At 46.5% G+C, this 144,179-nt stretch overlaps 1 protein-coding gene and 1 long non-coding RNA gene across 9 annotated transcripts; both read left to right on the plus strand.

Moving 5' to 3' along the window:
• The first annotated feature begins 7,699 nt into the window (after positions 1–7,699).
• Positions 7,700–85,634, plus strand: NR2F2 (nuclear receptor subfamily 2 group F member 2). Of its 8 annotated transcripts, none has more exons than XM_053272679.1 (4): positions 14,120–15,946; positions 17,990–18,538; positions 22,110–22,297; positions 83,787–85,634. In XM_053272679.1, exons 1-4 carry the CDS (start codon positions 15,517–15,519, stop codon positions 83,886–83,888), a joined length of 1,269 nt encoding a protein of 422 aa, XP_053128654.1. In that variant the 5' UTR covers positions 14,120–15,516; the 3' UTR covers positions 83,889–85,634. The 8 variants fall into 8 exon arrangements, with proteins under 8 accessions (XP_053128662.1, XP_053128654.1, XP_053128660.1 ...); XM_053272685.1 differs by lacking the exon at positions 83,787–85,634 and adding an exon at positions 77,724–77,753 and having other exon boundaries at positions 14,124–15,946; XM_053272684.1 differs by lacking the exon at positions 83,787–85,634 and adding an exon at positions 32,393–33,543 and having other exon boundaries at positions 14,124–15,946.
• A 22,536-nt stretch (positions 85,635–108,170) lies between these two features.
• On the plus strand, positions 108,171–114,016 carry LOC128335142 (uncharacterized). The gene is made up of 3 exons (XR_008311521.1): positions 108,171–108,590; positions 111,510–111,616; positions 113,908–114,016. It is a non-coding gene; the product is annotated as an uncharacterized LOC128335142 (long non-coding RNA).
• The last annotated feature ends 30,163 nt before the right edge of the window (positions 114,017–144,179 follow it).

The following is a 144,179-nucleotide window of genomic DNA, read 5'->3' on the forward strand; positions in this document are numbered from 1 at the left end:
TTAAAAGGTCAGCCTTCCCTTTTCCTTTCCCCTGGATCCTTTTGAATCCTTGAAGAGGTCCACCGTTTTAAAACACAGAGGCTCTAAGATATGCTGTCCCAGTACTTTTGCAAAGAAGATGGCAGAGCAGAATGCTTTGAACTGTACTCAGACATGAAAAGTATCTGTCTATATTTGATATGTATTGTCTGTGTGTGTGTGTGTGTGTGTGCGCGCGCGCACACACACACACACACACACACTACATGCACCCGCTACAGTATAGCAATTAAAAATACTGAGAATATCTGTATGGCTGATTGCCTTAGACTATGTGTCCAAGGATACAGAAAACTCCCCCCCCCCATATTTAGCTGCCAACTCACTAAAGGGTTAGGGGTTCATTACCATGCGTTTGTTACCTGACTCATCCATGAATTAACTGAGTACAAGACTTATCCAGGTGTGGGCATAAATGAGGGTTTATTGCCAGGTGATATATTGATGACCTATGAATAAAGAGACTCCCCCCACCCTCCACTGTATGACACAGATCTTTTCTGCTGAGGGCCCCGATCCCTACCACCTGGCAGAAGGAATTCCATCAAACAAGGAATGTGCATCGGTTCTAGATTAGCAGATGGACATTAGCAAAGAGCTCCACACCCCTTTGTGACACAACAGGATCAGGCTGCACGACCTGCATCCTACGCAGACTGCCATGCCATCCTCAGAAGTAAAGTCAAGGAGACTTGTGCCCGAGAAAACATGCCGAAGATCCCGCTGCCTACTTGTTTTCCGTCTGGCTTTAAATTCACACCATGAAAATGGGAATGATTAAAATTAGATTTCTGGAAACAGGTGGGAAAACTGGAAATATTGCATCGATCCCACACGCACACAGAAAACCTCTACACACACACACACACACACACGTTCTTGTTCTTGCATTCGCAGTTCCCTCCCCCCCCCCCTTTTGAAATTAGTGTCGTTAACCTCGGCTCTGTGCTGGGGACGGAAGAGTTAATGAAACTCCGCTCTTTCCGACCTCAAGGGTCAGTCGTCTGCTATCTCCAATCTAAGGAATTAGGCAAAGAGGTTATAAGATTATAGGGGGAAAGAGCCGCCGGTAGCCCCTCGCCTTACAACTAAACACCTTGATGCAATCATCCAGTGGAGTTTTTTTTTACAATTGTTGTTGTTGCTGTTGTTGTTTAAGGCTGTTTATTCAGCCCTGGAGAACTGTTAATTTAATCTAGATCCATCTCGAGGTTCTTCCTAGAAGTACAACCAACAGGACACTGTAGACTCTTACGAGGTTGGTGTCCTCCTACCCCCCGCAAAAAAAGAGCTCACCTTCTTCCCCCCTCCTCCTGAAGTGGGACAGGGAACAGTTATTTAAGTGAGGGTGGAGGGGGGGGGTCCAGTTGAGCTCATGGCCGTGCAAATAAACAGACATTCTCTTCTCCCCCCCACACACACACTGGATCTGAACAGCCAGTTGGCTGATGGTCAGCTGTTCCTTAACTCCAAAGCTTACTCGCAGAGGGGGGGGGGGAGAATTGGGGTTTAAAGCGGGGGCCCTCAGTCTTAACAAGACTGTCCCGAGTTTTCAGGGAAACTTCAGCAGTCATCGGTTGACTTTCCTCCCTCTGCTCTTTTTCACCCTCCTTGAAGAACTGGAGGGCGAAGTTCGATCCGGCTAGAATCCAGTCCAGGACGTGTTATTGTGTCGCTGCAAACAAACAGCTGCATTTTAAAGATGCTTTGCTGAGTTTTATTTCTGCGAGATGCCTCTTGCCAGGTCTCTCCTGGCCAGGGTCCATTCTGCTGGAAATAAGTTTAGACATTTAAGACTGTGTGTGGCAGCCCTGCGCACCCCCCCCCCCCGCTTCCCCTTAGCTGAAATGGAGACATTCCAGTATAGAGGAGAATAGGAGCAAATAGCCCCCCTTCATGTCATCGAACTATAGTTTTGATTTGGGGGGAGGCCGGGGAGAAGCCTGCCACGCTTTCTTGGTGTGGGGTGGGGAGGTCCTTCTCAAAGGCGAATGTTCTGTGGACCTGATCTGTCACCAAAAGAGCTCCTTTTCAGCCAGGGGCTCAGCATTCTGACATTCCCAGATCTCTCTGAATCACTCCATTTACTTGCAGCAAGGGCGGGGCGCATTAAAAGGGACCCGCTTGTGTGAAGTGGCTTTGGGGGAAATTCAGAAACTTCTGGTCATGGAGGGCGATACTTTTATTTTATTTTTATTTACTTTTTTTAAAAAAAAAACACAAACCCCTTTTTGGTCAGGTGACGATGCACAACACCACCTGGAGTGTCATCGACTAGAATTTCAGCTGTTGCGCCCCCCCCCCCCGCAACGCCCCACCGACCCAGACTTTCCTTCCATCCTTCGGTCTCTCGTGCTCCCTCCCTCCCTCCCTCTCCCCCCCCCAAATCCTTTCTATTCCAGCCACCACCCCCATCCCATGGCAACGCGCAGCAGAAATGATGCTTCACAGGGGAAATTTTATATATATATGATGAGTTCGCTTTGCTTCCTAGATGTATTCTTTATTTTTCTATGTAAACCGCTTGGAGAACTGTGGCTGACGAGCGGTATGTAAATATGATAGTAGCATTGGAGTCGAGCGACACTTCTGAGCCACCCTTTTCTGAATCTGGCTCTCTGTCCTGCTTGGCTTCCGCTGAGAAAGAGCTCCTTAGATACTAGGGAATCCGGAGTGGGTGATGATGAACCGGTTTCTCCCATCTTCTAATCCAAATTAATTTAATTTTAATTTAATTTCTCTTCTCCACCCCCAGAAAGGAGACACACCCTTGATCTCTTTCCCCGCTTCCCCCTAACCTGGGATTACCAAATGTCAGAAAAGCATCCCTGCTACTATCTCTCTCTCTCTCTCGCTCGCTCGCTCCACACTCCGAGCACTCCTAATCACTCCGTATCGATTCCGCTAACTCTGCTCATCCCGCTGAAGACACATCTTAAACCACTCCTGCCTGGGATGTGCTCTTTGCTTTATATACACTAATAACATGATTTCGGCCCCCCTTCCCTCCTCCGCCCTCCCCGCGGTAACAAAACAAAACAAGAGAAAACCAAATCGTTGCAGTCAGGCGGCTATTTGCGCGTGATCGGTAAATATTTAGCCGGGCGATCTCTCCAGCGCCTCTCCCGGATCGATAGATCCTGCCCAGGCGGCGGGGAGGACGCTGCCCGAGAGGCGGGGATGGCATCTGCCTTAGACCGGCGTCTCCTTCCGCCAGAGACTTAGAAGAGGGAACGGTCTGGAGGCTTCTGGCCGATGCGCGTTTTTGTAAGTTCCGCGGAACTTACGCCGCAGAAAGTGTGCGTAGCACAAGCAAGAGCGCATCAGGGGCTTGCAGATCGCTCCTGTCAGCCTTTCGACGTGAACATTGTTTCCTTATCCTCTCTCCCTCGGCTCGACTTTGGACTGGAAAGCGCGCAGGTTACGCCCTTGCCGCTACCTTTTCTCTCAACTCTCAGAGCTCTTTAGTAAGTTGATGGTAGAGAGAAGGAGGGAAAATATTTCTCCACAGCGGGATCAGTGCTCACGTTCGCTGTTTGCCTTCCTGAACTACACACACACACACATACACACAGAGAGAGAGAGAGAGAGGATGTACAGTGCCTGAGTAGGTTCCCCCTTCACACAGTGACAACACTTCCGCGCCCACACGTGTCTATTTCCAGGTAGGTCCCCACGTGCAGTGGAGAGGGCCTGAGGTACTTGCAGGCATCGAGAACAGCCCGCGGTGCACGGCAGGCTGCAGACAGACGTGCTGAAAAGCAGATCTGCATTTCTAAGAAAATTTCAAGGGCTTGCTTCCTGGGAAGATTTGTCCCTGAAGCCAGTAAGACCTTGAAGGCCGATCCTAGGCATGTTTACTCAGAAGTAATCCCCACTGCTTTCCCTAGGGCGTGCGTCAGGAGCAGGAGCGCGCAGGGATTTTGCGTCCTCAAGGACTTTCGAGCCAGTATTGAAGAGCCTGGTAGGAAACTGAGGGGCTGAGGTGGTCCTCACATGTTCACAATTGCTGCAGGGTCTTGTGTGTCATGAAAGACTTTCCAGGGGCAACCAAGGTGCCCCTGGCAAGTATATACTAGGAAGGAACACTCTCCGTATTCGGGGAAAGCAAAACAAACAAACAAAAAAACCCACACAAAACCAGTTTGTGTGAACAAGCAACATTCCAGTCTTGGTGTTCAGATATGTCTTCAAACACTGAAGGCGGATGAGGCCAAAATTCAAGTACTTTTGCGTCTCACTAGAAAAGAGCGTTTGTTTGCTGTTAAGAGATCTAGGGCTCCTCCATCCTATTGCTCCGGCTTAAGCCCCTCTGTGGTCAAGTGGGGCTTATCCCCACACACGCGTGCATGAGACTGCAATTTTAAAATGCGTTGACTCTGGCCGGATCGTGACCAGATCTAACATCCTTGAGAACACCGATGTTTATTTCTGGTTTCCTTTGACATTTAGTCGTGTGTCTCTCCTCTAAGTATAAAGAAGAGCCTCCGAATTGACAGATGTGAGTCTGGAATAACATAAGGACATGAGCGTCTAAAACAAACATAAATAAACGTATAGGTGTCTGCGGATCTTGGAGTCAGCCCACAATTCTAGCGGGGAAACGCGTTTCCCCGCAACCAGAATCGATTCCCCTCAAAGACGCTCGTGTGAACGCGTGACTTTCTGTGCTTCGGGTGGGAGGGGGAACAAAGCAGGGGTTATTTCCCGAACAAAATGGATACGCCTCTGTCCTCCTCGTTGTTGTTTTCTTTGAGAAAGCCTTTTTGCCTGTGAAACGAAGACTTTTCTGGAACTTCGATCTTTTGCAGGATAATTCGGGAGCCAGTGCCTCTGCATTCACCAGACACGGGTGTGTTTCTTTAGCGTGCAGGTGTGTGAGGCGTTTCTGCTGCAATGGTTTTTGTGCTGGGTGTTTTCTTTGTAATTCCTCTCTTCCATACAGGAATGGTAGGTGGGAAAGGGAAAGGAAAGATCAGCCCGTCTCTTCTGCCCAGGTGATCGTCTGGATGCTCAGAGGACCGCTTTCTCCAGCTTTGGGCAAGGAAGGGGAGAAGGGAAGACTCGGCTCTTTGGCAGAATATATCTTTCCACTAAGGGCATGTGAAGTCCAGCTGGCTTGACCGTATGAAACAATTTAATTAGAGGGCTTTCGGCACAGGAGAAAGAAGAAAGACGGGTGTGTGGAAGGGTGTGAGTGTGTGTGTGCAATCTGCTCGAGCATTTATTGTATTTAGCAGGAATATAAGCAGAAAATGTAGCACAAGTTTGTGCATGAAAGAGCACCTATCTGCCCATTGAAAGGCGCTGATCCGAAAAGACACAGAAGACAAGGAGAAATCGATCGCTGGAGACCTTCTCCGTCCCTTTCACACCATTCAAACATCCCCCCACCACTATCCCTCCTAAGACAAAGGCCCCCAGCTCCTTGGAAAGACTGGGGAGAAGTGGGGGGAGAGAATTTGCGGCCCCTAACTTGGAAGGTTCTTTGATATTACTGGTTAAACCCCAAGCTGGGAGTTTAAATGGCTGCGTGTGGATGTGTATTCCACAATGTTCGTAGCGGTGTGTGTGTGTGTATGAGAGAGAGAGAGAGAGAGAGAGAGAGAGCGCTTTGTCTCGTCTTTCTTTCTTTCTTTCTTTCTTTCTTTCTTTCTTTCTTTCTTTCTTTCTTTCCTTCTTTCTCAGTAGTAGGAGAAATTCAGAAGTGGGCCGGGGGTGGGGGGAAGGCAGCCCAGCTGAAGCCAGCCCTTCTCACTGGCAAGCTTTTCGGGTTAAAATAGCCTTCACCTCTGACCCCACCATAGCAAAGCCTCAGTTATCCTCATAACTTCAGTCAAACTTTGGAAAGGCTGATCTCCAAGGTCGGGGAAGGGGGGTAGGGAATCCTAAGCGTTGAGACTGAAACCATTTGTAGCTGGTAGGAATCTTCTCCACCACCACCACCCCCACCGCCACCCCCAACAACACACTCTGTTGCCTTTCTTTCTCCCTCCAGAGACCAGGGAGGAAGTGTGTGTGTGTGTGTGTCCTTCATAAGATACTGACACAGTTCTATTTATCTACAGTTTTCAAGAGTTTTGATTCGACACAGGAAGTAGAACTGTAGATTTCATACCAAAGTGCAGCCATCTTTAATACGGAGTAAAGTAAATTCTGCCCTGTTTTCTCTTCCCTCTCCATGCATCTCCATCCCCGCACACAAGCAAATCTAAAGTTTCCAGGGAAAATGTGTTTGAGTGGAGAGAGGAATACGAGGAAAGAAATATAAATTCATCTTGGGGGTGGACCTTCCAGAGTCTGAATACCTTAGGAGTTTTATCATCTTTTTAGAAAAGAGAGGGGCACTGGCTTGAAGGGCAGAGATGGGGTCAGAAGGTGGGCCTTCCCCCTTATGTGTACACACACACACACACACACACACACACACCATAATCAAAATTAATCTGATGGGGATGTGTCTCAATTTTCTAAAACATTTCCAAGAATGGGGACTTCACAGGCTCATCATTTTAGAAGAAAGAAAAAGTAGCTTACACACACCCCTTTGCTCATCACTAATGCCCCCAAATTTATTTTTCCCCCTCAGAAAAGCCCTCCCTCTGTGCACAGTCATTGCATGAGTTGGGCCAAACCCATCTGTAAATTCCATTTGTCCTGTAAGCCTGCAGTTGACATCCCAGAAAGTGTAGGAGATCTTTGAAAGACCAGATGTAGAAACCATGCAAAAGAAATTAGAATGCTCTCATATTAAGGTTGGTGGTTGTTTTCACCTGTGTGACCTTTCCAATCAATCCGAAATTTCCCACCCAATTTGGGTCATTCTCCCCCATCCCAAGATTACTTTTTTTTTATTTTTACAAAATGTTTTAAAACGTATAGAATATTTCACAGTTGAAAAAAACGGACAAAATCTTTTGCCAACTACACCCTCTTCTAAATAAATAAGGCTGAAATAAAATAAACACTGTAGATTGATTCCAGTTGCCCTCCCTCAATTTCTTCAGTTATGAATCATTAAGAATCATTAAGAACAACAGGAGACCCAAAAGGGTTATTTTCCAAGCCCCACAAATAACTTAAAATTAATAATTCTGTACACACACACACACACACCTGCTTTAAGAAGGGGGGGAGGAGAGAAAGACCTTTGTTTTTGTTTCTGACTTATTTAAATTAGTAGTAACAAAAGGGAATTTATGGAGAACCCCAAATAACTGCGGGAGGGGTGTCTTCTAGAAGGCTCTAGGTTTCTATGGAGGGAGGGGTGGGCAGTCAGAAAAGTCCGAAATTGGCTACGTCTTCCAGTGATGGTTTGCCCAGACAATTTCTCCTTGCTCTTTGCTCAGCTGCGTGTGTGTAGATAGATAGATAGATATAGATATACACATACACACACACACATACTTCATTGACTATAAAGCCTGGTCTGTTTTCTCACCCAGGTTTGCAGTTCCTAACTGCTTTGGAAATGTCTCTCTTCCATCCTTCTACTTATATGCATTAATTTGGAAGCCCCGGTCTCTCTCGCCTTTCCAATCGGGGCTGGTGGGGAGGAGGGAGGGGTGTGTGTGTGTGTGTGTGTGTGCGCGCGTGTTTCCAAAGTCTCGTCTTTCCAGCCCCAAACAAGGTGTAACGAGGCGTTCTTCCTTCTAGGGAATGAGAAGAGAGGCGAGAAAGAAGCATCTCCTACCTTAATATTTGGGTGGGGGCTCTTTCCTCTCCCCCCCCCTTTCCTTAAAGGCGAGGCGTGCATTCCCTCCGTTGCTCAGGAGGAAACCCCCTCGGATCTTCTCGGTTTAAATTTAGAATGTGCATATATAGGATTTTTTAAAATTATTATTATTATTATTATTATTATTATTATTATTATTATTATTATTATTAATCCCCCCTCTCCAAACTTTAATGCTAATAATACACGGTGGAGGGAGACATTTCTTTATAGACTGAGAAAGATCCTTTTGCTTCCTCCCCCCACTTCGTCCATCAGCTCCCCCCCCAAACCTTCTCTCTCTCTCTCTCTTTAAAATCAGTTTGCACAATCGCTTAGATAAATAGCAGGAAGATACGTTTTCATTGCCTAAGGGGGGGTTCCGTTTTGCCCCCCAAAATATTAAAAGCTACTTTGCTATCAGCTGCCAAACTAAAGAAGAAGATGCAAGCGATTTGGGATCTTGAACAAGGCAAATATGCTTTGGGTATGTTTAATTCTCATTTTTATTCTTTCTTTCTTTCTTTTCTCTCTCTCTCTCTCTCTCTCTCTCTTTCTTCTTTCTTTCTTTCTCTTCCTCTTTCCTTTCTTTGCGATGTGGTTTATGACCCTGCGGGTGGGTCTTTCTTTCTTTCTTTCTTTCTTTCTTTCTTTCTTTCTTTCTTTCTTTCCCTTCCTTCCTAGACTGAAATCCTAATAGCACTGACTAAAAGGTAAATCCCCCTACTGAAACCCAGGGATACTTTACTTCCGAAGTAAATGCATTTGAAGACCGCGGGTGGAAAAGCCTGTTTTCGAAGGTTATGTGAAGTTGGGTGGGGAGTGGAGGAGAGGGGAGGGGGAGGCTGGGGTGAGGACCCAGCGTGTGGACTTTCCAGCAACTTGTTATGGGGAAAGGTGTGTGTTTGCCACGTCTGTGTGTGTGCGGAGGTGAGACCTTGGCTTCTCTGTAATGCTCTCTCTAAGTGTCCAAAACTGCATCTCTTCCGAACCCATTCCAAATTTTATGACTATGTCTCTGAGTCAGAATTAATATAATGTCTCAAGGTCGTATTGGGTTGGGTAGAAGCAGCGATTTTGAGTGAGGGGTGGCTGGTTCTGGAGGGGTTCTCTAAGGCAGGGGGCAGGAAGGTAACTCCCGTAATTCATAGCCACGTGCGGTGGGGTCCCCCCCCCGCAAACATCCAGAGTTTCTTATCTAGCCCCCCCCCCACCACCACACACACACACACACACACACCCCTTATTCCTTCCCCGCTAGAATCCCTGATTGATAGTAAATTAGGGGTACTCACCACTGCCAGAAGGGAATCTGCCACCAATCCAGGTTCCGGACGCAAAGTTTTCTCCCCTTTAATTGTGGGTAGGGGAAATAATAATAATAACAATAAGAAGAAGAAACACGCGGATGTCAATTTGCAAAAGCACCTTGCAAAGCGGGGAGGGGAGACTCACAGACCCACGCGCGTGCTTCTTTCGCTTAGCGGGGGCGGGGGGTTCGTCCCTAAGCCATCTCGTCTCACACACCCCCTCCCCATCTAGATCTATATGTGTCTATGTATAGAATTTCCATCACGGCGCCTTTTTCCGGTTCGGAGCGAAAGAGGGTCCGGCATATTAATTGGCAATCCGTAAGAATTAATCAGATGGAAAATCTACAGAAGTTTGGTGCTTGCCTGCCCCTCTCTCTCTCTCTCTCTCTTTCTCTCTCTCTCTCTCTCGATCCCTCTTTCCCCTGTCTGGCTTCGTCTACGAGTGCCTCAAGTTCCTTTCCCTTTAAGAGCAGCGGTTCTTTGAAAGTTGGATTTTCGAGGCTGATGAAAGACTTACGCTAGGGGGCAGACGCATACTGTACTTCTGGCATCTTCCAGCCAGTCTCTCCCCCCCCCCCACCCCACCACCCTTCTGTCCTTCCTCTCCGTCTCTCCCTCCCTGCCTCCCTCCCTCCTAGCATATGTTCTAATTTAGCACTGTAAATTTTTTCACAGGGCCCGACTCTGACAGGCTCTGGTGATGTTCAAAGGACCACAAGCCAGTGGTTAAAAATTACATTGACTTGAAAGTTCAGAGTCACACAGTGAGGTCTACTTTCTCTCATTCATAGCTCTTCGGATAGAGCGAAGAGGGAGAGAGGGAGAGGGGTATTGCGGGGGTAGGGTTAGCGCTGGGGAGGGAGAGAAGAGAGAATCAACACAGAGAGAATTCATTGAGTCTTCCTCGACCTAACCAAACGGCGTCTCCCCCACTGATTTCCCCTCAGTAGGTTCAAACTGGGCTTCAAAGATGCCCGGAAGGTTTTACTTCTGGGGATGGGTCCTTTTTACCAAACTTTATTATATTTTAATTTCAATATTTTTTCCCCTTCGCTTTCCCTGCCTCCTTAGCACTTTTACCCTCTCTCTTGTTGTCTCTGCTCTATTTCATAGACTTGAGCTGCCCCAATCTCTCCCTGTTTATTTCCCCACCTGCCCTCCAAGCGAGTGGGTTGATCACTGCTTTTTTGTTCTGGCTTAAACCACGATTCTCAAAAGGGGCTCCAAGCAAAAATACAAGGTCTGGAATTAGAGCGGAACTTCTTGTTAAAATGACAGCTCTCGAGGCACGGGGTTCAGAATTGTCCTCTCTGAGCGGCCCTCTGCAGATATGTGTGGACGTATAGCTGCCCTCGATGCGTGTATGTGTGTGTATATTTGTGGGTGGAATATATATTCCAAAATTAACTTTCAGCCAGCTAGGGGTCTGGCCAGCTCCTAATGTTAACGCGTTTGTTTTCCTTACTGCAGTTAACAGACAGTTCGGAAACCCAAATGTACCAAATTAGCGTTATGGCTTGGGCAATCTGCGTCTGTTCCAGCTTTCAGTGACAGATGAGGGTGCTTTCTTCTTGTGTGAGTGTGCAGGGAACTATTAACATACACACGTTATTATTTTCCCTTGCTTTAAGCGGTTAAGTGAGCCGATCTTTCTCCGGTGGTCTTTTGTATTAGGCGGAAAGGTATCAGCAAGGGTTCTCCTGATGAGGGGTCCCTAATGGATTTTCTTTTTTAAAAAGAAAAAGAGAAAGAAAGAAAGAAAAGATCTGAAAGAGAAAAGACAATTTGCCATCATGCCCACTGAATTCTGTCACCCCTAGAAACAAATGTCTCCATCCGAATTGTTTGGAAGGTGTGCGTAATTCTCATTATGGTTATTATTTTTAGGGGGAGGCAATAAGGTGCCAGTTCTCTGCAGACGGGACGGAGGGTGGCTTCCTTCTCCTCTCGATCACAGAGGGCATCTTCGGCTCTTGACAGGGGGCCACGTCCCCTTGATCAATGGAGCATTCCACTGGCTTGGAAATTGACGATATGAAACTGATCATACTGTTCGGCTCCCAACTGGGTCAGGAGCCAGGAGAGTTCCTGTTCCAACTTCTGCTGCTTTCGACGGTGTCAGCACCTGAGAGCTTAGCAGGCAACAGAGGTTTATTTCTGCTGCAGAAACTCAGGGCGAGCGGGGCGGGAAAATGTATGATGTTTGGCAACAGGATAGGGTTGGTGGGGAAAGTTGTAGCAAGAGAGCAACGATCCGGATCTCTGGTTAAGCAGCTGGGATCCCCACTTTCAGATGAAGCAGCTTGTTAAAGGACCGCCCGCGAATATTCCCAAGCATATTGGCGTCCTATATAGCTATAGATATAGATAGTAGACTATAGCAGTGTGTGTGTGTGTGTGTGTGTGTGTGTGTGTGTATAATATAATATTTCTGCGCCTCTTAATTTATTTCTAGCTTGCGATGCATTATTTTGCCTCTTTTTCGACAAAATGTATTTTGTGAGAACCGCTCTCTGCAGAGAGCGAGGGTATCTTTGCCCCAGATAACAATGAAAGGTTTGCCTGAGCTTTCCTCAATGGATAAGCGAAGGTTCCAGTTCCTAACCTCAACTAAAACTATAAAATGAAAATCAAGTTGCAGGGGCTGAGAGGAACATCGTGTGTGGGGTGTGTGTGTGTGTTGATATTTCCTCTCTCCTCTTCCTGTTAACATAAAGGAAATATGTACTTAAAGGGGAGAGGAAAAGGAAGGAACTCTGAATCTTTCTATTCCAATATACGAAAAGGTTGCACATGCATTTGATGTATTTGATTAAATCTCTCTCTCTCTCTTCGCTATCATCGCCTTGCTCCCCTCAGAAGGATGTGGGTGAGATGTGTTTCCATTTGGAAACATACAGGCAATCAGACAGGCGCGCGCACGTGTGTGTGTTTGTATGCTAATTCTTTCCTATTTCTGTGTGGGTCTTGGACTGACAGAGATTTCAGCACACAATGCATTGTATGCTCAACTATTCTGTGGTCGGGTACCATGTCCTCTGATGTATGTGTCTCCCTCCTCTCCGTCTCCCTATGCATTGATAGATGTCTTTCTAATGTACGTGTCAGAGACTAACCCATCAAAGATTCCTACAGAGGATGTGAAATTCGGTATATCTGCAGTTTTGCCGGAGGACTTAAGGCTGGAGTTTCCTAATCTATAAACAGTATTTTCATTGTAGAAATCCAATTTTCAGTCTCTCTCTCTCTCTCTCTCTCTCTCTCACACACACACACACGCACACACACACACACACACAAACATACACATCCAAAAAGTGACGGCAAGTTACACTTAGCATTTATGCAAGATCTGAATTACAAGGATTTTTTGGTTTTGTACTTAAAGTGGCTGCTTGTGCGTTAAAAAAATACGTGTATCTGAACTGCTTATTGTCAAGGAGTTAGAGGTTAAAGCAGAACTTGGATCTGAAAGGGGCATGGCTTGTGACTATTGATGTTAGCACTTCAGCGACCCTAGGCTAAAACGTGCTGTATAAAATTCTCTCTGGTCACTTTCTGCAGCCCAGGAACCTACCGTATTCCTCAACCCACTGTTTCTCACGTGAGATAACCCTTCGCCACTCTGTAGGAAAGAAAATTATCCTCCCCCCTATAACCTCAGCCACAGTGCTAGGGAGAAGGCAGGGCTATCTCTCCGGCAAGCTCTCCAGTCTTTCCAAAGGTGACGAACGGGGCGGCTAGCTGGTCTACCAAGCAAATAGTTCAGAAAGTCCGCAATCTCACAAAGACCTGCTCAGCATCCTTTGAGGGGCGGGGGTGTTCCGACTCTCTCATTCCCAATATTCCGCACGCATGGACACACACACACACACACACACACACACACACACACACCTGTCCAGCAACCCAAGTGCAAAAGCAAGCCTGAAAATAAAACCATCAGAGCAACCAAAGCAATATATATTCTTTAAATTGTTTTTTTTTTTAAATCATCACCCCCACAAGATAGATATTTAAAAGAGCCTCCTCTTACTTTTGCTGCTCTGAGTTTCAAAGCTGGGCTAAGGAAATAGGGGGGCTACGGGGGGAGGGAGGGAGGGGATGAGAGAGAGGCAAGAAAGCAGAGGGAGGGGGGGTTGGCTGAGCGAGAAGAAGAAAGCCGCGGAACAGAGCTCGCGTTAGGACCCCGGGCGGGCGCCGGCGTCTCCAGCCATCCCAGCCTGTGCACAAGGCTGAACTGCCCAATGGGTGGCGAGGGGAGGTCCGGGCGCTTTTGACCAGTCAAAGGCAGCCTCTTGCCTTATAAGGCGAGCGGTCGCCATGGCAACGTGTGCTAAGTTGCAGCCGTCGTGTCAAAGTTCACTATATAGAGAGCTGCGTGAGCTTGATCGCGGAGAAAGCGCTCGCCACTTCTTCCCAGCCCTGCTCCTATAAATCGCATTCACTCCTTTAAACCCCCCCCCCGCTCCTCCTTAGCATATTTGATCACTGGGATTCTCTGCTCTCTCGCTCTCTCTTTTCCTCTGGTTCCTCGCAACCCCCCCCCTTCCCTTTCTCTCTCTCTCTTTTCTCTCTCTCTCTCTTTTCGCTGGGCTCCCCTCCCCCCACCTCTCTCTCTCTCTCTCTCTCTCTCTCTCTCTCCTTTTGCAAAATTTCCTCTTTCCCCCCATCGCGTCCCTTGCAAGCCCTCCTCTGCACCCCCTCCTCTCCCCACTTTCGCATGCATGCAAAATCCGGTCGTATCCCTCGCTTGTGATCTTGATTATTAATTGGTGTGTCTGCTCACCCAACACCCACCCTAGCCCCCTCCTCCTCCTCCTCCTCCTCCTCTTCCTCCTCCTCCCCCACTCCTTTTATCATTCTTCCCGGCTAGAGGTGGGGGCTCCCAAGCTTGGGGAGAGTTCACTCTTTTATATTTCCCCCTCCCATCCCTCCCTCTCTTCCTCCCTCCCTCCCTCCCCCACCCATCCCGATCCACCCACCCACCACCTCCTCCTCCTCCGCCGCCGCCGCCACCTCCCTCCCTAACCCGCCCCCCTTCCCTTCCCCTCTCCTCTCCTCCTGCCCCCCCCCCCCTTCGCGCCCCATGTGCTGTGTGAGGAGGCAGCTCCGCTAAAGAGACCCACTTGCGAAAGAAACGGGCGCACCATAAGGCGCGGGCGAGCAGCGGCGGCGGCAGCAGCAGGAGCAGGGCAGCCGCGGACGCCAAAAAGCAGAGCCGGAGCAGCCGCCGCCAGGAGCAGGAGGAGGGGGGGAGAGAGACAGAAAGGCGAGCAAGCCAGACCCGCAAGCAAGAGAGCGCTGGAGGAGCGAGAGCGGCCGCCAAGGACACGGAGAGGCGCCCCAGCCCAGCCGCGCGTCCCCTTCCGCGCGTGTGCCTGAGCGCGTGTGGGGTGTGAGTGTGGGGTCTGCTGGGTCCCCCCCCTTTTTTTTTTCCTCCCCCTCCTCCTCCTCCTCCTCCCCGGTTGATGTGTCTACAGCGTCGCCCAACTCCAAGCGGGGCATCCGAGCCAAGCAGCCGCAGCGAGAGCAACGGGGCTCCGGAGCGCCGGGCAAAGCGTGGGATTCTGCTCGCCTCCTCGCCTGCCGCCGCCGCGCGTCCCAGCGGCTGCGAGCCGTCCCCCCTCGCTCTTTCCATGGCTTTTCTGAATGGCTGACTGCGGGCTTCTCTGGATCTGGCCCCCAGACAACAGCCTCTCTTCCTGCAACTCCGAGCCGCTCCAGGAGAGAGAGGGAGGGGGAGACCTTTGACGAGAATCACACCTCTCTCTCTCTCTCTCTCTCTCTCTCTCTCCCCCACCACCCCTCTTTTGTATTTTTACTTTCCCCCTTCTCCTTTGCTACCAGACAATCGCTTGGAACCTGCTCCTCTTCTACTCCTCCATCCCCTCTTTTCTTCCCTCCTTTTCTTTTCTCTCTCTCTTTATTTTATCTTCTTCCTTTTTTTCTGTCTTCCCCCTCCCCTTTTTAAGAGGGGGTGGCCTGGCGTTTTTTGGGGAGGGGGCAACTCTGCAAGAAGAAACAAACAAACAAACAAAACCCCAAACATTAAATTATATTAAAAGGACCAGACAAGAAGAAGAAGAAGGGGAAGGAGGAAAGAAAAGAGTGAAAAGATTAAAAAGAAGAAAGCAAGAACCACGCAGCCCAGCAACTTTCAGAAAAGAAAAGAAAGACACGGGAGGAGGAGAAAAAAGAGAACAAATACCTATATCTATAAATATATATACATACCCACAGAGAGAGAGAGAGAGAGAGAGAGAGAGAGAGAGAGAACGAGATTAATTAAAGGTGGACAAAATTAGAGAGAGAGCGCTCTCTCTTTCCTCCCTCTCAAGGTCGGATCCCCTCTTGAAGAGCTGCCGGGACAGCCGTCGAAGGCAGCGGCTCCACTGACCACAGCAAACAACGGGGGGGCGTACGATTTGGTCAAGGTGTCCCTTAGATATGGCAATGGTAGTGGGCGCCTGGCGAGACCCTCAGGACGATGTGGCCGGCCCGCAAGGAACGCAGCCTTCCCAAGCGCCCCCTGTGCCGGGACCCCCGACGGGAGCCCCCCACACCCCGCAGACGCCGGGCCAAGGGGGGCCCCCCAGCACTCCAGCCCAGACCAACCAAGGGAGCCAGCAGAACCAAGGCGACAAGCAACAGCAGCAGCAGCACATCGAGTGCGTGGTTTGTGGGGACAAATCCAGTGGCAAGCACTATGGGCAGTTCACGTGTGAAGGCTGCAAGAGTTTCTTCAAGCGCAGCGTCCGCAGGAACCTCAGCTACACGTGCCGCGCCAACCGGAACTGTCCCATTGACCAACATCACCGCAACCAGTGCCAATACTGTCGCCTCAAGAAATGCCTGAAGGTCGGCATGAGACGGGAAGGTATTGGAATTTCATTTGTTTTCCAGTTCTCACCACCCTGTGGGGAGCTGCGGTGGAGGTGGGAGTGGGGGGGGGGGGGGTGCTGTGGACTTCTGCTTGCCTGTGTAAACAGAGCCAGTGTGGCATCACGAGGACTAGTGTCCTTAAAAAAAGAGATCAAAACAAAAACAGCCCCCGCGGCTTGCTTGAAGGCGAGCGAGGCTTCTCCCTGCACGCTTGTATTTTGCAAGGGCCTAGACGCGGCAGAGGAAAGAGAGGCAAACGTCCCTTTTCGCTCTTGCCAGGCGTGGGAGAGAAAGTGAGAGGGGATGAGTTTTGAGGAGGCCCCCAAATGGTGCTCTTTCCTTGGCATGGGTTGTTGGTCCCAAGAGAAGCGAGTTTGCTTTCCCTGCGCCGCGCGCCCCATACAGATTTCCCCACCGCCAGTGGTTCGGGAAATACTATAGAGTATATCCGGCAGAAATAGACTTTTCCCCCTCCCCAGCGGCTGGGAGAGACCAGGCTTGCCTGCCCTTGTTTTCTCTTCCCCAGCGATTCAGGGCACCACAGCAGCGTGCAAGAAGGTGTGGGGGGGGGGGTGGACCCAGCCCTGCCTGGAACCTAGTGCCGTGACTCCCCACCCCCCACCCCCGCCACTAATCATAATAAAGAATCATCCATCAGAAGCAATTGCCAGCAGTTCAGCGGCGAGTCTTCCGTGCGGAATGCCGCCAAGCCTGCAGCGCGCAAGGGCGGCTCTCCTTTCTGTCCTCGGGAAGAGAGTCTCTCTCCAGAGCGCCAAAAGCCTTCCCGATCGGGAGGAAGCCTGGTTTTGTTTTGTTTCCCCCTCTTTCGTTTCTCCGCAGGGCCAGGGGAAGGGGGTGTCCTGGGGTGGGGGGGGAGTGAGGTTCTGAAGGGTTAGGGAGGCGGGCGGGGGTGGAAAACAACAGCTCTAAACAAACAAGCAAACGAGAGGGAGGTTCAGGCTTCTGAGCAAGATGGAGCTTCCTCGATTCAAGAGGCGAGCCGGTAGCTTCCTAATGGCGTTGTGCTCTTCTGCGTTCCCCTCCTCCCAGACGCTGGTGTCTGGGTTGTGTGTTTGTGCGTTAAGGGCTGCTCGCTGGCTCTCGCTCTCTTTTGGCAACCCACATGCTCCACCTTGGGCCCCGGGGAGGCCAGATCCTGCTTCTTCACAGTCTGCTCTTTCCTCTCCGTCCTCCCTGTGGGTGTCTCTCTTTCATTTTCTTTCTCTCCCCATCCCACGCCAGCCTTCCTCTCGCTCTGTCACCATGTAAATTTATGAACCGAACGAAAGGCCCACTTTCCACGAAACAGCCGATCCAGAGGCACTTTCCCAAGCTTTTTTGCGTCCTGATGGCCTAGAAATGACAAACTGTAGAGCCGAGGATAGAGATCTGTGGGTCATGGGTTGCGGTGTGCATGGGTGTTGATGTTTACGCCTTTTCTCTTAGTATTATTATTATTAATAATAATAATAATAATAGGATTGACGGCAGTTACGGGAAGCAAGGTCCTCCTGAATGTGTGGGGAAACGCGGGGGGGGGGACACCTGGAAATGGTGGGGCTTCCACTCCCCCAGCTCGCTGCTGAAATTAAGACAAAAACAAAACAAAATAGGAATACTAAAAGGACCAGAGAATTATTGCAACGGAGAAGTGGCGATTTTGGCCTATTGGCCGAAGAGGTTTCAGGAGAAGCTGGTGATTGTTTTGCTCCTAGTTTGGGGAGGGAGGGGGGATTTCTGCATGTTTCTTTCCATCTCCTCCTTGCCCCCCCCAAGAACCTTTGACCTCCCCCTCCTGTGTCCTCCCCCCGCCCCACACAAAGCAGATTCCTAGCTGCAACAAACACGTTGCTTTGCTGAAGCTGGAGCGGTCTCGGGGCATACAGACGGCCTCTCTTCCCCTGCCTTGACCCCCACCACCCCAGCCTCTCCGCTTGAGCCCCCCCGCTCCCCTCCAACCCCCCAGCCCCAGGTCGCTGCCCTGAGCCCTCACAGCCCCAGACGCCTTCCTTGGCAATGCAGGTATTAATTGCTGTAGTTTCTTCCTTATTTACTGCAGCCGTCCAGAGGGGCAGAATGCCACCCACACAGCCGACCCACGGCCAGTTCGCCTTAACCAACGGGGACCCCCTGAACTGCCATTCGTACCTCTCCGGATATATCTCCCTGTTGCTGAGGGCAGAGCCTTACCCGACCTCCCGCTTCGGCAGCCAGTGCATGCAGCCGAACAACATCATGGGCATCGAGAACATTTGCGAGCTGGCCGCCAGGATGCTTTTCAGTGCCGTCGAGTGGGCCCGGAATATCCCCTTTTTCCCCGACCTCCAGATCACAGACCAGGTGGCCCTCCTACGGCTAACCTGGAGTGAGTTGTTTGTCCTGAACGCCGCCCAGTGCTCCATGCCTCTCCATGTCGCCCCGCTCCTGGCTGCCGCCGGCCTCCACGCCTCGCCCATGTCCGCCGACCGAGTGGTCGCCTTTATGGACCACATACGGATCTTCCAGGAACAAGTCGAGAAACTGAAGGCCTTACACGTGGACTCGGCGGAATACAGCTGCCTGAAGGCCATCGTCCTCTTCACCTCGGGTAAGCCGGGAGGCCACCCTCGGGGGTGCGTGTGGATGATGGCGGGTCTGTGGCTTGTTTTCTCGGGCGGAGCGGGTGCGATCCTGCAAACCCGCCGTCCCCGTAGAGCTGCCTGCTTGTCCCTGGGGTGGAGGTGGCAAATGGTGGGGGGGGGGGGGAGGACAGAATCAGAAGTGAGTGTCAGCATGGCAGGGCTGCTTCTAGTTCCAGGCTTGTTGTGGTTTTACTCGGAAGTAAGCCTCGCTGTCTTCAGTGTGGCTTATTCGCTTTGCAGCAAAGAAAGAAAGAAAGAAAATAGGGAGGAGAAGTCTGGAGCGAATATTCGGCCTTAATGTAAATGTGGCCGGAACACATCTTTATTAAGCCCTGTGGAGTCACTATTTTTATACGTCCAAGGCTAAAAAATTAGAATATTTACTAGTCGCCCCAACAGCGCAGGCTCTGAACTGCTGCAGTTAAAGGATAGCAGTCGGATAAATAACAAGAGCATGCTGGTTTCCGATCTCCCCCCCTCATTTAGAAAATAATAATTAAAAATCCGATTTTTAAAAAAATAAAAGAGTACTTGAAATAACTCTGCAAAGAGAGTAGAAGCAAACAGGGTAAAATCAGGGTAAAAACCTGGGGATGATAATTGGAATTGCAACTAGATTCTATATCCAAATCGAACAGGTTTGGGAAGGGTTGAGAGCGGTTGGACCCCCACTGGAGGTGTTCGAGGCCTCCAGACAGTTGGGAGGAGTAAGCGAGAGCCAGAGGGATTTTATTTTTAATTTTTTTTTTAAGACTGCTTTCGGAGTCCAAGCTGCAATGCCCCCAAACAACACCGACAGAATTCAGCACCCTGAGTAAGGCGTCCAGAGAAGTGTTTGTGGTGTTTTGACCATAAAACTCTGGGTACCTTTTTTTTAAATAGCACTAGGAAGGTGTCACTAAAACAATCAGAATTGGAGGGAGGAGAGAGAGAGAGAGAGAGCTTTCTGTGCCAACTTTCTGCTGCATATAAATAGCACCACAGTTATAAAACAACAATGGAATGCATGATGAAATCTAATTAGCTGTGGTACAACCTGGGTAAGTAATATATCTGATATTAAGTCTAGAGGTGAAATAATTTCAAACCATAGCTGCTTTTTGCTTTTTGCTTTTTAAAAAAATTATAATTCACCAGGTCAGGCCACTATCTGTAAGCCTGACATTGAAAAGAAACCCTACAAGTGTGTTTGAGGATGGATGGATGGATGGATAGATGGATAGATAGATAGATTCATTCATGGGGTAGCATGGAAAAGTAATCACACGATAAACATAGGCATTTAAGCAATCTCTCTCTCTCTCTCTCTCTCTCTCTCTCTCTCTCTCTCTCTCTCACACACACACACACACACACACACACACACACACATACACATACACATACACACACACCCTTAATATCAGGCCTGAGAAAACTCTAGTTTATGTGGGAAAATAAGGACTCACAATCCACTCCTTGTTGTGTTGAGGGAGGTCTGTGGAAACCAACTGGCTTTCTGGAGTTTGTCCAAAATTTAGGTCGTGACCTGAACTTCCTTTTATATATTATTGCTTTCCACAGCTACATCCTCCCCCCCCCGCCTCCCCAAATATTCCCTCCCCACCCAAATTCCTGAGGCTTTAAAGGTGATCGATTATCAGAGACGATGCTAAAGAGGAACAGTGAAATTATATGTACGTATTAGGTTGACACAGGCTTTTTACGTCGCGTCGCGGTAGTGATTCCTTCCTGTGGCTTCCTCAGCCCTCACCATTTCCCCACACGCATCCCAAAGAAATTATTGGTATTATTAATATTGCTAACCTTTCCGGGAAGCTCTTCCCGATGTTGTCTGAAGTGCGAAATTTACGACTGTTTGCAAAAGGGGACTCTGAATGTAAATTGCCTTCTCAGCTCAGATAAAGCTTGTTATCTGATTTTGTGGGGTTATAAAACAGGCCCACAAAGGGATGCAGGGACTTGCCCGTTAAGGGTCCCCAATAGTGTCAGGGCTGGCGTAGGCACAGAAGTGCATTATTCTTTTATTATTATTATTACTACTACTATTTGCTGGATCTCTAAATATAAATATATGTCCGTCTTCTAATGGCTCTCAGAATATGCATGTCTTCCTCCTTGCCAAAGCAGAGAAGGAGAGGTCAGGTCACAACCTGAGCAAAAGCGGCCTGTGATTAAAAGGGACCTCATTGTATTTTAGCCTGTCAGGAATGGAGCAAAAAAGATATTGCAAAACAGAACCTGGATTTTACTTTTCAGATTCCTGCCCTCTTTTTCTTTTTTTCTTCTGAAAAAAAGGTCTCTCTTATCTTCCTTGTGGAGGTGCTTTAAATATATATCGAGAGATGTATGTATGTATGTATATTTGTATGACTGGAAAGAAAGAAGAGAGAGACAGAAAGAGAGAGACAGAAAGGGAGGGGGAGAGAAACAGCTCTAATGAAGAGAGCGATCAGGGTTTGCTTGGCTGCGTTTGAATAGGCTAAACTGACAAGATCAGTTTTAAAGGACCACTTAAATCACTTTCAAAGACTGGGGGAAACTGCAGTGTCTCCTTTAGGGGCGAATCGCTTTTTGGGTGTGGGGCGCCATTATTCTGAGCTGGGCCAGTTTCTGAACGTGTGTGGGTCTGTCTTTCTTTCTTCCCAAACTTCTTTCTCTGGCCTTTATGATGAGGCTCTGCCCAATAATTTTCTGAATGTGTGTGTTGGGGGGAAGATGATGTCTTATCTTTCTTTTCTCCCCCTCGCACCCCCCCCCTCCAGCCCTTTGGCCCAAAGCAAAAAATAAAATAAAATCCATCTCAGGGCAGTGAGATCATTTAGAAAACACTGTTTTTAAAAAGTGAGGGGAAGCACACCCCTACCTCAGAAACTCTGGATAAAACACCAGCAGAGAGGGGAAAAATTGGCTTGCAGCACTTCTGCCCCTGAAAGCCAAGGGAGCAGGAGCACGATCCAACGCGCGTTTACTCAGAAGTAAGTGCGGCGGAGTGCCAGGAGATTCTGACCTCCTCGGCCAGGATCGCCCTGAACGCTCTCCCGGGTGTGCTTAGGACCTTAGCCTTAGAAGGGCTTAGCATGGGCCGGATCGTGTCCTTGGGGCGCACCTTTACTCGGAAGTCAGCAGCCTTGCACTCCGTGGGCCTGGATTTCTAAAGCAAATATATGCAGGGTGGGAGAGAGGGAAGAGATCGGCCGTCAAGCTGCCTGTTTACTCAAATGATGTTGACTCAGAAGTTCGGTGGGAGTTCGTTCCTCACGCTAGGAAGGGGTTCCCAGCCTCCCCAGCAGGCCAGATCCTGGCCACGAAGTCTAAAAGGGCAAACCTAACGCCCCGCGAAACCCAGCTGGTCTCAAGGAGGTTTCCCAATTGACGAGCAGGCTAGACCTTACAGCCTCTCGCCCTGCTTAGCCGCGCTCATACTTTCTGTACCACGTTTATGGGGAAACGATAACTCGTGTCAAGCTGATGATGTGTGTGTTTTTCCCCTCCTCCTCCCCCCTCCCTCTTTCTCTGAATCCCACTTTCTTCTAGATGCGTGTGGTCTCTCCGACGTAGCCCACGTTGAAAGTTTACAAGAGAAATCGCAGTGCGCGCTAGAAGAGTACGTTAGGAGTCAATACCCCAACCAGCCCACGCGATTTGGGAAACTGTTGTTACGACTGCCCTCGCTCCGCACCGTCTCTTCCTCAGTCATAGAGCAATTGTTTTTCGTCCGTTTGGTAGGTAAAACGCCCATAGAAACCCTTATCAGGGATATGTTACTGTCTGGAAGCAGTTTTAACTGGCCGTATATGGCCATCCAATAAGGGGGGGGAAAGTATATATATATATATTGTTACAAAGAGGGGGGAAAACCACAAATCAGAATTTGGAAAAAAGGAAACAAAAAATGAAACAGGATTTGCGAGTGACACTGGGGTCTAGCCGTTGTGTAAACGTCCTTCGACTAAGCAAGGATGTTGCCGGTTGGCTAAAAGAAGAGAGGAGGATAATTTGAATGGACTGTGAATTTTAAAAAAAGAAAGACTTGTTAAATGAACTTTTTACAGAATGCATTAAAAAAAAAACCTCCCTTGTTCAGAAGTTGCTACTTCTCTCCCTCTCTCTCTCTCTCCCCCTCTCTCTCTCTTTATCTCTCTCTGGTTGTTTAAAAAAAGGAAAAAAGAAAATAAGGGGGTTTTTTTTTTCGTTTTTTTCCTTTTTGTTGGGAGGGGGTGTTAAACTTGGAAACACAATCTCTCGTGAAAAGTGCATTTAAAGGCAATTTGGAGAAAATTAACAGAACGGAACCAAGTCTCTCTCTCTCTCTCTCTCTCTCTCTTTTTCCCCATCCAAATTATTAATTGTCCTATGCTGTCTATGTACCTATAGGGTGTTTTTTATTATTATTTTTTCTGGTTCCAAACCAGTTTATTCTGTGGTTCTATAATAATTTTGATATAATCTTGGCTTCAATTTTTTTTTTAAAAAAAAAGAAAAAAACCTGTGTATCCTTAAAAAAATGAAAAAAGAAAGGAATGTTCTGAAAGAATTAAAACGGACTCTTGGAAAGGTATATGGGAAGAAAGTAAAAGAAGACCTAATTCCCCCCACAACGCTAAAAAAAGATGGAAAAGCGCACTTAAACCCGGCCAGTCAAAGCTTAGCTCTAAGCTACAGCAACTATAATTAATTATAGAGACTGTAAAGAACCACATCTGCCCGCCCCCAGCCCACCCACCCATGACTAGGTTTTTTTTATATATATATTTTAAAGACAAAACGTGAATTTTGGAAGGGACTGGGGATTTCTTGGAGGGAGACGCAATTGTGTCTAAGACACAACACGGATCTGATGAGAACACACACGCACACAAACCGACACACCAGAATCATCACGAAGTGAACTTTTTTGTAATTTGAATGAAATTGGGTTCTGCATAGTTGTCCTGAATTGTTACCGAGTTCCTCTATGTTTGTATATTTGCAAACCCTTTGTATTATAATACTTGTTGATATTTTCCCTTTTTTTAAAGAAAAAGAAAAAAAACCATTGAATTCAGCATGACAAAAAAAAAGATAACACTGCTGTTGGCACTTATAGATAACGTGGTTGATTCAGTATCTTAGAGTTTACAGTTTTTGTGTTTTAAAGAAAAAAAGCTGAAGGTTTTTTTTTTAAGTGCAACATTTCTGTATACTGTAAAAGTTATAATAACTGAAAACTGTTTGGTCGAGTCTTTGTGTGTTATATTCCAAGGAAAAAATTGAAAGTATTCAGAAATTAAAATATTATTTGATATCTGACACCTTGTATGGCTTTCCTAAATGTCTTGTGGGGTGGGGGTGGGATGGGGTGGGGGTGGGGAAATCCAGGTTTGTTCTTCTCGGGAGAGTTTTGTGGCCCTTGGTCAGAGAGATTCCTTGTCAAAGGAATTGGTTAGAAACGTGCCTTTCCTGACCTGTAGAAGATGGTGGGAGGGGGAGGGAGGGGGTCTCTCCATTCCTTGGTGGATCTGAAGTTTTAGGAAAGTGCAAGCCAGATCATAAGCATTTTTTACTTGGGAGTAAATTCCTCTGAGCAGGCATGGTATACATAGGATTGCAACCTGAGATGCCAGCCTCCTGTTTCCCCTTACCTTCTTGTTAATTAGAAATAAATTGGCTGCTGTGGGGGCGGTGTGGGCAACAGAGCTGACTTGTTATTTCTGTCACACTTAAGTGGAGCTGTGATGCTGGGGGAGAAGGGGGAGAAATATATATATATATATATATATATATATATATATATATATATATATATATATATATATGAATGAGACATACAGTCTGGTTTCAAGTAAAGTAGCATTTTTGTGAATTTATGTCAGTTGTTTACTGGGAGTCTCCTCCCAATATGTGTGATATGATTAATAACTTTGAAATTGTTTAGTATTGATGGTCACTGAGAGATCTACTCAATATTGCTTAGGTTCTCTTATTTACTACTACCACTACTACTACTACTATTATTATTATTATTAATTACAATAGATATACTGGACAGTTTCTTGGATCACAGGAGGGAGAGATAGAGAGTCAGAGATCTATGTGTGTGTATATGTGGAAATATCCAGCGTTGTGACAGAGGGACCTTAAGGTCTTGTAGCCCGATCTTAAACCATAATTCCTCGGGAGTAAGGTCCTTTGTTTTTCAGCGGGTCTTCTTTCCGAGAAAATGCACTCTCAGGCCTGTAGGCGAGTGAACGTAAAAGACAGCGAATTCCGCTGAAATTTAAGACTCCAATCTCGCTAGCCCCCCAGATGACTCTAAAGCATGTTTTGTTTTGCAGATCAGAATTTCACACTCCCTCTCCAAACAAAAGTATTTTGGCTTTGAAAAGCTCTGGGTCTATGGATATGAGTGGACGGGAAGGGAGGGGGGAGGCGAAGGGAAGGTGAATCCAGCCTCTCCTCCTCCTAGGACCATATAGGAGAGATCTGGGATTCTCCTTTGTTTTATCCCTGGTGTAAGGTGCTAGCCCTCATGAACTACCCGTTCCGAACACCGTTCTGTGGTGGGTGTCCCCACCGCTCGCCAGTGAGAAGGCGTTGGTCATGTTTCCGAACACTCCAGCTGTGGCTTGTTTCCATGGAACGCATCTGGAGCAGACTTTTGTGGTTGATTTCTCTCATTTCATTGTGCTGGTTGATTTTTGAAAAAAAAAACACGGTGTCATTGTGAATGGTTTTCCTCGCAATCCAGGCTCTTTCGAGACACATATCAGCATATGCTTGCTATGCTGCGGGAAGTGGAGGGTCTGGGGGTTTGTCCTGACTATCATCACTGCGCGTGCTTGTATGAGTGGACATTACCAGGGTGTGAAGTTTCATATTCCAGCTTCAGATCGCAGGATCTGCGCCTCGTTTGTCTGATTTAGGGCGAGAGTGCTGATCGCCCACGCTGTGTGTTGCAAATACTGGCATTATCTGGCGGTGCTTGGTGTGCAAATCAATTTCTGGGTTTTGTCTTGGTGCTGACTTGTGGCTTGTTGATGTGATTTTGTTTGGGTCTTTTTTGTTCGGGGGGGGGGGTTCGTCCCTGTCTTTCTTGGCATCCCCCCCACCCATGTTTCCGAATGCAAGCTTGGAGGAGAGGAGAGGGAGGGGGAGGCAAGAAGGATCTGTACACATGAAAAGGTTCACCCCAATCGCCGCCTCCCCCCCGCGCCCAGTAGCCTTCCTTATATATTTAGACTCCGAGGTCGTGGAGTGGGTTTAGAGGCCTTGGATAGGTGTGAGTTTATGGCATTTAAGCAAAGTTTTTCTTTGCCTGCTGAGTTAGAACAAAGGAACTCCCACAGCCATCGCCCCGGACAAAGGAGGTGGGACGGACAGAGGGGGGACTCCGGTGTGAAATTGACTTGGCCTTTTTATTTCTTTCTCTTTCTTCCCTTTCTTGTTTCTAAGCTGCTAAATACGGGCAACTCTTTCCCTTGAAGTGCCTGGTTTTCTCTCCCCACCTCACCCCACCCTCGAGGGCTGTTTTTTATCCGACCTCCTTCTCCTTTCCCTGCCCCAACGCTTCAGGGGCAAGCAAAAGGGCCCAGGCCGTTCACTACTTAAAAAAAAAAAAAAAGCAAGCAGAAGAAAAACCTGCATTAAAAATAACAAAAGGCGTGATTTTTTTTAAAAAAAATGATTATTCTTAGTAGTAAATGAACAGCTCGGAGCAAGCTCGCTTTCTGCCCACCCACCCCCCAATTCTGCCTTTCCTTCATCCTACCCTTCAGCAATTAACTTCACTGCCCGGGACAAGGAGGAGGAAAGGGGGGGGGCGAGGGAAATCTTATCTCGAAAGTTAAAACCAAGGCGTTAGGAGGCCGACTGCTTGAAAGAGCCACGCTGCGAGAATCGTGCCAAGTAAAGTGGAAGCTTACACACACACACACACACACACACACACACACACACACACACACACACACACCCCAGTTTAAAAGGCTACTGCATGCCAGTAGCTTTTAGCCCGCTGGGGGGATGCTGGATCCCAGGTTCTCCCTCCTCCCCCCGCCTCCAAAAAATGCTAGAGAGGCAGTAGTCTGAAGGAGCAGATCCTTGCCTTAAGTGGTTTCTTTTGGTGCTGGGGGGGGGCAATGTTGGGGAGGGGAGGGGGCGAGAGCGTGTGAAAGTCCTGCCTTGAAGCCGACTTGTCCTGTGAACTGAGCCAATATGGCGTCTCCCAGAAGTGCATGGGGGGGGGGGGGGGAAGAGACAAAAAGGAAAAGCCTTGTGATGGGCAGGGGGTCCTTCCCTGCATCCCCTTAAGAAGAGACGAGGGAAAGAGTAAGGACGGTCCTTTGAACAGAAGGGACCAGGTCACTCTCTGTAGGAAGAGCTGCAGGTAACCGAGAGATTCCTCTCCAAAAACTCCAGTTGAGGATTTAAACATGCAAGGATTGGGGGGGGGGGGGTAATGCAACCCCCCTTCCTTATCCACCACACAACCATTGCCCCCCCCCCGCTCCCCGCCACAGGTATCTGAATGCAAGTGGAAATGACAGTCTCTCGAGGATAGAACAGCAGAACTAGAAACGAATCTGGGTGGATCCTTGGATAGAGAGAGGGGGGCTGCTTGACAGCTCTCTTACACTTAGGTCTGTCTCTCACACGTGTATTGAGGTCACCCTTCAGGTCACCCTTCCCTAGTCCTTCTCCTGGGTCAAGAAAGACAGAGGGGATAGAACCCACCCCCCACAGCCTGTGGAAATCCATGCACGGTCACACCGGTTCCGGCGATCGGAAATCTCTGCGTGGCTGCGGGTGGTGGCTAGTTCGTCCTCTGAGCTGGAGGGTGTGTGGGGTGTGTGTGTGTGTTGGGTAGGGTGGGGGAGAGATCATTTTGGCGAGATCAATTAAAGATCGAGGCTGCTCTCACCCAATCTAGCACCCCTGTCCGCTTAGGGCAGTTGTTAGGAAGATACTGCCCTTAGGTAGAGAGAGTGAGAGGTGTGTGTTTTTCTGCACAGTGAGGCTTCGTGTTTTTCTTCTTTCTCTCCCCCCCCCCCCATTTCGTTGGGCGAAAGGGCTTAAAAGAGATGTGGGATGAGAAGGCTTCGGCCTAATGTGTGGGGCGAGGACAGACGTGAGCAAAGCCATCCGTGTGGCTTAGTGTGGTGGTGGGGGGATCTCTTCTTCAGCAGAAGGGAAGACAGGCGAAGCGAAATTACCTGGGGACCCGGCCTGTTCCGACGTGTCCCTTTGCCGAGCGCGTTGGTGGCTGCCGCGAAAGGAACCATGCCTACTGAGTGTGCGAAACTTATTTCAGATCCACTGCAAAGAAAGAAAGAAAGAAAGAAAGAAAGAAAGAAAGAAAGAAAGAAAGAAAGAAAGAAAGAAAGAAAGAAAGAAAGAAAGAAAGAAAGAAGTTGTGGGGAGGGAGCTGTGTGTGTGCAGCCTTTCAGTCGAGGTGCTCAGAGAGTGAGGCCCCTCAGAGCTCCCCCCGCGTCGTATTTGAAACTGACAAATTCAGTGGATGGCTTTGCTTAAAATAAAGGCAATAATTCTAGGAGGTTGATCTTGTCTGTGCAGAAAGGGAGGCCGATTCTGGGCGAAGTTGGAGGCATCCTTAGGGTGCATAGATTCTCAAGAGGGGAGTTTGGACCCCCCCTCCCCAAAGTGGCTCTGATTCTTCCTCGCCCCACTCCCCAATTTTTCCCTCTATTAAGCTGCCTGCAGCGCGATTGTTTAATTATAATGACAAATTTTTAAACCGCGATGCGGTGATTTAAAAGCGTTTAGGTCCTACTTTTTTTAAAAAAAGGTCTGTTCCTTTCTAAAGGTCATAAGTGGAGCTTATTTCTGAATAAGCATGAGTAGGTTCGGGTTATTATTATGATTTCAAAATACTACTACTACTACTACTACTACTAATAATAATAATAATAATAATAATAATAATAAAACAACTAATTTTATTGTTATTATTCCCGTGCTGGTGGGATCGAGGCGTAAAAGGTGTGGGGATCCCTTCTGCACCCCAGATAAAAGAAGAGGGGGCTTTAACTCGAATAACTGGGGAGGGGGCGTCAAATATAATGTGCAAAGGAGGCGAAGGGAGGCCTCGTGAATCAACAGCCGGCCTCAGAGGGGTAAATAAGGCTCTGCTTGCGAAGGTGGCTGCCGGCTGTGGAGTTTGTGGTGGGAAAGTCGGTTTCTCTGCACTGAGCTCGTGCCGTCCATGAAAGGAGAAGGAGGCGCAGCCCCGTCGCATCTCTTTAGATCTTCCTCTCTTCTTTAATACGAACCAGATTTCCCGTATTGTTTGTCATGGAGGCTCGTGTGGCCGGCGAGTTATAAATCGTATTGCCCTTTTGATAACGCAGTTGTAATCAGTTAGCATCGCAGCCGGGCCCAATTGTAAAACTGCCTAATTTAATATGTCAGATGCGCCATTAAAACTACGTGTGTGTATATATATATACTTGTCATATATATGGAGACTTGGGGGATAGGGAAAGAAAAACCATTGTGTGTGTGTGTGTAGATGGGACTGATTGCGACCCTCCATAAAGCTTTAGATATATAGATATAGATATAAATATAGATATATTAGTTGTACACACACACACACATGCAAACATATATGGTTACATATATACATATACGTGTGTTGGTAGATAGGGAAAGAAAAACCATTGTGTGTGTGTGTGTGTGTGTGTGTGTGTGTGTGTGTGTGTGTGTGTGTGTTGGTAGATGGGACTGATTGCGTCCCTCCATAAAGCTTTAGATATATAGATATAAATATAGATATAGATATATTAGTTGTACACACACAGACATGCAAACATATATGGTTACATATATACATATACAGCTGTTTCTCTTGAGGGTGGGGAGCTTTGCTGAGATAGCTATCGCTGGATGATATCATTATATTATCAATGTTATTGTTGTTGTTGTTAAAATAATAACCCCTCAAGAAAACTGTGGGAGGGACTCAGCTTCCCCGCCCAGGCTGTCCTGCAGGCTTATCCACACTTACTCTGGACAACACAAACTCTTTAACCCAGCTCAGTGGGGGTTTACTTCAGAGTAAAGGTGCTTAGGATCGGGTACTAGAACGCAGTAATGGGGGCATGCAAAGGAACACATTCTGAGTCTGGGTTTCTTTGAGGTATGTGTATATATATATATATATATATATATATATATATATATATCTCCTGTGATTAACTGTGCAAACACATCTGTTTTTCTACTTGGGGCGCAGTTAATTATCCAAACAGTGCCGCTTAAGACCCACCCACCCCTTCCCTTTTTAAATTAAACACTTCAGGGGGGAAATATGTTATTTTTAAGACGTCATCCAACCGGGAAGTTCTCCTGCGAGAGCCTGGTAGGAAAGTGGGTGATGCTGCGCGTTTCTCTGTAGTATTTTGTGTCATTCATGTTTTTTAAAAACGAAACAAAACTCTCCCCCCGTAACTCTGTAAATAATATTCTGGAATTGGTGTGTGTGTGTGTGTGTGTGTGTGTGTGTGTGTGTGTGTCCCCGTGCCGGTGTGTGATGGAGGAGTAGTAAACCAGAAGGCAGTACCTTTTATAACTGTAAACATGCACACACAGAAAGAGAGAGAGAGAGATAAACCGCAGCCTTTCTTTTCCCTTCGCAAGCGTGGTAGGTTTCTCTAGTCGAGAAGCCTGGAGACGGGACAATAATCTCAGTCCAAGTTAGCACCAATTTGGATCAAGCTTGCTGTGGGTTGATTTTGCTTGACAGACCATGTGTGGTGGCTGAACTCCCATAATATGCACTCCGGTCCCTTTATTAGGCTTGGACAACGAACTAATGAGCTTTCCCCTAGAAGATTGTCATTCGGTCTTACTATATTTTTGTTCCCTTCCTAAGGAAACCTGGGTGACAAGGAAAGAAAAACCCGTGTGTGTGTGTGTGTGTGTGTGTGTGTGTGTGTGTGTGTGTGTGTGTGTTGGTAGGTGGGACTGATTGCGTCCCTCCAGAATGTCATACTTTGAAGTAATGTTTTAGTAGTAGTAGTAGTAGTAGTAGTAGTAATTGGAAATGGCAGTGGGCATGATCCAGCGGAGGTTCAGCACTAGGAAGTACTATTGATTTGAATGGGAGAGATGTATATGGATTCCAGGCCGCTTGACCTAGGAATACATAGGAGTCAATAGGACCCTGTAGGTGAATGAGGCATATAAACCTGTGCTCACGTTTGGGGTAGCAGATTTTGTGCCTGCTTCCTGAGAACTGACTTCTCAGTAAACAGGCTTCTGGTGGCTTGCCTCATGATTCTCTCCCTCCCATTGTTCGTGTTTGCATTGGGCTGGATCGTGTCCATTCGTCCCAAATATCTAACCCATAAGACTGGGCGCGGGCCATGGTGTTATTCCGCGGCAAAAAAAAAAAAAAGGGAGAGGTGAGAATCCGATGCGAGTGACGCAGAGATCGGATCTCTCCGGGAGATTGCTAGCTTTGTAAGCCTCCAGACTCTGTCTCCAGGTACCTTCAAGGCTATCAAAAGATATTATCTTTCCTAAAGGGGAAAAGAATTGAAATAAAACAAACATCATCTCAAGCGCGGTAACTCAAATGTTTGCATCAGAGACAGGGGGATATCTGTGTCTCCCCCGCCCGCTCTGAATTTTCTGGGGAACTTGGGTGTGGGATTGGGACACCTAGCCCCCTCCTTCCTTTTATAGATCCCTGAATGTTGCCTTTCAGCGGAGCCCTTCGCTTTATTCAGGGGAGGGGGGTGCAACAGAGATACAGGAGGTCGAGCGCTGCTATCCTCTTTGAAACACGCTTGGTTTAACTATTTTACACAAGTTTGCTTAGATCCCTGGGGGATTCTTCACTTGGAGAAGGCTGAAATTAGAGTTAAAAGCTGGCAAAGCCGGGGCGGGAGATGGCGAAGGGTGCGACCAATCGAATCTAGAGTGGGCAATATAACATAACATACCTTGCGAAAGGATATTGCTGATTATTGCTATTATTTATTTATCTATCTATCTATCTATCTATTTATTTTGTATCGGTATGGTTTACTAAAATAGGAATCGATTTGTGCGAATTGGGCTCATGGGCAACTGTCTTATAAGAAACAGGACACTCCCTGGAAAACTAGTTTGCGCAAAACAGCACGGAATACGGTCGTTTGAGGTTGCTCCTGTGTATGTCTCTATGTCTGTCTTGTCTTTCTCCCAACCCAAGCTTGTATCTCTTCCCCTTCTGCAGAGTGATGCCAATGTGTGCCTTCGGCTCTGCCTGTAATCAGATGCCCCACCTCGTTCTCTCTCTCTCTCTCTCTTTTTTAAGCATTTAATAAATGTCCATAAAGCGCTCCAAATGGAAGGTGAATTTACTGTCTCCCAGTTTCTAAATGGTACTAATGATAGATTTATCAACAGGGACTCTCGCCTTCGAGCGCTGTAAGGGAGAATTATTCAGCAAACACGTCTTGACAAAACGCACCTAACGATCACGCCATTATTTGTATGGTTAATAATAATAATAATAATAATAATAATAATAATAATAATAATAATAATAATAATAAATCGACAGCCATGATAGAATTCGAATTAAAAGCCAGGAAACCCGTTCCCACCACCCCTCCGGGTCTTTTGCCCGCAAGAGGACTTGGACAAGATCCTTGTTCTTTTGGTGATGTTGATTCTGAGGTGGAATTCAGATCTGTGCCTGGGTTCTTCTCCCGACCCCCGACCCCCCGCCCCTTGTTCGTCTTTGTTCCTTTCTCTCTCTCTTCTTGTGATTGTTTTGCTTCGCTTCCCAGGTTGCGGATTAAGTAACATCCCTCTTCACGTTTCAGGGCTGCAGAGAACTCAATCTTAAATTTCCATGTTGCATCTAAGGAGTATTTCTGCCCTCCCCAAAGTCAGTGCGAATCCGGAATGGATACGGGGGTGATCCTGAGTCCTGCTTTGACGGTCTTCAGTTCCCAACTTCTTCCATTCCTGGAAACATTAAGAAAAACGAGGTCCGTGAGATGGAAAGAAAGTGGGAAATGGGGAAGGCATCGCTTGCGAAAGTTAATCCGGCGCTAAATTCCATTGCAATCGAATGAACTAAGATCCTATGCACATTTACTTGCGAGTAAGTCCCAGTGAAATAACTGGAAACTTTACCACCAAGTAAACATGCCTAGGATCTGACCGCACAGTACAACTATTTACTTGGAAGTAAGCCCTGCTGAACTCAGTGGAACTTGTCTGTGATGATCCGGATCTAAGCATGTATACTGCGCACACAGCCTAACACCAGGTGCTTACAGGTGCTTACTCAGAAGTAAGACTCACTAAGCTCGGTGGGCCTTACTCCAAGGCGTGTAGGACTGCACTCTGAAATGGAGTCTAGCTTTCGCTGGATTGTGCCCAATAAGGGATTCATGTATATATGTGTGTATTTTGGGAAGGAGGCATATCTATGCTATCGTTTAAAAACATAATATTTAGAAAGCTGTAAGAACTGGTTGAATAATGGTACTTAAAAATCAACCTCCTCAACACACGCTCTCCCCGGATCTACATTATCTGTGACTTCCTTTCTCCTAAACTGGAGCTTGATGGATTTCCTAAGCGACAGGTATTTGTGGGTTTCCTTCGCTTCTGGGGAAAAAAAATCACCCTATCCCCCTCCCGCCCCCGAATTCTCTCCTTCCCCAAGGGGGTTAAATATAATTCCTCTACCTCTTTTTCTGTACACGCTTCTCCTTTTGCGAACAATCCTTGGTTTTTGTTTGTTTGTTTTTCTGGGGTTTTTTTTTTTTTTTTTTTTTTGAGCGGTAGGTCTAAACTTTATCTATGACTTTGTATCCATACCCACAGTCCTTTGCTGTTTGGTTCTCTTCCCCCCCCCCCTTCCCTTTTCAAAAATTCTCCTCTAGAAATTTCATTGAGATGTCTCCTGTACTGTGCTTGTCAGTGATCTTTGTTCCTTGAAAATAAAAGGCTTTTAAATGGACTTCTGGCTCCCCCGTTTGGTCTGCTCTTTCGAAACGTTAGAAAATTGTGCCATCTACCAGCTATTCTAAGTACTGTCGCTCTCCTGGACCTCCAAGGACCTCCCAGTCCCCAGCCTCAATACAGACATGTCAAGGGGTGGACCGCGAGGGGTGAGGAGAGAGGAGAGAAAGACTGCTGTGGATTTTTTTTTTTTTTTTAAATTTAACCCTGGGATTTCTTTTCGTTTTATCTTTAAAGAGAAGGGAAGGCAGCCTTTGAGTTGCTTTCTGAGGAGCGTCAAGGTCGCTTCTGGGGGCCGCTTCGGTTCATGTTCCTCTGGAACCTTCCACGCCAAGCCCCAAGCCAACCTTTACGCCAATTCACCCAGGTGTTAGGGTGCGACTGATGTGAAGGCCATAGAGGAAGGGGTTGTGCAAGTTCCCCGTCCCGGCTAACCTCCCTTTGATCTGATGTGGATGGAGTCGCCTTGCCCCCAGGCACAGAGAGATCCTTGGGATGGTCTTGTTGTTATTTCCCCTCCACAGAGAGAAAAGATAACTCTGTTGTTCATACCCAGTTTTCTAGTACTACTAACCCTTCAGTGAATTCTTCACTGATATAAGACCACATTTGGGGGGGGGGGCTTGGGGGACAGGTGGCCAACCATCTTATTTGTCCTGCGGTTCTAAGGAAGCGATGTCCCAAACTCTGGGGCCTTTTAAGCACACAAACGAAACAAACATGGCGTCCATGATATTATTGACTGGGTTTGTATTTTGGTTGGTTGGTGGGTTTGCTGTTGGGATTTCCCAGGGACCACTAGAGAAGCAAATACCTTTCTCTCTGAGCGGGGATAAATCCACCCCACCCCCACTTTCATAATAAAGCTGGAAATTGGTTAATCATTGCTGCCACTGTGGGCCTTGTCCAGAGTAAAACAGGGCACACTTGCAACTCTCCAATAAATACATAAATAATAATAGTGATGATGGTGATGAAGAAGAAGTGGCATCCCAGGGCTATCAAATCTTTATGGTTACGGCCATTCGACCAGCAAACATCCCAATGCTTACACACGTGCAGCTAGGAACTAATTCAGCGGAACCTACTCGAAGGAAGTCTGAAGACAGCAGCCTCAGAGCCGAAACCGAGAGAATAAATAGCATTGTTGAGTGTAATTGTTTTGCCCGGCCATTTCGATGGCTCAGGGAGGGCATCGGTAATCTTGAATACGCAACTACAGGTAATGGGCTCATAATATCTCCACGCCTGATTAGATATAGGCTGCTATAATTTCTGGAACGATGAAGGACACGATGCAGGCAAAGTGATCTGAATGGGAGAATTAAGGATAGGCTCACATTTCTTCCATTGACACCCGTGAGATCTCCCTTGCCCGACACGGCTCCATCCTCGGGGGCAAAGCCTCATCCAGCTTCCCAGTAAAGAGCCCTTGGATCGGGGCAATCTCTGTAGAGCAATCTCCTTCAGACAACTGGATTAATATCTCCCTGTTTATACGCAAGTCTCCTTTGCTGGGCAATATTTTTTTTAACACATTTTGCAAACTCCTCCAATACATCTGGACCCAAGGTGGCCTTTGAATGTGGAGGGTGGGGGAGTGGGGGGGGGGGGTCGGGGCGGGTGCACACCAGGTCTTTAAACAAGACAGGATAAAAAGGATTTTGCTCTGTGAAGAACTCTCGAGAAGCTACGAAATCAATCGGTCTGGAAGGCGTTGGGATACTTGTTGCTAATCATACATTCCCGCCTGGAAGCCGGAAAAGAGAAAAACGCCCAGCTTCTATATCTCACCCGTGCTCTCCAGAAGGTTAGGGTCTTGCGCAGGAGCTGTGCTGGGCCCACCGCTGCTGTCACTATCACCCGTAAACGTGTTGCTGTGCTTCTGCAAGTTGCTCTGGCGCAGAAACACTCTGTAGAATTTATCTGATTGTTACAAGGTCCCACACACACACACACACACACACACACACACACACGCACGCACACACTTCATTTCTTTCTTCATCACATTCCCCGCCACCACAAATGCGTCGGATGCCTTTTTTGTGTGTGTGTTTTTAAAATGAACCTCCCCAACAAGGCAATAGGCTGAAAGGGAGAAAAATAAAGTTTCCTTCACTGCGGAAAGCGGATTTTAACTTCGGCGCACCCGGACTGGCTTTAGATGACCACAACATCTCCCCCTTTCTCTGTGACATTCAGGATATTTTAACGGAGCGTTTTTGGTATGTAGCTATACTGAATTATAATATCCTGCTCTAGTCTCTTTTTTAGGACGGAAGGCGTTCTTTGCAGGCGTTGCGCTTCAAGAGTTGTTTGTATTCGTATTTAAATATTTATAGTCAGAAGAGGGGAGAGAAAAGGAGAATTTCTGCAGACTTTCTCTCCCACCCTGTCAACAGTTCCAAATAATTGGTCTTTAAGCAACATATCATGAACACCATATTTGACTTTGGAGAGAAACTCCCTATACATTCTAGAGTTTTTATGGACTCCCTGGAAATCCCAGAATCTACCTGGGAAGATTTATCCCGCTAAACTAGAATCCAGCTGATACGAATTCATTTTTTTCCCCAAAAAAAGGAGAAGAAGAGAGAGGTGTCTTTGGCTTTCTTTCTTCCCCCCCCCCCTCTTCTTCTCTAGTCAAGAGGTAATGGATCCTAAAAGTTGTATTCTTTCTTTCAGAAGAATGGCACGGTTGTCCTTTATTGACTTAAGTCCACTTAGCGGCAGAGAGCCAACCAGTTCTTTGAGAATTGACTGCCGCAATCAGAACCTACACATTTCATTTCATTTTGATCGCTTAGCAGGAAATGCTTCTTTCCCCCTTCCTTGCTCCTTGCAAGGATGTGCACATAAACTTTCGAGGAAAGACGCCCCCCCCCACAAACACCATCTTCAAGGAGAGAGGAGTGGGGGAGAGAGAGGGAGAAATTGTTTAGTACCACCTTGTGGGTTCAGTGTTGTACTGGGAGCGGGGCGACGTTCAGAAATTGCCTGGACCTGAAGACTGACTGAGCTCTTCAGCACCGTCCCTGCGGCGCCCTGGCCATCGCTACAATCAGAGGCGGGACTTCACAGCAAACGACCCACGGGGAATCGCCCTTATATTGTTATTGATTCTTGAAATTACCCATTTTTGCTAGTTGGCTCTTCTCCTCATTACGATCGGCGGCTGGTAAACAGTACAATAATACTGTCTGTCCCAACCATCACCGCCACTACCCATATAAAGGCACGCACATAAACACACTTGCCCACCTCCATCATCACCAACCTTTGCTAACCCCTCAGTTGTTGTTTTTTTAAAATCTGTTTTATTGTCCTAGTTCCCCGACATCCTCCTTAATACAAGGACAGTCCCGCAATTAATTCCACAATTCCTACCACCCTCACAGCCGCTTCCACCTGTAGCAATGCAGCCCGTATCCTAAGGAACTAGGTAGTAAAGACACAATGCCTTGAACTTGCCCAACCTATCTGCTGTCAACTGAGGCTTCTGAAGAGATGCAGAAGTCCACTGAGGGTCCTTTCTGTGTACTTGAGCGGTCCTTTTCTAAACCCGATCTGGGTTGGGCCAGTATAATGGGCCAGTATAATAATAATAATAATAATAATAATAATAATAATAATAATAATAATAATATAATGGGCCAGTATAATTGGGCCAGTATAATGGGCCAGTATAATAATAATAATAATAATAATTATTATTATTATTATTATTATTTATTAGACTGTGTAAACAATTAATAATAATAATAATAATAATAATAATAATAATAATAATGCAAAAGCTTTATTGGGAACAGCCTATATTTTGCGACGATATCTATAATAACCAACAGCACTGATGATAAAATTCAGCCATCCCAGGTCCTTGGGAAGGACTCGATGTCTGGGTGCAACAAACCAGTCAATAACACCTGTCTGACTGTGTAAACAAGAAATAATACAGAAATCACCACCAGCCAGTTACAAAAAGCCACTTTACTGGGAACAGCCTATATTCTGTGATGATATCTATAATAATAACAGCAACAACATTGATAATAAAATTCAGCCATCCCAGGTCGTTGGGAAGGACTCGATGTCTGGATGAAACAAAGCAGCTAATAGCACCTGTCTGACTGTGTAAACAAGAAATGATGATGATGATGATGATGATGATGATGATAATAATAATATCTCAAGCACAACTACAGTAACCCTGAAAGTTCTCCACACCCGTTTTGCCATTAAAATTGAGATTTACGGCTGTGTAATTTCTCCCAACTTGTGGTGCTCTTGGAGAGGCCGAATGGTATCCAACACCGTGCGTGCCCGACTGAGAAAGAAGAAGACAAGGAAGAGACCTATAGTGTCGAGATGGGGGAATTCTAGTCTCCACTCGGGACGCAGAGAGAAGAAAGTGGACTTTGTTGATTTCAAAGGGCATGCTGGCTTCCCCACCCCATCCCCTCTACCCGGCGGGAGGGGGAGGGGGAGTGGGTGGGATTGAGGAGTGGGTGGCGTGGGGGAGCCAGCCCGGGACTCTTTAATCCACAGGCCTTCTCTGGAAAACAGAGCAGTCAACCCAGCCTCCTGTTTTCATATCTGGCCTCCCGTGCAAGCACTTGGTCTGGCATCTCTCTCTCCCTCCTTAGCAGGAAGCTATCCTCGCCGCCTCTGGGTCAGGCAGTGATCTCTCTCTCTCTCTCTCTGTGCGATGTAACAAACAGCCGGGTTAATTTTCTCTCATTAGCATTTCCATAGCAGACTCCACACACAGGGTTCTCTCCCCCTCCCCCCTTCCCTCCCCCCTCCCCACTTCACCCATCACATGATGCTCTAGGCCCAAATCCTCCTCTCTCGCAAAACCAAGTGTGCGGAATCCTGTGTCTCTCACCCCCCCACACACACCTCCCCCATCTCTTTCTCTCCCTTCCTTTCACCTTATTGCACCTTTGCAACTTTCTTATCCTGACCCTCCCCCTCTTTCTTTCCTCTCTTTCACAGTCGGTTCTCCCTCTTTCTGTTTATTTCTTCTTCTTTGCGAAGATTCACTGATTCATCTTTTCAGGCTTTTCATTCACTGGTTTTTGGGTTTTGGGTGTGTGTTTTTTTAAAGAAGGGGGTGGGCGGGGGGAGGGAAATCAACCCACAACCAGAGGGAGAAGCAGAAGGGGGTGGGTGGGAGGAGGTTTGGTCAACACCGAAATGGCAAAGTTCAGCTTGGGGAGGGGGACCCTCCAGCTACCTACAAAGAGGCTGGGGTCTTTGTAATCGCAGAAAGAAACAACAGTGAAAAGAAAATTGCAGTTGAGACTCAAGTGTGAGATCGTGTTTGTGTGCAAGTATATCTCTGTGTGTGCGGGGGGGGGAGTGTGTGTGAGTGCGTGCGTGAGGCTCCTTTGAACTTCCTTTGTGCTGACTAGGCAAGCTCTTTGCCAATGCCAGTCACGGTTTAAGGAACTTTGAGTTAACCTCTTATATCAAATGAATCTTTTCATTTGGAAACCAATAAATCTCAATCTAAAGGGCTAGCTTTTGTAGAGCCAAGCTCAGGCTTTCTCCAAGCGAAGGCTGCAGCTTATAAGAAAGGGGCGAGACGGTTTGCCTCTGTCCCCCACCCCCTCTCTACCCGACCACCACCAAGATTTCGCTACCCCTCCCCACTTGTAAAGAGGGGGGGGGGGAAAGAGAGTTTTGAAAAAGTGGAAGTTGTTTTAGAAGTTGGCAGCACTTAGCAAAGAATCCGGAGAAGCTGGAGCCTTCCTCACAGTAAGCCGATTTACTTCACTCCAGTCTTCAAGGGGGTCTCTGGGACATGGGGGGTGATTTATGGGCCCTCAACGAGACGCGATTCGGTGTCGTGGTAGAGGGTGGAGTTTGAAGGCGTTGGGGTGTGTGTGCCTGCGTGTGTGCGTGTGTGAAGGAAGGAAGGAAGGAAGAAGGAAGGAAGGAAGGAAAAGGAGAAGTTCATGGAAGGAAGAGTGGAGTTCATTCTATCAAGTTTAAAGACAGGGCGGATGGTTTTCTCCTCAGAGTGGAAGGCCCGAAGGCGTGGGATGTTTGAAATGTGTAAGAGGGCAAGAAGAAAGAGGGCGACCAGGAATGGTATTTGGGCAACTGATTTCGAAATCGATGCCCACTTTCGACAATCCATTTGCCCGGTTTTCTGAAATGGGAGAGTCTCCCTGTGATTTGCAAGATGAGCTGAGAAATATAATATCGGTGATATATTATTGATTTTATTGAGTATGCCCACACGTGGGGCTGCGGGGCGTGTTTCTGTGTCTGCATCCTTACAGGCACAGAGAAATCTATAATGCAGACGCACTGGTGACAATTCACAGGCACACATTAATTTTCTTTTTAAAAACAAAACACTTTCACGGAGACGTAACCCGCCTCTCTTTGCTTGTCTTTCTTTTTCTTTAAAGAACCTGTCTTCCTCTCTCTCTCTCTCTCTCTCTCTCTCTCTCTCTCTCTCTTTCTGCCTTCAGCTTGTCCCTCTCCGAGAGAGTTATTAATTACTCTTACAAGGCAGGCGATTCTTAACTAATAACAAAGTTGTAAATTGCCACCTTCTTGCCAATATTTCTCATCTGTCAACCTTGATTGATTTGATTAATATTCCACGGGTGGAGATCATTTTGAAGCCACGCTGTGTAATCTACAGCCTCAGAACTGCGAAAAGGACATTTTCCTTCGTGGGGCAGAAGGGTGTGTGTGTGTGTGTGTGTGTGTGTGTCCGGGGGTGGGGGGAGGTCTCTTGCCATCGGTTTCAAGGCTGAAGTGTGGGTTACCTTCGCAAGAAGAGGGAAGGTGCTGAGATGCGGGGGTGGTGGTAGAGGTGGAACCAGATGGACGTGGTCGTTTTGTTGAGGTGAGATGGGTGGAAATGAACATTTCTCACATGCATTCTTTGATCTGAAGCCCTAAGAAAGAAACCACAATAATCCAACCAAGTCCATTTCTAAAAGAGAGGGGGAGAGGAAGCAAACAAGATAGATGGATAGATAGAGAGATAGGCAGATAGAGAGAGGAGGGAGGGGAGAGAGGGGGGAGGGAGGGAGAAGCAAGGAAGGCAGACAGGCAGACAGGCAGACTTCTGGGGGGGGGGGAGAAAAAAAGTCACCTAATCCATAACTTCACTCCCTTTTCTGTGTTAGCCGAATCCAGCCACAGAAATAAGTTACTTGCTTATAAATCGATTAAGAACCCTTGAACTTCGCATGGCATTAAGTTGGCTTATTATAACGCAGACGGATGGACTTGGTTGGGTTGAGGATCTGGCTGAGAAACTGTGGCTGGAAGAGATGGTGTCATTTGGGGTGGGTGTCTAATTAAAAGTGTGTGTGTGGGGGGGGATCACCCAGCCACCCACATAAACACCGTTTCCCTGCCTGGCCCTTAGAGCCGTGACCCCCCATGGCGCTCAGTCAAGCCCGGCTCGCATCTCTTGGCGCGGAACTGCCCGGGGATCCGCCTCTCTGGGTCATCCCGGCCAAGCCGGGCAGGCTAAGGCGCAGGGGAGCATCTGCAGGAGCCGAGATGCGGACTCACGATTGCCTTAGGTAGCGGCAACCCACCCCAAGGCCCGCCTGTGTGTTTGTTTATGTGCACGGATGTATTGGAATAATGCTCCACTGACGCTTCATCAGGATCTCGCTCTCCCCCCACCCGCACGCCCCCCGAATGTTCTCCCTTGCAGTCCATTAATATCTGTTTCCTTCCAACGCCACTTGAGTTTTTCCATCTTAATTATATTAAGTGGAGCAGCAGGAGCTGCTAGAACTGAACATGACGCATGGGGACGGCTGCCTCTTCAACCTTTGCTTGTTGAGATGGCTCCCACCGCCACTGTCAATATGCGCCATATCTGCCTTCGCTTATTGAGAAAGGGATGGAGATCTCCCTCCCTCCCTCTCCCTCCCTCCCTTGCAAATCCTAGTCGTGAGAATCTTCCTTCCTTCCTTCCTTCCTTCCTTCTTCTCCCCATTTCCCCCCAAATTCCACTCTTAAGAATTTCTTTCCTTTCAGACACCCTACTTCCATATCCTTCCTTCCTTCCTTCTTTCCTGTAATCTCCCTCCCTCCCTCCCTCCCTCCCTTCCTTCTTTTTTTTCTCTCCCCATTCTTTTCCAAAGTCCACTCTTAAGAATTTCTTTCCTTTCGAACACCCTAAATCCATATCTTTCCTTCCTTCCTTCCTTCCTTCCTTCCTTCCTTCCTTCCTTCCCAGAGATACACCAGAGAAGGACTTTGCCATCTTGTCAAATAGGGCATCTTTTGTACATCAGGCCCCGGTTAATTAGACGTCTTTGCCAGAGAAAGAATGGAGATATGGCCTTTAAATATTTTTCCAGCCAAAGTTAAATCCTTTCTGGGCCCATCAATTTCAATGGAAAAATTAAACAGATGTGTCAGTATTCTCCCCCAACTCGTCTGTGTCAGGATAGTAAGCACCTGTCCCGATACACAAGGGAGGTTATTGTAATACCGTCCATAAAGGCGTAGAAAAACAGCAACGGTACCCCCAACCACACACACCCAACCCCCAAGTCACTATCATCCTCCACCCCACAAAGCCTTTAGGCTTTCGGTCTCCGTTTAACAGGCAGAAGCTGCAAGGCAGAAAGTAAAGTTAGTTTCATCTGGAGCCAATTCTCAGTGACTTGTACCGAACCTGGGTGGCAGAAGCTCGGATTTATTTGTTTATTTTATTTTATTTTATTTAACTATTTTTATACCGGCCAAAACGTAAGTCTCTGGGAGGTTTACAAAAAACAAACAAAAAACTACCGCCCTTGGTTGGTGATAGAGCGGCTTTCATTTTATGTTTATGAGAGGGAGTGGGATGCTAGTCCACATGAGGGAGTGTCAGAATGGAACAAGGAACAGGAAGAGGAAGCTACTCCAGATTAGCTAACCTGGATTTTTTTTTTTTTTTAAAAAAGAAGAATTCAAGCTGGTGTCTCCTAGCAAACAGAGTTTGATTTCAGGCAAAGAAGAATAGGAGTTGTGTTTGATTCAGACGTTGGGGGAGGAGAGGTCACAGGGTTGAGAAAGAAAAGACAGACGGACCAGCCTGCTCCTCCCAAAGCTGCTCCTCTCATTACGTTTAAATTGAGAAAGGTTAAGGGTGGGTGGGATTCTCGGGCTCAGGAGTAGCACTGATGTCAACCGAGAAGGGAAGAACTCCGCCACGTGCCTCTAAAATATCACCCTGGAAGTATCATCACCACTGTGACCATAGATCACAAAACACCTGCACAAACGTAACCCACGGAAATTGCATGTATATATCCCACCCCACCCATTCATTCATTAATAACCCACAATTTTTAGGTTGTGAGCCTTTTGGGGACAGGGAGCCATCTTATTTAATTCTTATTCCTCTGTGTAAACCGCCCTGTGCCATATTTGGAAGGGCGGTATAGAAATCGAATAGATAGATAGATAGATAGATAGATAGATAGATAGATAAACAATGGTGCCTGCATGCACGCATGCCTTACACGTCTCTCCTGGTCTTCCCCCAAGGAGTCCAGAGCGGTGTGCGTGGTTATGTTTATCCTCACAACAACCCTGTGAGGTAGGCTAGGCTGAGAGAGAGAAGGGGCTGGCCCAGAGTCATTCAATGAGTTTCGTGGCTCAAGGGGGCTTTGAACTCAGGTCTTCCCAGTCCAGGTCCAACCCTCCAACCAGGGGCAGGGGGAATTCTGACGTGTGAACGGTGTCTGCCCTTCTACATAAGCCACCATTTCCACACTGCCCTCTCCCTTCGAGAGCCAGCAAATGCCACACTGGGCCTGCGTGTGGGTGCATGGCTCGACCCCGATGGCCCCATTTCCCTCTCCTCTCTCGCTGCAAGCGGGGGCTAGCGTCTAAATTAACCCGGATTAAGGCCACCAGACTGCCCACTCTTTATTCCTTAATCTTGATTCTCTTCTCCATGCCTCCCCCCCCCCGCCCCGCTTCCTTGCCCTACCCGGATGCATTCAGCTGTCAGCTCCGGACTCTTCTTCTTTTCCTAGAAACCCGGGGGGGGGGGAGAGAGAGAGAGAGGACCTCGTCAATTGCGCGTCTGAAACGGATGACGTCAACACGGAGCCGGCTGCGCCGGGCGGGGGTGTCGTGCGCGCGCCAGCTGGTTGCTGCGCGCCTGCAAGGCTCAGAGTCAGGCGCTGTCTAAGAAAGCATAGTGGGGGGGGGGGGGATCGGAACATTCAGATGGGCTGCATTTGGCAGCGCTCCCCCCTCCCTCCTCTCTTTCTCCCCTCCCCTCGCTCATCTTTTCTTCTTTCTTTACCCTTCTGTGCGTCACATTTTTTTCTTTCACATTTTTTGCACTCTTCAAGGGTCTGCCGCTGAGCTGCAAAACTGCATCGTGGTATTTTACATTGCGGTTTTACCTCGGTTTCCAAGAGCGCCACCCCGAGCCTAAATCAGTGCCCACCCGCACAGATGAACCGCCAACCCCCTGTTCAGGGGGCACCAGGAAAAAACTGAGTGGGGGGGGGAACAGAAGGGGCAAAGTGCATTTATAGGTGGGTGAGCTGTTTCCCACATATTCGATTTCTGAACAGAATTGGGAGGCAGGGAAGGGAAACTATTTGTGGGGTGTGTGCTTGCTTGCCTTGACCCCTCCCAAAACCACCCTTGCCCCACTCCACATTGATATGACACATTGATTTTGGTCTGTATCTCGTCTGAGAAGTCATCAGATGCTTCTGGCGTGTACAAAGTGGTCGGTTCTTTCTGCTGATCTTTCTCTGATTCTTTCTTTCTTTCTTTCTTTCTTTATTTATTTATTTATTTATTTATTTATTTATTTATTTATTTATTTATGCTTCTCACCTTCCGTTCCTGCACACGGAGTTATATCCCACGCTAGCACACCAAGATTAAGGCTACTCACAGTTTAACAGCATAGCAGGACATAAACATCATAGGTAACCTCCTGATCCATTGGGGTGGAGTGGGGTGGGATCCTAAAGCCACAGTTCTTTATGGGGACCATCCCTTTATGGGGACCAACCAAAACGATACAGCAGCTTGAGCATCTTGCTTTTGAATTCTTCAGACTGAGTTCAGAACAAGACATTAGCCCTATTCGCACGTTCAGTGCTGATACGAGTGTACAGTTTACACAGGTACAGATTTGTATGCAAGAACGGTTATCCACATTATGTTGAAGGCAGGTACAGCAATACATTTTCTATCTGCATCCTGCATTTCAGGGAGCCCGTAGGTTCACTTTCAAAATGAATGCAGGGACAGTCATTCACACACACACATATACCAGTGCACAGACATCTGAATGCAGGTATGACATAATGTCAGGAAAGGGCTATTATCTCTCAGCTTCAGCCCCTTCTCACAGGTAAAATGGTGTGTTAATAGCACTCTGTCCTGCCACGCAAGGTTGTTGTGAAGATTAGTGAGAGTTCCTTACTTAACTTTGATTACAAAACTGGGAGTGGTGGAAGGACTTCAGAAATAAAACAAAAGCCAAGAAGGCAAGCACGTTTTCGGAGACATTTTGCTAGCATCTAAAAGGGATGGTGGAGCTGAATTAAAAGCAGGGAAATTACACTGAATAGTCTTTAATAATCATCATGGTGGTAGCGTGGTGGTAGGAAAATAAACAAGCCTTTTAGATGGGGGAGAAAAACAAATGGAGGGTGGGTTATACCTGATCGAGGGCAATGCAATTATGAAAAGAAAGGGGGATTTCCCCCCTCCCTCTTCCATAATATGACCTCTGGGTCACCCAGCGAAGCTGACAGGCAGTAAGCCCAGACATGAGAAAGGGAAAGCCCTTCTCCACGTAACCCCGTAATTAAGTTATTGAATCCACAACCACAGAACGTGGTAGCGAAGGCCACTAGTTGAGGTAGCGCTGAAAAAAGGCGCAGACCCAGGAAAGAGGCCTCTTCGCGGGATAGGGAAACAGAACCTCCATGTTCAGAGGCAGTATACCCCGGAACAACACAAGAGGGGCAGGGGAAAGAAAGGGGCGTGGAGCTGCGGCCCGCCCAGCCAAGACAGACCAGCCAAGGTTCTTAGAGGGCGGGCGGGGGGAGAAGATGGGGGGGGGAGTCATCTGGAGTCATTTTATCGGAGTGAGGATTCCTCCCTCCCTCCCTCTCCCCAGCGCGGTTGGCTTAAGAACCCGCAAACACGTGAATGTAAAACCCTACTTGGAGAGTTTTCCTTTAGGGCTTGACCACTCTGAGATGATCTGGCCTTGGGCAGATTCAGTTAAATGTCCCTCTTCTTCTTTATTCTTCCATGGTGTTTTTAGACTGTACAGTATCTCTGCAATGACGCATTGGGCAGGGGGGCGCATTTAGTACGGGAAAATGTCTTCTTAAGCATCAGAGCTGGGGAAAGAGGCCAGATACACACACAGACGCCCCTTCATGTGAATCTAAGACTGCCCACCTCCGAAGGTCAAGGGGGTGTTATTTTGTAGCAGAAAGTACCGGCGCTGCTAGGAATATCTCTAGTCCGTTTTTCAGCAACAAGGAAGTCCTCAAAGCGGTTTACACCGAAAAATAAAGAATACAAACAAATCCGATGGCTGCGCTCACCCTGTTACATTTAGGAGAATCGCCACTTTAAAAGGTGCCGCTTTGTTTAGTTAACCTGGCTCCTGAGAAGGGTATGGCCGAAGAAGGGTCGTCAGCACACCTCCCCCCAAACATATCTGGGGGGGGGGAGCAAAGGAATATGATGGGCAGAATATGATTATATTTCACCGTAAACCATCCAGCAATCCTCAAGAGCCGTGGGGGATCGCTTGACTGCCTCCCAGTCAGTCAGTCTCTCCCCAGCATGACTTTTCGAGTCTCCCTTCCGCCAGTGACTCAGGTATGGGGCGAGGTTCCCTGCCCTTCTCTAGGGCACGCCTTCCACAGGGGTACACTTTAAGACCTACGACTCTGATGCCCCCACATCGGGATGCGTGGGCTGCAGACCCGAGGAACTCCCAAAGACACGCACACCCTCTCAAGACACCGTGGGAAAAACCCGCATGGGCTGCTTGGCGCGCACGTCCAGTAAATGCCACCCCCCCCCAGCCCCAGCCCCCAGCCCATTAGCCGAATCCTCTTTCTATCCGAATCCACGGGCTGCCACGTGGCCGGTCTCACGCCTCATTGCTCGGCCGAATGGAAACAGAACGCCCCTTTCTCCCTATGGCGCCGATGCCTGCAGGGGTTTCATCCCTTCGGCAGAGCCCACCGCCGCAAAAACAAGAAAGAGACCCCCAGAAGCTTTGATCTCCATGTGCCCCCTCCCGACAGCTAACCCAGACTGAAATGTTCCCTTCAAATCACCCTACACTGGGCCTAGTTATGCGGGCGTCCTTCTCCCAGAGCCCCCCCCCCTCTCATTTGCAAAGGCCTTTAGATAGATAGATAGATAGATAGATAGATAGATAGATAGATAGATAGATAGATAGATAGATAGATAGATAGATAGATGGTCTCTTCAAGAAGCACATACTGCAGTCCTCCGAGGAACAGGTCGTGGGCAATCTGAAAGTCTAAGAGAGTGTAGAAAGACTCTGTGTGTGTGTATGTGTGTGTGTGTGTGTACTGATAGGTCCCCCCCTTTATTTATTTATTTATTTATTTGTCTCCCTCTACCCCGCCCCCCGGGGTGTGTGTGGGGTGGTTTGATAGATGCCACTGGCTGGGATTAATGGTTAGATTTCAGACAGTCTTTTTGATGAAACCACGATTCGACTCTCTCCTCCTCCTCCTCCCTTCTCGCTCTAATCCAGGAATCATTAGCAACACCCTCTGGCTACATGTTTCCCACCGCTGAAACATTATGATAGGGTTGTAATACAAATTCCACAGACTTACTTTGCATCTTTGCGGAGACGTAATAGCAATAATAATTTACCAAAAAGGGGTGGGGGCAACCCAAACCCAAACCCTCCCCCCCCCTTTCTCTGCCTTTCTCTTCTCCATCTCACTGGGGCCAAGAAAATCTCTCCCTGCGTTTTTGGGTTACCCCCTTTCTCCTGTGCGTGTGAGTGTGTGTGCGGGGTGTAAAATAAGCCACCTAAAGACTCCTGCTATTCCCAAACTTCATGTGCGCGTTTTTTAAAAAAATCAGCCCCGTTTTATGTACGTGATCAAAGCGCTGCTCTTCAATCCAGTCTCCCTTTTGAGTCCTTTTGTTATTAAGAAAAGTGGACTCTGAGAATTATCTCCCCTCTAATATTCAAAATTGTAAGACAGAACTCTTCCTCAGTTAAAAGGTGTGGGCACCTGTCGCAGCTGTCTCGGTGCATTGTTCCCTGGGCAGATTCGGGTTGGACTCATTTTCTCTCTCTTGCCCCTCCCCTGTGGAGAAAACACTGCCCATGTATTAATGATGGGTGGGAATTAGATTTTTTTTTAAAAATCACATCAAGGAAAACGGCTACTGCCTCTAACGCAGAAATATATACATTGCTTTCTGCTCCACGCCTTTGATGCTTCAGATGTGGTCGAACGAATTTGGGTACCTTGAATTCAAACCCGAACTGACATATTCAATTGAACATGCGTCCCTCCTGTAATCCCATACACGCTTTCCTGGGAGTAAGCCCCACCGAAAAGAGTGGGACTCATGTCAGAGTAAAACATGTCCATGATGTCAGTATATATTTCTAGGGCAGCACAACTTTTCTATTTACTTAAATGATGATGAGAAGGAATGAGATAGATACATTGATGGCTAACTCTAGGCATTTGCTTATCAGTAGACGGATCCCAAATTTACGTCTTAAATAAATGCACCCTCAAGAAAAAAATAACCCCCTCAACCAAGGTCTGTGATAAAGCACCAACGCCTTTTTAAAATGTCCATATATAGTTATTGTCTTTGATAAAGGGTCTTTTTCATTATTTTCCCCATCTGGCATAGTTTTAATATGCCTATATGTTGCATGTTGTGTGTGTGTGTGTTTGTGTGTTCCTTAGTTTTAAGTCCTGATTCACAGGAATATTTTGGTTTAAACCAAAACTATAAGGGACTTTTTCCCCTTTAAAAAAACAACCAAATAAACACACCAGGGTTTGCTTATTTCTTAACATTAGTTCTTGGTTAAAAGAGCCAGTGGGGAGATAAGGTCACTTACTTAACTGACCAGAAGTATGACTTTGCTAGCTTCTTTCTTGCTGTTGTTTTGAACATTTGACCGTCTGACTTAATTGTAGCTGCAAAGAGAAGATATTCAAGACTGGAAGGATACACACACACACACACACATATACACACGCACACATATATATATATATATATATATATATATATATATATATATATATATATATATATATATCCTTCCAGTCTTGAAGCACAAAGCACAAATCTTCTTTTTGCAGCTACAATTACGTCAGACAATGGCCTCCCAATGGCCTAGGACGGGATTCTGTGTCACACACACACACACACACACACACACACACACACACACACACAACACAGACTCCCTAGGCCATTGGGAGCTGGGTCTCTATCTTGGTTTAATTTCCGCCGGGCATCTTCAGGGATGTAATTCGATCGCTTCTCTTTTTCCACCAACTCATAAAGAGGTTAGTTTTAGTTACCGTCAAACTTTCGAAAATAAATAAATAAATAAATATCCGAGGCTTTTACATTATAGGCTAGGTGTGAAAAGCTATCTGTTATTGTGTCGCTTAAATTCAAACATTGCAGCTTAGGTTACAACCCCCAAGTCTTGGAGACATCCTACACCCAAGTAGGTTTTGTGTTTCTCTCTCAGCCCACCCCCCCAATTCCTCACATAACCCTTTCTGTCTCTCCACCCCCCCCCCGCCTTCACACATACACCCACACATTCTGATACTACAGGAGATAACCAGGAAAGATACAATATCTCTTCAACTCTTAGCAAAAGGGGCACATTCGAGTGTCCGATTCTATTAGCAATCTTTGATTATGGGGCGGGGGGGGGAGAGAGAGAAAAGTCACCGCCGGCTTTTAAAATAGCATCATTATTTAGATCCTCTTGGGCTTGCAGTTCGCCTTGCAGCGGCAAGGTGGCGCTCCAAGGTGACAGGTTTGGACGAAAAGCGCTTATTAGCACGGTTTCTGCCGCCGGAGATTAGGAGAGGGATACAATTCCGTTGGGCAGCTCGGCAGAAAAGACAAGATAGAGCAAACAAACCTTCAAACAGTCTGATTCCTTTTTAAAAAAATAGAAAAAGGAAAGAAAGGAGGCGGGGGAGAGGCGTCAGGTAGAAATAAGGCTTATTCAGGAAAACAGCAAAACATGTGCTTTCTTCAAGACCTGTAACTCAAAGATCTCCGCCTGTTTCAGAGAGTCAGGCACCGCTTCAATGCTTTTCTCCCCCCGGGGTGGTGGTGGTGGCTTTGAATCAGAGACCAGAAATAAGTGGCTTCCTAACCAAACTGTATCCCTGATTGCACTATTTAAGTTGCGTCCGGAATAAATACGAAAAGGTGGGGGCAGGGAAAGAACTGCGGCATTAACTCACCATAGACCTCTTTTCTAAAGTTTGCACGGTTTGGGAAAGCGATTCTGTTTTTGTACGGAGGGATGAGAAATGTGATACACAGAAACCAAGATATTTCTGATAGCCCGAGGGTTACCCGGCCAAGGCCACGTCCATATCCCCTCTTTCCAAAAGGAGAAGGTTGCTCTCTGAATCCTCTTTCCCAAAACCATCAGCTGCTTGCGATTTTGTTTTATTATACACCCCCTTCGCCGCCGCCCTCTAGAAAGAGTGGCGAAAAATGTACGGACTTGAACATCAGTGAAACGCTTCCAAATTTCACCCGCATAAAATATGCATTGTTTTCTGTATTTTTAAACACACACACACACACACACACACCCCAAAACCTCTCTGGAGCCCGGCCGTGAGTTGCTGCGCTAGAGTAATATCGGAAATTCTTTAATTTCACTGTGGCGGGTGAAAGAGAACGTGGGTGAAAATGAGTGGAAAAGCTTCCAAATGGCTTCCAAACGGTCGAGTTGGTGTTTCCAACCTTTCTCTGTTTAAGTGATTTTGGGGGGGGGGGGCGTGAGGGGAACTCCTTAAATCCAACCCCCATCTTTGCTTCAAGGACGTTTATCATTAAAAATGGAGACAAATATGATTGCTAATTAACTTCCTCTATCTCCTCTGTGTATAGCCGTGAGATGAGGCCTAATCGACTGACTTCTAGGATATTAAAAGATTTCAGCGAGAGTTAAAAAAAAAAAACTGGGTCGTGTTCTATATTTTCCCCGCTTCCTGTTCCTTGTTATGCTTTCCCCTCTCGCAGTGGGCTGGTGTTTTTGCGTGTGTTTTCAACGCGTGCGTTTGGAACACAATTTGCAGCCGCTGTTAGGTTCGGCTTTAAATACATTTAATTTCGATCGCTGTGGAGATCCTGGAAGGATGTTAAACGTCCAGAGGAAAACAGGCGCGCTCTTCCTCTCTCACCCTTCATTTCTCCAAGTATTTTATTTGCCCTGCCTGATGAAAAGTGACACTCGCCAAATAGACAGCTTCTCCAAGTAATGAAGTCAGATGTGGCTTTAACCTGACGATTGCTACAAATAAACGTGGAAACGAATGAAGAACATTATCCGCTCACTTAACTGGGAGCTAAAATGTAGAATTCCCCCCACTGCGCTGCCAGGGAAAGATTCGTAAGGTTACATTTTTCAGTTCCTACCATATTCTAAATAATATCAGCTGTAGGCATTAGGGCTCGTTCTTTCACGTTTCCCACGATTCCTAGGAAAGAAGTAATGCAAGATATGTTTAAGGGTGCTGAGAAGGAAAACCTCTCTCCCTCTCTCTCTCCCCTTCCTTCCTTCCTTCCTTCCTAGTCCAGCTTTGAGAATATCTCTATCGCTATCTCTTTCAGAACCCCCCTATTTCTTATATTCCCACGCCGCCGGAAACGGGACTTTAAACCGAATTGCTGCGAGCAAGAACTCAGACCGTTTCAGTTGTGAAAGGTCTTAAAAAGAAGCATTTTTCCCTGCAGGAAAGGGCGAGTTGTCCAAAAAAAAAAAAAAAAAAAGTCTCATAACAAGTTGGGCGCGGTTTATTATGACCCCTAGATGTTATTCTTGCCGTGGGGAGAGAAGAAAAAGCACCGTCTTCTCCCCTAAATTTCCTAAGTAGAAGAAACTGTTCCTTCGCCTGAATGTAACCATTCAGAAAAACTGAAAAGATATCTTGGTTTGGTTAACCAAGCCCACTGTTTTAAGGCACAAATATGTAATAAAAGAAGGAAGGAAGGAAGGAAGGATCCATGGCACATATGTGTGTGTTTATACTTGCACACACACGCACACATACGCACAGGGATCCCCCCCCCCCCAGTGCTGTTCACACTTCCAACTTTTCCTTAAAAAAAGAATAAGATCAAAGTATGTTTGCATATATACAAGGATAGAGAGTGGAGTGATGTTAAGCATATGTCCACAGAAAGATTGTCAATAGGTTCTGCAAAAGGAGCATCGAAGCAGCATTAGTCCAAAAATTTCTCCACCCCTCTCCGCACCACACGCCCGCCACCATCACCCAAATCAAAGGAGCTAAAATTTTATCTGGAAGTGGCGTTCTTTCTCAACTTGTCTCAATTGTATGTTAATCAATTCCCCTTGTGCCAGCATGCGATGGTGACAATCAAAAGCCCTTGTCCTTATGAGTAACTTGATTTGTGAGCTCCAGAGGAAAAAAATGCACACTGACAACTATTAGCCTGCTTTGAAACCTGTTCAGCTGTCATAGATCTCTTGCTCACCCGCTCACCTACCCGAATAAAGTAAGTGGGAACTATAGTTTTGAGAGGGATTCATCGGTTAGTCCTCCTCACTAAGCCCCTTACAGAACTACAATTCTGAGAATTCTTTGGCTGCAAGTCTTATCTGATAAACAGGTCTGAAGCTGGATAAAAACCTGAAATGTGAAACTGTTGCTGCGATTCTTGGTCCAGGAAATGATTCTTTCCCCGCTTGGACTGGGGTCAACTATCATCCCACAGGTGTAGTTTCTGAGGGACCTGAGAGTCCTTCATCTATCTCTGAGTTTCTTCCCAACGCTGAGCAGCAATTACCCTCCCCAGTCCAACGTTCCTCTGATCTTGAGAAGAATTGGCAACCAAAAGCAGGGGAAAGGGGAAAGATTTGGAAATACATACATATACATAGATTGATTGATTGATTAAGTGCCGTCAAGTCGGTGTCGACTCTTAGCGACAACATAGATAGATTCTCTCCAGGATGATCTGTCTTCCACTTGGCCTGTAAGGTCTCTCAGTGGTTTATTCATTGTTGTTCTAATAGAGTCCATCCACCTTGCAGCTGGTCGTCCTCTTCTTCTCTTTCCACACACACACACACACACACACACACACACACACACACACACACCCCATTTCTGGGAACAATTTCACCAGAAATTCTCCTATGCAAGGCCCCAAATGCAGAATTTTATGTTGTCTTGTTTTAGGTTTCTTGAGGACTGAACTTCCTTGTGGTGGAGAGAAGAAAGAAAGAAAGAAAGGGAGGGAGGGAGGGAGGGAAGTTGTCCGTCTTTCTTTCTTTCTTTCTTTCTTTCTTTCTTTCTTTCTTTCTTTCTTTCTTTCTTTCTCTTTGCCCCCTGCAAATTCCAGTCCTGAGAATGTCTTTCTTTTCTTTGTTCCAAACCAGACACTACCTTATCTCTTCCATTTCTCTGCTAGGCGCCATCCTGTAAACACCCCCATGAAACGAACCCTGTACTCAAATTAAACATTTTAAAGTTGAATATCAGGCCTCCACTTTTAACCAAATAGTCGACGGAGCCATGGATTATACTGAAAGAAATGTGTCTTGTTATGAAAACGATTATACTGAAAGAAATGTGTTCGGGTATGAAAATCTCACAGAAAGATCGTTGCCTTCAGGGAGATCCTGAAGGAAAAGTGAAATAGTTACTTGCTGAATCATGAACCACGCCTTGTTACCACACTAAAACACAGAACCAAAATCACCTTAAAATTAACAAGTATGGTCTTAAATCAATTCACCGATTAACAGGGACAACGCCAAATTGGTCAATTAATCAACGAAAGCTGCAGCTGATTAATCTAGGAACTGAAGCTGAAAGCTGCCAGTCTTACACAAAGTGTAAGCGGTTTAAACGTGGGGGATCTCAGAAGTGGGGGAGACTGGAGGCCACTTTGGTGACTTCGAATTGCGGGTCTCTAGCATGCTCCGGCTTAACTGGAATGCGAATCGAGCTAGTGGGGCCTACGGAGAAGACTCGCCTCCCCCCCCACCCCCCTTCCAGAGACATTTCAGTAAGGAACGTGAATTGTATCTTGTGTCGAAACAGAAACACGCGTGAGAATCGATGGGCAGCCGCGACAGGACAAATAGAAAGATTTCTTCACACAACCCAGGATCCATTTGTGGAATCTACTAGCCCGAAACCTCGTTAGCTGAGAAGTGACTGGAAAGTTACGTGGACGCAGGGGGCTTCCAATGAGGCTCTTAAGCAGGATAGCCGAAGAGAGCCTCCATGTTCAGGAGCAGTAACACTTCCGAAGATTTGATACTGGGCCGCCCGCAGCAGCAAAGCGCTTCTCTGGCCCCTGTTGATGGGGCGAGGGCCAGATCCATCCCGCACACCTTTCAGAACATTCACCGGAGCAACTCGCTAGGAATCCGCCTCTTCCCCTTCCCATCACGGCGATGGATTAATTCTGACTTCTTATTTACAGGGGAAGCCCCCCACCCCACCCTATGGCTGATTGGCAAAACTTTCCAGAAGTCCACGATCGATTCTCTCTTCTTTCTCTCTTCCCTACCACGACCCTAACCCCAACTCCCACCCCCACCCCGGACCCCCGCATTCGCTGAGTTGTTTGAAAAAGCTGTCAAACTCTATTAGGACACAACCCTCTGAGTGGCAGACCCGAAATGCTTTGAAAAGCTTAAAGGGGAGAAGAAGTAGGGAGCAGGGTGTCTCGCCAATCTAAAGAGAAAAGTGATATTCCTCTATCTACCCCCCCCCCCGCGAGCCCTTTCAAAATGCTGCGGATAATCTAGAACAGGTTGTGTCTGTGATCCACTGATGAAATGGCCGAAGTTATTCTTTCCTGGGAGTCTGATCTGAATCTTTAAAAAACATGTTTTTGACTAGAATGACTAAGTCGATGCCTATGAACATTCTATGTATATGTACTGATAAAATGTCTCTCTCTCTCTCTCTCTCTCTCTCTCTCTCATCTAACTATCTGTCTGTCTGTCTCACAACTGAGCCTAAAATCTTATCATAAATAATAATAATTCACTCATGGGAAAACAAAACAAAACGAAACAAAAACCTCCACTGCCACCACCTTCAAATCTTCGAGAATAATTCGAGAATAATTGTTGTCCAGTTACAGATAGGGCAGGGACTAAGTAGCTAGAAGCCTATTTAAATTCCACTCGATCCGCTTCGGCTGGATTGGATGACAACAACAGCAAAAGAACAACTCTAATAATGATGATCTCTATAATAGCAATAGCAATAGCAATAGCACTTACATTTATATACCGCTCTATAGCCGGAGCTCTCTAAGCGGTTTACAATCATTTAGCATATTGCCCCCAACATTCTGGGTACTCATAATAATAACAAACCACGATCCGGTCCAAGAGAAGCACTGGTGTGTCCCATTCATCTCAAGAGTTTAACCACTAACTCTCTGCTCAGCTGAAATCAGTATCTTTTGAGCGGAACCGGAAGGAAGTTTTGAGCATTTAAGACCCAAAGTATCAGGACCTGCGCTCTGGAGACAGCCCAACAAACTTTAAGAACTCCTAAGGCTGGCTGATGACCTGTGCTTACATCTCTCCCATTTATCCCAATGGGGGCTTTAAAGTGCGTAAGTCTGGCTTTAGTCTGCCTGCTTTGTTTTAAAAAGATGTATTATCAGGGGCTCCGTTATATTAAACGGAGACCAACCATCTTGGAAACATATGAAACATAGTACAGTCATGAAATGCACTTAGTCAAGAAGATGTCCCACTTGACCTGGTAAGGCTTTCTTCTGAGGAATATATGTAGGATGTATGTATTCTGTCCAGAGAGAGGAGGAGGAATCTCTTTTGATCCTATTATATTAGACATATATTATATTTCCCATATTATATTAGCAAGAGAGGATAAATACCGGGCACGGGTCAACATTCTGTGGCATAGGGTGGGGGAGGTTTCTGAAAGCCTTCAGCAATAGCTTGCTGAAATCCAGTAGGGAAGGGGAAATCAAACTAAAACCAACCATCCAAATAGTGACATTGATGAAACTTCGGTCACTTCTTGAATGGCAACCCTCCCTTTCTGCGATGCGTTTGAGGGCGTAACCAAACCTAGCTTCTTAGTCGCTTTGGGAGAAGCTGAGAGTCTGCAGATGCCATTCAGGCAGTGCCAATGTGGTGTAGTGGTTAGAGTGTGGGACTGAGACCCAGGAGACCGGAGTTCAAATCCCCGTTGAACCCAATGGGTGACTCTAGGCCGTTCATTTCCCATTCAGCCTAACCTCCCTCACAGGATTGTAGTGAGGATAAATATAACCACTGGTCTGGACTCCTTGGAGGAAGAGTGGGATATAAATAAATTGACAATGGTTCTGTGTTGATGGCCGTTGGGTTTGTGGAGGCGAATTTAACCATCACGACCCCCTTTCCCTTTCCCTTTCCCATTCTCTCTCTCTCTCTCTCTCTCTTTCTGAAAGACCAGATACACAGGAGACCTTCTGTGAAATATACAGTTGGCAACCGCAGTACAGCTCACTCACTCCACACCCCAGCTGAGCCAGGGGCTTAAAAATGCTGCGAATAGGGATGGGAATAATGTTGGTATTAAGTATGAATAGTCGCAGCTATTAATGATGGTTCCGAACTAGCTGAAGTTAGGTATGAGGAAGTCTCTTTTAACTTTCCAAAGAAACCTTCTGGGCCCGCTCCTTCTATAAACATCAAGGAGCCAGGATTGTTGACTCAGAAATAAGTCCCACAGAGTCCAACGAGGTTTTCTCCCAAGTACATGTGGACAAGATTTCAATCCTAGCCTTGCTCTCTCTTTCTCTCCCTTATACATCTGCATACTGCCTTCCCACAAGTATTTCCAGGGCATTTCACATAAAAGGAAACAATAGGACCCCACCTGAACACAGTGGGGCTTCCCACAGACATCCGGCTGACCGCGGTTGGAAACAGAACACTGAGTTTGGCCCAGAAAGGCTCCTGTAAGGACACACCTCCGAGGAGCCGCTCTGCACGTCACTTTCTAGCTGGGTGGGGGCACACCCTATTGTGAAGAGCAACAATATTATGTCAGTACCATCACCATAGGACTCTGCCTCAAGGAACTTACTATATCTCACGGAGAGGAGAGCTGGTCTTGTGGTAGCAATCATGACTTGTCCCCATAGCTAAGCAGGGTCTGCCCTGGTTGCATATGAATGGGAGACTTGATGTGTGAGCACTGCAAGATATTCCCCTCATGGGATGAAGCTGCTCTGGGAAGAGCAGAAGGTTTCAAGTTCCCTCTCTGGCTTCTCCAAGATAGGACAAGATTTTTTTTTATTGAACCAACAAACTACCAAAGCATACAGTAGGTCTCCAAGGTAGGGCTGAGAGAGATTCCTGCCTGCAACTTTGGAGAAGCCGCTGCCAGTCTGTGAAGACAATACTGAGCAAGATAGACCAATGGTCTGACTCAGTATATGGCAGTTTCCTATGTTCCTATCATTTTAGACCATGGGGCAGGAAGGGAGAGGCCAGGGCGAGAAGGAATGAACACCTTCCTCTAGGCCTACTGGCAGATAAGCTTCTTTAGGTGTTTTCAGGCTAAGGTGTCCAGAAATGTTCTCTTGAGCGAAGCTCCCTCCTTGGAGATCTCTCCCTCCCTCCCTCCCCCTCCCTCAGAGTCACAGAAATCTCCCCCAACCCTTCAGTAGCTGCCTCCACAGAGACATTTTAGAAGATAATTAGATTACAAAAGAACATTGAAGTTGTTTTATTGATTCCCAAGGAATTCTCCGAGAGGGTGGGCGAGGAGAGGGCAAGGGAGCTTAGATTCATCTAAATAATTACTTCGGATCTCGCGATGAAAAGGAGAAGCATCGATACTCCCCTCCCCACCTGCCGCAGCAAAGGTTCCCAGCGACCCAAATCGCGTCTCGTGTGACTGCACGGACACATGTCACTCTAAAGAAACTCTTTCTGGGCTAATAGTGGGAAGATCTCTTGCAGCTCTGTCTCTGAGTTAGCCTGAGAATATTCTTTCGGTACTTATTATTATTATTCCTTTTTATGTCTTTCCCGGGAGAAAATGTTTCTTTCACTCCATCCTAAAAATGCATCTCCCTCCTCACCTCCAGTTCTAGTTGGACTTTCCCAATCGAAAGCTCTGGAAGCCAAATATTTAGAATGGATCCTTGTATGGGTCTCAGGACCTCCCAATTTTCCGATTAGGCCAGCTCACTATATATTGGGAACGATTGGGGCTGTCTTCTAAAGCTGCGGGCTGCCCACCTTCTACTCTACTTCTGGAGACATGCGCATAGCTTACCCCACACAAGCCAATCTCTTGGATTCACACGGTTCCATTGAGGCAATCACGGTTATCACGTGAAAACCCTGTGTCACTGCTTTCCAGGAACAAAACCGCCCTGTCTGGAAGCTGCTGGTCGGGAACCATTTGATCTGAAGGTACCCTAGAACAGGGTTTCTCAACGTGTGGGTCCCCAGATGTTATTGGACTTCAACTCCCATAATCCCCTGCCCCAGTGTCCTTTGGTTGGGAATTATGGGAGTTGAAGTCCAATTACATCTGGGGACCCACACGTTGAGAATCCCTGCCCTAGAATATTCGCTCCAGAGTCAATCCTGCCCTGTGAACACTTTTCACCTGGGTTCCTGCTTATTGCCTGAAATTTCCATGTGGTATTGGCTTTCCATTTAGTCTGGGTCCAGTGAGTTCAGGAAGGAGACATCAACAAGCCACAGGGATGGGTTCCCAAAGAACAGTCGCTCACACGAGTATTGCTACTATCAGTGTGATCAAGAAGTCCTCGGAATATGGAGCCTCCGCAAAGAGAGGGTCACTTACAGTGCGCACATCAGTGTCTCTAAACCACATCATTGTATACAGAGAACTAAGTGATATAGAGGCCTAATTCTTTGCTCCCGTTTTGCTATAGATGTCTATCTGGGAGACCTTTTTTTTGGCTGTCAACTTGTGTTGTGGCCTTGGGCACATCACTAAAAGGTGCAAAGAGGTACCTTTTAAAAGTGGTGATTCTCTTTATTTCGCAGGGGGAGACCAACCGGCCCTACCCATCCCTAGCACAGCATCCCTCCAGTGGCTGTTGCTGGTGTCTGTCTTGCATTTCTTTTCAGATTGTGAGCCCTTTGGGGACAGGGAGCCATTTTTATTCATTCATTCATTCATTAATCTATGTATATTATAAACAGCCTTGGGAACATTTGTTGAAAAGCGGTATATACATATCCATCATACATGAGAGCCACCGTGGTGTAGTGGTTAGAGTGCTGGACTAGGACCGGGGAGACCCGAATTCAAATCCCCATTCAGCCATGATACTAGCTGGGTGACTCTGGGCCAGTCACTTCTCTCTCAGCCTAACCTACTTCACAGGGTTGTTGTGAAAGAGAAACTCAAGTATGTAGTATAAATGCAATAATAATAATAATAATAATTCGTACTTGTAAATTATCATGAGCCAAATAGGAAGAGACCACAATCCGGTGTCATCAAAGATATCTCCTAGGGAGTAAGCCCCATTGAGCGAAGCAGAATTTGGGGTCAATTAAAGGGTGCCCCTCTACAGAGCAGGGAGCACCTCAAAAACCCACCTACCCACACTTGGGCGACCCAGAAATTTAACTATAGGGGGAAAGGAGACCCTTTTGGGACCGACATCACTTAATTGGCCAGGAGTAGCAGGAATATCAGGGTTTATTGGGACTGGAAATAGAACCAAGAAAAGGGAGTGTATTGGCAAGGAGGACCCAAATGAAAGCAAATCTGGAAATGGAGAGAATTAAAAAAAAAACAACCACCCTCTCCCCACTCGATGAGTTATTCCATTCGAGAACAAGAAGTCAGGTCTCAGCCCCTAGGAGCTTACCATCTACATTTAGTCCGCGGTGGAGACTGCAGAAGGAGGGGAGGAATAGGAGCAAACGATGCCAGCCCCCAGTCCTTAGGGATCGTTCCAAGGGGAGGGGGGGGCTGCTGAAGACTAATTGTTAAATTATTTCCTTAATTAAATTATTAAATTAATTCCCAGCTTCGAACGGGGGTGGGTGGGCGAGCCTCTCTTCTCCTGCGCGCTGCGCTTGGCTTGCTGCTGGCGATCGCCGTTATTACCTCCCTTCAAAGGGGTCTGTTCCCCCTCCCTTCTCTTTAAAAGAAATAAAGGGGTTGGGGGAGGAGGGGGGGAGGGAGGGAGGGGAGGAGGCTGGCTCAATTGGCCAAAGGCTAGTGTGACAAACTGTCAAAAGTTTGACATCAAAGGCAAGTCGTATGATTCAGTTACCAGAGGACCCCCCCCCCGCCACTCTCTAGCCAGAGAAGAATATCTTAATTACCGGCTGGCAACGCTAGAAAAGGGGGCCAAGATCTGGAAAGGGGGGGGGAGTAGTAACTGGAGTAGTGAGTATGTAATGGTGGTGGTGGGAGCTCAAGGCGCGGGGGGGGGAGGTATTCTGTCAGCCTCCCCCCTTCTGATGAGCTAGGCGCAGAGGCCTCTGTGAGTGTCTTAATCATGTTTTGGTGGTGGCAGCTTTTCTCTGCCCCCCCCTCCCCACACCACACCAGTCCTCTGAACTTTATAACTATATGTAAACACGGTGTCAGTTGGCCAGTAATCTCTTCTGGGGTTTCTTATCAGAAAGGGGGGAAAAAAAATCTCATTCTCCTCGAGTTCTAGATTAAGCCGAATCGTTTTCTCTATTGCTGAATGGACGGAGGTTTCTCCGAATATAATGTGTCAATTGTTGATGGTTTGTGACCCATAAAATGTGAGGGTGACTATGCTGGCTTTGGTATGTAATTATGCAAAACACTTTCTATAAAGCTTTTGCCATCCGATCTAATGACAATCCCTGAGGTCTATGGCGCTTTTTTTTTTTTTTTGGAGCCTTATGTATATATATATATCCTGGCTTCAGGGAAAAGCAAAAAAGAGGAATTTCAGGGGGACGGTGGGAAGTAACATTTTTATTTAATACAAATTTTTAAGAGAGTTGGGGTGGGTGGAATTAGAGGAACACCAGAAAGCTACTGAGCAATCTAGAGGAAATGGTTAAAATCAATGTGGGTTTTTAAAAACAAGTGAAAGAAAAGAAAAGCGAAATAGAAAAAGGATTAACTGTACAAGAGAAGAGAAATTACTGAAAACTGACAAAGGTCCATCAAGAGATCTTCTTTGGATTCATATTATGAATAATAATAATAATAATAATAATAATAATAATTAATAATATCATCACATCTTTTTTAAAAAGTGCCATCAGGGCACCTTTGCAAAAAATGAGTAATAATAATAATACTAATAATGATAATAATAATAATAAACATGAACCCAAGGAAGATAGAGATAGGGATGCCTATATGACAAAAGTGTATTGACTAACCCGTGGCCAAAACTCTGGGTTTGATTGCGTCTAATTTACCCGGCAACATTTTATTGCAGGGTTGACCCTTCAGTTCCTAGAGTTTTAATTGAGAGTTTAGCTATGGCGTCTCAATATATGTGACAGTTGTGACAGGATACTCAGCATTACAAGAACAAGGAATCTACTATTGGGGAGGGGCAAGCAGAAGTGAAGGGAAATGTGGTTGTATAAAACATCTTCATGGATCATGGATTTTTATTTTTATTTTTTATTTTTTTATTTTTTTTGAGGAATTGACTTCTGGAACAGATTGAAATCTTTGATGGCTAGAGAAAAAGTGAGGATTGAACTTTTTTTTGGCGGGGGGGGGTGACAAATGGGAATCTGTTGAGTCAGCACACTGAAATGTAAACATTGCAGCCCATAGATACAGGGAGAAGGGGAGGGAGGGAGTCTTACTCTGGAAAGCAAACAGCTCTGTATAGATTAATGGAAAATGAAATAGCCCAATGCTTTGACTTCCAAGGACTGATGCACTTTTGCTGATTAGGATTTCTCCTGTTAGCAACAGAGAACTCTGCAAATAGCACCTGATATTCATAGCTGCACCTTTCCTACAGACACCATCAGCCCGTTCTGTGACACCCCCAAGTCCCTTGTGGAAGGAGTCAGAAGACTCCCCCCCCTCTCCTTTTCAAAACCCTGGTTAAAAGGCAGAATAAATAACATATCAACGTGACAGAAAGGAAGGAAGAATGGATAATTAGAAATGGTCCCCCCCTTCTTTTGTAAAGCACAGGTAATTACGATGTGAAATTAACTCTGATGTCTCCCTTTGTGACGTCCTGAAGATTTCTGATTCATGCCCATTAATAAACACTCGAGGTTATCAACTGGAGGTGCCCACCTGAAAGAAGAGTCCCCCCCTCCCTCCATGAAATGCTGGCAGGGAGGGAGGGAGAGAGAGAGATAGAAAGGGGGAATCTTGGGCTGTCAGAGGCCAGCTAACTCCGGATTGTTTGGGGAGATCTTGTGGGGGCGTTGGTGGGGGAGGGGGCGGAATTCACATGACTGAAGGCTTATGAGGTTTATGCTTGGTGTGCATTTCAAACTCACTTCATCAGAGGGATCACCCAGAGGGCTTGGGAATTTTGATTCAAAGATGGCTACAGACTTCAGTGAGGATTCTCTCTCCCTCTCCCTCTCTGAGAGAGACCCTCTGACATCTCTATGATCCCTGGGATGACAGAGTTGTCAGGGGAAAAAAGAGAATATTGGATCTTGTCTTGTAACTTCCCATCACTCAAAAGGAATTTAGAGATCCTTTTTCTAATAAAGAGAGGGGAGAGGGAGGGAGGGAGGGAGGGAAGGAGAGAAGGCGGGTTGGGTGGAGGGGGGGGAGCTGAGAAAGATGACTCCTTAGTCTTTAGTATCCTGCAAAGGAAGGGGGGAGGAAAAAATACGAAAAGAGTTTGTTTTCTAATGAATGCATCAGATCTAAAGGGTGACTTCTGGTCGAGAAATCAGTCTTTCTTCGATTTCTCCTCCCCAGTCATTGCTACACGACGCTGAAGAAGATTTATGGTCCCTCCACTTGTGATGCTTTAAAACAAATTCATTTTCTTTTTTTAAAAAAATGGCATAAGCTGCTGGTGGTTTGTCTTATTGCCAAAATACCTCCGATGAGTGGAGGGAAAAGAAATAAATAAAGGCACCAATTCCCTATATAAAAGTGTCCTGGAATTATTTCAAAGTCTCTCTGCCTCACTGTGTCACCCGCTCCCCCCCCCACATCCTAGTTCCTAGATGTTCCTAGAAAGTTCCTAGATATTTCCACATCAGAAGCATGGTCTTACCCCATATTTGTTCTAAAGAAGCTTTGATTAAAAAACGGAAATTTAGACAGGGGTAGCGATATCTATGAGGAGTGTCCGCAAAAGAGCCTTTGGATAGGGCGGTGTAAAAATGTAATAAATAAATAAATAAATAAAATAAAATAAAATAAAAAATTTAAAAGCACGGAACAGATTCTGCTTATAAGGCAGATTCTCACTTATTCGGCATAGTCTTTATTTCGGTCACTTATATATTTGATGAAATCAGGTGCAACATCAAGTCAATTCGCATCTTAATTATTCTTAATAGGTACGCATTGGTTTGCTGAAGAACAGGACGCGTTGCGATGTCTGAACGCACTGCCGGAAAATAATTGCTTCCGGTTTTTATTAATAATAATAATAATAATAATAATAATAATAGTAGTAGTAGTAGTGATGATGATGATGATGATGATGATGATGCAGGCAACTCTGAAAGATGAATAAAGTGTTAGGTGCAAAAGCAATTTATATTATTTCCATAATTAATTGAGTGACCAAATCAAGACCTGTCTTCAATTAATTGCGCTCTTTGGGCACAAAATGAACAGCCACGGTTAGAAAAACTCAAGAGTTGGTTGCTATTTAGTAGCGTCGAGATTTATACTTTTTCTTGGTTCTGTCGGGGTTATTTGAGGAAAGAGTTATCGACTTAATTAGCAGGGGCTGATCAGTCGAAGATTTAGAAATGGGAGGAGGGCGGGGAACAGAATAAAGTTTTAGGAGGTTTTTAGGATTCGGGTCTTACAAACAAAGGACCAGATCAAGATCTAATGAGGAAGGTCTAATGAGATGGAGATAAGGTACAAGGAGGGTTGTATTCAGAAGACTGGGTGAATTCGCAAACCAGATGCGCTAAAAGTGCGAAGAAATATTATTTCCACAACTTATCCTCGCGTCATCCGAGGTAAAGGCTGCAGTTCTTGAACACAGCGGGACTTACTTCCGAGTAAACATGTATAGGGCTGCGCTGTAAAGGGCGGCAAATCGAGAATAACATCAAACCCCGCCCCAGACAGAGAACCAAATAGAAGATATATTGGCATATGTTGATGTATACCACAATGCAGCGCCAGCTTAAACGCATCTTTCTCACCGATCTATATTGTAGTCATATTTATACGTGTGCATACACACATCTATGGATCCCAAGAGTTATTTTGGGAAGGTCCAAGTTCTGAATATCTGATTCCCCCTCCCGCCCTGTTCCGGACTGGGTCCTGGTCCTTTTGAAAAGCCATTTGCAGTGCGGTGACGTGGGGCGGACCCTTTTTGGAGAAAGGGAACATCCACGCGTGGGGCAGACGCCCCGCGGAACTAGGGCGGCTACCTTTGAATGCCAGCTAATAAAAAGCCGCAGTGGATAAGCCTGTAAGGCAGAGCTGATCCACGCCGAGCCCTTTCGAGTTCATGTGGATTTCCGCACACAGGCTCACGCGGTTATTTTAAGTATTTATTTGAAATATTTATATCGAGATGCGTCCCCCACTGAAATCAACAGGACGAAAAACGTATCCCCCCCCCCTCTGAAAGATGGACAGACCTTTGTTATTTTTGTACACCGCTCGGAGGATACTAACGTTGAATTGTATATAAATATAACAGATGATAGATAGATTAGATAGATAGATAGATAGATAGATAATTTGTTCTTTATGCAAACCGCTTCCCAGCTATTGGTTATTTGAGCAGAATATAAATATGATAGATAGATAGATAGATAGATAGATAGATAGATAGATAGATAGATAGATAGATACGGAAGGAAGGAAGGAAGGAAGGAAATAGATAGATAATTTGTTCTATATGTACACCGCTTCCAAGATACTGCTCAATTAAGCAGTATATAAATATAATAGTTGATTGATTCCGATTGACTGACTGGTTAAGTGCCGTCAAGTCGGTGTCGACTCCTAGAAACCACAGACATAACTATTATATAAATATAACAGTTAGGTAGGTAGATATAATGGTATATCGTGTGTGTGTAGATAGATTGTGGTGGATACCGATATGACTGTATATGACTGTGAAATAGATCACAGATCAGCACTTGAAAATCCCTTTGATTTAATACTCTTAAATTTCCCCCACAAAAATAAACCAGGTTTGCAAGTACTTTGCTGAATAATAGGGCCGCGGCGCTGGCATACAGATTCTTTCTTCGTAAGGTGCTTAATTTTACTTTTATCCCGGCCTTCCTCTCAGGAGATCAGAAGAGGATGTCGAGAGTTCTCTCCCTTCCCTCCCTGGAAGATCTATGATATCTTTCCCACCTGCTTCCAAGTTTAAAATACCCAAAAGACTTCCTCAAGAACATTTCGAGGCGTCCCGTGGCAAGGCGCTTCCTTCTCCCTTCCCTCCCTCTCCTTTTTCCCACCCACGACAAAGATACCTTGAGCAGAATGACATCTTTTGTAATTAGCACAGAAGAAAATGTGTTGTTCCCCCCCTCCGCCATCAAAAGTAACCAGATAATTAGCAAATAACCCACAATTAAGTGTCGCTCCCACCTTGCCCAAATGAGGATTGACGTTTTAACAAGCACGTACACACGTAGCAGCTGAATTCTCACCAGCACCCAGGGGATGGGGGGGTCAACATATATCTTTCAGAATTTCTCCTGATGAAACTTTCGGGATATATTTAAGAAAGGTGTCTTAGACACAATCCAAAGCAAGTGTCTAAGCCTGCCACCCTAAACATATTCCTCACTTGGAAGGAAAACTCTTTTACTCCATTGAACTTACTCCCGAGTAAATGCTGTTAAGAGCTTGGGCTGCGAATCCCATGGTAATTACGGTGCCGTCAGGATGTCTGCATGTTTTAACTAGGCGTGTTGGTCTTTTAGAAAAAGCCAAAGCAAAGAGTCAAAGTAGGGTGATGCTTTGATTAGGGCCAGCTCGAACGGCGCCAAGTAATCGGCAAGCCTTCGGGTCCTCCAGAACCCTTTCTCAGGCTTGGATGCGAAGGAAAGTAAAGAGAAGGGCATGCCGCCGCCGCCGCCGCCTCTTCTGTATGATTCAGGAGAGGGAAGTCAGTAGGGAGTTGTGGTTCCTTTTGCTTTATGCACCTGATCGTGTGAGTCGGGAAAAACCGTTTTAAAAACAGCTGCTCAAGTGATTACAGACCCCGAGCATTTGAAGAAGCCAGTTGAAAGATGACGCGCCGTGAACTTTGGTCAGGAGATGTGGAACAAGGTGTACAGGTTTCCATAGATGCCTACAGAGTTTTCCTGGGGCACGATTCCTCCAAGGTTACGCATCTTTCAGGTTCCATTGATTTCAGCGTAGGAACAGCAGATATATTTTCTGCAATCGAGAGAAAAGGGTAGAATTGGGCTAGATTGGGTCCTTAGTTTCGCCTAGTCTTCGAATGTGTATATATAATATGAAAGTGTAAAGGGCAGAGAAATATATATTAAAGGTGTGCTGATCACAATGGTTTATCAGGAACCAATTTCAAGCAATGGACGGGAGGGAAACCTAATGTGTGTGTTTAAAAAAAAAAGGTTTACAGAAGGATTCACATCACTATGCATTCTTATCAAAGTTTTTGGGCAGTCTGGAAGGAAGGAAGGAAGGAAGGAAGGAAAATATATTTGGGGTAAGAAGGAAACTCCATTAATTTACCTGGAGAAACATAACAAAAGACAGGTTCCCTGATCCTAGGAGATGACTTAAATTAAGGAGTTCACTCCTAAAATTTTGACAGTGGGGTGCACAGAAAAGGAAGGAAAGGAATGGAGATAGCTAGATAATCAAACGTTAAATAATCCAGAGTAAATCAAACTGGAGCGGAAGGGCACACATTTTCCTATTCCAGCCCCAAATCAGTTTACTTGGAGTTCAATTCCTGAACTCCACAGAACTGCCATTAGTTCAAAGTGCTCGTCTTGGGGTTCAAACAGACTGCAGAGTTAATGGGAAACCCGATGAGCCACCTGCAAAGCAAGAGGCCTAGTGACTCAACAAACCGGAGGGACTTCGGCGCCCTGACTTTTATGGCACGTGAGATGAAGGATGAATGAAGAGGTATTTAATGGGCTTTCGAAAATAAAGGACAGAAGATATGGCCACCTATAGTTTAGGGGCATCCCGCCGCCGCCCCCTTGATCTTGCTCCCTGCCCTGTCGCCGCACCCCACCACTCAGTCAGGGGTGTTTTTTTTGTGTTTTTTTGTTTTTAAAAAGGGCAATCCAGAAGATGCAACTTAGCTTCCCAGAACTTTTGTTCAAAACTTGGACAATGTGGTTCGGCTGAACCGCTGGTGAGAACCATTTCCAGAGGGAAGCAGTTTCCCCATCCCTTGTCAAAAAATGACATTTAAATCAACAAAATCTGTTAAGGAAAATATTAATTTGGGGGGGGGGGGGCGGAGATAAAACCCGAATTCAATTTTTTGGCCGGTCGCCAAAGAAGAGCATTTCTTGTCCCCTTAAAGAGGTGGACGTGGAAATGAGCACAACCACATTCCCATGAAAGGGGAAGAATTCCGAGTAACAGTTATGTGCATGACAAATATACTTTGCATCATCGTCTGAGATACAGTCTTATTGTTCCTTGTACTTTTCAAGAGTTTGAGCTGCTGATTATTGATTATTGATTACATCTGGATAGTTAAGTGCTGATTTGCTATGAAGGCTTCTATAAGATCCAATAACTACATCAAGGTTGTGGAGATATTCTCTCTCTCTCTCCCCCCCCCCGCCCCTTCACAATTCATTCCCTTATAAATTAAATAATGAACATTCTGTTATAGCACCCCATAAGAGAAAATAATCAATACTTCCCCACCACATAAACACACACACACACAAACATCTTCTTATAAACTTCTACAAGTATCCTATCTTTTCCACCTACACAGGCATAACATTTAGATAAAACCCTACACTTCTTTGGAAACATGGGTTTCCTTAGAAGAGCTGAGCTGGACGGACGGGCAGATAATTTCAATATGAAATAATCATACAGAGTTTCTATATTTATGGGCATGCATTGCATATCCGTGTGTGTGTATGGTCAAACATATTAAACAGAGATTGAGAAAGAAAGAAAGAAAGAAAGAAAGAAAGAAAGAAAGAAAGAAAAAGAAATTTTATATCAATCCAATTACACATAGATCTCTCCACATATCATCTTTAATCAGACCTTCCATAAAAATTGAAATTTGTTGGGTTCCCCCGCTTCAAATAACTGTTTCCCCCATTAACCTTGGAAGATATATTCTTTAGTTTGGGAAAGGATGGTACTTTTTAATACAATCAAATCTCTGGCAAAGACTCATTACTAATAGGACACTGTCACTTAATTTCTGTTAGACTTTAAAAAGGTGTGTGTGTGGCAGGGGAAAGTAAAGAACAGACTGTCTCATATATATATATATATATATATATATAGAGAGAGAGAGAGAGAGAGAGAGAGAGAGAGAGAGAGAGAGAGAGAGAGAGAGCGCCAGCCTTTCCCAAGAAATTAAATAGCCTTATATTTACTTCTAGGTTACAACAGCTAATTCTCATTTGGCCCTTAGCGGGACAGTAACTGTATTGGAGCTATAGGGAATTTTCTTTGGGGTTTTAATTAAAGAAGCCGCAACAACGTGTGCTTCAATATGCTATCTGTCCTCAGCAGATACTGTGACAATAATTCCCCGAAATTTCTCAGCAGAATGTACGTGAGGTTTAAATCGCCCGTGATCTGTTAATAACCGTATAAATGAAGTATTGTGTTAAGTGTGTTTCTATGTGAAGGAACCAAGAAGGCTGACAGTTATGAGCATTGACTGGGTTGCTGCCTGCTCTGATTTATTAGTACATTTCCAGTGGTGCTGTTGGTTGGATGTCCCTTTTGGGGGGGATGCCAGTGGTGATGATTAGGGGCACCTCTGTCTTGAGGTGGTTGCCTCAGGCATGGGTATGGGGAGGGGTGGAATAGAGCAACATAGGAAGCTGCCTTATACTGAGTCCGGCCATTGGTCCATCTCGCTCAGTATTGTCTACACTGACTGGCAGCAGCTCTCCAAGGTTTCGCTCCCAGACCTACCTGGAGATGCTGCCAGGGATTGAACCTGGCCCTTCTGCATGCAAGCAGGCAGATGTTTCCCCCACTTTGCTATGGGCCCATTGCTGAAGGGGAATATCTCACAGCAGGCAGTGCTCACAGGTAGTCACCCATCCAAATGCAAACCAAGGCAGATCCTGCTTTGCATCAAGGACAGTTAATGCTCGCTACTGCAAGGCCAGCTCTCCTCCCCACTGTTGTGGAGCCAGTGGCAAGTGCCCCACACCGCCACCCACTGCCTATCCTTACCCTGATGGGGAGCACTGTTTATTCCCCCCCCTTGCCTGCGGGGACACAACTTTTCTTTGTCCCCCAACTTGGAAGGTCCAACGAGGAAGGTCTCTGCCCCACTGCCTAGCTCAGTGGCATAGGCTGGGGTGCTTCCTGTGTCCCCACTGCCACTGCCTGGGCAGAGCAGCAGGGATTGCTGAGGACCCACCTGCAGATGGGGGGTGGGTAGAGCAGGGGGCATCCCACTGCCCATGGCAGGCAGCAAGGTGTCTTCGACCGCTGCCCTGACTGCCATCAGCGCTGCCGAATAGGACTCCTCCTGAATGTTCGAAGCATTGCACACATCTCCGTAATCCAGGGGACAGCCCGTAAGGTAGGCCGGCATGATTAGTCACATATAGACCACGTGGAAGGCGGACTGGGAGAGAATGGCTTGCCGGTGGCTACCATTAGCTCATAACTGAAGGGAGGGTTGAACCACGACTTCAGCTTCACAGCTCATGTCTTGAGTTACAATCCCAGAGATACATACATACATACATACATACATACATACATACATATTCTCTCTCTCTCTCTCTCTCTCTCTCTCTCTCTCTCTCACACACACACACACACACACACACACACACACACCTTTCCTTTCTTTCACCCACACAAACACCCACAAAGTCTCTCTCTCTCTCTCTCTCTCTCTCTCTCTCACACACACACACACACACACACACACCTTTCCTTTCTTTCACCCACACAAACACCCACAAAGTCTCTCTCTCTCTCTCTCTCTCTCTCTCTCTCTCTCTCTCTCTCTCTCTCTCTCACACACACACACACACACACCCCTTTCCTTTCTTTCACCCACACAAACACCCACAAAGTCTCTCTCTCTCTCACACACACACATACACACTCCTTTCCTTTCTTTCACCCACACAAACACCCACAAAGTCTCTCTCTCTCTCACACACACACATACACACTCCTTTCCTTTCCTTCTCACTCACACAAACACCCACAAAGCTCTCCCTCCCCCTCTCTCACACACACTTTCCTTTCTTTCACCCACACAAACACCCACAAAGCCTCTCTCTCTCTCTCTCTCTCTCTCACACACACACACACTCTCTCTCTCTCTCTTTCCCTCTCTCCCGCTCTCTCTTTTTCACACACAATCTCCCCCCTCTCTAACACTCACTCTCTCCCTCTTAAACATTGTACCCACTATGCAGCTGGAATATCAAAAAAATGAATGGTATATACCGGGTTCCAATTCTTCCTGCCCCTTCTTTTGCCTGTGTGGGCACATTTCTCGACATCAGTGATTCCTAACTACTGATGAGTGATTCCGGGAGGGGGAGCAAGAGGAGAAGCCCCTTTAAGTGTGATTCCCAGGTGCAAGGCACTGCTGCGTGGATTTCATGTGATCTTTGTCATTCCTCCATTTTGGCTTTGTGTAATTTCTCGCCAGCATCTCAGTATGTTTCTGTTTAGATATCCTAAGCTCCTTGAAATTCATTAACCTGTGGTCAACCACAAAAAAGCAAGGGGTAATACCGGTTATAAGCTATATTCCTGTTCGGCGTTTGGTCACAGTTAGTCACCGGATTTTCCAGCTGCGAATATGATGCACACTATTTACCCTAATTGAATTGCTGTTGTAACACCTTTCGAGAGGAAGACGGATACATTGCCACAAAAAGGAGAACACAAACCAGGGGAGTTGAAGGCCAAGATTTCCTGGCTCAGGCCTCTTGCTTTGGTAGCCACACCCCTCCCTTAACCACACCCGCTTAGCCCCAGAGCATGGCCTAAGCGCACATCACACAGCCCACTTGCTGAAGCTAAGCAGGTCTTGGTGTGGTCAGTGCCCGGATGGGAGACCCATGGATGCAACCTTGGGGGATAGCTCAGCTTTGCATCTGCTTTGCATGCAGAAGGCCCCAGGTTCCATCCCTGGCTTCTCCGGGGAGGGCTGAGAAAGATTCCTGCCTGTACCCTTGGAGAAGCCGTTGCCAGTCAGGGTAGACAATACTGAACTCGATGGACCGAGGGTCTGACTCGGTAGAAGGCAGCTCCCTAGGTGTATACGAATATGTCACATATTTATAGACTGCTTTTCAACCAAAGTTCCCAAAGCGGTTTACATACAGAAATTAATTAATTAATTAATTAATTAATTAATTAATTAAATGGCTGCCTGTCCCCAAAGAGCTCACAATCTAAAAAAAGAAACATAAGAAAGACACCAGCAACAGCCACTGGAGTGTGTGTGTGTGTGAGCAGGGGTCCCACCACTCCCATGCAAATCTGAATATACTTTAAGGAGACCCCCCTTAAAAACAGAGGTTAAATAGAGGTTATACCTCTACTTACGCAAAAGGAAGATGACTCTGATTTCTAAAGTCAAAGAACTTTGAGGGGGGGGGGACATAGTCTTGGATTCTGGGAAATACAGTACCCTTTCCAGGGATGAAAACAGGCCACCAACAATGCCTCTGAGCATGCACAGAGCACCTTTGTCCACACAACTGAGCAACTACTGCTACGACTATGAATATTTAGAGGCCACTTTCAACAAAAGCGCTCAAAGCGGTTCACTAACTATCTAACCAACTATCCCAAAAAACGGGCTCAGGGAAGTGTTTTAAGCGAACCCAGCCTAAAGTCTTCTGGTTGCCTTCAATGTCAGTTTGAATGGCAAGCAACCCCAAAACACAAAGGGCAAGATCCAGACTCAGTTACTGAAATAAAGCTTGACCAGGCTAAGACCCATGAATTTCAATTGCTTACTTACAGGTGAAATCAGTGAAGCAGGGATTTTAGCACACAAGCCTCCCTCACTATCCTCAACTCCACTTGGGATGGCCCAGTGTGGAAATTTCTAACTAGGAGGGGGGAAAAAAATAACAACAGGTGTACAGCAATTAGAATGACATTTCCTAGGAACATTTGAATGGCATTGGTGTGCCTTCTGGAAGCCAAACTCTCTGGCGTCCAAGCAACTGGACGGATTTATTTCCACTCCCACCTCTCCAAAAGATCAATTGTTAAAGCTGTGTTGTTTGCGCAAGGAGTTTAATTAACTGATTCCAGCTCTTATGTAGAATAAATGGTGGAGTCCAGACACCACCGGAATCCAAAGTCCTCTGCAGAGACGTATCTGTTTACTTCTAGGCATGTGGCTTGCATTTGTCTCTCCCGAAGGAAGTTTGGCTTGGTTCACACAAACAGCAGATGAGACAATAAGTTCTCCTGGATTGGACCACTTCAATTTGCAGAGAGGGAAATCTGAGTTCTGGTCAGGGCATATATTTGGCTGGACTAGAACCTGTGAGCTAATTTTAATTCTTGGTTTAACTTGCAGGGAAGAAGTTTGTTTTTTTAAAACATGGGGCCACTTCTAAATACCAGTAGCAGGAGAGAGGACATGCCCTCGCTTCTTGCCTGCAGGGGTGTAGCAAGGTTGGAGTGGGCCCAGAGACAAGATTTTAAAATGCGCCCCCCCCCCACTCACTGAAGCTCAATTGTGGACAATACAAGTCATTTAATGGTCCTAGAGAAAGATATGCTGTTCTGGTAGCTCCAGGTCTTTATACTCGCATCAGTTTCGGAGGATGAATACAACTGAAGGTGTGCGGCTGGGGGAGTCAGTCATGTGACTTGCCTCTGGGGGGGGCAAGGCAGTGGGCCCTCAGACAACTGTCTCCCCTGGCCCTATTATAGTTACGCCCCTTCTGTGGGCAGAGGCACTCTTACCTTTGAACTTCTGGGCGGATGTCCGGGGCCTCCACACACCCTGCCCCCCCTGCAAATCCTAAAAAAAAATCAAAATCCCAAATATATAGGAGAGGGATATGTTGAGCTGTGTGTTGAGAAATGTTTCTGCTAATGCATATTGACACACATATACCTGTCTTGTGTTCTTATATTCTTGTGAGTTCTGTTGCTGTTTCTGCCCTCAAGAACCCATGTGTTAAAAATACTGCGTGTGTCAATGCGTGTGTGTGTGTGTAGGGGGATGATGCTTAACTTGCATTAGGGTGCAGGGTGGGCTCCAAAGGCCTTTAGGTCCAGGCTCCAAAATTACCTATGTGAACCTCTTGCCTGTGGGCTTCCTGGAGGTATCCAGTGGGCCACTGTGCGGAACAGGATGCCAGACTAGAGAGGCCTCCTTGGGCCTGATCCTGCAGGGCTGTTCTTAGGAACATAGGAAACTGCCATCTACTGAGTCAGACCATTGGTCTATCTAGCTCAGTATTGTCTACACAGACTGGCAGCGGCTTCTCCAAGGAATCCAGGCAGGAATCTCTCTCAGCCCTATCTTGGAGAAGCCAGGGAGGGAACTTGAAACCTTCTGCTCTTCCCAGAGTGGTTTCATCCCCTGAGGGGAATATCTTGCAGTGATATTCTCCCATTCATATGCAACCAGGGCAGACCCTGCTTAGCTATGGTGACAAGTCCTGCTTGCTACCACAAGACCAGCTCTCCTCTCTTATAGAATTTGCATTGCTCCAACCTGCAGTCAGGGATGATATGGTCCCTGCTAGAACCTGAGGACACCTCCACCTCATTTCACTCATTCCCGGGATGTGTGGATGAAGTTTAAGTGTTCCGTTAGTGCATCAAGCCAGGCTTACAATGGCAGATGAAGAGGATTCTTAATGGTCATCCCTCAGCTTAGGAATTTCCTCCTGGAGACTCACTAAAGTCTGAGCCTGTGCATCTTCCAGAAAGGCCATAAGACATTTTTATTCAAGGTGCCTTTTGGTTTATTAATGGGTTAATGTTTAATAAAGATAAAGTATGCTATTGAGTCAGGGTCAACTCCTGGCACCCACAGAGCCCTGTGGTTGTCTTTGGTAGGAGGGGTTGACCATTTTGTTAGAATCACACACACACATGAACATAAGAACAGCCCTGCTGGATCAGGCCCAAGGAGGCCCATCTAGTCCAGCATCCTGTTTCACACAGTGGCCCCCCAGATGCCTCTGAGAAGCCCGCAGGCAAGAGGTAAGTGCATGCCCTCTCTCCTGCTGTTGCTCCCCTGCAACTGGAATTGAGAGGCATCGTGCCTCTGAGGCTGGAGGTGGCCCACAGCCAGCAGACTAGTAGCCAGTAAGACCACATGCTATGGGGGTCCTTTAAGCTTGACAATGCTCAGATTCTCAGCATGTCATAATCAGTCCATGGATAAAGCATTTGATCTACATGATTTTATCCCATGCAAATTTTCCTGGAGTTCATTCCCTGGCAGCATCTCCAGGTAAGCCTGGGAAAGGCTCCTGCTTGAAACCTTGGAGAGCTGCTGCCAGTCAGTGCAGACAATACTGAGTTAGTTGGCCCAAAGATCTGACTCAGTAGGAGGAAGCTTCATGTGTAAATAGATGGGATAGATGGGATAAACAAAAACACCCTGTGATAGCTCATTCTGCTCTAGCTACCAGCACAAGGCAAGAAATGGATTTTCATTCCTCAGCAAACATAAGACTTCATTAACAGAAACATGTTATTTGGCTAAGAACATCTTTGCAAGATCACCGAGGGATTCAAAAGGGAGAGGGGGCGGGGAGGCTGATTGACATGGCCGACGTGCAGGATCTCTTTATCTCCCTTTTTGGTTAGTAATATTCTTCTAGGCAATTACGTTTTTTAAAAAAGTAAATCAAACAATACTTATTATAGAAGGAACAGATGGGAACAGGGGTGCCCTGTGACTTCAGTGAGGCTAAACAAAGATTTGTTCGATAGGCAACCAGTGTGAGTTGGGGGGATTCCACAGATTCATCAAGATCTTTCTAATTGTATTGAGATGTCATGTGCCGGGGGTACCTCAAAAGCAGGTGACCTCTCCTAGCAGCTGGACCACAGGAAGAGGCACTATCTGGGGTGCAAATCCCATTTCAACTCATTCAACCCACCCAAGGCCGCCGAGAGAGCAGGTTTGGACCCTGGTGGGGAAAAAAAACACGTTTTGGGCCCCTGCCCCAAGGTTCCTCTCCCACTTCTGCCGTGAGTCCCCACGCACACTGCCGTCGCCGCCACAAGGCCAAGCCGCCGAGCTTTAGAATAATTCTAGCCACCATGTGAGTGGCCAGGGGTGGGAGTGAGCTGAGCAAACCCCCCACCCCCACGGCAGCGGGTGGTGCAGAAATGGCCGTTGAGCCTGGCCGTCCGGCCCAGTGGCCCTTGAGAACTGTCTCGCCGTTCTCAAGAGCCATGGGGTCAGCCAGACAAGCTCAGTGGCCGCTCCTGCTCTGCCCGCCGCCACCACAGGGGGGGAGGTGTTCGGCCCGCCCACCCCCATCCCCGGCTGTGCACATGGTGGCTAGAATTGGAGGCAATATATGCAACAAAATTGGGCCCCAGGCCCCCTTCCGGCCCATCCGGCCCTGCTAATTTGTACTGGCTTTCACCCCCTCTCGTCGGCCATGACTCCCCCCATGTTATTTTGATGAGTCAACCTACCTACCCATCCATCCATCCATCCATCCGTCCGTCCATCCATCCATCCATCCCATTTATATCCCACTGTTCCTCCAAGGATCCCAGAGCAGTGCACAGAGTTATGTTTATCCTTACAACCATCCTGGTGTGGTAGGTTAGGCCAAGAGAGAAGTGACTGGCCCAGAGTCACCCTGTGAGTTTCATGGCTAGATGGAGATTTGAACTCGGGTCTCCCTGGTCCTAGTCCAGCACTCTAACCACTGCACCATGCTGGCTTTGGGTGGAATTATCCACTGGTGGAGTCCTCCTCTACTTCTTCCTGAATGGCTCACTTTGCTTTAGAGCCAGAGCTAAAGCTTTCTGCCTTTGGGGAATCCTTTCCAGATCACATTTTTGGACAAAGGGCTTCTCCATGTCTCTCTCATGGGTGTGTGTGTGTGTGGGGGGCAAAGTATGAGGTGAGGCATCACATGATGCCCTGCCCTTTGCCCCTGTTGGAGGTGAGCCCCCTTTCCAAAGCAACCTTTGCAACTTTTGAAAGAGGCTTAGGAGGCAAGGAGGAGGGTCTTAGGAGGCCGTTAGCCCCTTAAGACCATAAGAACAGCTTTGCTGGATCAGACCTATCTAGTCCAGCACCCTGTATCCTACAGTGGAACATGGACCCTTGGTCCATCTAGCTCAGTATTGTCTTCACAGACTGGCAGCGGCTTCTCCAAGGTTGCAGGCAGGAGTCTCAGCCCTGTCTTGGAGATGCCAAGGCAACTTGGAACCTTCTGCTCTTCCCAGAGTGGCTCCATCCCCTGAGTGGGGGAATATCTTACAGTGCTCACACATCAAGTCTCTCATTCATAAGCAACTAGGGTGGACCCTGCTTAGCTAAGGGGACAGGTCATGCTTGCTACCACAAGACCAGCTCTCTTCTCTGGCTCACCGGATACAACTTGAACAATACAAGAGGATGACAATTTTCTGGCCAGGCAGGTAGGAATATCCTGCAGCACCAGCAGGAGCCATGAAGAGCTCTTGGCCTTTCCAACTGAGGAGTGGCAGAAGCTCAATGCAGTTGGCTTCTTGAGACCAAGGTGCCCCCAACCCTGTACTAGAGCCTACTGACACTATTCCTCTTTCCCCTCACTTTCCCCCCAGTCTCCAACCTTCTGCCCCCTCACTATCAACATTTTAAAATTTAATGCAATAGTCAATGTGCTGAAAATTGACCTCGGTCCTGCGCAGCAAGTCACGGTTGGTTCTGGCCCACCAGGCATTTGAGTTGTGCAACCCTGTCCTAGACTGCCACAGGCTTCAGAGCTCAAGCCTAGCACCTTGAATTGGTGCCAGAAACAAAGAAGTAGCCAGTAAAGCTGGCATAGGACCAGTCCGTGTTAAGAACATAAGAAAAGCCCTGCTGGATCAGGCCCAAGGCTTATCTAGTCCAGGGTTCTGTTTCACACAGTGGCCCACCAGATGCCTCTGAGAGGTCCTCAGGCAAGAGACGAAGGCATGCCCTCTCTCTTGCTGTTACTCCTCTGCAACTGGTATTCAGAAGCATGCTGCCTTTGAGGCTGGAGGTGGCCTTTAGCCCTCAGACCAGCAGCCGTTGACACAATTTATCCTCCATGAATTTATCCAAGCCCCTCTTAAAGCCACCCAGGCTGTTGGCTGTCACCACGTCTTGTGGCAGAGAATTTCATAGGTTAATTATGCGTTGTGTGAAAAAGCACTTCCTTTTGTCGGTCCTAAATGTCTTGGCAATCAGTTCCATGTGATGACTCCTGGTTCTAGTCTAGTGAGAGATGAAGAAAAATTTCTGTCTGTCCACTCTCTCTACTCCATGCATAATTTTATACACTTCTCTCATGTCTCCCCATATTTACCTTTTTTCCAAACTAAAAAGCCCCAGGTGTTGTAGCCTTGCCTCATAAGGAAGGTGCTCTAGGCCCCTGATCATCTTGGTTGCCCTCTTCTGCACCTTTTCCAGTTCTACAATGTCCTTAAGATACGATGACCAGAACTGCACACAGTACTCCAAATGTGGTCGCACCATAGGTTTGTATAAGGGCATTATAATATTAGCATTTTTATTTTCAATCCCCTTCTTAATTATCCCTAGCATGGAATTTGCCCTTTTCCAATGTGCTGTGATTTGACAGATATTATGGCTGCTAAAGTTCCGTTCAAATGGAATCCAATTTACAGGCCATTTTCCAATCAAGCATCAAGGCAAGTGATGTCCACCTGAGGGGTGATGCAAAACTTTGCCAAGACTAGAGTTTCCCCTGAACTTTCTCTTAACCTGATCTTTGAAGTTCATTAGCTGCTCTTCAGGCTAAATATCCTGAGAACTTCAGAGCAAGCCAAATGAGTTTCTTTAAACCGGGACATTTCTCAAAAAGGTTCCATGTGTTGGTTGTCACTGGATTTAATCTGAAGCAGAGCAAAATTGGGGGTAACTCTACCTTCCGCATGCAGAGCAGATATTCTACCATGAATCTACAGCCCCATCTCTCTCTCTCTGGAAGCCCCTCAGGTGAGGGAGATAATGAAGAAAATAGGGAGGGGTCGAACTCAGGGGACCTCAGGAGCTGAGGGGCTTGGGTTCTTTGGACCCATTCACTCAATTATAGCTACACCCCTGGACCATACCCAGACCAGTCATGAGGAGGAGAGCTGGTACAACTGATGCCAATTTGAATTGCCCCCTTTGCTAAGCAGAGCCCACCCTGGTTTGCATTTGAATGGGAGACTACATGTGAACACTGTAAGCTATTCCCCTTAGGGGATGGGGCCACTCTGGGAAGAGCACCTGAATGCTTGCATGCAGAAGGTAGTGAGTTCCCTCCCTGGCATCTCCAAGATAGGGCTGAGGGAGACTCCTGACTGCAACCTTGGAGAAGCTGCTGCTGCCAGTCTGTGTAGACAATACTGAGCTAGATGGGCCAAGGGTCTGACTCGGTAGAAGGCAGCTTCCTAGGTTCCTAATGGCCATCAATGGAGGCATTTCTGGAAGAGGGGAAGCCTTTGCTCTGACAGTTGCATGATTGACACATTGTGTTTCCTTGATCATATATTTATTCAGCGTACTTTCAGAAAGCCAGATCTGCCACCAAAGGACAACTTTCTTATTATTTTGTATGGTGGCACGGAATCTCATTAGATCCTGGGTATGGTTGAAGAGTAGCCTCTGGAGAGGTAGTGCTTCCTTTCTCCAAGTGGTCCCATTAGAACTGCTCGTAGCATATTGAAACCTGTCACAACACCTGATCTTAAAATCATCTCTAGTGCCTCCTGTGCAACTCTTGCTTTCCGCGTTCAAAGAACCCCTTGAGCGTGCACCCTTGATCTCACCAATTTTTCCCCCATAAGCAGTTCCAATTCAGCTCAGTTTAATAACACTTCACATGTATATGGGCACATTTCCTCTTCAAAGAGGCTCTGTATAAACACTGATTAACGTTCACAACACACCGTTTGCAGAAAGTGGGACCTGTTGGCTGAGTGATAAGGGCCCTTAACTCCACCACCAAAGGATGGAGAGGGATTGAGGACGGCGTGTTCTGGAGCCTTGTTTGTCATGTTTGCACATGGTCAGAGTGAGCCCACTGGCTGCAAATTGCCACCAGTTGTACCAGAGGTAGCCATCTGCCTATGGGCACCATCACAGGTCTGAAGACAGAGACAAACCAAGGAGGTGGAATGATAATTTAATGCGCTTGTTCTCGATGCATTTTGACAGTCCTTATCAGAGGAAATTAATTGAATCCGGTAGCTAGATCCAGAATTGCATCTCTTCCTCATCTGTTGCCTGTACAATAACTGTGTTTCCAAACATGATTGTTAATTACTTATTACATTATCACTGCTCTTCACAGGCTTTGCCTCTTGCATCTTCCTTCCTTTCAGTGAGCCCTTCCCTGCTTTCCAGGTTGCGGTAGCTGAGAGCTCCATCCCTTTGAGAGTGGGACATCCCTAGCTTTGTGGGGAGGACTGAGCATGCTAGGGCTAAGGAGCAGAATTTTTTTTTTTAAAAAAATAATAGAAATAGTTTTTTAGATGTGCGAACAATGCCTGCACCTTCCTTTCTTATTATATTAGGCAAACTCCTGTGAAACTTCATGGGCAGGAGAGGATATTGGAACACAGGAATGTTGGAAGTTGCCTTCTACCGAGTCAGACCCTTGGTCCATCTAGCTCAGGATTGTCTACACTGACTGGCCGTGGCTCTCTCAGCCCTACCTGGAGATGCTTCCAGGAACTGAACCTGGGACCTTCTGCATGCAAAGAAGATGCCCTGTTCGGTGGCCCTACTCCCTAATGAATTCTGAGGAATAGTGGACCCCAATATTGGGGTGAAGGGAGAACCACAGACCCTTGCCCTTTCTGCTCCTCCCCTCAGCCCACCACTCTAGATTTCTGAGCCCCTATGACATGGCTGCACAACGCAAATGCACAAAGCAGTAAAATAGTCCTTGCTGGCCGAATCTCCCCCCCCCCCCCGAATTATGTTGTGTGGGCCTGAACCCTGTTCATTGCCCCACTTACCTATATCTCATTTACCTGGCCAGACTGTTCTCTGGGGGATGGAGGAAGCATATTTCCCTTGTCCATCTGTTCCTTTGATTCTGAGATGCCCATCATATAATAACCAATTAGAATCTGTTGTTATCAAGACAGCCTCTCCTTTGAAGAGATGGGCAGATACCACCAGCAGCTAATTTCATACAAGCTGCCAAAGAGCTGTCAACTCCCAGCCATCACATTCCTTTCCAAGATGGGACGAGCTTTTTAATTTGCACAGAGGTCAAATAAACCTTCCTAATGAACCTTATGAACCAAAAAAGGGGAAAAGAAGAAGAAGAAGAAGAAAAAGAATCTAGACCTTCTCACAGAAATGGTTCCTTCTTTACTGAAAGCGGCAGATGACACACAGCTGATGGTTACGCAATATTTTTGCAGGATTTCAGCCCACCTCTCCTTAGCCAGTGGGGAGAGATGCTGATTTCACAGAAAATTAAGATGACTCTGTTAGACTGCAAGAACAGCAGAAGGTCCTGAGATACATGCAAGGGTATTACTTTCATGGGACTAGGTGAGGTGGTCACCTCAAGTGGCAGATCACTGGGACATCAGCAGGATGGCAAGATGATTTCACCAGGTGAGACAACCTCACCACCAGACGAGATGTCCTCACTCACCTCTGCCTCAGGCATGCTGAGATCTTGGACTACCACTGGGCACCTTCAAGACAAACATTTTGACTGTGGAAGGAAGTTCTCTAGGTGATGGAATGCCAAACTGGACCCCAACCCATGAAAACTCATCCCACAGTTAATGTGAAGCCTCTCCATTATTTTGGCTGCAGCAGTCAACCCAAGAAAAGAGAAGAATCTTATCTAGATTGGGTCAAAGGTCCATCCAGCTGAGCATCCTGTTTCCAGCAACAACCAGATAGATGCTCTTGAGATCTCACAGCAGAGCATGAAAGAAGAAGCCTTTTCCTGACATATTCCCCCCTCTCTGCAACTGGCATTCAGAGGAATACTTAGGGGTGTGCATGGAACCAGTTTTGCCGGTTCAGTTCTAATCCAAACTATATTAGAACCAAACTGACCCAGTCTGATTTCCCTACCAGGCCAGTTTGAATCTCTTCGTGGACCAGGCTGGTTCAAATCAGTTTGTGGACTGGTTTGGAGGTCTACTGGTAAAGGGAAATCTGGTGAGGATTCTCCTTTACCAGTAAAGTGGCAGGGGGGCTTCCCTAAGGCTAGAGAGGGGCGGGAGGGGAATCTGGGGTATTTAATTTCTGGTGATGGTGGCAAGGGGGGGCAGAGGGTGGCAGAAATGGTGCCTCACCAGCCTCACTCAGAGTAGCCCTTGTAGAAGCCACTGCCAGTCTGGGTAGACTATACTGAGCTAGATGAACCAATGGTCTGGCTCAGTAGAAAGCAGCTGAGGAGGAGGAGGAGGAAAGGAGGAGGAAGAGGAACAAATAGTGAAAACCTCCAAATATGGAGAAGCCTGGAAATGGTACAGTCCCATCAAAGCATCACTATATCACTTGCTTCTGCTGGTGGTATAAACTACACATTTCCAGTACTACACATTTGTGTAGTTTTGTGGCCTGTGATGTTGGACCCATATCTCCAGCAATGCGGCCGGGACATCCTCTTCTAAACACTCCCAGGCCAGGACAGCATGTCTCAAAAACCAGATCATTAGTCTCACTCCCGTCCCAACTCAACCAGGAACGGGAATGACCTTCCTTACAAGGTGGCTACTGTGATGGATGAGATGAAGTTTGCAAAGCATTTGGAGCTCAGGGTTGAGGGTGACGATGGGGGCAGGGCAGGGGAAAGGGAAGGCATTAAAGGTCAGCTCTTGGTGTGCCTGTCCCAGCCTCTTCCAGGTTAAGCCCCTCCCCCACAACCGGAGAGCTCTCCAAATCCTGCAGCCAGAACTAGGCAGGGTGGCTCAATGCAGCCCTCAAACCACCATGCACAAGGTTTGCCTTGTTCTCTTCCATGCATGGACAAACACATCCCACACGGAAGAGCACATTTGATGTCAACATCCACTCTGATGGAGTTGAAGGAAAGATGCCAGAACATTAAAAAAAGAAAAAAAAGAAAAAGAGCCCGGCTAGAGTAGGCCAACAGTCAATTTAGTCTGCTTCCCTTAGACCCCATCCAGAATCCCCCAGGGAGTTCCCAAGGAAGCCCATGAAGCTGGGGTAGAAGGCAGGTTCCTATGCAGAAGTCTGTTTTACAAGTCCAAGGGCTAATGTTAAACTCCACCCTCTGCAAACTGAGCAAAGAGGCACCTTTTACAGCGGTGATTCCTTATATTTTGTAGGAGGATTGCTAAATCACTATCAACCCCAGCACAGCATCCCTCCAATGGCTGTTGCTGGTGCCTTGTTGTGTGTCTTTTTCGATTGTGGACACTTTGGAGACAAGGGGTCATTTTCAGATTATTCTTTTTCTTTTGTAAACTACTTTGAAAACCTTCCTGTTGAACAGCGAAATAATAGGAGAAGAAGAGCTGGTCTTGTGGTGACAGGCATGAATTGTCCCTTTGCTAAGCAGGGTCTACCTTGGTTTGCATTTGGATGACAGACTACATGTGAGTGCTGGCAGATATCTCCCTTAGGGGATGGGGCTGTAGCTCAGAGGTAGAGCATCTGCTCTGCATGCAGAAGGTCCCAGGTTCACTCCCTGGCAGCATCTCCCCAGCCTGGGAGAGACTCCTGCCTGAAAGTTGTTGCCAGTCAGTATAGACAAGACTAAGTCTGGACCAATGATCTGACTCAGTATACAGCAACTTCCTATGTTCCTATTTCCCTAATCCTAACAATGAAAAAATGATACTAAAAACACTAAAACTAAATCCAATACCAAACAAGTTGTTCTAATAAGAACTAATCTGCCTACTTTTGTTTTACTATCTGTACACCTGTACCAAATATGGTTCAAATCGGTTAGATGCTCCACAAGTTCATCCACTTGCACCTCAAATGTGTATACGTCCGCCATCTTGAATCAGGGTGGATGACACCATCACAAACTACACCACTGAGGGGTTCCTATGTGTCCCAAACAACTGTACCAAATTTGGTTCATATTGGTCTAGGCATTGTGAAGTTAATAGGGACACACACACACACACACACACACGGAATGTTGGGTGATCTTATAAGCCTACTGGAAACTAGGCTAAAAATGAAGATGATGATGATGACATTATTATTATTATTATTATTATTATTATTATTATCTGACATCCTGACTAAAGGACTCAGAGAAGTGCTACTGAAATTAAGCAGTCCTTTAGAGTAACTCCTAAGTATTACTATTGAGTAACTTAGTCTGGAGGTCATCCAGTCATCGTCATGAATCTACAACAGCTATGGTACGCATTCTGTCTAATCTTCCCCTGTTCCAATGTGTTCTGTTTATTCCAGGGACTTCTTCCTTTCAACCATTGTTCCGGCCATCCAGGATCCAGTGAACTTTTTTGGGGACCTATCGCCAAAGGTCTAGACTCCTGTCTGTGCCCCCAGTGATTGGCAAGCTCAGCATCCAATGTGGGACGAGGAACAACCCTGAGAGCTGCAGTTCGGCAGCCTAACAATATAAGTCTGTTGGACATGTCGTCCGGGCTGTCACGTTCAATTTGCCCATGACCTCGTGGCCAAAAACCGGGAGAGAAGTGGTAGAGTGCGGGCCTGAAAGCTTATATTATTGCTTTGACAGCTTCAGTCATCTAGAAGTAATGCAAAATGCAATTTATATTTATACTCTCTGACCTTCTGCTCAGACAGGGAAACTATCTAATGATGGGCCACGGTAGCAAGGGACGAAACAGATCTCAATACAGCTGGAATGTGTCTTCTCCTTCTCCCCCCACCTCCCTCCACACTCCGGCCCCTTGCTTTTCAACAATTCAATAACAGTCAAAAGACAAATGAAACATGAAGAGAGACTTGGTTTGGTAGTGACACAATTGTTTTATAGTGAGTAGCTTCGGGCTTTGAGCTTTGGCAAAGGTTGTCTGCTTACTCCCCATTCCACCATCACTCACGACAGACCGTCTTCTGGTCCCCACTGGTCCAACATTGACTTTCTTTAAGAATGTAAAAATGGCCTTGTTGGAGGGTGCTCCCTAACCCTAAACTTCCAAAAGCGGCCAGCTGCAAGACCAAATGCTACCCATGGCTCTCTCGCTCTCCCTCCCTCCCTTCTTTTTTTCTGCATATCCATCTATCCATCCATCTGTCTATCCATCTATTTCCTTCCTTACTTCTTCTTTTTTCTGTATATCCATCCATACATCCATACATCCATTTCCTTTCTTCTTCTTCTTCTTCTTCTTCTTCTTCTTCTTCTTCTTCTTCTTCTTCTTCTTCTTCTTCTTCTTCTTCTTCTTCTTCTCCTCCTCCTCCTCCTCCTCCTCCTCCTCCTCCTCCTCCTCCTCCTCCTCCTCCTCCTCTATCTATCTACACACACCACACACACACACACACACACACACACACACACACACACACACATATTTTGGCACATCCTCCATTGGTTCAGCTTTCAAATTCCTTCTTTCAGGGATACCCAGCTTTGGGACCTCAGATGTTGCTGGACTACAACTCCCATCATCCATAACCCCAATGGAAAAAGACCATCATGGCTATTGAGGATTGGATCTGTCTGTAGTCCAAGAAATCTGAGGTCCCGAGGTTGGGATCCCCTGTCTTGTTTTGCTATTGCACTGGTGACCCTATTCATGACTTGGACACACAGAGGTCTTTCGCATAACCTCATGGCCCCTGCTGGATGTGCTGCAAGGAAGGCAGGAGCAGAGGCTACCCTCCACTTTGCTGTGCTGCATGCCCACATGAGCAGCAGTGCGGTGAGGGCAGGAGCTGAGAGCAGGAGGACTTCCCCCCTCCCCTATCCCAGGGTCACACTATAAGCATGGGTCTACAAGCATGGTGGAAATGGTGGCAGGCCAGAGGGAAACCTCTTGACCCAGTGGTGCTCACCCAGATGATCTCCTGCCGAGGTTTAAAAGTGGGACTAGGTGTGGGGGCAGCAATGGGGTTGGACTTAATCCTGGCGCTTCATGTGTGCTGCCCTACCCTGGGCTAGGCTGAGTGTGTGAACAGCCTCACAGTCTACATGTGTGCCGATATATCGTATCGTATCATATCGTATCGTATCATATATCATACATCGGCACTCAAGTATCTATAAATGTGTATTTATTCATTTATTTATGCATGCAAATAAAAACAGATTTGTTTCTTCTAATCTTATCAGTGTGTTGTTGTTTGAGAGAGAGAGAGAGAGAGAGAGAGAGAGAGAGAGAGAGAGAGAGAGAGAGAAAATATGAATGACTGAAATGCCTGACACCCGCCAGAGCTGACACCCTAGGCTGTCTCCTATATTTCCTCCCCCAATATCTGACCCATGTCTCTGGAAGGTCTCACAAGGATGGCATCATGGAATAGTCATGCTATGTCGTTGGCCTCGTGCAGTCAGGGGTACACTGCTTTTAATAATGGAGGCTCCATTATGGCCAATGTCCATGGGTAGACCCATAGGGAATGGACAACAACACATTAGAATGATACAGTTATAGAATTTTAGGTCTGGAAGGGTCTGTGGAGGTCATCTAGTCTAGCCTACTGCTCCATGCCGAATCTGCTATAATATCCATGGAAGATGGTGGCTATTGCAGTCAACAATTCCAGTATGTTTATTACAAGTTGCATGATGAAGTGCTTTCTCTTGTCTGTCCTGTATCTGTCCCCTGCTAACTGAACAAAAGAGGCACCTTTTCCAAGTGGTGATTCTGTTTATTGAGCAGGGGGAGAGCAACTGGCCCTGTCCAACCCCAGCACAGCACCCCTCCAGAGGCTGTTGCTGGTTTCTGCCTTGCGTTTCTTTTTTTAGATTGTGAGCCCTTTGGGGACAGGGGGCCATTTCCATTGTATGTATGTATGTATGTATGTATGTATATTTAGATCAGGCCTGCTCAGCTTAGGCCCCCCAGCTGTTTTTGAACTACAACTCCCATAATCCCCAGCCACAGTGGCCAATAGCCTGGGATTATGGGAACTGTAGGCCAACATCTGCAGGAGGGCCGAAGTTGAGCAGCCCTGATTTAGATCCATGTAAACCGCTTTGGGAACTTTTGTTGAGAAATGGTATATAAATATCCATCATATTCATATCACCTATTAGCCCCTGTCCTGTGCATTTGGAGATCCTTGAGAGACACTGAAGGATACTATAATCCTAAACTCAGGTGAGAAGAGGAGATTATCTTCTATTGAGTCAAACCATTGGTCCATCCATCCAGCTCAGTCTACACTGACTGATATCGTCTGTCATCTAGTAGCCGTTCTCTAGGACTGCAGGTGGGAATTCTCCCCAGCCTTACCCAGCAAAGCTGGATGTGACCTACAGCCAGGAGAGGCATCAAGTGCTGGCCAAGTTGGTTAATGGCCAACACTTGGCCATCTTGAAGGTCCACAGCTTAGCCTTGGGACTCTGCCCAGGGCCCCAATAGAAACCCTGGATGGCAGCAGTGACCTAGAGGAGGCACAATCAGTCAGAGGGCTTCATAGAAACTGTACCAGCTGCCACCACCTTTTAAAGAAAACAACAATGCAATAAGCTCATCCCATGGCTGCATAACCATGGTGCAGAAATGCACTGTTGTTCAAAACAGTTGCCAGCCGCCAACATGATCACCCCGAGGCTGCCACCAGGTAAACCCCCAGGAGGGAAGAGAGCTGGTCTTGTAGTAGCAAGCATGAATTGCAGGAGAAAGGCATGGTGGAGATCTGTCAAAACAGGCTAAAGGGAAAGGTCACCCCCTCCATGCAAATAATAATATAAATAAACAAACTAACAGAAGAAGAAGAAGAAGAAGAAGAAGAAGAAGAAGAAGAAGAAGAAGAAGAAGAAGAAGAAGAAGAAGAAGAAGAAGAAGAAGAAACTGAGCGGCTCAAAGAAAACAAGAGTGGTGCCAATAGTTGTTGGTGCCCTTGGTGCAGTACCAAAAGAACTTGAACACCATCTTGACACCTTGGGCATTGATAAAATGACAGCACATCAGCTACAGAAGGCCACACGACTCGGGACAGCACTATGACACTATCTTTAATTTTTCTTTAGTTATCCTAGATCCTTGGAAAGGCCCCGATAATTAAAGTACTAAATCCAGTCAATAACATCTGGTAGACTGTGTGTAAATAGCATAATAACAACAACAACAACTATTATTATTTTTTAATCATTATTATTAGTTGTTGTTGTTATTATTAATTGAAATTATTGCATTTCCTCCTGCTTCCCAACTGCTTTTGCAGCGTGCCTCTTAATTTCTTAATTTCTTGTTTATGACACGCCGAAGCTAAGCACTAGCCGGCGATTCCCTCCACGTTTATTAATCTGCCACTCTGCCCCCCAGCTGCCCTTATAATCCCCGAGCATGTGCTAGTGACATCACCCAGCCATCAGCTCCAAGTTCCTGTCCCCTGTAACTGTCATTAAGTGCTGCGAGCAAATGAAAAATGACTGGGCGACTCAGTGGCTCCCCACACTGACCTTGTGTATTATTAGAATGACCTCCCTTTGGTTTGGCCATAGGAGGCTGGAGGGTGGCGGGAGTGGGGTGGGGGGGTGGAGAGTCTTCCTTGATATCACCGCATAGGCTGGGCCGGAATCGGAGCTGTTTGCCAGGCGGGTGGGGGTGGGAGCAGGACAGACAGAGACGGAAAGAGGCAAGGGAGTCCGGAATGTAGAGTAAATGTTATGCAAAGCTTCAGGGGCCCTAATAAATACTTAATCAGAAGGAGAGTCTGCTGGGAGTTGTCCTTTTTGAAGACTGAAAATTCTATTGGGGTGGAGCGTAGGGCCAGCCCACCCCATACATCTGATCTGTGGCCACATCCTCTGCTTGGCGAAAGAGCGGGTGTCTATGCGGGGGGGGGGGTGGACTGAGTCAACCAGGCTGCATCCTGGTCAGATGGGAGGTAAAATATTTTAAATAGAAATTTTTAAAAAATCTATTTTTATTTCCAGTGTTTAGAACTCGTCCCTCCAGCACACTGTTATAAAACAATAAACTACAACCAGACAGTCATGTGTAATAAAAATACAATAGCATAACAGACACAATAAAACACATGAAGAGACAGCGGTACGTAAAATACAGCCGCCAGGAGTCAATAACGAAATGAAACCAGGAACTGGTCTGTGTTTTTTTTTTTTTAACTTATCGAAAAAGTTCTTCAATTAAAACTAATTGAAATGGCTGGTAACAAGAAGAAACAAATATAATTGTGAAGCCTACATCCTTTCAGAGAGACATAGCCCTCTAATACGAGAGCCAGCATGGTGTAGTGGTTAGAGTACTGGACTAGGACCGGGGAGACCTGAGTTCAAATCCCCATTCAGCCATGAGACTTGCTGGGCGACTCTGGGCCAGCCACTTCTCTCTCAGCCTAACCTACCTCACAGGCTTGTTGAGAGGAGAAACTGAAGTATGTAGTACACCGCTCTGGGCTCCTTGGAGGAAGAGCAGGATATAAAATGTAATAAATAAATAAATAAATAATGAGTTTTATGGGAAAGCCCTGGGAAAGGACTACAGTTCCCAGCATCCCATGCATGCCTTCCAAGATGGTGCAGGGCTCAAAAGGGGTCATTTCCCTTAAAGGAGCCCCCCCCCCAATGCTGGGGAAATGCAGCACTGCACAGGAAGAATGGTCATCTGTGCTTGGTGCCCAGGTGACTTTGGCCAAAGCTTCACACAGGCCCAATAAGCAATTAGTCAGGAGGCCACACTTAGGGTTTGTTCTTTCGTTTGTTCTTTTGTTTATCATACTTTTATACTGCCTGATATGTAAATCTCTAGGTGGTGTACAAAATTTAAAATATTTCAAAGTCATAGATTAAAATACTCAACACAATAAAAATGGGGGGGGGAGTTATTAAAACAAGTTTATGAAATTATTAAGATTAATTCTAATTACAAGCCTGTGAAAACAGGAGAGCCTCGAGGTTCTTCCTGAAAACAGAGAAGGAGATGCTCTTATTTCAGCAGGGAGCATATCCCAAAGCCCTGGGGCAGCCACAGAGAAAGCCCGGTCATGGGTTGCCACCAAACGAGCCGGTGGCATCTGTAACCGGACCTCTCCAGAAGATCGTAACAGATGGCAGGGTTTATGACAAAGGAGGCTCTCTCTTAAATAGCCTGGACCTAAGCCGTTAAGGGCTTTATAGGTAAGAACCAGCACTTTGTATTTCACCCGGAAACATATCAGCAGCCAGTGCAGTTCTTTTAAAACCGGTGTTATGTGGTCCCTTCATGTTGTCCTAGAAACCAATCTGGCTGCCGCATTCTGTACCAATTGTAGTTCTGGAATACATACAAAAACAACCCCACATAGAGGGCATTACAGTAGTCAAGCCTGGAGGTTACCAGTATATGTATCCCTGTTTTAAGGTCATTCACCTCTAGAAATGGATGTAGCTGACGTATCAGCCGAAACTGGAGGTGGCCCACAGCCCTCGGACAAGTTAAGATAGGGGCATTTCACAGTTGGACCTGGAGATGCCAGAAATGCCTGTCAGCTTCTTCATGAAAAGCATGTGGTCTCCCATTGAGGTGGCCCGTCTGAAAACAACTTGTGACCCACAAAGCCAAATGCAGTCCACCAGCTATGAATAATGGCCTGCCAGGTGTTTGTATTCCATTTGGTGGGTCATAAGGCATGCAGACCTGCCACAAGGGATGCCCCCGACTCCAGTGGCCTTGGGTGGACATTCCTAGATCGTGCACTTTTAATCATTGCTCTCAAGAGGTCCTGATTTTGAAGGACATCACTGATCTGATTCCGCTCCCTAATCACCAGCTTTCCTCCTCATTATCTTTGCAGTACAAGTCACTAAGGCCTGGATCGGGTCCAGGCAGGATCAATGGGCAGCCATATCTCAGTTTAGACATTTAAATTCCCCAGCGCACTTTTTCACCATCAGATAGATAAAACATTCTTCAGCATATTTTGGCAAAAGGCCATTAAGAGATATCCAGGGACAGTTTTATAGTGGGATTCTATTAATTGTTCATGGGTTATTTAACTTTAGTATAACATAGAATGAATGTCTGCACTGAAATTGTTCTCTTTCCCCACCCCTCCTGTCTGATTTATTGTTTCTAAGCTCATTTAGATTTTGCTGAAAGGGTTTTGAAATTGATGTTAGGTATTGCTAATATATCAATATTGAGATCTCTCTCTCTCTCTCTCTCTCTCTCTCTCTCTCTCTCTCTCTCTCCCTCTCCCCACCATGGGAACAATTCTGTGAAAGGCAGCATGCAAATAAAGTAATTAATAAGCTGTGGGCCTTGAAAGGCCAGACGTTGGACTGATCTCATCAATTGGATGTAGTGGGTCCTAATCCAAACTACTAAAGACATAATCCAATCTGGAATTTATTGTGAATTAGCTGGCAGAACTCTGGAAATGTATGAAGCTTTTGCATGATCAATACATTGTTGCTGTTGTTGTTCATTCAAAAAACAGGTAGGGACATAGAAAGCGGCCTCCTACTGAGTCAGGCCATTGATCCATCTGGCTTACTACTGTCGACACTGACTGGCAGCGGCTTCTCCAAGGTTGCTGGCAGGAGTCTCTCTCAGCCTTATCATGGAGATGCTGCCAGGGATTGAAAATGGTGCCTTTGGCATGCAAAGCAGATGCTCTTCCACCGAGTTATGACTCTGTGCCCTGTGCCACCTTAAAAACACATGTGTATGCATGCACACATGCATACACACACACACACACTTACACTTTTAAAACACACAATCAGCAAAATCTGATACTAAAGCTTATTTAGGACTCTTTTATTGCATATTGGTGAGAGAGGAGCTGCATGCATTAGCACTCTTCTATGGGGGGGGATTATGCTGCATATTGGGGGCCAGAATATCTGGGGGGAAGCAATCGGCTTGGCTTTCCCCCAAATGCACAGTGTTCTGTGTGTGGGTTGGTTTGGCCCTGCCTCTACCTGCACCTCAAGTGGTACAGCCCAATAAAAGTCCCATCCCTCCATGCCTCTGGTTGTGTAAAGGGGCCTGATGATTCTTCTAAGCCTTCATCTGCCTTTGCAGACCCAGCTCAGGCCATAGATGGGGGCATGTCTGATTCTGAGCTCCAGTGTGGGAGGAACACACATGTTGCCCCTAAGAAGACCGGAGGAAGACAATGGCTTTGGTGGGTCCTCCTAACCCCAGACAATGTCGCCTTTATCTCGCAAAGATAGAATGGCACCATCGACATTCTTTAATGGAGACTAAAGGCATTCTTTCCAGCCGCCTGGGATGCCTGTTCCAAGTCATGAACTTTTCTATATTTCTTCCTAAATGAGCGGATTCAGATGCTCATCCCCATAAGTGGGCCTTCTGATTATCCCGCCCCCTCCACCTCGCAAAGCGTGGCAGCAGAAAGAATGTCCCTTTCAAACTTTTAAAATATCAGACCCTTTCAAGATAGTAGGAGTTTGAACTGCCTTATATGAGCTTTCCTTGGGCTCGTGTGTCATTATGACTCATTTAAGTACATCCGGCTTTGTTTGCTCTAGAGCAGAGGTTCTCAACCTTGGATCCTCGATGATGGACTACAACACCCATCACCCCCAGCTGTGGATGGGGATGATGGGAGTTGTAGTCCACAAACAGCTGGGGACCCAGGATTGGGTACCCCTGTTTTAGAGAAATAAACCTTTAGCCTGACAAGACCTAAAGCCCCCAAAGAAGAAAGATGTCTACTTCCGTTTGGCAAAGATGAGGTTATAAAACTGAAACTGTAAGGGTATTCACACGCACAGCCTAACCCAGGCTAGAGCAGACCAGCCTGGGTTAGGCTGTGCTTGTGAAGCCCTGGGAGCGACTTTGCCCCTCATGCCAAGCCCCACTTTTTAACCTGATGTTGAGCCGAGGTTAAGTGAACCTGAGGTCCTGTGAAAGATCTCCTTAACTAGTATGTAAAAGTTGAAACTGACCAGGCAACTGTTATGGGGAAAATGTGAAATTGACCAAAAAGCATATTAAAAAACTAAACTCAGAGAACTTGCTTCTGAAAGATCTGTCTAGGGTTGGGCTATCAGACTTTGTTGCGCAAATGTTGCATTAGCCTACGTTGTTTGGAAACAGAAGAGACAGAGGATGGACAGAACTGGTTACAGGTGTTTGTGCAAATTCCAGATAGTGATCTTGAGCATCTGGAATTTGCACACAGGCGCGCGCACACACACACACACACACACACTGCATTGCATTCAGACAATTCAAATCTCCAGTCGGTAGTCTTTAGAAAGCAACTGTCTTACCTATATGGCTCAGAACTGGCAGTTTGATGGGAGAGCTCCAACCCCACCCCTCACTCACACACTCAGGACAATACCCAGAAAAGGGACCCCCCCACCCCCCCCACACCACCCTCTAGATTCAGGTCACACCTGACACTTCTCCTGATTCTAGGTTTTTAAGCCAATCCTCAGCAGACAGCTGGGCTGAGGGACAGAGGCCAGGCGAGACAGACAGATTCAGCGGATGGAGATCGTCTGGACAACCAGAATAAAGTGTGTGTTTGGGCGGGGGGGGGGGGCTTTTCATTGGGAGATCTAGGAGACAAGGCAGGCTACATAGAAGTCTGTCTGTCTCGTCTCGTCTCTCTTTCTCTTTCTTTGCAAAGTTCCGGAAGGGAAATTCGGGCAGATGGTAATCCAAAAAGGAGATAAGGGGGAACTGGCCCTTTTAGGGGAAAGGCAGCCTCGCCCTTTGTCAGATCGCCTTGGCCATCTAAGCATCTCCGGTGTCCTCGATTTCTCTCTGTGCTAGCCAACTCCACAAAGAGGAAGGAACAGGACGCCTGCATTATTGAAGTGGAGGGCAGTTGACTTCTCACCCTCGCCTTAGCTTTCTCTCAGAGCATCCATCACCTGCGCGTTTCCTCTGAAAGACCAGAAAGAGAAAAGGAGAAATGGGTGGGGGGCGTGCGGGGGGAGGAGGGAGGGAAAGGTTGGAACTGCAAGCAGCGCCCTAGGGAGCACTCTGGGAACTTTACCTGTCTGAACGGGCGAAGTGGGGGGGGGGGGCGCACAGAGAACCCAGAAAAACTGCTTGAAAAATAGTGAGGTCATTCACACAATCCAAAACTGTATTCCACCCAGGTTTGGGAGCTGTGTGTGCTCCCAATTTTCAGGTGTGTGGAAGCAAGGGAGGAGGGAAACCTGGGTAGAAGTGATTGTGTGGAAGCAACACAGGAGGAGAACCTGGGTAGCTTGTCCTCCTACCTTGCTTCCACACAATCACTTCTGCCCAGGTTTTCTTCCTACCTTGCTTCCACACAAGCAAACATGAGAAGCACACACAGCTCCCAAGCTTGGGTAGAACACCGTTTTGGATTGTGTGAATGAACTCACTTTTGAGTGTCCCGGTGTCCTGGTCAGAATGTGTGGCAGTAGCCAACCAACCACGAAGCTCCATGGATGACTAACCTTCAGCCAGTCACCATCTGGCAGCATAACCTGCCTCGCAGGGTTGTGGTGAGGATAACTTTGGAAAGGGGGGAGTAACTAGGAATGGAGGAAGCTGCCTTACCATTGGTCCATCTACTGCAGTGTTGTCCACAGCAGTGGTTCCCAACCTGTTGTACCCCAGATCTTGCTGAACAACAACAACTCCCATAATAACCAACAGTTCATCAGACCCCACCCCTTCTCCTCTTGCAGATAGAAAAATTGAACCACACAGGGACATAATATGTGTGTGTGTGTGTGTGTGTGTGTGTGAGAAAGAGAGAGAGAGAGATCTGCAGGGGCGTAGCAAGGTTGGAGTGGGCCCAGAGATAAGATTTTAAAATGCCCCCCCACTCACTGAAGCTCAGCTCATCCAAAATTATTTTTTTAAAGGTTTTGTAAATTGTGGATGATGCAAGTCATTGAATGGTACCAGAGAGAGACATGCTGTTCTGGTCGCTCCAGGTCTTAACACTCACATCAATTTCAGAAGATAAATACAACTGAAGGAAGCCCGGGCAGTGCGCGGCTGGGGGAGTCAGTCATGTGATTTGCCTCGGGGGGGGCAAGGCAGTGGGACCCCAGACAACTGTCTCCCCTTGCCCTATGATAGTTAAGCCCCTGGAGATCTGCCAAACTATATGCAACACCTGGATCAAATGCATTGTTTTGGTCCTGGAAAACAGGGAGTTACCCTAATTCATCTTGGGTGCCTCTCTCCCAGGCCCAGCTGAAGAATCAAATAGCAAAGGTGGGTGCACATTGAAATTAAGATAGTGTGTGTGTGTGTGTGTGTGTGTGTGTGTGTGTGTAATTAATCAACATGGGGAAAACCCACCAGGCCTAAGCATGCTTAAAAATCAGGTCTCCTCTCCTCGCCTCTCCTCTCCTCTGAACACAAATCTGCCTTTAGACTTGACAGGCTGATGCAGGAGTCCCTCCACCCACCCACCCACCCGAACCTTGGGGCAGCGGGACCACTCAGCCTGCCCTCTGCCTGACAGCGGAGCCAGGAGCGAGCAAGAGAGCCCATTGTCCAGGGCTGACCTTCCATTCACTCGCCCTGTCAGCTGCTGTTCTCTGTCACTCCTTCCCATCCCGGCTCCAGCTTCTAAAGGCATCCTGTGAGGAGGAGGAGGAGGAGAAGGAGGAGGAGGAGTCTCCCACCCACTCCCAGATGGGCGCAGTGGAGGGCCCCCCTTCCCTCAGCCACCCACTTTATTGCCTTCTCTCTAGACTTTTGCAGGTGTTTCCAATTTGTCTGTCTTAAGAACCTAAGAACAGCCCTGCTGGATCAGGCCCAAGAAGGCCCATCTAGTCCAGCATCCTGCATCACACAGTGGCCCACCAGATGCCTCGGGGAAGCTCACAGGCAAGAGGTGTGTGCCTGCCCTCTCTCCCGCTCTTGCTCCCCTGCAATTGGTACTGAGAAGCATCCTGCCTCTGAGTCTGGAGGTGGCCTAAAGCCCTCCGACTAGTAGCCAGTGTTTGCCTCCCATGAGTGACTGAGAGAGGGGACAAAGGGGGGCAACCTTCTCTCAGAAAAGTAGTTGCCCCCCAGCAAACTCCCTATTTCTGTTTCAGAAACACAACACGTTTCCCCCCTTCTGTGCCCCCTCTCTCAAATCCCCCCCGTGCTCTCTCTGCTTTTCTCCTCATCCCACTTCTCCCCTTCAGCCCCACGAATGAATTAACGACAAAGAAGCCCCACCTCAAATATTATTAGCCATTAATAAGCCAAGGAAAGGAAGCAGATTTGGGAAGGCAAGGAATCCTCCGAATGTCTGTCTAATTGGGGATAAAGAGCGGTGGGGGGGGGGTTTGAGGGGGGGAGGAGGTGGCAAGAGAAAACAGCTGACCTGTTGGGTGACAGGCCCAGGTTGGGAGGGTGACATTTGATTGTAAGCCTCCCTTTGAAAAGAAGAAAAGGGAAAGGCCCAGTCCAATAGCAGCCTGGACCGAGAGCCCAGGAGGGTTGCTAGGAGACAGGGATGCTGGAGAAGTTCTATCAGGAGTTCTACCCTGACCTTATGCAAATAGGGGCTGACGATGCTTTGTAGGGAGGTGAAATTTCCACCCACCATGTCATCCATACCTGGCACTCAGCCTTTTATTCAAATGTCCTCTAAAACACGCTCACAGAGAAGGGTGGGACAATGCGTGACATATTTAAGGCGAGAGGGAGAGGGAGACAGAAAAGGAGATCAGAGTTGAGAAAAGGGTTTAAAGCGGGGGGGGCGTTCAAAAACACACCCTAGATAACATTTCAATGTCAGCTTTTCTCCTTGGCTCCCCAGCGAGTGGGTTCTCCGCCTCCCCTGCCCCCAGAAAGGTCCCCCCGCCCGAACTGCTTTAATTCGGATCAAGAGGCTATCATAATAAACACTGCATTCTTGGCTTCTGGAATAGTCAAATATGCCCTTAGAAACTAGAACAGACTGGCAGCAGGCAGGCAGAAAAGTGATGTGTAGTCGGAACTGGAATGCCCATTGTATTCACACATTGAGGTCATCCACACAATCAAAAACGGCGTTCTACCAGGGTTTGGGGGCTGTGTGTGCTCCCAATTTTCATTTGTGTGGAAGCAAGGGAGGAGGAAAACCTGGGTAGCTTCCGCACAATCACTTCTGCCCAGCTTTCCCTCCTACCTTGCTTCCACACCACCAAAAATTGGGAGCACACACAGCTCAAAAACCCGAGTAGAACACAGTTTTTGATTGTGTGAATGGCCTCATTACGTCCAACATCCACACACTCTGTGTCGTTTACACACTGTTGTTGACTTGGTTACCTTTGGTGCACACAATGACTACAGTTTTCAGGAGGCCAGTCCCCATGCTGTGCTGACTTTTAAGATGGATGGATGTACACAGTAGCCCTACTCAGACATTATGTTACACCCATGTACAGATGTCTGTACCCTCCTATGGGTTTTTGTATGGACGACTGTACCTGCCTTCATTTGGCGAGCGAAGCTGAACAGAAGCCCCCCCTCGACTGCATGGTACAGACAGGAAGTGAAATGCTGTCCCTGTCTTCAACATAACGTGTGTATGTGTACAGATCTGTACCTGTACACACATTCATAGCAAAAGGTGCTAGTTGTGTTCACATGAAAACGTATTGGCAGAACCACTGTATTGGCATATAATGTGATGTAAGGTGAATAGATTAGAAATGGAGGAAGAGTTTAAATAAATAAATAAATAAAAAGATAAAAAAATAAATAAGAGCGTGGGGCACCCTGGGAAAGCAACCCATTCTTTAATGCATTTGGAGGTACAGCGAGAAGGATAGGCAGTTTGTACGTGCCCAGAATCTCTGTCTGATTATTCTCTCTGTTGATTTGCCTGATTTCTGCCCCTGCAGTGACTTTTCCATCCAGAAGAAGTGCCTTACATAAAATATAGAAAGCACTTCCACTCCTGGTTTTATCCCTTCATGCACCTCAAGGAGCAGATCCTAACTGAAGTTCTGGCTCAAAGAGGACATTCAGTAGAGCAGAAGAGGCATGGCTCAACACATTTAAGAACCACAAGCTATAAGCGCTTTATAAGGGGGTGGAAGGAGGATGGCTTTTCTTGCTCCTCTTCCACTCTTGCTTATGGGTGAAGGGGGACATTCGTAATCCTTCGTGATCCTTGAAGTGATCCTGAGCCTAGGAAGGCTGGGATGAACATCCTTGGGGCTATTTAACACAGGATTGAAGCATGGGATGTCTTGGTCCAGTTTTTGCAGAGTAAACTTTCCCTTGGGCTGTGTATCACTGCAGACTGCAAGGACGCTTATAATTGCATGCTTGCACACAATCTCTCTCTCTCTCTCTCTCTCTCTCTCTCTCTCTCTCTCACACACACACACACACACACACACACACACACACACACACACACCCCACATGGACATTATAATCGACACAGAGACAGCTGTATACATCCATCTATTGACTGGATGGATGAGTGAATGAATGAACCGCCTTTCCACGGACTGGGCTTTGGCCGGTGTGCAATATAATAATCGTCTCAGTGTGAACTAGGACCACGTGCAGGCTTGGACAGCCGTTTAACCTGTAGGTGACTCTTATGTTGATTTCTCGGCCCTTCTCCTGCATGACCTCAGCCTTCTTTCCGACAGTCCTGTCAGGTAGACCAGAGTGAGCGGGCCACGGGAAGCGACTGGTCCAAGAAGGTGCATCGCCTTCCCAGCGGAGTCACAAGTTAACCTCGCCTAATCCCCCTAGTCTTGTCTTCCCGTTTTAGGCATATTTACCTACCAGGAAGTAAATTCTATTTGGATAGAATTTCCTTCCTTCAAAAGAGGGCTGCTAACTTGGAAGGAAATCTGCTTTGCATGCAGAAGGACCCAGGTTCAATCCCTGGCAGCATCTCCAGGTAGGGCTGGGAGAGACCCCTGCCTGCAGCCTTGGAGAAGCTATTGCCAGTCAGTGTAGACAATACTGAGCTGGGTGCACCAAGGGCCCGACTCAGCATCAGGCAGCTTCCTATGTTCCTAAGGTCCCGAGGGTGGGTGAGGTCTCAAGCAGAAGGTAGTACCCAAGTCAGATCGACATTTAGTCAAATACGATTCAAGGATCTAAGGCTGGAGCGCTAGAAGGTTTCCTTGAGAGTGAAGCCCCCCTTGAAACTCCTTGGATCTTACTTCCGAGGAAACACGCTAGACTCGGCGGGCTCTTCTAACCTTAACCTGGAAGGAAGTCTTATTGAACAGGACATGACGCTCAAGAAGTCGGGTGGTCCCTCTTTCTCTCTCCGAGCGTACCTTATTTGTAGGTTTCAGATAATTGGACAGTATAGGTTTCTATTTGTAATTCTTGTGCACCGCCTTGGGGCCATTTGGTGAAAGGCGGTTCGTAAATCTAAAAGAACCAACCAACCTCGCCGTGTTGTTGAGGTGATAAAATGGCAGAGGGAGATCCTTGGGCATATAATAAGACCGCAGCTTACCTGAGAGTAACTCATGTGTCTCTTCTGAAGGGATAATGCATAGGTCGCATTTCACAGGGATCTCAAGCGTAGACGTGTGTGTGCACGTGCGCACACACAAATACACAACCAAACCAAAAGGCCCAAAGTTGCCCGGCAGATGCTTCCGACAAACGCACAAGACAAAAGCCTCATCTCCTGCCCACTCCACACCACTGAGCATCCAAAGGTACACTGCTTCAGATCCTGGAGGCTCTATTTAGCTAATAGTCGAGAAAAGGGCTAGACTCCAAGAATGGGTCTAATCTTTGCACACACACACACACACTAGTAGGCATCGCTGAGTGAGGCTCAGGAGGACCATTCCCCAGGTCTTGATAAGTTACTCTCCGGAGTGAACTAGCTAAGGGTTTTATTGCCAAAATTCGGAAGCAGCTTCCAATGAGGTCGCTACTCGCCAGCTACTACAACCCCGCTCTTGATCTAGGTGTGTGTGCTCCGTTTCTGTAAACAGACATTTGTGGGGTTATTCCGGAATTAGCATTCGGATTCCGCTCTTGCGTTCCTGGATAGGAATGTCTTGACAATTCGCTTCCTGAAACAGAAAATAGGTAAAAAGGACTGGGAAAGGTGAGCTTTGTTTTTCTGTCCCAGTATCAACAGATCCCTCCTCGATGCTCAACCGAGATGACTTCCCACATACACCTCTCCTATCGACTCCCAAGTGACTCCGGGTTGCACTCTTCGTGGAATCGTCGCCTTTCTTGCTTGCGGGCGGAGTTAAGGGTTGTAGCTGCGAAATGGTTCGTCCCCGTCAAGCAACTTCGTCTCTGTAATCTTTCATAATTAGTACTCGAACTCAAGTTAGCGTTATTAAATATTAGATATATACTAAATCCCAGAGTTCCAGTCTTTTAAAAGAAGGACGAACATTCGCCACGTGCGTGGTGTGTGAATGGAACCGATACGCGGCAGATTCAGAACCGACAAAAGAAAGCACTCCTCACAGCTCCTAACAAACTTGTGGAACGCCTTGCCACGAGATGCGGTGTTGGCCCGCTGGCCTAGATAGTTTGGAAGGCGACTCGACAAACTGGAGGAGAACTCTATCAGCAGTCATTCGCCCAGGCGACTAAATGCAACCTCCTTGTCCAGTGGCAGTATACCAGAGTAGTAGATGCTTGGGCCAAGCAAATGAGGCAGGCTGCCGCCTTCATATGCCCTGCTTGGTAGACTTCTTCTCAGGCTGGCCGCGGTTGGAAACAGAATCCTGGGCGAGAGGGTGGTTTGAGGGCTCTCTTTATTTTCTACAGCCCTGTGAAATTGGGGTTCCCAAACTTGAACCCCCTGATGTTGCTGGACTGCTGCTCCCAACATCCCCAGCTATTGTTGGTGAGAATGGAAGTTGGGGATGATGGGAGTTGTAGTCCAACGACGTTTGAGTATCCAAGTCTCAAACCCCCTGTCATAGCAGGATTTGCGTTGGGAGGGGAGGAGTGGGGTGGGTGGGGGTGAGCAACGCCAGAAAGTGCCAGGGAGTCAAGAGGTGGGCTTTCTTGGGCCCGGGGCCATCGCAAGCCACACCGGTCGCCCCCCGCCCCTCCCCCGCCGCGGAAAGGAAGCCGAAGGCTTCATTTCAGATGCCATCAATATTTACAAAGCTCGATTGAATTTCCCGTGACAAAGTTCACACAATGACGCGCGCAGCTAATATGAAATATTAATAGCCGGGGGGAGCCTTATGAAAAGGCTGATTATGTATTTTTTAATAAAATAAAATAAAATAAAATAAAATAAAATAAAATAAAATAAAATGAACCAACACTTTCCTCCTTTCAACCCCCCGCCCCCATCCCCTTACAAATTTCTCGCATGCCCCAGGGGCGCATGTTAAGTTACATTTCTGAGTCATGTACACACACACACACACACACGGAGAGAGTTTGTAACACACACACGTACATACAGAGACATCGATTGGTTCGCACCTGCCCGCAAGCTTTCTCTTCACGCGGTAAGTCACTGGCAGCTGCACGTGTGAACAGGGCCTGCGGCCCATTCATATGTGACAACCGTCATTTGATGCTGCACTCATCACATATGCCGAGGAACCCGATCCTCAGGACATATCCAGGGTGCAGGAGAGCGCTAAAGGAAGGTCCCTCCCTCGCTCTATCCGTGTTCAGTTGCATGAAGTCAAGCTATGCACAAGCATGGGTATAGCCTCACAATTGGCCCCCTGTTCCCAGTCACAGGGCGTTCAGCCGCTGGCTCGACATTATGCAGACACTCAAGTGAACGCACGTCAATCTCTGAGCAACGCGGTCAAACACGCAGGTGGGCACACAAGACACAAGCATCGCGCAAGCATTCACACATGCATGCACACAGAAATGGAGTGCCACCCCCCAGGTTAATACTTCAATTCAGGCGGGCGCTTATTCTCACGACACCCTTTGCCCGCATTGGAATAGAGGTCCTTGATGATGGAGCTGGTGTTGTATTGGGGGGGAACTAAAACGCCTGGAACGATCTTTGAGATGGGGTCAAATCAACCCGCTTCTGAAAGCAACTTTTCGCCCGGCCACCGCAGACTAGTACAATAAATTAAAACTTATTATTATATTAACATCTTAGGCAATATCAATGCACCACACTTCAATTTATTTTGCTTATTCTTTGGGCGAAGGTGTGTGTGTGTGGGAGGGGGGGGGAGTTCATGCCATCCATGCCTCTTACCCCACTCCACCCCCCACCCCGCAAACTTTGGGCACGATCCTGGCCAAATGCAAACATTGCCAGAGCCCAGTAATTTCAACGAGAGACTTCACGCGTGTAAACCCGTAAGAAAACAGAACTTTAAGGAGGAATAGAAAGACTGCCATCCTGTGACCAACTGGGGAGTAAGTCTAATGGAAATCAAGGGGGTCTACTTCTGAGTAAAGATGCACAAAGTTGGGTTGCATATCTACGTATGGATACCAACGGGATTTACTCAAAGGTATGTGTGTATCCTAGTTGAAGGGACTGGGAGGAAGTATGTTTAGGGTCGTGTCGCAGATTGGATCCTGTCCTCTCTCCCATATGGTTCAAAACCAGTTGCTCCCTCTCGGAAAAGCAATATATAAAGAAAAGAAACAAACCGATCATATAAAAATAGAACCCTCTCAGCGGCTGCGGTGCGCTCACACTTAAAAACCGAACAGTATTTACTAGTTCAAGTGCCCGCTGCTTTAATCTGACCGCTGAAACCAGTTTGATTTTGTCCTTTTGGAAAAAGCAATATTGTCCTTTCAAAAGAAACGGCCACCTAAGCCCTGTTTATTATTTGCTTTGAAATGTGCACAGTTTCAAAGTTGTCTCAAATACCTGCAGGTTTACTTATTGGCTGTCTCCCAAGGAAAAATCCAGGTGTTGTAGGTTTCTGTTTGGGGTTTAATCGGTAGAATTATGAAATCAACAGCTTCTCTCGCCCCGTCAATACAGACTCTCGTTCCGCCCCAAATATTTTTGATAACTTTGTCCTTGTTGGAGGATTTGGACCACTCTAGAGGAATGGAAAATAAATATATGTGTAAGACTTATACAAAATAAAACTAGTCTGTGTTTTGTTGGCATCTATTTAAAACAGGTTTTGAGTGGTTTTAAACACTGGAATAATACATTAACTATAGAACCGCACAAATCTGGAAACCCGCCACAGTGTTTTGTCCTTGCGGAGATGCGCAGGACTCAGTCAATCGGTTGATTTTGCGCCATGCGCATCCCCGATCCTATGTGTGTTTACTCGTACGTAAGTGCCACAGAGTTCGATGAGATTTACTCCCAAGTAACTATGGGCAAGATTGCAGCCCGAGTCTAAAATGCAGGCGAGGAGGGGTCGTTTAATTACTGCCATAATGTGTTTTCAGTAGACTGTATAGAGGGAAAGAGAGAGAGGGAAGTCCGGGTTGTGTTCATACAAAGTTTCGTTTCGTTTTTTAAGTCTGGAACCCGGCAGATTTTCTTGGGGACACAAGTGTGATCAGCACTAAGCACTCTTAGACGCCGTTGGTTTCCGTGGGAGAAATGGAAAGTACACGCTGACCTACTCTCGTGAAATCAGGGGGACAACAGAGCAATTTTGAATGAAAAATAAGCCCCCACTGGAATCAGCCGGGGTCTACTCTTGGGGAAGTGCGCCAAGGATGGCAGCTTTAAAAGGGCTGAACTTGGGATCGTGGCCACCAAAGGAGCCATGCTTCCATTTCCCCCACACCCCCACGGTCAGATGAAGGCAAAACAGTTCCTCGAAAAATAACTTCCCTGGGTTAGAAATTAACCTGTGTTTTGGAAATTGACCTGCCAGGCTGGACGGCTTTGTTTAAGCAGTCCCACATTCCGCGCGCCCCGCTAATTCCTTTAAAGATCTATGGGGGGAAATCAATATGTGGGGAAGAGGGAAAGGGGTCACCCGACTTCTGGCTACTCCGCTTTGATTTCTGTTCGCGAGCGCCTTAAACTGAAGTTAAGACCGTGGGATTAACTTGTTTTATATCCCGGTCCCAAATTTGTTTCTTTGGAGAAGGTGGTGTGGTTCATTGATCTCAATAAGACGCCCAAGGGAATGAATCGGGACCGCAGCCTTCTTAAAAACCAGCTATTTCAGTTCCCTGGGGCTGGGATGTGGTTCCAGCCGGGGGGAAAAACGGGACGAAGGTGCTGAAAAGAAGTTCAGTCGGAATCCGGTTTCTCCATGAGTGCAAACGCGGCAGAGAAATCAAAGGGGAATCCGTGCCCACGTCGGTCTGATTTTAGTTTTAGAAACCGATTTAAGACCCATGTGTGAAAGGGTAGGGCTCACGCCCCGTTCAGGGAAGGGCACACTCGGGGTGAATCCAAATGGGATGGAACTGTTATTGAAAGTGCGTCAACTTTAGGTCTTTCCCTCCCTTCCCTCGTCCTTTCAAGGCGAAATAAAGCCAGATAAGTTTGCTTTGGAGAAGAAGAGAGTTTTTTCATTTCACTGAGATTGCTTCACCACAACTAACTCCGTGAAAACGCTTATTTTCAAGCCCTGTTCTTTGTATTTTTGTTTTTGTTTTAAGAGGGGGATCTTCTAACTTTTTCCGTGAGGCGGGTTGTAGTTCCTCCCCGAAACACTACACGTGTGTTCCACACAAAAGAAACGTTATGTTCTAATTACACTTTGTAAAGTCCTCCGGGCAGAGACCGTTTGGAACGCGACATGTGCAGTGATGGTGCTATAGAGATCAATTATTAATTAATTAATTAATTAATTAATAATAGAATGGGCTCTTAATTTTAACACCAGCCCCTTAAATACCGGATTCATTTTATAGACTCTCTAAGATTTCAGAAGAGAATCCGTTAATGACAAGAGCCTGGAGTATTTTATAGCCCATTCTTTGCCTACTTTTACTTGGGAAAGACGTCAAATTCCAGCTGAACTTGTTTTCAGCCTGTTCCTTCAGTATATTTTCCGGAGCAGGGTGTGTATTAGGGGGTCCAAAGGTTCCAGACAATTCTTCAATCTTCAGTGAACGTAAAATATTTAAATGATTTAAAATAAATCCTTTTTCTGTGATTTAGGAGAAGGATTTATATTTTTAACAAAAACAACAACAACTACTACTACTACTACTACTACTATTACTACTACTACTACTACTACTACTACATAGAAAGCTAAAACACATAATCCAGGTCATTTTGCGTCCTAGAGTCCTATACACCTGGAAACAGTTACCTGGAATTTATTGGTTGATTTCAATGAGGTTTATTTCCACGTCTACTGTTTTAAGTGTTCTGATCGTTTTTTTCTGTAAAGTTGTGTGTGTGTGTGTGTGTGTGTGTGTGTGTGTGTGTGTGTGCTCCGACTCTTAACTAAAAGAACATAAGGCCAAAGTAACCAAATGCCCAGGAAACGTCTGATTCCCTTCGACTATACCTTATACCTGCAGGGTTTCCTTAGAATAAGGACTATTGACTCTCTCTCTCTCTCTCTCTCTCTCTCTCTCTCTCTCTCTCTCTCTCTCACACACACACACACACACACACACACACACACACACACACACACTCCTCCTTGCCCCTAATTTTGGAATAAGACCGGCCTACTTGACAGGTTTGTTGTGTAAGGATCTCTGAGATAAGTATTTGAACTTTCTGGCAGTGCTATCTATATAAACGCTGAACGAGACCAGCTAGCTATTATTTCGGCTCTCAGGCTAACCTACCTCACAGGGTTGTTGGGAAGCTAAAACGGGTTAATTTTTTTTGGGGGGGGGGAAGAGAACCATGAGCTCCTTGGAGGAAAAGTTGGATAAACAGTGATAAGAGAATAGCAATGTGTACGACACTAGTTATTATTATCTAAGTTATGTGAAGATAGGGTTCTTTTTAGGAGCAACCCAGAAAATGTCATTTCTGTGGAACCTGGCCCTACCAAAAAAAGTGGATCTAACTGTAAATTTCAGCACAGGGGTCCAGTTCTGTATCTCCAACCCATAAAGCCCGCGTTTGTTCTGCTTAAGGTAATCAGTCTTCCCCCCTTTCAGAAGAGTAACTCCTGTTATACCCAGTTCTGAGTTCCAGTTCCTACGCTGGACCAGAGTGTTGATTCTCCAGACAAAGCACCAGGACAGCGTCCATCAGATACAGCACAGACTCAGCAGAGCCACAGGCTATCTCACAAAATAATCAGCCAGAGAACTGTATGGGGGTTCACCTTCACGCAAAGGGGTGCAAGCCAACAGACATGCTTGTCTTTATCGGCTGGAGAACGTCCTGGGAATCAGCGGACCGTCTAGGCACCGTCTGAAATCCAACAGGAGATGTTGAGCTATCCTACCCTGGATCGGTCTCTCTCTCATCTTCAAAAGAGTAGGAGCATTTACAATAAAAAAATCTGTGATTTGCCGAAGTTGTCTCGAACTTTGCAGTCCTTGCCCTGAAAAAGGAGAGCCCCTTTTCGCACGCCCAGACGCAAGCCTTTACAACGACCACAAATATTTATATACCACTTTTCAACCAAAGTTTTCAAAGCGGTTTACATACATAAGAAATAACTAAATTATGTATTCTCCCTTCTGTTTCAGACTGCGGCCTCTCGGTGGAGGCCGGAGCGATACATACAGTATCTTGGGCGTGGGAGAGCGCCCGGTGACAAGTCTCCCCGCCCTAAGCCAAGAAGCAAATCTCGAGTTTCTCAATCCACAGGGTGGATGTGAGCTCAGAATGGTGAAGGAACTCCCTTTTCTCCTTTCAAGCGCTGTGGACACTCACGGAATCCCCACCATCACAGGACGCACTTTTTCTTTCTTGGTCGGAAGCTGCCTTTTACCGAGTCAAGCCATGGTCCCTCTAGCTCAGCATCGCCGGCTCGGACTGGCAGCAGCGCTCCAGCTCCAGGATTACAGACAGGAGACTTCCCGAGCCCTACCTGGGGATCCTGCCAGGGACTGAACTTGGGACGTGCAAAGCAGATGCTCTTTCCAGATCCGTAGCCCAGGGTGAGGGGCTAAGGCGCGCTTGTTGCCCTATATATTTTTAAACCCCCCCCCCTATGTTTTACTACTAACAAATTCGGAAAAGTTGCTTGCTTTTGTGGGGGATGAGGAGCAGACAACCCGCCCCCCTGCACTTCATTTGGCACCCCCTAACCTTTAGTTTGACCCCATCCCCTTTCCAGGGAAGACAGTGCCATCCAGCTCACGGAAGGGTGCAACCTCCCAACTCCCAGAAGCGGAGAAAGAGACCCGGCCAGAAGCCCCCGTTCAAATTTCGCCGCTGCCGCTCATGCAATCTGGGCAGAATGAAACCAACATCTCTCAGGACTGTGGAAGGCTCACTGCTGTGTGGGAAGCACGCTAAGTTTTCCACGCAGTAGTAAAGTCATAGGAACATAGGCAGCTGCCTTCTACAGAGTCAGACCTTTGGTCCATCTAGCTCAGTATGGTCTACACAGATTGGCAGCTGCTCCTCCAAGCTTACAGGCAGGAGTCTCTCTCTCTCTCTCTCTCTCAGCCCCATCTTGGAGATGTCAGGGAGGGGACTTGGAACCTTAGGAACATAGGAAGCTGCCATATACCGAGTCAGACCATTGGTCCATCTAGCTCAGTTTTGTCTGCCCAGACTGGCAGCGGCTTCTCCAAGGTTGCAGGCAGGAATCTCTCTCTCTCAGCCCTATCTTGGAGATGCTGCCAGGGAGGGAACTGGGAACCTTCTGCATGTAAGCCTGCAGATGCTCTTCCCAGAGCGGCCCCATCCCCCTAAAGGGTATATCCTACAGTGCTCACTCATCAAGTCTCCCATTCAATTGCAAATCAGGCGGCACCCTGCTTAGCAAAGGGAACCATTCATGCTTGCAACCACAAGACCAGCTCTCCTCCATTAAATATCCTTCCTCCCTTCACTGGCCACTCACCAGCAAAGGTTATTGCGGATCAATCTGATTTAAAAAAAACACACAAAAAACCAGCAAGTCCTTTTGCGAAGTGTCTCTCTGGCCATGATGCTGGATTCCCTATAGGGGGGGGGGGGGCGATTCTGCAACAACGCCCTTTGCCTCGTTCATCTTGCTTGCACATCTGCCCTAGGGCCACTTTTAACTTGATCTGGGGCTGCATCGGGTCTTCCCTCCCCATTTTTCTCGCCCCCAACACTATCCGCTGAAGAAAGAAAGAAAGAGAGAGAGAAAGAGAGAGAGAAGCGAGGCTCCCCCCTCCGACCTCCCCCCCCCACTTCTTCTTTTTGTAAGTGTTAAATAACTTTCCCAGCGTGAATTAAAGGAAGATTGTATTTTATCAACAGCTGACTGGGCTCTGCCATCTGATCCTGCCGGCTCGGGCTTCTCGTCTCATATTTATTTAACCTACTGGGGACCACGCTCGGGGGCAGCTTCTTCCCGCTGGCAGGAGCAGGCACATTACAGACGACCCCAGGTATCCTGATTGATTGCTCCCACCCCAAAGTCTTCGGATCCTAATTTGACTCAGCGGCAGGTCTCAGCGGCTGGGGCGGGCGGGCGTGCCTGTATGGGGAAGGCGCTGATCGGGATGAGAAATGATGCAGCGCCCGGGACCGTTCCGGGAGGAGGAGGACGCGCCAGGATTTGCGCTCCGCGGGGCTGTCTGTGCAGACGGAGCCATGCATTTTTAAAAAAATCGTGTTTTTTGCGCCACGCCAGCAGCCTCTCTGAGCTTCCCAAGGAACACCCCCCCCCCAGTCTCCCGCCCCTTCCCTGCTCCAGAGAAACCCGTTTCTTAGATCTTTGCCAGAAGATTGGAGGCAGGGCGGGGGGGGGGGAGACCCCGAGGAAGCCAGCTGAGAAGGCGAGCCGAGATCGATGCCGCGGCTGCCATTACCCACCAGGTTAAAGACAGACTGCCGGCGTGCTCATCAATTTTTAAAGCCCGGGAGCGCAGCCCTGCCGGATTAGACCCATCACGCCAGGCAGATGCTTCCGGGAAAATGTGACTGGCTTGAAGGCAGGAGCCTCCGCTCTCTACCCTAGCCCCACGCCGTCCCTCCCCCAGGGATTCAAAGATATACTGCCTCTGGAACTGGAGGTTCCATTTCTTGAACAGACATCAGTATGGACGGATCCTCTGGGGATGTGTTGAATGCTTCGTTGTTGTTGTTGTTGTTTTAAAGTCTTCCAGACCAGGGGACATTGCGACAGTCATTCATCCATTCATTCAGTTATTGATCATATCTCTCTACAGTCTGGTATGTACATTTCTAGGCGGTGTACAAGTTTACATCCTGCCTGTGTGAACCCACACCAAGGTGGCAATCCCAGATTCATCTCAGGCCATAAACAATTCTGGTGTGGGTTCAGCAGTAGCATTGCAGCCATAAATGCAGAAATGCAGGGGCCCTCCATGACAGTCAGGGTTGGAGCAAGGAGAGAGGGGACCCATGTTCACCCCTCTCCCTGCCGGCATGAGGGAGATGATGAAGAAAATAGGGAGCGGAGGAACTGGGGGCCCCTCAGAAGCTGCCCCCCCTGGGTTCTTTGAACCATCCGCTTAGTTATAGCTATACCCCTGATGACAGCTATGCCCACACCTCAGCAGCCAGACACACCTCCTTAGATAGATGCAATGATTTGGGGGGGGGGTCTGTTACAAGACGTCAAGGACAATTGCCTAATCCTACAAAGTTTGAACTTCATGGAGTTATTCAGCCAGAAGAGCAGTCTGGATTGTCAGCCACAATCCAGGAGGATAGTTATTTATTTTAAATATTTATACCCCACCCCTCCAGTACACTGCTTCCATGGCTCACGCCATTAGCAGAATCAGAATCAAATTTATTGCAGTGAATGACATACAGGAATAACGGAATACATCACTGTATACAATAAGACAAACCTATTTACAGTAACAGAGGAAGAGGTAGCAGATACAACTCAAAGCAATAAAATGACACATTAAAAGGCCAAGCTAAAACCACATTTAAAAGTGACACATTTTAAAGTTATAAGTAAAAAGCTAAAAAAAATCAGAACAAAACAACCTACCAGAGATACAGGCACCAGAGCAAACATTCAAAAATCTCTCTAAAAATATGTGCCTTTAATTGGTTTTTAAACACACACACACACACACACACACACACACACACACTAAGGGAAACTGAGAGGGAGCATGGCAAAGTTCTTCCGGGAGGGTGTTCCAAAGTTGACGGGCCACAACTGAAAAGGCCCTGCCTCTAGTCCCTTGTACTGTAACTCTTTGAGGCTGTTCTCATGAGCAGCTAAGACTGGACTAAGGCAGCAAAGCCTAGTCTAGGCTGCCTGTGAGAAATGCCAGGATCCACACAGATCCTGGTGTCGCTGGGAGGGCAGACCTGACTACGGAGTCCTCTGGTTAGGCGAGGTTAACCAGGGCTAACTGCTCGTGTGCAAGCACCGGCTGCTCCCAGCTGGCGCTGGCACAGAGAGATCCCCCACAATGCACCACAAATGCATGTAGTGCATTGTGGGATCTCCAGTGGCCAGGATGCATCATCCCGGCATCCAGAACTCAAGGAGACAGGCGTGCAGCATTGGAAGTGTGGTTCAAACTCCCAACAGAAGATCTCAGTTGTCTGGGGGGGGGCAGGTGGATTAAGAGCAGCCTTCTGCCGCACCCTCCTCGCCCTCTCTCGGCGATCATGAGAATCGCCCCCTTGTAACAGAAGACTGGAAGAACGGTAATGAAATCCATTGTAGCCCGATATCCAAGTATTGATTCAATTATGTAACAAACTGTTGGAATAACAAGAGCCGTGCATTGTTTCCATTTAGGGCTTTGTATCCCTGCTGAGACCCTGGAGGGGGGGAAAGTACCAGGACGGCATTCGTTCCTGCCCATTCCTGCACTGCTACACCACTGGGGTCTACACAACCATACTAATGTTGGTAACCCACATTAAGCCTATGTGAGCCAGGCCTGAAAGCAGGGTTCCCCGTGTCTGGGATTTTCAGGTGTGGTTGACTACAGCTCCCATAATCGTCAACTCCAATGGCCTTTGGCTGGGGTTGATGGGAGTTTGAGTCAATCACATCTTGGGATCCTTGTCCCGGGGAACACTGCCTGCTGGTGATGTTGGGACTAGTCTGGCTCTTCAGGGCTGGGGAACGCTGCCCGTTACACACAGATGTCTCTCCACTGGTGGCACAGACTTATCTCCTGGGCTGGAAGTAGCTCTGGTCCTCCTGCAGGAGCGTCTGGGTAGCTTTTTATCTGGGGATATTATGGTGTCTGTCCTGTGATGGGCAGGGGTGGTTCAGGAAAGAGGCCTGGGAAACTCTCTTTCCTGAAGCAGTCCTCTGAACATATCCAGATTTCTCTGCTGTTGCCTTGCAAGTCCTGGTTAATTATATAGCATCCCTGGGATATATAATCCTGAGTGAACTTTAATAATACTCTCAGACCATTATTGCTGGGGATGGTGGGAGTTGGTGATTCTCTTATATTTAGAAGGGGGAGAGCAAGTGATCCTATCCATCCCCAGCACAGCACCCCTCCAGTGACTGTTGCTGGTGTCTATCTTATGTTTCTTTTTAGATTGTGAGCCCTTTGGGGACAGGGATCTGTCTTACTTATTATTTTTCTATGTAAACCACTTTGGACACTTTTGCTGAAAAGCAGTATATAAATATTTGTAGTAGTTGTAGTGTGTGTGTGTGTGTGTGTGTGTGTTTAGATTGGGACAGATAAATCACAGTTTTTTTTAGATTGAGTTCTAAAGTGTTTTAGATTTCAGATCCTCATTCTTTCTGTTATGAAAACTCTTTCTGAGAACTGTTTTGTTAAAAAGCATGGATGGTGCTGATGGTGGTGGATGATGATTCCCAGCTTTTGCAAAATCATCTGAAGGAAAGGCAAGGTTTGTGATCCAACCCGCCCCCCCCAACCCTGCCTGCCTGGTAGGTTGTATAAATGGCCCCAGTTTTTGATTGTGTGAATGACCTCAAACTGTCAAGAAGTCTCATTCCTGTGTGAACCTAGGCTTATATTGTCAACATAGATGAACCGCTAGGGATTGAATATGATAGTATTCAATCCTTCGAAAATAAAGGGAAAATAAAGTTGAAAGGTGGCAACAGCTGTGTGTAGCTGAACAATTTTTCATCATTTCCTCCTTCTCCTTCTTAAGCAGCATCTAAGGCGCTTTATGGAGTCCCACAAGAAGAGAAAGACACGCGAGTCTCCACCCCAATGAGCAGACGATCAAGATGAAACAGAGAAATGGAGAAGCTGAAGGTAGTTTAAAAAAACCAAATCTACTATACTGCTCCGTTTTCTTTGGGCAAGTGGAATTGACATGTTTAGAGCAGCAACGTGATCCATCACCCGCCTGGCAGATGGAATAAAGGCCTCCTTGTTTGGAAACACGATTTCCTTCCTCTTGTTGAGAGGAGGTCTACACTCCTTTTTGTGCTTCCAAGGCAGGCCTCTAGCCCTTGTACGCTCACTCACACAGGTAAGCTGCACAAACACCACCCAACAATGCCCTGTGGTTTCCTGACACAGGCCGCATTTAAACCTTGCCACATCAAACCCTCTTATCTGTGGGCCACCAAACCCGCCTACCCCTTGCTAATCTTTATTGGTTTTCCTTTCCTTTAACAAAGCATATTCGCTAGGAAATCGCAAGGAAAAGGGGATCAAAGGGTAGAGCAGGTGCAAGGGTGCCCCCAAATCAATCCGGAATCACCCAGGCTGTAGCAGTGTCAAAGGGGGGATAAAATAACGGCGCTTGTTTTCTTTGCCTTGTTTTTACAATCTACCTGTGAGGGAACAATAGTTCTCCTGAAGCTTTCAAGCGAGAGAGACTCTCTCGTGGTCCCTCCCTGCCTCCTTGGAAAACCCAGAGGGTAACTTCTCCTTAGATTTGCTTCTACTTCATCTTTGGAAGAGTTCCTTTGTTCTGTATTTCACTGTAATAATCATACTTTTACCAGTGCTCACAGGAACCCCCAGAAGAGAAAGCAAAGTTCTGCTAACAGGGAAAAAGAAAGATCAAGCAGACTTCTTTACTCCCCCTTGCTGGTAGTACAGAGATTGTTCTAACTCCCCTAGGTTCTCAGACGTTCTCCCCTTTCAAGCTTTTGTCCCTTAAGGAAGAGTTAAACTAGTTTACACAGTTGAGGACCCCAACACCTTTCCACCTCTCCACCTGCTTCAAAGGGTCCATTCCTAAGCAAGTGCATATTTTAACCAGCTTTTCTATTTGGCTGCCTTTTCAAAAAAACACAAATAGATGGCTTTTTCATAGTGTGACTAGCAAAATCAGATAATGACCCAAAGAGGTTGAAACCTAATCAGTATTTTATTTTATTTTATTTTTTAAAAGAGAAGCGATTACAGGTTAACTTTGGTGGTGTTTGCTGGCGGGCTGTGATGTTTGCTCTGCCACATTATGATGGAGAGAGTAATGGATTTATCTAGATAAGGGGAAGTGTTGCTAGCCAAAATAAAGTGAAATAAAATAAAGCAAGGTCAAAGGCATGATAAGGCCTAGCGCTTTCCCCTATTTTTCACACACTTGAAAGCAAACGTGACAATGAAAAGGACCAGGAGTCCACACCAAACATGCCTGCCTTGATTGTATGAAAAATGAAACATCTTTGGACATCCATCATTTTACTTCTTTCTTAGTCAACTCTCAGCTGTGTTTCTAGCAAGTCCGGCTATGTTTCTTAGAAGGCAAGATTTTAGAAAACACACTCCTATAGGGATCTTCACATCCTTCAATTGAAACCAGAGTTGCCCAGATTTCTGATGGCCAGGGACACTTTCCTCCCTCTGAATTAAACTGGAGGCACCGTTCACTTTCACTTATTTACTTAATATATGTATTTCCTGATGTGCTGCTCATAGAACACTCAGAGCATCTTTCAATAATGAGAATATAATTAGATGGCAGCAAAAACCACCTTTTTGAACACAGCAAAATAAAAACAGCACAGCCATCAAAATAAAATCTATTTAAAATAGTTGCATCCTTTCATACTGAAAGCCAGTAGAAACAGAAAGGGTTGATGACATCTTTAGGAACGGAGGAAGCTGCCTTCTACCGAGTCAGGCCACACTGGTCCATCTAGCTCAGTATTCCAGGGATTCTCAACACTGGGTCCCCAGATGTTTTTGAACCAACTCCCATAATCCCCAAAGGCCACTGGGGCTGGGAATTATGGGAGTTGAAGTCCAATAACATCTGGGGACCAACGCTGAGAATCCCTGGCTACACTGACTGGATGTGGTTTCTCCAAGGTTGTGGGCAGGAGTCTCTCCCAGTCCTATCTAGAGATGCCAGGAAAGGAACTTGGAACTTTCTGCAGTGAAGCACTCATGTGCTCTTCCCAGAGTGGCCCCATCCCCTAAGGGGAAGATCTTACCGTGCTCACATGCAGTCTCACACATGCAGTTTTAAATGCAAACCAGGATGGACCCTGCTTAGCAGAGGGGACAATTCATGCTGGCTAACACAAGACCAGCTCTCATCCTTGTTGCTGGTTTTTATTTTTTTATTTTTTGGCCCTCTGTTTCAGATACAATGAAGAGGTAGCCGACCAGATCTCAATCAGGAGGATACCTCAGAGCTGCCTTGACACCACCCAAGAAGATCTCAACTGTCTGAACTTCAGAGCTATATCTCACTGAACTAAATCTTAGGTTCTCAGTCCTGGAGGCTCACACATGCAGCTCTTAGGAAAATAGGAAGCTGCCATATACCAAGTCGTATAAGCATGTAGGATAGGGGATCTCCATTAGAGGGTAGAGATCCTTTAGGTATCCTGGTCCCAAGTTATTTCTGATTTAGTCCATGAGTCAGGCCTACAAATTTTCGCTATCAGTAGGATCAGGGAACAAATGCTACTAATGATTTTTGGCAACATCTAACCCTTCCCCTACCCCACTAGAGATGGAAAACAGGTGATAGCATTTTTGCACTTTTAGCTTCCTCTGTGTTATCACAGCTTCTTTATCCCTACTCTCAAACTATTCAAGTCAACTTATGGTCAATTTTGCATGGTGAAAAGGGTTAGGGTGAAGGTCAGGGTAACACTGAAATAATAGTTTTACTCTCTCGATGGAGTAACCTTTGGAGGACATTCCTGCCCATTTTCATTTCTGTTCCTCTGACACTGACAAAATGCAATCAGAGTTTTTGTGTTATTAAAACTCTTGGATGCTTTGAGAACACAGCATTGCAAGTGTGGCCATTGCAGGCCTGAAAACTGAAAAATCTTGCAATGCTGAAAATCCGTTTCCATCTCTAGTGGTGAAGACTGTGTTAACAATCCCAAAGAGACATGTTAAAAATCACATTTGTCATCACCCCCGCCCCCATCTGGCCCATGGGCTAGTTATCTGAAGGCTCTCTCCCTCGGCTTGTTTTGCTAGATTTGAGCCAAACTCATTCCAAGATAGGTTGTCCTTGATTGCTTCTGCCTGTCCATAGCAGGTTTGTCTACGGATCAGATGATCTTTACAGAAATTCTAAGCTGGAGTATAGTAACCATTCTTGCCCTGTTTATACCTTTCTCCAGTTCCTTCCTGCTTCCTCTATTGACTTCACTGTGTTTATTTCTAGATTGCAAGCCCCTGAGGGCAGACTAGAGTCAGACCTTGCATCTCGATGATGATGATGATGATGATAACAGCAACAATAATCTATTGTCCAAGTATTTGCCTTGTATAATTCCAAGATTATTCACTTCAGTTAAGAAGGCTACATCACCCAGTAGAAAAGATTCATTTTATTTTTTTATATAGTGGCCATCTCTACGTTTTTGTCCTCCAATGCTTCCATTTTAATAATCTCTATCAATATTGGTTTTTAGCAGATTTTAATGTCAACTAGGGATTAATGTGCATTAATTGAATTGACTGTATTTCCTTTAATGAGCACAAAAGGATTTGGTGTTAATACTGATGATCCTAATAAGACTCATCTGTATTATCTGAGTTTTCTCAACATCCTGCAATAGTTTATTAGAAAAATGAATTAATTTTGTTACTGTTTTCTGGTTTTGAAAACACACACTGCCAAGGCTGATTGCAAATTGAATTTCTTTTATGAGATTTACGAAAATGAAGGCAAAGCACAACTTCTATGTTGTCAATAGATTGATCATATTTAAAAATGGCACCTCTGATCAATTCAGAGGAGCCTTCTGTGGCTGGGTCCTTGGCTCTCCTCAGAATCTGTTCCTAGAATGTCTACCTAGTGGATCTCTGTCTTAGGAACATAGGAAGCTTCTCAATGCCGTGACAGACCCTTGGTCCATCTAGCTCAGTATTGTTAGCACTGACTGGCAGCGACTCTCCAGTCAGGAGTCTCTCCCAGCCCTACCTAGGGATGCTGCCTAGGATTGATCTCGAGACTTCCTGTATGCAAAGCAGATGCTCTACCATAGGAACATAGCTAGCTGGCATATACTGAGTCAGACCATAGGTCCATCTAGCTCAGTATTGTCTACACAGATGGGCAGCAGCTTCTCCAAGGTTGCAGGCAGGGATCTCCCTCAGTCCGATCTTGGAGATGCCGGGAAAGGAACTTAGAACCTAGATGCTCTTCCCAGAGCAGCTCCATCCCCTAAGGGGAATCTCTTCCAGTGCTCACACATCAAGTCTCCCATTCATATGCAAGCAGGGTGGACCCTGCTTAACTAAGGGGACAAGTCATGCTTGCTACCACAAGACCCAAGGGACCATGGGTCCTTAGCAAAAGCTTCTGCTTATGGAATTGGACCATTAGCCTACCTAGCTCAGTGTTGCCTACACTAACAGGCAGTGAATCTCCTCCAAGGTTTCAGGCAGGAATCTCTCCCAGCCCTACCTGGAGATGCTACCAGGGATTGAACCTGGGACCTGGGCTAAGGAAGACCAGCCCGGTTTTGCCTGTGCGTGTGTACCGCCTGGATCGGGCCCGACCCTGGCGGCGCCTCAGCGACAAACCCGCCTCCGCGGCCACCCTCTAAAATGAGACTGGGAGAAGAATATATTCTTGACGATAGTGATCGAGGCAACATCCCAAAATGTGTGAAATTAAAACAGGGCACAAGCACATGCACAGACACAGAGAGAGAGAGAGAGACACACACACAAAATCTTCTAGTCAGATCGGCACTCTCCAAGTTCAGCAGTCCGAGCAAGGGTTAAACTCTCCAGCATTCCACCTTGAACCTCCTGTTCTCTTTATCTAGCACACCATAATAAAAGATCAAGAGTTCCTGCTTATTATCTTATTTTTCCCTGCTTGTTTTACTAGGCTTGGGCCCAGACCAGTTATGGATTAACACTGTGATCAATAGCAGGCTTGCTGTCTCTCTCTCGGCAGGAGAAAATGAACTGAAAATGCAGTCAAACTCTTATTGATCAAGGATATAGGTCTCACTTTCATTACCTCTGTCTCTTGATAACCCACAAATAATGTGATGAGTTGCTAATCTCTCTGATTTTCAATGGACCCTTCACCCCTCTAGCCTGTGCCCAACAGCTCTGAATTTTCCTTTTGGCCATGGTCTGTTCTGCTGCATAATATGTGTTGCATCAACTTCTAATCTATTTTCATCTGTCCTGAGTCAATTGAGTCTCTTCAAACGGTTTAGAAATCAAGAAGGGCCAGCACTGGATATTTGGGCTTCGAAACAGATGAATTATCCTTTAATAACAAGCAAGGCGGTTCAGCAGGAGAGAACGTCGCTTGATTTACTAGCCTGGTATTCTTCATTGTAAAGCTCCAGAGTCAGTGGTAGCTCCCATCAACCCTAACTGCAGCCTCTAAATGTTTATTGGACTTATGTGTGGGCCTTCTCAGAGACCCAGAGAGGCCTGGGCCACTCCCAGCTTTTAAGGCTCTAGCCGAAATAAAAGTATTGTCCAAATTTCAAGCTTGTCTTCACTAGAAATGTGAAAGCCTGGGCTGGAGGAACTAGACAAATTCTGGGGAAATGGTTTTCTTTCTTTCTTTCTTTCTTTCTTTCTTTCTTTCTTTCTTTCTTTCTTTCTTTCTTTCTTTCTTTCTTTCTTTCTTTCTTTCTTTCCACTTGTACCCATGGTTATCTGACAGCTCTCTGAATGCTCGTGAGAGCTGCAACGCCCGGGGTTAGCCATGGGTACGTCTTAGATAATTAAATATAAAGAAGATTGCCAGAGCAAAGAGGCACCGTTCAAAAGTGATGATTCTCTTTATTTAGCAGAGGGAGAGCAACCGGCCCTATCCACCCCCAGCACTTCTTTCTTTATTTTTATTTCTCTGTGTCAACCCCTTTGGGAACTTTTGTTGAAAAGTGATATATAAATATTCATAATAGTGGTAGTAGTAGCAGTAATACAGCACCCCTATAGTGGCTTTTGTTGGTGTCTATCTTATATTTATTTTTTAGATTGTGAGCCCTTTGGGGGCAGGGAGCCTTTTTATTTATCAATTTATCAATTTATCAATTTATCGATTTATTGATTTATATATATCCATGTAAACTGCTTTGGGAACTTGTGTTGAGAAGCAGTATATAAATATTTGTCACCGTCACTGCCGTCTTCCTCACAAAACTCATTGTATAAGATTGTCCTCACAAACTTTCACTTTGAATCTGGACCTATAGACAAGGGTATTCACACATGTAGCCTAACCCAGGCTAGGGCAGCCCAGCCTAGACTAGGCTGCACATGTGAAGCACCAGGATCGAGCCCAATCCCGGTGCTTCTCCCGTGCCAAGCCTGAGTTTTTAACCCGGCATTTAGCTGAGGTTAAGTGAATCCATGGTTCACTTAACCTCAGCTCACGATCATCTGGGTGATTGCTGTTGGGTTAAATGGCCTCCAACCGGCCCGCCAACATTTCCGCAGTGAGCTGGGGGGGAAGGAGCAGCCATGCCAAGGGCGGTGGCTACCCTAACGCTCATGGCGGGGTGAGGTCCTCCTGCTCCCAGTATCTCCCTCCGCCACACCGCCGCTCACGTGGGCACATGGTGTGGTGGAGAGGAGGATGGCGGCTGCTCCTCACAGCCCACTTGCCCTCTCCAGCAAGGTCATGTGCACAACTTCGATGACTAAATTGATTATGGTGCAGGACCAGCAATCAGGAAATCACGGACATCTACAAATATAACAATACAAATACATTTTACAAAAACCTCTCTCTGCTATAACAGTCTACACTACATTTAGCTGAAACAAAATTAACCATCTGTTTCCTAAGAACTCAAGAAAAGCCTGTGATGATGGCCAAGCTACCAAGTTAGGGCTTAACCAACCAACCAAGCAGTCACCTCTTTTCGCTGCCATATGAAGATAATCATGAGGACACAGTTGTTCAAATCTAGGTTTAATATGGGTTACCAACATTAGCTTGATTATGTACATCCATGCCAAGGGTGGCAGAATCTCAGATCCATTTTGGGCCAGAAACCACTTGGCATGGGTTCACACAATCACACTGATGTTGGTAACCCACATTAAACCTAGATTTGAACCAATGTGTGAACCAGGCCAAGGCATGTCACAGGCTTTACAACTGTTGCACAAGTATATTGGCTTTAGCACAACACTAGTCTGGAATGCAACCTCCAGACTTAGCGCAAGTAGATAGCACAATAGCTTTGTGTTAGTGTGACGCCCTTTTCTCCCATTGTTAGTGTGACAACACATTTTTATTTATTTATTTATTTATTTATTATTTTACTATGTAAACTGCTTTGGAACCTTTTGTTGAAAAGCGGTATATAAATATTTGTTGTTTGTCGTTATCAGTGCTCAGTTAGTCAGGATGTCAGCCATCATCAGCACCACCACCACCACCACCAATCACCACTGTCGTCACCTTATGAGAATAGTAGTGCTTCAAAGAAGGGGAGAGAATGTGTTAAGGAAACATAAGGACATTTATGCAACAGCTAATCTGGATCCACTGTCAAGATCTTAGGAAAAACGGCTGCAAAACATCCCCCAATTAAGCTCTGTTTAAAAAGAGGGAGAAAGAGAGAGATCCCTTCGCCCCCGCCCTCTTTCTTTCTTTCTTGTTCTGAGAGGTCTTTCTCAACCCAGAGCACTGCGTTACCATTTGGGAGCTGAGCACATCCATAATTAATGCAATCTGTCGTCAATTATGACTCGGCCTGAGAGAACTGAGATGATGGCTCTTAAATACGTAGACATTTGGTGGTTGTCTACATGGTGCAACACAGGATTTGCTATTCTCTCTGCCTTGGATAGAATGCCACCGGTGTGGCTGCTAACCCTTGCTCATGCCACATCTCCAGCTGGCCTGTTTGGAGTATCGTCCAATGTGAATAAGTCTTTTTATGTCCTTTTTGTTGGTGCTCTGTCTCTCCCCGTCCCCAAATCTAATGCTTTTATTTTTGTCAATAAACTGTGTCATTTATTCTAGTGAAGAAAACTCGTGTTGTTTGAGGTCTTTATCAGAGTTCCTACAAATCAGGTTAATTGCTGATCAACTGAGCTTTTCTGCTTTTAATGAGGCCCAATAGCCCAAGGCAAGGGCTAGCTTTTGATAAGGGACTTTTCCTTCCTTCTTTGATCACTTTTTAAAAAAACAACAACACACACACACAAAAATCAGGAGAACAACCGCCGGGAATGTCATTGTCTTTTAATTGCCTGATTACCAAATGTTGGAGATAAAAGATAGATGTTCTCAATTAATAACATTTACATAGATTAGCATCACTAACAGGCCTCATTAGGAGCTGCTGACTTTTGGTTTAGATGGTGTCCTGTGTCATTTTTGTGCTCTGATTTTGCAGCCATCAGAGGCCTTCTGCCCATGGAAGGGAGGAGATCTCTCTTGCCCTTCCTCAGCATGGAGATGGAAGAAGAAGAAGAAGAAGAAGAAGAAGAAGAAGAAGAAGAAGAAGAAGAAGAAGAAGAAGAAGAAGAAGAAGAAGAAGAAAGTGTATTCCTTTGTGCTATATTTTGTGTCATTCTTGACTTGTTTGTCAGTCCTAAGTGCATGCAGTGGTATGCATGTCCTCATTTTCTGCCCCACATGCAGAGGTAGGGGGTGGTGCTACCTGCTGAGCTGGGTTGCAGCCAGCCAATATTATTATTATTATTATTATTATTATACATTTATATCCTGCTCTTCCTCCAAGGAGCACAGAGCGATGTACTACATACTTGAGTTTCTCCTCACAACAACCCTGTGAAGTCGGTTAGGCTGAGAGAGAAGTGACTGGCCCAGAGTCACCCAGCTAGTATCATGGCTGAATGGGGATTTGAACTCGGGTCTCCCCGGTCCTAGCCCTGCACTCTAACCACGATACCACGCTGGCTCTCAATATTAGAGATGTGCATGATACAATTCTTTTTAATTTGTTTCAAGTTTGAATCAAATTCTGAAAATTCGTTTGGAATTTGGATCAAATTCAAATGTGGTTCAAAAATTCTATTCGTATTTGAATCAAATTTGAATCGATTCAACCCTGTTCTGGTGCCCTTTAAAACCAATCGGGGGTGGGGGGGCAATGGCTCTCGAATTGAATTCAAATTGAATTTCAAAAATTCAATTCAAATTCAAATCGAATTGCCCCTTTAAGGGGTGATTCAGTTCAAATCCCTCTTCCAAGCCTTGCTTCTCAGGATGCTGTTGGCTTATCCTTCTGTCTTCTATCCCACCCACAACAAAGTCTATGTCATTGAATTTGCTGCCATTCGTCCCTTGTTACCTCTCCTCTTTCCCACTGTGCTTTCCTTATTGATAGACGGGATTTTCCATGCATGATGGCCACCAGTCTAGATGGTTTTAAAAGGAGATTAGACAGATCCATGCAGGATAGGGTTATCAACAGCTACTAGCCCTGGTATCTATATACTTCCATCAGGATCAGAGGTGGCATGCCCCTGAACACCAGGTGCCAGGGAACAACAAGGTTTCCCACTTTCCCCCACTCGCAGGCTTCCCAAATGGGCTTGACTGTGAGGCAGGATGCTAGACTGGATGGGCCTTGACCTGATCCGAAAGGATCTGTCTTATGTTCTTATGCAGAAGGAGTGACACCATTTACTGTAAAATGTCCCACAAAATTCTGTGGAAGTCACTGAGCTATCTGCATAGCCCCATGCCTTCATCTGCATATCTCTGGCCTGGGTATGATGCTAGAGTGAGAAGGAATCTTGGGAAAGCTAGAGCTAGACAAAGAGAGAATGCTGGGAACTTGCTCTTATACAGAGGCCTGGTTCACACAACCGCTCAAATCAAGGTTTAATGTGGGTTACTGGCATTGGTATGATGGTGACTTCCACCAAGATGTGAACCTCAGACTCATCTTGGGCCATAAGCTGCTATGTGGACCTTCCTGAGCCATTTTTTTGGAGGGGTGGTACATAAATCAAATAGATAGATAGATAGATAGATAGATAGATAGATAGATAGATAGATAGATAATATTAAAAGTTTTTTGACTGCCTGGGAGGAAGGTAAGTTGGAGCAACCTTCCATCCCCCATCTCCTGCACACCCGGTCATGTGAAAGGCCCCATTATGTGAACCAGGCCAGAGAGAAGCTTCATTGTGATTTTGCTTAACTAGTGTGTGACCAAGACAGGATGTTGGGCAACTGGCCACTTACAGAACCTTCATTATTATTATTTTAAAGGAAGATATGGGCATTTCGGGGGGGGGGGACACAAGCACAGCTCCAAATAATTCACAAAAGCAAAATGCAAGGCTGGAATGCTGGCTTCAAGCGAATCATAACCCTTTTAGGCTCAGACCAACAACTCCATTCAGCTGACTCAAGATGGCAAGTGGAGTTCACCTATAGAGCCTCTGTTTGAATGAACCTCGGGTTATAACCTAATTGGATTCTCCATCTAGGCTCCCCGTCTCTAGGTCAGGATGTGGATGACTGCTGAGGTATTAGAGAAACGCGCCAACACAGTCATGTTGCCTGAAGACAGACCACTTGAGTTCCAAGCAATTCCAGTTTTGACCCTTATTCCTCATGCACAGATATGTTCTGCTTGTTAAATGAGTAGATTTTTTTAAAAAAAAGAAAAAAAGAAAAAGAAAAGCAAGTCAGACAGAAATTACATTTTGGTAGACAGTATGGATGGAAAGGGCCATTTCTGATGTGCAAAACCAATAGGGGACCCAGGGATTTTTATCCCCCCCTTGTTAAATTATAGCCACACCGCTCCCAAAATGACTATCTTCCTCAGATGAATCTCCAAGCAAACCAATTCCCCAAACTTCCCCAAGCAACCCTGAATATTCATTCAAAATATCTAAGAGGGCTTCAGGGTGTCCCGATATCTTATGAGGTATGGTTGGTGTGGATGCCCAAGGGCCTTTCCAGGTGCAGCACCCAAAATGTTGATTTCCTGCCTTGGGAGATTCATCTGTCTCCTTGGTCAGTCCTCCATTGTTGACTGAAGAGGTTAGAACATAAGAACATAAGAACAGTCCTGCTGGATCAGGCACAAGGTCCATCTAGTCCAGCATCCTGTTTCACACAGTGGCCCACCAGATACCGCTGGGGAGCCCACAGGCAAAAGGTATGTGCATGCCCTCTCTCCTGCTGTTACTCCCATGCAACTGGGATTGAGAGGCATCCTGCCTCTGAGCCTGGAGATGTCTCACAGCCACCAGACTAGTAGCCATTGATAGGCCTGACCTCCATGAATCTGTCTAAGTCCCTTTTAAAGCCATCCAAGCTGGTGGCCATCACCACATCCCACGGCAAGGAATTCCACAGATTAATTATGTGATGTGGGAAAAAGTACTTCCTCTTGTCAGCCCTAAATCTATCTATCTATCTATCACATTTTTATACCACCCAAAATGTGAGTTCTCTGGGTTTACAAGACAATAAAAACCAATACAAAGATAACACATTAAAATTTAAAATGTTAAAACTATTAAAACACAGTCAAAACTGTGTTTTCCTTTTCTGACAAACATTTGAGCACATTTGTTCTGTTTATTGGCTCTCTTGTTTTGTTATTTGCTACTTTATGCATTTTGTTTTCATTATTATAGCTGTTTTCAGTTGCTGGTTTCGAATATTTCCACTGACACTAGGAAAGTACCGTACAAAATGGTGAAGTAAGTATACCTGATGGGTTCCTGATGTGGCACCAGTGAAATCACTGGAAAGATGGACCTGTCAGGCTCATATCACATGTTATTTATAGAAGGCAGCTCTGCTTTGGTCTCGTTATGAGGAAATTACTTAGTCACGCAGTGATGTTTGCCCTTTCTGATACATCGCGTTCATTTAGCAGGAAATGCCACATCTGATCTGCAAGCAGAAATGGCCCCTTGGTAAACAAGTGCCTCGGAGTGTCGTGTCATAGGAAGCGAGTTAGGACATGCTTATTAGAAGCCTTGAATCCCAACACCAAAGAACACCTCCAACAGCGTGAGGGTGAAGACTGATGTTAGGGTCTATGAGCAGCCACCTCTGGTTCTTCAGCCCTGGTGTGAATCTGGCACTGCATCTTACATGACAGACATGCATTCCAACAAGTCGAATGCTGGATTAGCTTTTGGTCAGGCCCCGCCCATTGTGCTTCAGGTAAACTGCTCACCTTTTCTTTGACTAAGTGGCATCCATACCCTCATTTGTAAACTTTTTCATCAATCACATCTCCCCTGCAAAACCATTTTTTTTAAAGGTTGAAAACTTTCTTCAGTGATTGGAGGAGAGATAAAGAGTTGGTGACATTACAGGTGCTAGCCAGTATAAGCCACCCACAGCCAACTTTTCTCCATGTATGCTGACCCACTTTGACAACAGAGGTCACCAGGGAGAGAACAAAGTTGATTTAGAAAGAATTCAAGAGAGGGTGTTTGAAAAACTACTACCTTAAGGTATGAGCAAGTATTAATATTTAATTAATGTAACACTGGGAATTAGCTGGCTTGGGATTCCTGGTAGTCAGAAAAAATGTGCCAAGTATATTTTGAGCATGGGCATAATAAAAACATACACATGTGCACACACCAAATCTCAGAACAGAAGATATACACAATCCATTGAGAAACTCAACTGACAGAAGGGACACAACTCATTTTCCTTCCACTGTCCACAGTCTGTTTAAATGTCCGAGATAAAAAAAACAAGTGTAACAATAGGATATTCATGCGTTATATTCAAGGAGAACCTGCTCCTGACCAGAACAGCGGATAAATTGTTCAAAACCCACTCATTATGCAAAGGTTATCTCTGTAATGCTGCCAAAGGCAGTGCGATTTTTGCATTACCTGCCATGTAATTGCCCGTTAGTTTCAGGGACAGATTTAACTCGCATATCTACCCAATAGATTTCTCTCTCTTTCTTTCTTTCTTTCTTTCTTTCTTTCTTTCTTTCTTTCTTTCTTTCTTTCTTTCTTTCTTTCTTCCTTCCTTCCTTCCTTCCTTCCTTCCTTCCTTCCCACTTCCTCGTCCTTCCATTGCTCCCCCTTTGAATAGGCATATTGGTGCCTCTGATCTCACTCTTGAAAAATGGCAGCAAAAGGAAATGGTGTTGGAAATACATCTTTAATGCTCATTCTAAAGACATCAGAAGAACCCACAAGCCCACTGGGCACCTCTCTCCACCTCTCCCTCTCTCTGCCTCAGCCATGATTTAAATCCCCATGATTTCAGTGAAAGCATGTTGGAGTATATCAGGGATAGTACCCGATTTTAAGAAATCTCAGTTGACTCATCAAAGGCTTCTTAATCCATTCATCAGTGAAACTTGCATACATTTACATACGATTAAAACATTAGTTTTGAAGAAAAGCATCTTTTCTTTGTTGTTGGATGGTGCAAATATATGATGTAGAGACATCACAGGAGAGGTATTCTCTTCTGTGCAGAAGTGTGGGAGAATGCCTCTTCCAGGGCTGGGTCTGAATCTTTTTTAATTTTAAAAAATTAAAAACTTTTAATTCTATCTATCTATCTATCTATCTATCTATCTATCTATCTATCTATCTATCTATCTATCTCTGTGCGTGTATCTTCTATGTATATATTATATTAATATTACTAAAATATATCACTTATTTTAATTAAATATAAGTAATATAGGCCACCTTAAGTGGCACAGTGGGGAAATGCTTGACTAACAAACAGAAGGTTGCCGGTTTGAATCTATATCGTTGCTGCTACTATATCTGGCAGCAGTGATATAGGAAGATGCTGAAAGGCATCTCATATTGTGTGGGAGGAAGCAATGGTAAAGAAAACCACAGGGCTCTGTGGGCACCAAGATTCAACACCGACTTGAGGGCACACGTTACCTTTAATATAAGCCCAGGGTCTGGTCTAATATAAGCACAGAGCTGGTGTCATGGCAGAGAGCATGAATTGTCCCCTTTGCTAAGCAAGGTTTGCATTTGTATGGGCACTGTAAAATACTCCCCTTAGGAGATAGGGCCATAGATCAGTAGATTCTTAAAAAAAAAATATTTGCATTATTCACATAATAACATAGAACACTAACATAATAACACAATACATTTAACAGTCATGTTTTCCAAACGTCACAAGAAAATCCAAAATCCAATCTAGTACTGTTAATATAATAAATATAATATGCCCAAATACGGCGAAACTGTGATTCTGCTCTCACAGCCTACATTAATCTGATCTTATCAGTGACCTTTTCTAAAAGTGCAGTTGACCACACCTTGTTATACGTAGCTCAGTAGATGAGCATCTCCTTGGTGTGCAGAAGGTTCCAGGTTCCCTCCTTGGCAGCATCTCCCAGATAGGGCTGAGAGATACTCCTGCCTGCAGCCTCGGAGAAGCCGCTGCCAGTCTGTGAAGACAATACTGGACTATGCAAACCAATGGTCTGACTTGGCATAAGGCAGCTTCCTATGTTTCTATGTATCTTTTAAGAATGATCAATGCCTAATAAATCAGTTGCCTGTGAATAGCAACAATAATACTGTCAATAATTAGTGCTTATCTTCTACTGAAATCAGTGGGACTAAAAAATGCTCTAAGCGAGCACCACTGAACTCCACAGGGCTTCCTTCTGAGTTGACATGTATAGGACTGTACTGTTCTTTGGGGGAGCATGAACCTCCTTTCTCAGATGGGTGAGGTAGGGGTGTGTGTGTGTGTGTGTAAACTCTTGTTATTTTTTAATACGATGCCATCCATCATGTGGGAGACAAAACTGCAGGACGTCTGATGCCACCTGGCTGTCAGGAACATCGCGATATTCCTCTGTCAGTCCCTCCAGAATATAATCTTGCATTCCACATGGCCTCCTTCTGCCCTCCTTTTTCTGCTTTTTGTTTTGTTTTGTTTTTAAAAGGAAGCTTTATGAGTACCTCCTGCTCACAGGTGGTCAGTTCAAGGACTCATTAAAAGTTTTACAACTTTCCTTTTGATAACCACCCTGGAATTATAGTCAAACCAGCTTAAGAAGTCGCAGCCGTTAAAGAACGTGCGCGGCTTTAAAAAGAGAAACAACAAATTATTATTTAATGAGATGACTCGTCTACTCATTGTCGCTTTATTTCCAACATCGAAAGAGCCTCCCCGGTGCTTACAGTTTCTGGCAATCTTTTCTTTCCCCTTTCCTCATTATTAATTCTTTTTTTCTCCCTCTTCCTTGCTAATCAGCCACATGTTTAAAAGCTCAGCCATTTTGCTTGGCTTGCAGACCTAGATTAGGACTCTGGCTAGTGGCTACCTTGGAGGGCATTCCTTGTGAGCACCTCAAGACACTGTCTTTACGGATACAGTTGATGTGACTGCTACACCTTCGGGTTAAAGTTCACCGGGGATTTCCATAAATCTGATGGGTTAAGGCGCCAAATACCATCAGAGTTCACATTTTTGCATGATCCCAGGAAAATATCACCTGCTAAGCTCCTTTCGGGAGGGAGGGGGAACAGGTCATTCACCGGAGCAAACGGGAGGCTTCCAAGCCGAGGCAAGGGCTGGCTGTCTTGGAGCAATTTCTGGACTACCCAACTGGGATGCAGAGACCCAGTGCATTCTCCAGTTTTCAAACTGAGCAATCGAGCCTGTGTGTGTGTGTGTGTGTGTGTGTGTGTGTGTGTATGACCTAGGAGCCTGCTGGTTTGTGCACTGCTGTGTGAGTCAAGGATGCAACAGAGAGGGAAAGTAGGACAGTCTGACCCGCCCAGGTCCAAAGCTGGCTGCACTCCCTAGAACATTCTCTTGGCTCAGGCTAGCTATAAATGCTTCCAGGGCAGACCTGGGTTGTTACCTGGGCAACATCCAGAGGTGGCCTTATCTGTACGATGGTCTAGTTCAGGGGTACCCAACCTGCGGCCCTCCAGATGCTGCTGAACTACAATTCAGCAGGGGTTGATGGGAATTGTAGTCCAGCAACATCTGGAGGGCCGCAGGTTGGGGACCCCTGGTCTAGTTTTTTTAAAGTATCTTTGCTTGTTCTCTCTCTCTCTCTCCTTCCTTCCTCTGGATCCTCAATGCAGCTCCTTGGGTCGGACTTCTTGGTTTGCACCCTGGCAAATCTGTCTCTACAGTGACTCTCCTGCAGATGCCTCTTGATTCTCCACCCTGATGGTGGTCCCAATCCCACCAGGGCCTGCACCACCAGTTCTTTGCATGCTCCTCTGCCTACCGTCCAGAGATGGCATGCATGTGCTTAGATATAGCTACAGATATTCGTAGAGAAAGCTTACACACACAGGCATACCAATCCATCGGAACACACAATTGGTTAAAGAGTCCAACTTGACATAACATAACTGTTGAAAGGCAGTATATAAATAATCTTAATGAGCACAATAATGTGGGACCCATGTTGAGGGTCTCCCAATAGCTCCCAATAGCAGTGGGGAGGGGGCTCTGGATTTGATCAGAGAAGCAGCAAGGGGGAGGGAGGGGCTTAACCCTCCCCTACTGACATTTTGCCCACAAAATCACCCTCCTCAAATTGCTTTTCCTCCTGCAGGAGGAAGTCAATATCTTTCCCCATGGCAGGAAAGTAGCTAAATATGTGCAATATTTATCAGGAACATGGTCCACAGGGAAAGGGTTAAGCGTCTCCCTCTCTTTCGCCTCCGTTCTTAGGAGATGGGGTTGTAGCTCAGTGGAAGAAGCATCTGCTTTGCTTGCAGAAGGTCCTAGGCTCAATCCCTGGCAGCATCTCCAGGTAGGGCTGGGATGGACTCCTGCCCGATACCTTGGAGAGCTGCTGCGAGTCAGAGCGGACAACACTGAGCTGGATGGACCAGGGGTCTGACTCAGTAGGCAGAAGCGACCTATGGGTCCTCTGCCACTGCTCCGATCCAATCCAGACCCTCCCTTGGATGAATTAAAGTAAAAAATGAATTCCTATGGCCCTTTGGAAGGCACCAGGGCTTTTCAGTGGGCATTCCCTGTCGTGCATTTTAGTACGTTCCCCCTAGAACATAAGGACAGCCCTGCTGGACCAGGCCCAAGGAGGCCCATCCAGTCCAGCATCCTGTTTCACACAGTGGCCCACCAGATGCCGCTGGAAACCTACAGGGCAGGAGTTGAAGGCATGCCTTCTCTCCTGCCGTTACTCCCTTGCGTGCAGAAGGTTCCCAGTTCCCTCCCTGGCTAGATGGACCCATGGTCTAACTCAGGATAAGGTAGCATCCTATGTTCCTAACCACGGAATGAGTCTAGAAACGCTGGTTCGCATAGGAGCTAGCCAACTCTAGGACCGCTATCGCCAACTATAGGATTGCTAGCCTGGTGATCCTGTCCTGTTTCCCCACAGATCAGTGAAAGGGGCCAAGGTCCAGGAAGGCCAACAGATCCCTCCTTTGAGGCATAGGTGGCCGGGCAGGGAGGCTGGCGTGAATTTGGCAGAGCATTTGAGATCTTTAACCTTCAAGCAGGCCAGCGAGGAGGAGAAGGTCAGCTCAGGAGAGTGGCATTAGCCAAGAAGAATGTACCAGTCCAGCTCCTCCCCTTCCCGCCCCCGTCATGTTTCCATCCTTGGGTGCTCGAGTGATACGGCAGTCCGGAGCAGATGCCACGGCCGGTGCCGCGTTTGTTCCATGTTTCTGCAACCTCCCCCATTTGCTCCTCAGATAATGATTACAACCGATTATACAAGATGCCATGTTCCTTAATCATATCACTTACATTTGGGCTGAGCAGCAGAGACAAGAGTTTGACAGGAGAAGATCACAGCTGTCCTGGGAGGGGAAAAGAGAGAGAAATAAATAAAGCGATTGAGTGGAAGCGGTGGTGGTGGAGGGGGGGGAGAAATAAAGGTTGGGAGAGGAGGAGAGCGCGGGGAGGGATGGTTTGCGTTCTGAAGCGGACGTGAACCTGAAAAATTAGTGCGCGTGATTTTTTTTTTTGCACCGCCTAACCCACCTGAACCCTTCACTGATATATCAAGGAACCAAAGGCTGAGTGTGGATCTTTGTGAATGTATTGCATGCAATTAAGATTTTTATCCCCCCCCCCGTGAATATTTGTGCTTTTCAAAAGGATTCTTCTGCACTGGCAAGCTGTGTGTGTGTGTGTGTGTGTGTGTGTGTGTGTGTGTGTGCACGCACACATGCTCTGAAAGTCCAGCACTGCAGCAGATAGCTGCAATAATAATAATAATAATAATAATAATAATAATAATAATAATAATAATAATAATAATAAAAACAACCTTCACCTCGCCCCATAGGTAACCCCAGCCTTTAAACCAGAGGCATTACTCCCGAGGGGAGGGCCCATCACGGAGCGTATGAGCACCTGCTTTGCGATGCAGAAGGTCTCTGGTTCAATCCCTGGGATCTCCAGTTAAAAGGATCTCAGGTAATAGAGCTGGGAAAGGCCCAAGAGCTAATTAGCATGAGGTGTAGGACTAAGGAAAGCGAAGGCCTTTTCTGCACATGGCATGATTAATTGATGACATTCATTAACACAAGACGTGGCGCTGGAAAAGAGTTTTGACGGCTTTCAGGTGGGAGTGGAGCATCAGGCACCGTCAGGGCTATTGGTTTATGGAGGACTATTAGCCAGACAGCCAAATGGAACCTCCACATTCCAAGGCAGTGTATCTGCTGAATACTAGCTCATACAGACCAACAGCAGGGGAAGGCAATTCATCACCTTGTCCTGTTCAAGAGTACCCATCTGGCTGACTTAGGTCGGAAAGACCGTTTTGCAATCATAGGAACAGAGGGAACTGTTTTCTGCTGGGCCAGACCATTGGCCCACCCTAGCTCAATATTGTCTACGCTGCCTGGCAGCAGCGCTCCAAGGTTTTAGGGCAGGAGACTCTCGCAGCCCTACCAGGGGCGTAGCAAGGCTGGAGTGGGCCCAGAGACAAGATTTTAAAATGGGCCCCCCTCCTCACTGAAGCTCAGCTCATGAAGTAAAGAAATCTTAAATGAGGCTGAACAGTGGTAACAAAAAGCAGAGTAAAATTTGTGTGTGTGTGTGCCACAATAGAACATCATCCTAAATTCTTTTTAAAAAGATTTTGTAAATTGTGGACGATGCAAGTCATTGAATGGTACTAGAGAAAGACATGCTGTTCTGGTCGCTCCAGGTCTTAACACTCACATCAATTTCGGAGGATGAATTCAACTGAAGGAAGCCTGGGCGGGTGCGTGGCTGGGGGAGTCAGTCATGTGACTTGCCTCTGGCAGGGGGCCCAGGCAGTGGGCCCCCACACAACTGTCCCCCCATACCCTATTATAGTTACACGCCTAAGCCCTACCTGGAGATACCAGGGATTGAATCCGGGCCTTTCTGCATGCAAGCAAATGCTCTTCCACTGAGCTATGGCCTCTCCTAAGGAAATATCTCACAGTGCTCACATGTAGTCTCCCATCCAAATTCAAAGCAAGGCAGGTCCTGCTTAGCCAAGGGGACAATTTATGGCCGCTTCCACAAGATCAGCTCTCGGTGGATTTTTAGATGAGCCGGGCAGGGCAGTTAATTATTTGATTTGATTTTATCTTTCAATGGACCCGGAATGTGTCGGGAGATAAAAGAAATATTGGGCCCTAATTGATACCAGAATGTGGGGTGCCCTTCTGAACAGGACAACATTTGCCTAACAGCTAACCGTGCATCGAATGGAAAACAGAGAGAAGCAGTAATCAAAAGCAGCACCTTGGATGCTGAAGCTCAGGTGATTTAATTGCAGCATGGGCCATTTTATAGAGCAGGCCCATCTGCCAATAGATGAGTTGACCTCATGCCATAAACTACATAATCAACAGAGCACCTTTCTAAAGGATGAGGGCCTGGTATTAAAGCCCTGCTGCTAACAGGAGAAATATGTCTCCACCACAGCCTTGGCATCATTCCGGTGATGTGGGATACCAGAAGCTGGCAGGCACACCAAGAACCCATGAAGAAGAAGAAAAATGGACTCCCACGTTTTTCAAAAGAACCAACAAAAGATGACCGTTGTTTTTAAGACCTCCATAGCCGCATCTTTGTCCCCCCCCCCACCTTATTTTCACAACAACAATCACAACATCATCACAACAAGAAGTCAGCAGCCTTGAAACCTCATATTCGTATGTGGGAATGCCATGGGTTGGGTCTCTTTTGTATGCATCTAATAAAAGGCATCCTGCATGCATCACCTCTATTTGTGAAAACAAGCTCTTTCTATATTGAAGGTCAGCCTGTGCTGAACTAATATAATCAGCAGAAGTCAAGGTTTCTATGCCAATGCATCACCGGTCTTTTGATAATCCTGTTCTTCACTTTGAATAGCTCTTGTGTGCATGTTGCTTGAAAGGGAAGCTTTAGCCAAATTTGCGTTCCGGAATATCATGACTGAAACATCCCGGCCTTGGGTTTTCAACTGGGCAAAGCAGAGAGGCCGACAAAAGAAGTGGAGAGAGGACCTCTTTATAATTATTTGAAATTAATACACTCTCGAGGCATGCATGCCGCATTTCAGAGATGCAGGAGGTACCCTAAAAGAATGCCAGAATCTCCTCGGGCGAGTGCTTTATGAAATATTTATCAAGCCTCCTTGAATGGTGATTTCTTTTTAGCTTGAAAGACAGCTACAGAAAAACAGAGCAAGTATTGATACAGAATCAGGCTTTGAAGTCCGCAAAGGAGAAATCACAGTAATTAAATATTGAGTTCAGACGGCTATCAAAGCATCTCCATCGACATCTCACGTTTGAGGGATACGGGCGGGATGCTACCTTGGGGCAGAATCAGGTTACTTGGAGAAAGACTTGTTTTAGTCATATGCGATTCTAAGACTCAGGCTACACAAACAGCACGTCATGTGGTAAAGCTGTACCACTTGGAGCTGCAAATGGTTGGATATCTCCCTTGTCCAAAGAAAACTCTGCACTTAGTTCTCATTCAAACATGTGGCCTCCACCACCAGTACGAAGTAGTATGGTCCAGAAACACAACCCACAAGATGCTTTGAGGTGGGGAACCATGACAGTTGTATTAATGTATACCTTTATAAATATATTATCAGAATTAAAAAATAGTGGCTTTCCATTAAAAAAAAATGTTGTGGAAGAGAGAGTCTTTGAAAAGTGAACTGTGCCAGTTGTTTTTGCTTGGGATACAGGAGTTACCTTGTCCTTCAGAATGGGGAGGAGAGCTGGTCATGTGGTAGTGAGCAGGATTTGTCCCCTTTGCTAAGCAGGGTCCACCCTGGTTTCCATATGGATGGGTGACTACATGTGAGCACTATAAGATGTTTGCCTTAGGAGATGGGGCTATATAGCTCAGTGAGAAAGCATCTGCATGGCCCCTGGGAGATAACCCTACTTGAAACCTTGGAGAGCCACTGCCAGTGAGTGTAGACAATACTGTGCTAGATGGACCAATGGTCTGACTCAGTATAAGGCAGCTTCCTATGTAACTTTCTGAATTGTCTTCTTGAAACGTCTTAGGGAAACAGCAATGAACCACTGGTGGATCTTCCAACAGCAATCTAAGACCAAATAACTTCTAGTCCATAAGATGGTGGAACGTCCACCAACAGAAGTAACATTTAACCACAGTTTTGGACTGGATGTTGGGTTCCAGTTGCAATGTAATGCTCATTTGCTGGCATTCAAAGCTTTTTACCAAAGGCTGCATTTTTTAGACACTCCTGCCCCTGGGGAAAAAATGGAGCAAGCATTCTCCACATCATGGTGAAAGGTCATAAGGAGATGATCAACAGCTGTTCCTCATTTGCTACCCAAAAGACAGTCACCACTGTTGATTTGGAAGAGATCCCAGGAGTCTCTTGTTGAAATCTTTGCCCTGTGGCAGATGTCCCTTGAGACCTCCCTGTCTCTTCCACATGGGCCTTCAAAGGAGGAGATATCATAGTCCCCCTAAGTAGCTTGTTCCTTTGCCAAACCGATATTATAGCTCAGCAAATCGTCCTTAGTATTTTGGCTACAACTGCTTCCATGTCACCCACTCACATTATTTCTTGTTCTCCACTGGCACAAACAAACAAAATGTTTGTTACTGGAGGCTATCAGTTGATATCAGGCTATTGGGGCTGCCTTTGATGATATTCAGAAATGATAGTTGGTGCAGGTTCAAATCTCGACCCAGCCACGATGCTCAGTCACAATTATGGGCTAGCCTACCTTGTGGGATCATTGTGAGAATAAAATTGGGAGGAGAGAAGAGAACAATCTACACAGCCTTGAGCTAATTATTGGAAAGGACAGGACACAAATGAAATAAAATAATCTGAGTGTTTAGTGGGCGGTGGGGGCGGGGGAGACATCTTGGATCTTAAATGTTTGGGAAACACAGACATATATAACGGAAGGACTGTTTCTGGAACAGAGACGCCTGGTTTTCCGTATCGACTGCAGCATCTTGTGTGTCTGGGTCTATTTCATTTTTGTTCCTCCTCGTGAGAGAAGCAGCAACGTGAGGCTGGCTAAAAATAGCCCAGTACAGAATGAACTTTTGAACTGTGAAAGCCAGGGATGTAATCTTCCTGCTTAATAGAGTATTACAGTAGATACTAAACAGTCTGATAGGAACTTCGCCAGGGAAATGAGGGTGAAATTATGACTCAAAGCAACACTTCTCACCAGCAAGTGTGGCTGTGAACGGATTATTTATTAGGACGTCACCCACTTATTCACCTGTTTAAGATATATTAAGGATTTATGGGGAGAATATTGCCCGCTTTTGCCACCCTGCTTTCTCTAGTATCTGATGTGTGGAAAAATTCTCACCCAAAGACACTATTTCAGTGTTTATGTGGGGTTGGGGAGAGCTGGATTTCTAACAAGAGGTCTGGTCTTCAGTATTTCCATGGCTAACACAACCCTAAACCCACCTTAAGTGGCATAGCGGAGAAATGCTTGATTAACAAGCACAAGGTTGCCGGTTCAAATCCGCGCTGGTACTCTATCGGGCAGCAGTGATATAGGAAGATGCTGAAAGGCATCATCTCATACTGTGTGGGAGATGGCAATGGTCAACCCCTCCTGTGGTCTCCTTCCCAAACAGGGCCACGTGGTCCCGTTTGAGAGGGAGATCGGCCTGGGCTACGTTGGGCAGAGCGGGTTGGAGTGACTCTCCCTGCCTTTAAAGTCTGGCCCCGTTTGAGAGGGAGATCAGCCCCACTGCATCGTCAGCGAGGCCAGGAGCGGCTCTCCCTGCCTTTAGAAGGCAGGGCAAGTCACTCCGTCCATGCTGCCAATGCAGTGCCGGCCAATTTCAGTCCCAAATGGGGCTGCATGGCCCTGTTTGGGAGTGAAATAATGCCCCCAAGTCCGACATCAGAGGCAGGGGGCGTGTCTGGGGACGCGAGGCACGGCCCCTGGGGTTGGCGGCCCAGGTTCTTTGAACCCGTTCACCCAATGGTGGCTCCACCCTGGTCATAGACCAGCATAAAGTATAAAGGGTGATTGCATATTAGAAATAAGAGGCACACAGAAATAAGAGGCACACATATGATAGGGTACTGAATAATATTACGTAAGGTACATAATGATATTAAAAATATTAGTATAATAAAAATAATAGAAAGTGCACAAGAAGCATGAGGGCATGAAAGCCGGAAGAGGCATAAAAGTCATAAATGTGCATAAAAGGCATAACAGAGATGGGGGAGCATAAAAATGGGAGTAAGCCTTGGTGTGGATAACCAGCAAGCTGGCAAGAGACAGACGTATTCCTGGAGAATACCAGTGTGCAGAGTGATGCACAGAGGTGGGCAGTGCTCCCCACCCCCACCGCGCTCCCAACCAGGTCCCTCACTGCCTTCACTTTTGGAAACAACCACTGAACCACATGGTTTTATTTAACACTGCAGCCAATTGCCAGTATGGTCAATTGCTGTCTGTATTCACCAGCTATATATATATATTTAAAAGGTGGAGACGGGAGGGGCCATGGTACACGCGTGCCCTCTCTCCTGCCGTTGCTCCCCTGCAACTGGCATTCAGAGGGATCCGACCTCTCAGCCTGGAGGTCCAGAGTCCATAGCCATCAAGACTAGGAGCTCTTGATAGACCTGTCCTCCACGAGATTGTCTAAGCCCCTTTTAAAGCCACCCAAGATGGTGGCCATCACCACATCCTGTGAAAACTGATTCCATTGAATGGAAGGTCTGAAAGGAGACCTCACAGGTGGATGATTTTATGCACACGGGCTCCTCTACATAAGTGGGGACCCCGTAGGATCTCTGCTGGATGTGTAGAAGTGTGGGTGGGGCCAGGGGTGTGCCGGCCATGAAGATGAGGCCATCAGGCAAGACCTCCTTCCCTTTCTAAGTGTTCACTGAAAGTGCGTATATGCAGGAGGGGTGCAGTCTGAAAGCATCTTCAGGGTTACTTATAAGGGCTGTTCTCCTGATCAGCATTAGGGTAGGTAGCTCCTCCTACCCTAGTCCAGGAGCCACATGCTCTTCTGACTGGCCATGGTGAGAATTCTACAATCAAGGTTGTAGGTTGCACTGGCCATCATGAGAATTCTACCATCAAGGTTGCACACTGGGATGAATTCCACAAGGAATGATTTCCCTCCACCCTCACTTTGGAGCTGGGTACATGCTCTGGGCTCACTACTACCCCCTGCCTCTGCACTCATTTCACAGATGACCATTTCCCCTTCCTCCTACTTTGCTCACCGAATTCTCATGATGCCCAATCAGAAGCCTGCATGGCTCCCGATTTCGTGCTGGAGGCGTCGCCTACCCTAACGCCACATATAAGAACAGCCGTATACGAGGGACTAGGCCAGGAAACTCCCTTGGTCTGCCGCTTCCCAAGGGGCTGTTGCCAGTCCGGTGATGGCTGCTCCTATCTCCCTAGCCCCCAAGCAGTGGCCATCTTTTATGAGGATGAAACGGCACTTGTCCACACTTCAGAAACAACTCACGACGTCAAGCGGACTCCTCTCTCTTTGTAGAGCAGCTCCCACAACTGTACAGCTCAGCCCCCCTGCCTTCGAGAAGAGTGCGTCGAAGATTAATACATTAAAGGGTATGGAGTACTTCAATATTAGAACTGGAGAGGCCTGGTGGTGGGTGTAATAAAGAGATAGCAGGGTTGGTTAGTAACCCACTAGGCTAGTCTTAGACTCTTCAGGAATCAAGCATTAATCTCTCCAAATAGCGCTTTGAGAAACCAAAGAGAGAGTGGCGGGGAAGAAGAATCACAGGGAATTCTTGGAATGAACACTGAATCGGGCTGATCTTGTTATCCACGTCTCAGCACTTTCATGCACACGGTGTCTGATGATGCTATCATCCAGTGATGACAGTGTGCAATCAGATACATCCTCTCTTACTTGATTCTCCCATTGCGTGAAAAAATGCGTCCCTTCTCAAAAAGGGGATTTGGGGTAACTCGGGTCTGGAAGCCATTGTATTGTGATTAAAAATAAATCCGAGGAATGCATGGAGTGTGGGGCAGTAGGGAGGAGGAGGTTGGGTTCAATGCATTTGATTCCAGAATGTGCATATTCTGTCCAGACCATATGCATAGCATTTGTCTCCGTTTCATGGCAGATGCCCCATAGCTGCCTAAGGAGGTCTACCCCAGCAGTGGGGCAAACCGAAAGGGCATGTTGCTCTCAGGTCAAAACTGGAATTCAGAAACTCCAACAGAGGATGATAAAGACAGAGAGAGGAGAGACTCCGGGGTATAGGGTGTGAAAGCTTGGGCAGTTAACCGGTCCAAGAATAGACATCCTATCAAGATTTGGTGGAAGAGGGACAGAATTCAGGTTGAATGTTGTTTGTAATTCGGAACCCTGCCATACTGTATTATTATCATCATCATTGTTATTAGTATACCATCCATGCCTATGGAACTCTGTAGAGAATGAGAGGATAGATCCAGCTGGATAGACCTCCTAATTCATTCTGAAGCTGGGGTCGGGCATGCTCATATTCCCAAGCTGGGGATTTGCACCTAATTAAGATCCTTGTCTCTGGCTTTGTTTTACCCTCACAGAGAAGCACGAATTGGGAGCAGGTGCAGCTTCCGAACTAAGGCAGGAGGCATCTCCTAGCCTAGCAATCATGGTGTGAACTGCCCTAATGGAGTCAGACCCTTGGTCCATCTAGCTCTGTATTGTCTTCACAGACTGGCAGCGGCTTCTCTGAGGTTACAGGCAGGAGGGTCTCTCAGCCCTACCTGGAGATGCTGCCAGGAGCTTGGAACCTTCTCCAAGTAAGCATGCAGGTGCTCTTCCCAGAGCAGCCCCATCTCCTAAGGGGCACTCACGAGGTCTCCCATTCAAGGGAGGCCACGGTGCTTGCGAGGTCTCCCATTCAAATGCAAACCAGGGCAGACTCTGCTTAGCAAAGCGGACAATTCATGCTTGCCACCACAAGTCCAGCTCTCCTCCCATTGATTAGCTATGGAAGAGACAAATTTAGCATGAAGAACAGTTCACATTTCAAGAGCTTCTTCCCAGTCCTTGCAAATAGTTACGCCTCTGTCCAGTCCCCCTTGGTCGGTATATAATGGTGGCACCTCCATACTCATCCGATAGATCCATCACAAACATGTCAGAGAGATAAACAGCTGAAGCACATGCTTTGGCAGGCAGTTGCCCATTAAGTCACGTTCCCCCACAGCGTGAACCAACATTGTTTGTGTCTGGGGTATCAAGGGAACAATTGTGTCAACCAGAGGGTAATCTGGTAATTTATGACAATCGAGGAGACAGGGAGTACTTATGTACTGGAAGCTGCCGTAACTACTGATTCCTTCTCTGCACTGCATGTGGTTGAAGGGTTTTCTACCGTTTGTTTGAACGCATTTGCTTCTTAAGTGGGAACTTCTTTCAAAGAAGTGGTTGACGTGAAGGCAATGCCGTTCATGATGGGTTTGTTTGGTGTGCCGCCTGATAATTTAGGGAAATCACAAGGCCTGTGCTTCTCCAGATGTGGTCACGAGAGGTTCAGCTTGATGGCGACAGAATCAGGAGGAGAGATTAACGACTCTGAAAGTAGCCTGGTTCTCGGGTGACTGGAGTTCAGTTGCTTGCCGTCAGGGCTGGGCTGATCCATTATGCTAAGTGTGCTGTCATACAGAGGTGCAGCCGAATTGGGGACCAGCCTTGCTGTGAAGAAATCACCAGGATGCCCCTTGAGGGAGGCGGTCTGCCTATTGCGCTCTCTTAGAGAAAAAGAAAGCACACACTGTGCACAGTAGAACCAAGAGACAGTTTCTTCATGAGGAGGAGACAGAAGTGGGGAAACAACACTGTTTCCAGGTGTGGAGATATTTCGAGATATTGGCTTGGGTCCAAAGGTGTCCTCCGGCGAACAGATGGCCTCTTCCTCTTGCTGAAGGGCCGATTCTGACTTAGTGGAGGAGTGTTGTTGAGAAAAGTGACCCCTGATACAGAAGAGTTCCTCCACTGGCAGAAGCACGCCTGCAAGATTTTGCACATGCTCTTTTGAAAACCTTCCACTGGCCTGCTAGAGTTGATAAGTTGCAGCCTCTCTCTTTTTCACCAGCTTTCTCAGTCGTAATGCAGTTCCTGGCACTGCAGATCTTGGAGGACAGGTCATAGGAACATACATAGAAACATAGGAGGCTGCCTTTTACCGAGTCAGGACCCATGGTCCATCTAGCTCAGTATTGTCTACACAGACTGGCAGCAGCTTCTCTAAGATGACAGGTAGGAGTCTCTCTCAGCCCTGCCTTGGAAATGCCAGGGAGGGAACTTGGAATCTTCTGCATGCAAGTATGCAGGTACTTTTCCTGAAGTGGCCCCATCTCCTAAGAGGAATATCTTACAGTACTCACACGTCTCCCATTCAAATGTAAACCAGGGTGGACCCTGCTTAGCAAAGGGGACAATTCATGCTTGCTACCACAAGACCAGGTCTATTGAAGGTGACTAGTCTGATGGCTATAGGCCTCCTCTGTTCTCAGAGACAAAGTGCCTCTAGATACCAGTTGCAGGGGAGCAACAGCAGGAGAGAGGGCATTCCCTCATCTCTTGCTTCTGGGCTTCTCAGAGGCATCTGGTGGGCCACTGTGGGGAACAGGGTGATGGACTAGATAGGCCTTGGGCCTGATCCATCAGGGCTGTGTTTATGTTCTTATCTCGTGGCAGCATACGTGGGACATTTCTTAAACCACTAAGAGACCCCTTTCATGGGTTTCTAGATCCAAGCCACTGTGTTTGAAGTGACTAGCTTTATGTTCCAAGACAGAGTTGGACATAGAAAGCTGATTTCTACTGAGTCAGACCCTTGGTCCATCTAGCTCAGTATTGTCAACACTGACTGGCAGCAGCTCTCCAAGGTTTCAGTCAGGAGTCTCTCCCAGCCCTACCTGGAGATGCTGCCAGGGAGTGAACCTGGGACCTTCTGCAGATGCTCTTCCACTGTCCTATGGCCCTGTCCCCTAAGCGGAACATTTTACAGTGCTCATCTGTAGTCTCCCATCCAAATACAAACCAGGGCATACCCTGTTTAACAAAGGGGAAATTCATGCTCACTATGACAAGAACAGCTCTCCTCAACCCAAAGCCTCCCCAACAGATATGCTTCTCCAAACTTTCTTTTAAACATTCCAAGTAATGAGATATGAAAATATTGACAATGATGTTCTAAAGGTCAGTTCATACACTATTTTGGTATCCATGGGAATGCATCATACTCACTTCACAGATGAAAACAGGGACATGCTGAAGATACCTTGATTCCCACATCAAGAATAATTGTCTGATTAGTGCCCCCACACAAAATTGCAAGTTGATGAAGGTTTTACTCTACTTGAAGGAGAAACCATCTGTGAACGTTCTCTGTGAACGTTTTCCTTGGGAGGAACTCTGCCTTCCTCTTCAAAACTCAGTTTCTCCCTGGGAGAAGAACCATGAAATTCTTGTGCAAATTTCACTTGGGAGAAATTTCGGTTTCAGCCCTAGATCATCCGGCTACTCTGCAGTCGCCTCTGTTGTTCTGAATGGAATTAGATTTGAATTAAAAGTCTAGAAGGCATCTGTTCCTTAGGGTTAAAAAGATGCCAGGAATACCTCCATTCTCCTGCAATCTGTTACCAACAGCTCAAAATGAGCCTCGAAAACAGGTTGTGCATTAGATGGCACCTGACCTTAAATGTTCAGGGATGTGCATTTACATCCATATGCACTCGAGACTAGATTTGTCCACCTGCCATTCAGAGATGCCATTCTGAGCAATTCCAGGTAGGGATCTGAACAATGCAGAATGGCAATTATCCACATTTTAATAGGGGAGCCAGAAGAGACAGGAAATGCGGACAGTGATTAACCAAGAACAGAAAGCAGAAAACACAGATTGCCCCATATTCATAGGGTTGATATCTTCATAGAATTGTTAAGAACATAAGAACAGCCCTGCTGGCCCAAGGCCCATCTAGTCCAGCATCCTATTTCACAGGGTGGACCACCAGATGTTCCTCTGCCCCTATGGATACCTTCTTTGCCATCTCACCCAGCAGTCCTTTCCCCCGATCCTTTTGTCTTCACCCAAATGACATCTGCTTTTCTCTCAACAATTGCCAGACGGCATATTTCAATTGTTTTGGGAAACTAACCTCAGCCTCTCTGGTAAGGTTTTGCTGCACCCCTAGGTTAGATGCTTTGGCCCTACTGGTGAGTGAAAAAGGACTGGATTCTACGGAGCTCTAATGCTTGAATTGTTAAAGTAGGGGTTTTTTAATGAAATCTGAAAGCCCACCCTCTCCAACTCCCTCACAAAATCATGTACCCACCCCAACAGCCTTCTAAAAATTAAGGTGCTTATCAGGACCCTTCTGTTCTCCCTATAATTCAAGTATCACCCAATCTTTCTTTTCTCTCCCCCCACCAAAAGATTTACAGAACACTCAATGGGAGAGCATTTTCTTTGCATGCAGGGTGTCCTAGGTTCAGTTCTTAGCATCTCCAGGTAGAGCTGGGAGAGACCCTAGCCTGAAACCATGGAGAGGTACTTCCACATAGAGTAGAAAATACTGAGTTAGATGGACCAATGGTCAGGCTGGCTTTGCACATAAACTGTGGGTCCAACGTGCTCCCAGATGATGCCGATCTGCAGTCTAGGAGACTGCAAGCAGGAAGGAACTGGCTTTGTGGGCTTCCTCCTTTGCATGAAGGAAAGCTGCGGCAGCCAACTGGAGAAGGAGAGAGGGAAGAGCTTCCCACCCTCAACTCCAGTTTCACACAGCGGCAGCCTTCAGATGACACAGTGCCACTTTCTGACCTGAGGTTTCGGGGGCAAAACTCAAGGGGAACCAAAGGTTCCAATTCAGGTTTGGAGTCGAAAACCTCAGGTTGCTTTTTTGACAGAACCACGGAGTCCCATATTCGGACGACCACAAACCCAAACCTCTAGCATGGTTGCCTCTGGTTTGGAGCAATGTCCAGAGGTGGCCTCAGGCTCAGTAGAAGGCAGCTTCCTATGTTCCTGTGACCAAAGTTCTGCTTCTTCTTGGTTCCCAGAGAGAACCAAGAAGTGGCCAGAAGAGATAAAGGTGGGACTTCCTGTGAGGATGGAAGTAGTTTACTCTAAAATGGCTGCTGGTTTTTCATTCCCTTTTGTGACAAGGCCTTTACACAACAGAATAGTGAAATGTTGCAAGTGTCCAAGAAAATATGTTCATTTTATGTCTCTAATTAAACACAAGTGTTCATCATGTTCAGACGCTGGTGTCAAAAGGCCCTATCATAATGTCTTCCTTAAGTTTCATCCTTCTTTTCACTACATTTTGTGGTTCAGCTGTGAAGTCAACCCACACCCAAACCAAAAGAGTGACATTCTGAAAATTAGCCTAAACCCTTTTGCTTTTTTTAAAAAATAAAATCCCTAGAAATGAATGTGCTTCTCTTTCTATATTCAGAGTAAATTGCCCAAGATGTGTTTCATTCACTTTGACTTTCTCCACAACCAGGTTAATATATTGATCTTTCCCCACACTTCTTCCTTTTGATATATTTTTTTCTTTTAGATTTCAAAGAAAGCCTAATTACATGTATCTGATTCTCAATAGTTCTTGAAACAGCAGAGCAATCAATATTAAGTACACTTTGCACCAATTTAGAAACCTATTCTGATATATATATATATATATATATATATATATATATATATATATATATATATGAATGAAATAATTTAAGCTGAAAAGCAGGGTAATAAGAATTTTCCAATTAGCTTTGGCTAAATCAGTATGCTTCCATCACAATTTTGCTTAAAAAAAAAAAGTTGTTGCTTAATGAAAAGCAGGCCTAAGACCTATCAAGAGAAAGCCGGGGGGAGGGGGGAGCGGGTTAAAAAGAAGAACATCTTGTATAAATGAGACATAGAAACCAATAAACAAAGTGTGAGATTCATTTATGAGAAGCTCCACATCCACCGAAGGAAGGTGAGGAATAGGTATTGCTGGTGAATATTGTCACTTGATAATTAGCCGGGTTTCTCCAATCTCCCGCACTTGGGAAACCCATGCAAGACAAGTTCCACATTCACATTAATGATTTCAGAGATGCGGAAGTCTTCACCAGAGATGACTTCCAGCTTATGGTTCTGAAGGCAACACTTCTTTGCAGCAGAGATTCGAGTTGTTCTGCCCATTCTGATTTCTCTTAAGCCCTGTTTCCATGACATATGGGGTGAATGAGTGCAGGGTAGAAAAGGATCGTGGTGACAGGCCAATCCATGTGTGCGGTCAACTATACATGCACAGGGCAGTCTCTGGAAAACTGAGAACCCTAGAAAAAGCAGAGATCTTCCCAGTTGCCGGGTGAATGTCCTCCATGCCACTGTTGAACACCATGGAGTTGGTAGGGTTAACAGCAGACGTTCAACTGATCACACGGATGTTCAGCTGTTCATGTGAGGCCATTCTCCCTGGATGTGCTGTGAGTTAGGGGCATCACTTGCAGGTGGTTGAGGGGGCACAGGCCCCCAGTGAATTGTTCAGAGCCCTGAATCTCACCAGCCACCTCAGTGACCTCTTCCAGAAAGGAAGTGCAGCAGTGAAGACACCAACACTGAGCGGTGGGGAGAGCTCCTGGTCTCACCTAGCCCTCTGCTTCTGCTTCCACCTTCATAGGTACTGTATTATATTAGTAGAGCTTGTTTTTGTTTTTGTTTTTAAAGGGTCATTATTCTTGTGAGGGGTATGATGGAGTAATCATCCAACGGGCAGCTGTGGGCCTGGGTCCCTGATCTTTTAAGTACTTACCTAGGGAGTCTTTCCCAGTCCTCACTGGAGATGTTTTCAGGAATTGAACCTGGGACCTTCTGCAGGCTAAGCAGATGTTCTACCCCCTGAGCTGTGACCCCATCCTTAAGGAACATAGAAACATCGGAATCTGCCTTATGCTAAGTCAGACCCTTGGTCCGTCTCACTCAGTATTGTCTACACTGACTGGCAGCAGCTCTCCGAG

Source organism: Hemicordylus capensis, chromosome 10 (assembly GCF_027244095.1).
Source record: "Hemicordylus capensis ecotype Gifberg chromosome 10, rHemCap1.1.pri, whole genome shotgun sequence".
NCBI lineage: Eukaryota > Metazoa > Chordata > Lepidosauria > Squamata > Cordylidae > Hemicordylus > Hemicordylus capensis.

What these genes read in the sequence shown, in the direction of transcription:
- NR2F2 (XM_053272679.1), top strand. Translation starts at nt 15,517, where the DNA reads ATGGCAATGGTAGTGGGCGCCTGGCGAGACCCTCAGGACGATGTGGCC. An exon ending in CATCGTCCTCTTCACCTCGG is followed by an intron (nt 18,539 to 22,109) that starts GTAAGCCGGGAG and finishes ACTTTCTTCTAG; the next exon opens with ATGCGTGTGGTCTCTCCGAC. An exon ending in AATTGTTTTTCGTCCGTTTG is followed by an intron (nt 22,298 to 83,786) that starts GTAGGTAAAACG and finishes TGTTTATTCCAG; the next exon opens with GGACTTCTTCCTTTCAACCA.